Source organism: Syngnathus typhle, linkage group LG8 (assembly GCF_033458585.1).
Source record: "Syngnathus typhle isolate RoL2023-S1 ecotype Sweden linkage group LG8, RoL_Styp_1.0, whole genome shotgun sequence".
In the NCBI taxonomy this organism is placed as follows: Eukaryota; Metazoa; Chordata; class Actinopteri; order Syngnathiformes; family Syngnathidae; genus Syngnathus; species Syngnathus typhle.
In genome coordinates this window covers 7,718,782-7,843,030 of record NC_083745.1, presented here as the reverse complement: position 1 = coordinate 7,843,030, position 124,249 = coordinate 7,718,782, and the positions used below count along the sequence as shown (strand labels likewise).

The window sequence follows — 124,249 nt, the reverse complement described above, 5'->3', positions numbered from 1 at the left end:
GACTTGCGGTGCTGGACGTGGCGCCTTTTTGAACTGGGACGAGAGCCGCGACATCCTGACTTTTGTGTGGAATAACATCCCAAAGTAAACTTTCTCTGGGAGTATTATTTCATTTTTCATTGACACTTTCCTGATTCCAAGTCATCTTTCTTCACTTGCACTTTCAAGGCTTTTGGAAAAATATAGAGATGCATTGTGCTAAAGCAGGGATACACTTTTTTTTTTTTTTTTTTAGCACTACTCAAATCATTAGCCGGACTGATTAGTGATTAAGAAAAATAAATACAAGATATAAACAAGCGTGGATATGCCGATCTGCAGAACTAATGATCGTTCATACTACTTTAGAGGATTTTTTAACTCGTAAAATTCATCAAATTCCCAAATGACTGTATATAGAAGTCACATGATCTAGTCGTGAGTGGTGATCAACAACAAGGAGTCCATGCACTAAGCAAGTGTGTCGTGTTTACAGGCGTGATGTGAGCAATGACTGCCGGTGTTGTGTTTACTCTGACGCCCGTGATATTCATTACCGGCTGAGCTGTATGCTGCCACTTCCTGAACATGTCCCACAGGCCCCGTGACCTCTTCGTATAGGGGGCTGCCCTTAAACCCCATTGAGCTTGGGCCAGGATGGAGGAAATTACTCTGCGAGATTGATTGGCTAAATCCTTTAATTATGCCGCTTTCACAATGCGGTTTGTGCCTTTGCTGGTTGTCAAACAACATTATAAAAGGGTCAAGCCGCTTGACAAAGCGACCCGTGTTTTATTGTTTTGATTTATGTGAAGCCCGAGGGTTTTGTTTGTGAGAAGGAATTGCTCAGATTTCAAATTCAAAACGCACAAGGGAATCGGATGGAGTAATTTAACGAGAAAACGATTTGACACTTCATACTTGACTTTTCTCGTATTTTACATGTGGAGGTCTGACAAGGGAGAAACGTGTCATTTTTCCAGCGCAATGTGCTACTTCTTCCTTGTTTTAAGAGAACGTAATACGCCCACCCACATTTAGTACAATATCCTGCTGAGATTTTCACCACGTTTGTTTCTGTTGGGCCAACACATACAGGCTCATTTAAAATAGCTTTCCCTGATGAGACAGCAGAATATGAATTGGGAATATGATAGGAGGGTCTGAAATTCTGCTACTTGAAGGACTGGCTCTTTGCTCTCGTTTGCTTCTGTCTCCGTCATTTAGAGAGGCAGCGTGTGAATTTAGCCTCCAAGCAAAGTCATAATTGTAATATTTATTCCCTTGTTTATTGGGGGGGGGGCTTAGCCCTTCAGCCCTCCTGTCGTTCCGCGGCCTCTAATTGGACGTGACCATTGCCGTGGTGAAGTCATAGTTATGGGCTTCAGTCTGTACAAAGCATGCGAGTGACTGAGTGACTGAGTAATTGAAGGTCAGGAAATTAGAGATTGAAAAGAAACATTTTTCAATATTTCCAAGTCTTGTTGAATCAGTTTGATATTTCTTGATTCTGGCAATCGCTGTCACAAGAGCAAACATTTCCATCCACTGAGTTTAAATGAGATCTGTTTTTTCTGGCAGGGTTGTCTACAGAGTAAATGTACAGATTGGCGGTGTCCATTGTTAACCTGAAGAAAAGGTTGCGGACCGGTAAATGTCAGAGCAGCGACTATTCTCACTGAATGGCCTTTGTTGAAAATTTCCTGAGAGGAACAAACAGTGTCTCCGAAATGGGGGTACGGTGGCAGTCCATAACGTAGCCCTAATTCATACTGTAGCACCGCAAATGATCAATTTGAAAACACAGACTTGATGTCATACTTGGCAACTATACGGGAGCAACAATGTGCCTTGCAGACGACGTGATTCCAGAGGAACTGGAAAAAGGCAAACTTGTTGAATGTTGAACTAAAACACTCTCGGGGAGCAATAAGCTGATGCCATCACTCTTTTCTTCGAAGGTCTGCCCTGGAAAAAGTCATTTGGATCAATTAAGCAATCATTAAAAGAGCATGTGTAAGTGTCAGCGGATCCGATGATCTCATCAACACATCTTTGTTAAGTGCGTGGCCCCACGTTAGGGAGATAGATTTGTAAAGGCCCAGTAGATTGGGTGGTGAAAGTGTCACGGGTGAGACATGTGGCACACACCACAGGATGTCTGCTCACACCCAGATGTCTCGTGTGCCACACACATCTGATTGTTCCACAGCCACGAGGCCTTCAAATGGAACTCCAAAAGCCTTGTGCGGTGAATCCCGGCTCCACAGAGGATCCGCAACCCCGGGGTAGCTAATGCTGAATGACAGGCAGACGCTGATCAAAGCTACTTCTGGAAGCTCTCCTGTCAACGTTTGGAAGGGGACAGAGTGGGCTTGATAAGTGAAGAGACAAGAGCAGTATGCCCGGTCTGGACCCGGGCCAAGGATCAAGGATCAGACAGCATGACGGGACTTTATTAGATTCAGCACAGACAATACACCCACCACAGTGGACCTCCGCTATTGCCAGATTATCTCATCTCTCTTTAGATGCGAGTGACACAGAGCCACAACACGCTGGAGTTAGGAGGTGATTAGATGCTTGGATAATAAACGTTTGAGTCGGACTCAAAGTTCGAACCGAAATCTCAACTTTGAATGAACTCGTCAATCAAACAGGAGGTGGTCTATGAGACCTTTATTGACATGTTCACCTTTTTCTAGATATTCAAAGCAGGCAATAGAGTTGCATTACTTACTGTGAGTTGAAATTTAAGATTTCATGGTGTATATCCATGAAGGCTGTTCAAAAGTGAGATAAAAAAAAAAAACTGCTGAGTAAGCAGTTTTGCACATGTGCCAACTATTAGTCTGCCAAGTATAGTTCAACCATGTTTGTATGATTTATTGTGTCAGGGTAGTCAAATTTACTTCAAACTTCATAAATGCAAAATATACTTTTCCAAGTTGTTACTTTGTAAATGATAAATCTCCAGAAAATATGTATAACAACGTGCCTTTATGAAAGAAAGAAGGATCTCAAAGCCAATTCCAGAAAGAATTCTGACTTTGCTTTAAACATGAAGGGAAATGAACACATGCAAAGAACATAGTGTATTTTTCTCCCTTGTTAGCCAAGCTGACTGAAGCCAAGAAAAACTACATTGCCGCCTACCTTCATACATAGAGGAAATGAAAAAGAAGAAAAAACAAAAAATTCAAGTTTAAATCCGTTTGCTGTTCTGACCTCCTTGAGAAGTTTTAGACATATTGCAACATTTGTTAAGGCAGGACAATGTTGGTCTTCACACTGATCAAAACACACGTTGAGGGCCAAATTGCTCCGGGGTGTTTACAACCTTAATAGCCAAGCTCTGTCTTGCTTCGGTGCTTCCTGTTTGTTTCCACTACAAAGTTGAGGTGAAGTTGAAGGAAGTGCTTGCTGACCTTTTTGCTCCGTGCCTCAAGGCAGCACCCAACACAGGAGCCTGCAAGAGTATGCAACATGACATACGTACTGTATATGTGTTACCAATAATTACTTACTTAGTTACTACTGCGACAACTACGACTACTACTACTACTATTAATAATAGCAGCGCATTCTTCTTTTCTAGAATTTGTAACAAAATGTAATGGGTTGTTTTGTGCTAGCCCTCCGCAAATTTTCTTGGAAATTCAGCAATAAGCTTTGTGGACTTTGTGGAAGTTCAGTGCATGAGGTAAAAAAGAACCCATTAAAATTGGGTGTGGATAAGGATAAAGGTGCCAATCCTTGTTTTTTAAATTTGTTGAAAATATTGCTGTCATCTTTTTCCTGGGCATTTGTCAAACGATTTGTGATGCCCCCTGCTTTCTATTCATAGGATTGAACTAAAACAGTGTTGACTACAACTGTTTGAATTCATGACCATGCTCAGACATTTTGATGAACACGTTTGTAAACAGTTTAATGATTTACTGTGGTGTTGAACGGCATTGCATCATCGTAGGTTGTATTCCTAATCTTATTTATTTCTGAATCTTATAAACATACTTTCTTAGTGATGGATATTATAAGTAATCACTAGCAACTAAGATTCATATGTGCATTTTTGTCTTGGTCCAAATAATGACTGTTCTTGTAGTTGGGGGGTCATGGGCCAACATGGTTCCATTTAGTGCGTAAACAGGAAACAAAATCATTTCTCAAAGATGTAAAGCCGTGGTTGAAAAAGCCCTTGACCTTTCAGAGCTCCCTCTCTCTTCATCTGAAGGTAAAAGCAATCCAATATCCTGCTTTCCGTCTCTCATCATATCTCAATATATCATTTTGATTTGTGTTTGTATAATTATTTCCCTTCTTTGTGGAGCCGGAGATGTAGTTCAGCATTCTAATATTGCATTTGATCTGGAGCTCTTCAAACGTATGCCCATAAATCTTGAAATGCAAATCACAGGCCCCGAGGATTGCTGTGGTGCCTTGAGGTCTGAGCTCACTTTTGATGGGGTGAAATTCAAAAGCATAATCACGCTTTTGGAGGAATGAAAAGTGAAACCATCACCGAGTGGGATCTTCTCTGAAGTGCTTCCGCATGGCTCCTGAGTCCAAAAAGATTGCGTTGCCCTATTGGCCACTGTATGTTCTCCACTCATCCCCTTGTGTGACAATCTTCCTAAAGCCACCTCGTTAAATCTGCCCCGACTGGCTTGACTGAACCCGATAGCGGTTTAATTTCAAGCTCTGCGTGAAACAATCAAACTTTTGTCTGTCATGGAGGGCCCCCCACAAGCTCGCTCCTAGTATAGCTGTAAGAGTCTGCTTGAACAGCATGAAAACACATGTAGCAAGTTGCCGGAGCAGCCTTTGGTCTGACCACAACAGTCGACTTTCGGAAAATGTGGGTAAAAACCCACATGACACCAGAATGTGTTTGGTTGTTCAACATTTGATTTGACCCGAGGTGCAAATGTCTCAATGTGTGTGTCCTATATGCTCTTTCATCCTGGATGTTGTATTCGACTGAACGTCTGTGTTTTATTATTGCTCCATTTGGGTCAATCACCTAGTTTATTATGTTTATTAATATACAGTGATGATATGAGCCGAAGAGGCCGCCGTTAGCATCGTTTGGTCTAAGGCCAGAGGGTCCCCCTCCCACTCGTGGCACTCGACCAGCCGAAAGAAATCATCTTATTGTTTTTGTACATTGCACCATTGCTAAATATCTCTTGCTGTCAGTCTGGCCGCAAACTCATTTCAAGCAGCTCGCGGCATTCTGCTATGATTTTGAAACATGGCATGGGTTTATGATGCTTCTTTCTTCTAAAACCTAAAGAGGAAGGAAGTGGACGGCGGTAGATGACAGCTGACTGAAGCAACGCTGTTGGGGGTTCTGATGATTTTTGGAACGCTTGGATAGGAGGTGGTGACTCATCCACTGCCTTGTCATCTTTTCCAGCTGGGCTTCAGTCCTGAGGAGGTTTTAAAGAACATCATAAGATATAAGAAGAAAATGAGTAAGAGTGACTTCAAGATCTACGTCTTATAACTTGTGTCTTTGCTCGAGAACTCGTGTTTGAGGTCGTTTGTGGGGGATCGTTTGAGTTCCCAGTGGTGTCCTCTGAAGCAACCATGCCCGGTTTTTGGGCTTTACTGCAGCTCTCCCATGGCCCACAATTAATTTGGATTCCCATAAACCCATTTCCCTGTGTTTTATGTTCTTTTTATTCTCTTCTGGGGAGTTGCTACTGATCCGAGGAGCTTTATCAGTCTTGCTTGCCTGAAGGGTGATAAAAAGAGAAAAAGAAAGGTGCAGTGTTAGACATGATTTATTTCAAGTCCTGCTTCTCTTTCTGCTTCATGGGTCATCAGAGCAGGGGGGAGTTGATAAAGCCCTCCAAAAATTCAGTTTCTCCCAGTGGCCGCTCTCACCAGCTGGCAGTCTTGGACTCGGGGAAGAAACGGGCTTTGTGATGGAGGGTGGCCTGCTGAGCCCACTCTAAACACACCCACAGGGCTTCAGGAGAGTGGAGCTGGGAAAAGAGAGGTCGGAGAGAAAACAGAGGCCTCAAAACAGCAGCCAGTGACCCCGGCCTGATGCAAACACTTTTGCTTTATTGTACTCACACCATCAAGGGGGAGAAATATCCCAGTCGCAAGCTTTGATGGTCCAAAGCGGGATATTCTCTTGAAATAATATAAACTAGGATTAATAGAGCGGATCTCCACCAACGTTGAATTATTTTTAAAAGTGGGGCAAAATCGACTAGGATTTTAGTTTCCGCAATCAGCAGTTAATATGTTTATCCTTCAAAGAAATTCCGTCCAAACAAGGCTACATCTTTTGATCTTGAATTTTTACTAGGGTCTTAAATCACAATATACAGTATATTGTCTATCAGCCCCAAATTATTGCCAGGCTCTGCCCCGAATGTCAGTCCAGGATTGTTTTAGCACAGCAATCACCCGTTATAGTAAAAAAGAATCTTGCCGTTTGCCTAATTACCTATGACATCAACTGCCGAATGATCCATGATATTCCATGACACGGTTTATCCTGCCAGTCAAGATCAGAGGCCATTTGAGTGACATAATGGAAACTATTAGTTATGCTTCAACCTCACTGTATTTCTCTTCAACATTATAGCAAATATAAGATTCCCTGAAATTCTTATGTTAGAGGAGAAGAAACATCCCCACAATCCCCCTAAGCATTATTTGCCACTCCACACACTCTCATGGAGTTTATTCCACTTTTCTCGATGGTTTCCATCAACTCCTTACAACCACGCTTAGAAATCAAATAGCATAGAGGCTTTTTTTTTTTCTTCAAGCCCCCCTCATTAAAAGGCTTCCTCATTTAAGTTTCCAGCCTGCGTGCACTCTAGGGGTTTGAGCTAGTAAACAACAGAAAGGTCTAAATCAGTGGAAAAAATGTCTCGTGGCGTCTTGTGCCATTCATCCTTGCCCAGACATTTTACAATATTATCAACCTGAGGCTGCAAACACAACAATAATAAAGTGAGGGTATTTTTTTTCTTTTTAATACATTGACAGTGCAACTTCAGGTGCACTTTATGTATGAAAGTCAAATTAAAGCTGAATCATGTTTGACTTTTTTGCTTTCCTTGTGGTATTTTTTCCTTAATGTATAGTTTAACCCAATACACTCTATAGAAGGACATTTCCCAAAAAAGTCATGTGTACACACAATGACTCATGATAAGTTCTATCATATTTCCTCCAAAGGGTGGAGGATGAGTAGTAAATCCCATTTCTTTCGGGGATTGGAATGGGATTTTCTGATCATCCGGAATGACCTCAATCACCATTCTTCCATTATGGCGTGATGAATGTTTCTCTTTAGTTCCGGTCTTTGTGTAAAAACTCTGTTCCGTCATTTTACTGGATGTTCATGCACTTGTTGGCTATTTGACACGTTTTGCCACTGACTGCTTAGTTTCATCCTCCAATTACTTTCTAGTTGGACATTGGTCTGGATTTTATGGATTTCATGCTCAAATGTTTTTTTTTTTCCTTTTTAATTCCTGACTTCTTGCACGACCTTTCGACATGAATTCTCAGTCATGAACCGGATCAGATGTCAACCATTAGGCAGTAAAAGTGATCGTATGCATACAGCACATGCTGACGTCTATCATAGTTGAATTAACCCAAATATGTTGACTCTATGCGTAGAGCTCACCTCTCCATGCCCTTCTATTTGCCATCGTCACAATTGGCGGCCAACTTCCCTGCGCTCTGCATGCGAGCGTGTCACCGTCTATTAGCCAGGACCCGAGCGAGTGCATATGTTGGACGAAGGGTGTTGAGGAAAGCCCAGGTGAGGCGTTTTCTCACGGTATCCCTCCTGCACGTGCCGCCAGCTCATTAGAGTTTCCAGCCACACGGTCAGCTCTCCACATTGGCACACACACATTCCTGTTCAAGCCATCGAACACCGAGGCGCCAAACCATACAAGACCCTTTTGTGAAAACAGGGCAATAATGTTCTCTAATGTCCTCAGTGTCAGTATGTTGGCATGTAAGGCTATGCACAATCAAAAGGAAATTTAAAAACGCTTTCATCCAAAACTTAGTAGCTGGAGCATTGTTTGAAAGCAAAATGGAAAAAGTTGATGAAACGCGCCTTGTAAGGTGACACACTCCAAGCGGTCATGCCTCAATAGTAGTTTTAGGATTTAGAAAGGTTGATTGATGCCGTCCAATTTTAACGTCCTCGTTCCACGCTGTGAGTTAAATTGACGGGAATATGTCTTTGTACCTTACCAAGAGCGTGACCGAGTTAATATTTACATTTCAACTGGAAAAACTAACTTTTCTGCTGGGATTAGGAATATCCCCGCATCGTAACATGACATTTTTAGATGCTAGGGTTTCAAAGGGGACTTAATAGCCAGCAGTGCAAATCCAACTGGCTACAAAAGAAATTTGATTGATCACCTGTGTGGGTGGAATGATGAAGATGATGAATGTGTCACCTTTACTTCTTTGACGTGTGTGGGAAGATGTCAGAAAATTACGGCACGGTCACACACCCACAAACACAAATAGAAATGCATTATAAAGTATGAAAAGAAAACAGTCTTATGAATGTGGGGATGAATGCATTTCGGTACAGTTTAATATATAATAAAGATCAACTTTGTATTTATATACACATGGACCCTTCATAACAAAAAGGGTGAAATATAATCATGTGGAATATAATTGTGATGACTCATTGTGGCTAATGAATATGTGTGCTTCATTTGTATCTTCGTGTGATAATGATGTGAACAATTTTACACATCAGTATGAACACATTTGAAACCACAGACACACTCCTGTGCTATTCACATCTCTATCTTGACTGGTCCGTGCCATGGTCATGCTGCCCCCGCTTTGTTCCCCAAACAACATCTTTAAAGAAAGCCTCTGATGGGCCTATTTGACATGTATTCTTTGGGGAAGAAAATTTAGACCCCTCAGCCCCTGGCCTTGGCCCTCATCTGCAAAGCAACCTCTGGGCAAGGCTGCCACTGTGACTAATGCCCCATAGTCGGGCCTGAGTGTGTGTATGTGTGTGTGTGTGCATATGTGTGTGTTTGAGTCGGGGAATGAGAGAAAGTGTGACTAATGTCTACAGAATAGTATTTATACATTACGGCACCATTAGTAGTTTTGGCTCCTGGATGGAACAGCAGGGAGTGAGACAAGCATTGTCGTGCTCCCGGTAGCCCCCATCGCACATAACCCCAACAAACACACACTCACACACACCAAATCCCATCTCTCTGCCATCATCCCTTCAGCCATGTCAAATTAAGTTGAACCACTGAGTTTCAAAGCAACATTATGTTGCAAAGCGTATGATATTTCACTGCATTATAAACGCTCAAGTTACTTCTGCGGTTTGGGGGCACTTGTTGACTCCACCGCAGCGGGGATCAGACAAATTTAAATGTAGATCCTCGAGCCTGTGAGGCAGACAGTCTAACCACTATTGCGTCGTGCTGCCCTTGACCACATTGTCTTTATGTGAAAGTTATTTTATAACCGTGGAAATTACAGAAATGACCACAAAGCACCTATATAAGGGGATTGTGAAAAAAAAATCATGGATTGTAAAAAGAAAAACCCTAATGGACATACTGTGTACTTCTAAATAATAATAATAAAAAAAGAAAAGTCTAAATTGGTGACCACAGCTGTCTACATGAATCAGCACCTACATATGAAGTGCAATCTCTTTTCATAATGTTTCCAAGTCTAGACAGACCAAGAAAACAAAGAAAATATTACCTTGCAGTCAAGGAAAGGCCTTAATTCATATGTTATTTATATAACACAGAGGAAGTCCCCAGCGGAGTTCCCTAATGGTACCAGCAGATAAACGCTCTACAAACACAGATAAGAGATAATAACTTGGGGGCGGGGCAGAATACTGATAACGAGCTCATTTAGTCTTATTGACACCAGAACGAATCGTGACATTTTCCTTGGCAAAGATGATAAAAGTCCAAGTGTTGTGTTCAGGATGTTGAGTGAAAGCATTAAGGCCAAGATTTGCCCATCATTGGGAGCAGCATTGGAACAAGTGTGTGTGTGTGTGTATAAGAGAAGCAAGGTGTAAAAATACCACACTGCTCCAAGATAAACCCTCTCTCCCACAGTTTGACATTTACAGAGGCCTGGAGCGTGGGAGTGTGTGAGGGGGTTGCCCTGCCAGTGGGTGCCCGTGGATGTGTGTGTCGGAGGTTTCCCTTCACCTAGTAGAAAAGCTCCATTGATGTTGGCTCTGGTTCCTCGCAAGTGCGGACACAAGGTCAGAGGAAAGCTCTTGGCCATTTTCCACATACAAACACTCCAGCGTCTTTGCGTGTTTCTCCGTGTACGGGATTTTATGGGTGTGACTCATGCATAATTGAAAAGGGAAATCTGTTTTCTTACGGCTGGACTTCTAGGAGAGAAGCGCACGTGGCCCTGTGGAAGCCTTGAAACAGCTCCTCGGCCTCCTTTTTCAGCTGGGCCCTGCCAGCGACCTGTCAGGTCAATAAAATGCGACCTTTGGCGGCAGGCATCCGATAAAGTTCCTCACTTTGCATCGTTACAGCCCTACATTGACGTAATTTACCAATAAAGAGCACTTTGTGACAGGCGGGCAAATGGACGAGCAGCCCAGCCGCTGAGCCGCCATGTTCAATGTTCATCACAGTGACAATGACCTACTTGACTAGTGCCATTTCATCATTAATGTCAAACAAATCACTGACTGACATTTGGAGAGGAGGAGAAAAAAAAAAGCTCGGTCAATATTAGTCAGCCATGATAAATAATAAGATGAGCACGACTCTTCATTGTGTGGTTCTTGGATTTAGGATTTATTCCCTCGCCTAGTGTGCGGCCATCAAACTAACGTCTCAACTCGAATCCGACACAGATTGATGGCGGCGGCGCAAACACGACTACCGAGCGAGCGGGCCAATGTTGAAGGCGGTGACCCGAAGCAAAGGTTCCGTCGGAGGCTGTCCCGGTTTGAGGTCCCTCTGCCTGCCAGAGTCACATTTTAATCACAAGCATAATTTGAATCTACACTAATGAATACAAATGACTCCCAGGACTCCACCAGACGAGAGTGATAGATCATTATCGCCGCTATCATTCGTAAATCTGACGTCGCTTTTCAATTAGCGGCCCCCGCGGAGATGATCACGGAGGCCCCCCGCTCAAATGAAGACAAACGACGGCCCTCGCCGCGCCGTGGATCTTCCCTCGCTTCTTTAATAGCTTTCTAATTTTGGAACATCTTTGACGCGACGTGATTTGGCATCTGGTTTTTTTCCCCCTCCTTCATTCTGAGAGGTTGACGAGAAAGTCACATAATAGAAAGCAGGTGTTAATCAACCTTACTCGGATGTGACACGCAATTCAAGAGGGAGTTTGACAAAGAGAAGATCGTCCTTGCCACTCAATGACACGGAGCATTCACTTCACAAAGTATTTCAACATTTGACATACTAGAATTATAAATAGATACGTAATTTTTCACAATGACTGCCACAAATCTGGAACCATTTGCTTTCTTGTAAAGTCCTGCTGCCTTTACTTTTGTCTCCAGAAAGTCAAAGTTGGTGCATATTTAATATACTTTTTTTTAATATAATTATTGAATAGTATATGCCATATTTAAATAAAACCACTTCCTAAAGCTGCATATCTACGATTAGTCCATTCTAATTATTGCAAAACCATTGCGGGGGTGTAAAAGAATCCAAATCATGCAATTCTGTCACCGTCAAACTTCATTTAAGTTCATATTTTGACTGTCTGGGGTTAGTTTGTGTTGTTTAAGTCTGAGTGTAATATGAGAAGCCACTTACAGTCTACCACAGAAAAACCTGAGCTAAAGCAACTGACTTCAGAGTGAACATGCAAGAGGAGACCAAAAATCATCATTGGTTTCCTTTGACAAGTGTGTGGTTTGTTGATGGAGAGGGATGAATGGCTTCTCTGTGTCTCCGTCAGTGGGGTGTCATCACAGACGAGCCCGTCGGGGTCACTAGTGCCCTGCGCGCTTATGACTGTCAGGCCTCTTCAGCCGAGCAGTGGGTGGGAGGGGGTCATCTCCAAAATCTTATCTTAACCCAGAAAAGTCTGGTCAAGGTCCTTGAGTTTGTGCAAAGACAGACGGAATGAAAAGAAAATATGGATTTGGTGACAGCCTTTATGGTCTTCCTTTTCATCTTACACATCAAGCACACTAACTTTAAGAGTTCTCTCATCTGCACAGAGACAGAAAAAAGTGTCACGTTCGATTTTATCGGTTTAAATTCGTTCAAGATGAATGGGCGATGCAGTTTTAAATACTTGCAGGAAATAATACTTTACAGACCACATCCAGCATCCTGTTCACAATATGGACGATGAAAACAGGCTGGCTTAAACCCAGCAAGATGTTTGTTTTAAGTTGAGCAAATACAGCGGAACTAAAGTCAAACGTTTTGAGCCCAGGGAGCATTTTTAAGAATTAAATGACGTATGCACTTGAGATAGGATTTGTGAAAGTGCTCAAAATGCTTCCAAAATGTGAATCAATTCGATTTTCAGTAACGATTGTCCCTATAATGATTGTCCCTATTATGCTTTCAGATGATCTGGAGCTAATCCGGGTGGGATTTTGGCGAAGAGGCAATGTACAGCCTGGACGGATCGCCAGCCATTCAAAAGGCAAGTTTACCATCTTAAAGTCATTATTACTTACAGTTGATATAAAAAGTATATCATATATATAAAAGTATATTGCCAAAGGCAATTATGATGCCATTCTGTTGTGTTTGCCAAAAATCCTTCAAGGGTGCAAAGGTTTACGCATTATATCCAAAACCTTTAATTGGAGAAGACATGGAAGTGCACTATAGGATTTCCAAATAAAGCCACACATATGTTGATGATTTCTTGTTTGCATCGGTTACCACCATTTACGTGGTCCGTAACCATTACACCCCTCGACGTGGTGGTAAAAGTTGACAGGGGGAGGAAGTGTGCGCTAGACATACAGTGTTACACTGTGTGCCCAACAGGGAGCTCCATGATTTACGTGTGAGCTCATTTCGACACCTTCCTCCCGGCCGCCTTTAAATCACAACCCCCTCTCAGTCAAACGTCCTATAAACATCCTCTATAATGCCATATTTCCCTCTGCTATTTATACTCTAGATCACTTATAGTAGTTCCTGCTTTTACTTATATTGTAATGGCACATTGATGTTTATACAATACTTCATAATTAAACTTAATAGATATTTGTAAGAGGAGAAATTGCCTGCCAAATAGTGATCTCCATGCTTCCATCCGTCCAGTCCATCAGCATTAAATAGTGTGCCCATAAACACATTTTATGCACTTATTTTTGTCAGTCATTAATTAGCGTGCTAAATAATGTTCTCACCCAGTGAAGCCGTGTCACAATAATTTATACATTTATAAAGTGGTACCAGTTCGGTGCAGAGGTTTGTCATTATTAGTCTATTGCATGTCAGAGAGTGAGTCCACATGTATTTTTTTTTCTCGATCAATCTGTAAACGTCTACCCAGATGCAAAATAGTGCATTTACTCAGCATCACTGTTAATATATTGTAAAGCATTTATAAGGTCATTATTAATTTACACCTGATTCAATTTTTCTTTTAAAGTGTTTGAATGCACAATATTGTAATTAATGATCTTACTGCTTGTCAAATAGTGTGTCTGTATTTAGCTTTGTCTGTCAGTCTGTCTGATGATCTAAATTGCATTTATTGACTCCAATGCCATTATTAAAGTTACAAACTAACATGTATGCTGTTTATATCAGCACAATAATGATACATAGCACATTAATAGCATCAGTGCCATTATCTACCTTCTTTGCAAAGCGGTCCGCATTTGAGTACACATGCTTCAAATATTTTAAATAATACTTGTCTGACTGGGGAGGAATGATAGCCTGTCGGTTGTACACATAGGCAGAAAGTGAAAGAGTCAGCCCCCCCCCCCCCCCCTCCCCGCCCCCCTCAGCATCAAGTTCATGTGTGTGCAGAGCGTGCAGTGTATTTCCATGCTGTCACAAAGCCCTCTGTGAGAGCGGCTTATTTACCCTGCAGTAAAAGCCGAGAGGGAGTATAGACTGCAGTAAAAGTGGAGAGGTGCTCAGTGGAATTAGATTTAGGGCCTCCTCCCTTGTGTGTGTGTGTGTGTGTTGCCTCGTTCGAGGTGAGTTATACTGTGTTGGGGTGTCAAGGCGAGCTACAAACACACACACACATCTTAGAATTGTCTTTAATAAGAGAGGTGGTTCCAGTCAAGGGTTACATAGCGGCTGGTGCAAGTGACAAGATATCCATCCATAGAATAAATATGCAGCGATGCAATTAAAGATTAGTACATTTCACGATGCTATTGCTCTTCTTCACAGTGCACGATGCATTTCCTCGCAGTCGGAACCGCAAATGTGCTTTCTTGCTTGAAGGTTCTCAAAGGTAGAGGAGACGTTAAGCAGCGTCGAGGGAGAAGCATTCACATTACAGAGAGTGATGGCTCTTGACCAAAGCCCCACCCGTAAACCCCCCACCCCCCACACCTTCCCCTTAGAGAGTATTGCTTTGCTTCGTTACATTCCACATTGTGTTCAAGTCAACTCCTTTGAGAGTGTGCATGCACTACAGGAGCTGGTGTGTGTGCGTGAGAGTGTGTGTGCTTGAATGTGTAGCCTCTTACACGCAGAGATCCTGTAAAATTGCCTTAAGAGTTCTACCGGGTTTGACCCCCTTGGGTTTTACACCGAATCCAGTAAAGGCGGAATGATACAGCAACTGTGTGTGCTTTCACATAACAATATCCATTCCTTGTCAATGTCATATATACATACCGTAGGTAAGACTGAAAAAAAGTGGGATTATTCCAGGTTGTGTAAAAGGGTAGCCAATATACTGGAAGGAGTCATGCTTTGCAGTTAAATGTAATGAAATGGAACAAAAGAATCTCATCATGACAAACCAGAACGTTATTGTGTCATGATTTTGAAAATGTTTGAATAATAATAAAAAAAGGGGAATCTTTAATTTTTCTAATTTTTTAAAATTAAAAAATTTAAATGAAATGAATGTAAGGGAAAAAGTACTGTGATACTTTGTAATGTTCACTTTTCAAACAAATTTAAATGTCATTTTATCAAATTAAATGTGTGATATCTTGTTACTTTCTTAAATTAAAATAAGTGTGTACTATTAACTTTTTCTCTAACTAATGAGTTAATCTAAGCCATTTTTGTAACAGAATCATAAATAAAATCATAAATAAACATGCAGCGGGCTGCAAAAAATCCACTGGGCCAGACTTTGGACATCTTTGCTTTGCACAAAGCAGCAAAACGAGAAACTGTTCTGACTTTTTTTTTTTTCCGGGTGGTGAAAAAGGGGACACTCTGACATGACCTCCTAAGGCAGAAAATTGCTGGGTCAACTTTGTACCCCCCATTCTTCGCCAGTGCCATTTATACAGAACAGCAACATGGAAAAAGGCGGCGCAACAGTATTTACAGGCGTGTGTGTGTGTGTGTGCATGTGTGTATACAGTATGCGTGTGTTATAGCAGCTACAAGCATCAAAAAATCGAGGTACAAACCAACAGCTATTTAGTTGCACTGTACATTGTGTAAACCTCTCATTCATTCACTTATGCATTATGGCTGACTTTGTATTAAAATAGCCAATGAATACAGATAGAGGCTATTATCACAAATTCAACCAAAAAGCCCAAATGTCACATTTGTAACAATGGGCATTTAAGCCTTTAGCAAAAAGAGAGAATTCAAAATGTATAAATGTATTCAAATGCGTTCTGTTGCTATCTGCCAGGGGTTGTAAGTACAGTTTTGTGGATTTCATATAAAATAGGGCAAGTGTAGCATCTTTGCAATGTGACTTGCATGAATTTACGGGAATATGCTATGAGCGAGCAAACGTCCACATTAAACAACAAAAACAGCGAACATTCAGTCAAAGGTCTCGCGAGTGCTCTCCAACAGTGTCGCTGCTGGGGTCGATTCCAAGGCACTTAATTCTTTTCATTGCTTTTGTTGATTTACACAATTCATCGTTTTGCCCTTTTTCCTCGCGCTCTCTCCAGGGTACGAATGCACTTAATGAAATCAAAACTCACATTCATCGAGTTAATCAGATAATAAATAAACTTTGGTAAAAGAATCTGACGTAACCTTAATGGCGTTCCTAATACTCTTTACGATGGCAATTTGGAAATGAGATGCCACGGAGAAACTCACATTGAACGCAATCAGAGAGGCATAAGGCGAATCACTAAGCCTGAAATACGTAAGAATTCCCTTCAGAGATTTAAACAAAATACAACCATTCAAACTATTTTGTGGTCCTGGGGACTTTCTGGTTGCCACTTGGTGCCATGGAGCTGTAAAATGCCCTGTAAAATCTCCAACCAAACTTTGTAGCAGAAGAGGTACTGTTCCTGAAACCAAGACCGAGGAAAAAGGTCTCGCTTTAGGAAGCAGGCTTGATTTAAATCCTCAACTTTCGATTGGCACTGACCTTGGTCTGAATCATGCCGTGCCGCTGAAGTCTCATCTCCTTTACGATGTTGCTCACGTTAATCTGAGGGCAAGGAGACAGATGGCTCGATCATGCCTATTGTTTATTAGTAAGTAATTCAAAACACCACAGACAGGTTAAATCTTATTAAGCGTATTGAAACGCAAATCACACATGCACGTTTGATAGAATAATAGAGTGTTTGTTACTCACAGGCAAATCCCTCTCAACGAGGCTGAGGATAATATCGGTGCAGATGAGGACACCCGAGCGTCCGATGCCGGCGCTGCAGTGGACCGTGATGGGCCCCTGGCGGTGCACCGAACGTAGGTAGCAGATGAAGCGAAGCAGTTGCTCCGAGTAGTGCGGAACGCCGTGATCGGGCCAGTGCGTAAATTTCAGGTGATGGACAGTGTGGGTCTCGGATGTCTGGAATTATTTCAATCCAAATTAGGGTGTAAGGAGAATGTTGGATTGTTGAAGTCTTGAACGTGTCTCACCTCTGCTTCCACCATGTGGATGACCTTAATATGGAAATATTCCAAGAACTGTTGGTTCACCAGGTGGACGTGATACTTGCCCATGTCCAGGGGCTCATTGGGTTTCTCGGGCCAATACTTGTGACATTTTACCCGTCCTCGTTCCACTTCTTGGGTCATCATGGCAATCACGTCCGATTTGCTTTCCCAGATCATTTGCCAGAAGGCAGCCACCGTAGAGGGTAGCGGTCCTTGGCAGGAAATGTAGGAAAGCTCCTCACCTCCCGCTTGCATGCGGATGTGGCTGGCGTTGATGTAGTCGCAGTTCTCCCCGAGGGTGACGCGGGTTTTGTCATCTGTGGTTGGAAAAGAGGAAACACAAGAGTGAGTGTGCAATTTGTCCATTGACTTGTTTGCAGTGATTCCAATGATGCAACAGATCCTTGAAATTTCCTGGGTACTGTCATCTCATTTTGTATTCAATAATTCAAAAAAAATTAGCCTTGAGGTAACAAAGTCGTTTTTTTGATGACTTGGCTGCGCTTGCTGAGATATGAGGAATGGATTGGATTGCTAAATAACCTGCTGTATCCAAAAAAAAAAAGCAAATGAGAGGGCAATGGTGCGGGTCAGCCATATTCCACTGAGGCCCACTATCTTTGTCAGCATGCTCATTCATCTCTAACCCACGTCAGCCCCCCCCCCCCCCCTAAAAAAATCTCTGGAGGCTATAAAGTAAATGTGCTGTGTGTTTGTTTTAATATGGATAAACAAGTATGATTTGCTTTCTCTTTTTTCCCCTGACAAATTATCTATCTATGTAATTATCTCATGTTTATTTTTCTGTGCCCTAGACATTGATTGTGTAAAAACACAGACACATACATCAAGGGGCCACCCTTTGACATATGCTTTGACTATTTTTTTGTTTGTTTTTGTTTTTGTTCTGGTTGTCTGCAGTGGATCTGAATTCCTTGTCATGGCAGAAACAGTTGGGAGAAGTTGATATACAGTACAGCAATCATGCCTTCATCACACAATTGTTAAATATCTGTGCTATGGCTAAAAAGTTTTTTTTATTCCATATGCTTCAAAAATATTGAAATGGATTTATTGTTGAATATCAATTGCATTATATGAACATCACAATGTTTTTGCAGCTTATCAGTTGCTGTCTTGCCTCACATTGATTTTCTAACTGCGAAGCCCGTAATTGGAACGACAGCACGTAATGTCTGCTGTCTGTCTGCCCTTGAAGCTACTCCATTTATAAAAGACATTGACCTACATCTCTTATAGTAATTACAAAAATGTTTTGCCTATGTTCTTGGACGACATCTAAGAGAAGTGTCCCAGAATTCTAATTAGACCATGGTGGGTGAAAACTAATTCATGTTGAATGGTGAGTGACTCACAGGGCAAGATGTCTCTGTAGCGGTTCTTGTCTCTGTGCTCAGGGGCTTTTCCCACCACACAGTCATCAGAAGGCTTTAGGTGCTCCAGAGCCTGAAGTCACATTCATGTGTAACAATGTTAACACGTATGAACAGAAATGTCCCGTTGAGCAGAATTTGCTGGACAGTGTTCCGTGAAACCCACCATGAATTCTTTGACCAGTTCCTGCTGGTCTAATTGATGCTGTAGAATCTGGATGATGGCTTTGACCCTGGAGCCAGAATACGGGCTGCTTCCAGATAGGTTAATGAGGGCTAAACTGGACAGTTCCTCCTCTGATACTATGGGCGGGCATGGACAGAGGATAAAATAGACAGTACTTCATCATAAATTCTTAATAATAACAACAATAAATAAAGGAATAGACAGTTGGACACCTATCTGTGGTGAGCTGTTTTGGTGAGCATCTGCATCAAACACATTGTCATCTTCCTCTTCGCTGCTCCAGCCATCGGACTCTGGTTTCCGGATGCCTTTGCACGACCGGTCCAACAGTTTGCTCACAGTGTGTTTCCTGGGGGAGGCAGGGGAGGGGGATACCACACCATTTTTATTCTTCGGTAGGTAGGACCAGTTGAGATCATGCAAGGCTGAGCTTCCTTTCCCTGCGATTTTTCCACCTAAAATACAGTATACAACACCATGCTAAAATATCTATTGTTTATCATCTATTACTTTTTGTAGTGGGGGAGAACTACATTGCATTGTACTGGAGGCATATAAAGGAATAATTTGTGATTTTAATTTAGTTTTGACATATTTGGCTTGTTTCTTATGCCCCATCAATTCAAGCATCTGCTGGCTTATTCATTGCTCTCTGTTGCCGCATTGTGGTGATCACGGGAACTCCAGCAAAAAAAAGAAAAGAAAAAGAGGGCCCCGTTTAGGTTTGCACAAAAAACAATCTAAGACTTGATAGCTCTTGCAAACAGACGTGGTAGCCGATTTAGGAACCCAGCGCACCCAGGATTGCATCTGACAAATATCTACAAAGAACAAGGCAAGAGTAGTTTTGGAAGTTACTACCTGTCCGAAGCTCCATGCAACATTTCAGTGACATTCAGTGATGGGCAGCAAGCTTGATGAGAAGGCGTGCTGTCACAGCTCTCCTAATACACCGACCAACAGGCAAAGTATGCAACCATTAAAATTAGGGACAAAATATCCTACTGTAAAGATATCATTATCATGTTTGATTTAGCATATCTCCTGAGACTTCATCTCACTTCCACTGTGTGTTCACCTCAATAATTGGCGTTTCATCCATTACCACAGTCAGATGTCGTGGAGGAGGAGGTGGCGTCGTGACTAAAACACCACACTCGTTAAAGACACACTCTGAAATTGGCTCTGAAAAAGTATGGAAAGAAAACCAACGTTACATTTTATAGTGCTTATAGTGCATTTTATAGAGCCTACCAGGGGGGCGCTCCACTGGCTTATTTGTCATGGCGTCAGGTGAGGAAGAGGCATCTGAGGTGGTAACTGGAGCTGGCTGCTCAGCTAGGACAGCCTCGGCCCCCGTGGCCATGTTGGGTGGTGCGGGTGATTCGGAATAGGTTAGGATGTCCCTGCAGATGGTGAGCTGCACGGTGCCCTCTGCTTTCCGCAGAATATCCACCACCTTACTGTGGCTCAGCCCCGACACGATGACACCGTTCACCTGGTTAAACACAGTCGGGATTGATCTTTGGTCAGGAGAGAAAACTTTTCCAATGGCGAAACAGAATTGTTACCTCCAGAAGAATATCTCCAACTCTTAACCTGCCATCTTGCTCAGCTACTCCACCAGAACAGATTTCTTTCACCCTGAGCATGCTGCCATTAGTCCCACCAACCAGAGCAAAACCAAGACCGCCTCCTTCTGGTTTGCTAAACTCTACCTGCATAATGCAACTCTGCAAGGACAGAGGAACTGTTATTAGTGAACATCTGAAATTGTCATCTTAAATAGTTATCGGTGGTCTTCTGTAAATTGTTCTCTTTTCCTCTGCACAGTTTTGAGTAGGCTCACCGTATTTCCACAGATCAGTACTATTATTTCCAATACATGGCCAGTCTGGGTTTAAATGGTTCAAGTCACTAACATTTGGAAATAAATGGCTGGAAATGACACACATTTAACACGCATGCCAATGCAGTATTATAACTTAATCCTAACCCCCATCATTTTGTTTAATAGTTCTTGTTTTGTTTTTGTTACATTCCAAATGCAATTTTTGTCGACGAGGAAGCAGATAAACAACCTCGCCTCTGCAGGTGGCATTAATGTTCTCACATTACGTAATGTGCAACAAACACAAGATTATGTAGTGTAGAGAAAGAACACTTACATCCTGCTGTTCAGCCACAGACAGACATCTGAAGTTGCTAAGAGTCCTACTGACAGCTTCAACTGCAGAGAAAAAAAAAGAACAATAGTTTAGGTATGAATCAGCAGGAAAAGTAGACAAAAGTACAAATATTGATCCTGGTCCGTTTGATTAATTAACATCCAAAGTCATTGATTTAAATTTAAACCAATGAAATTGCAGAGACGACATCACAAAGAACCAAAACAAGATATACCCCTCAGGTAGTCTGTATTTGAAAGCGTTGAAAGCTATGCGCCTCTTCTATGACAGGTGAACAAGACAAGGTCTTTTTAAAATGACGCTGTCCACTGTGCCCCTATCTGCTGCCAAACTGTCACCAAGCAACCGAACCACCTGGACTAAAGACCACCAGAGACTATGAGATGAATAATTAGCAAGCTTCTGGCCTCCACTGGTGTATTGGACTGCACGACCGTTGGTATCACACACTCACAATATGGGTTTGCTAACCAAGCACATACAAAGCAACAAGCTGGTGGAAGGATATGCTGGGCTGACAAAGATAAGGGGAGTATCTCACCATCTTCCGGAGGTGATTCTTTATCCGGAGAGATAGGCTCTTCAAAACGAGCAAAGAACTTCCTGTCCTTTTTCCAATCAAACAAACCTGTAAAAGAAGTACACAAAAAAAAAAAGTTCAGACAGATGATGACTTCATTCCCCTTCAAAGTATTTTGGTAATGATTGAACTTAAATGATCATTTAGTTAAACACAAACATGCGGGTTTCCCAGCATCTGTGTTTCTAACAAACAAACTCTTCCTGTTTGTCCTTAGGTTTACTGAAGCAGATGAAATCATCTCATAAATCTTTCACAGACTTCTCACCATTCCATTTGGCCTTGGGCGTCACTGGCTGGTCATCTCTGGAACATAGGAAAGACACAAACAGAGTGAGTCACTCAGGTTTGTGTATCTGGTCTATTTTCCATTTGGACTCCGATTAGGCACGGACCTCAGGATTTTGAGTTTGACTTTACGTGGGGCGATCTCGCATGCTTTGACAGCATCATCCAAGGTCATTCCCAGAGTGCACCTGCCGCAGATGTAGAGGATCTTGTCGTTGGGTTGCACGGTGCCTTCCTCGCTGGCAGGGGAGCCTGGCACCACCTCAAGACAATAAATGCCCTGCCATTTGCTTCCAATTCCACCAGTCAGTTTAATGCCTTGAGGAAGCAGACACAATTGCCAGGTTGAGATTTTCCGCAGTGCTACCCTCTCAATACAAGAAAGAATGAAAAACCGACGGTGGTCCTACCGAGCTGTCCTGAAGCTGTCTTGTAGAGGACAATATCAGGGAGGCTATCACAAGTAGGGGCTACCACCAGGTTGGTAACAGCCCTGCCCAGGGTCATACTGAGTCTCCTGGGAGAGGACCTGAGAATTGTCATGGCAACTTCATCTGCCACGTTGGTAACATCGTGCCCATTTACCTGAAGACGATTAAAACAGATGAATAGAATCGGCAGAGCGACTAAGGCCTTCAAAGAAGTCGGCGTTTACCGTGATAAGTCGGTCTCCAGCTCTGAGGCGTCCATCTGCCTTTGCTGGGTTGTCCAGTATTTCTTGGATGTAGTAGCAGTTGTCCAGCTTGCTTCGGGTGATGGTGAAGCCAAAGCTTCCACTCCTGGACTTGGTCAAAAGGACCGTCAACTCAAATTCTTTTACAAATCCCTGCAAAGCAGCAAACAAATAATCAATGACACAACAATTTGTGCTTTGTGAGGAGTCTGTCAGAGCACGGAATTGTGGAGATGACCTTTCGCCTACTCTCTTCTTCATCCTCTTCATCGTCCTCCTCATCTTTGAATTCTTTCTGCTCCGGTTCTTCTCTCAGCTGTGCATGACTCTGGACGGGTTGAGGTACTATTGTAGGTGGAAAGATGGGAGCGGGTGCGTTGACACAAAGAGGCGTTGATGAGATTATCTGGGTCGTGATGGGGCTTGGCGGCGGAGGTGAAGGATTTTGAGGGAGCCCCGCAGTCGCCGGCTTGATGTTTGTCGGGAGGGCTTTGCATTGCAGTGGAAGCTGCTGTCCCTGCTGCAGCGAGTGTTGCTTGGATTTGGACGGCTGTGTCGTGAGGGGTTGAGACGGGTGTGCCAGGGCACAAGTGGTCAGGGTGTCGGAGGAGAAGTTAAGAGGCGACATGGTAGTATTTGGGTTCTGTGAGGTGACACTAGGCAACGTAACAGATGGATTGTTAGAAGTCTGAGAGAGATGAGTTGGAGTGACAGAAGTCGGAGGGAAACTTGGAGTGTTCATGGTCTGTGATGGACCACACAGAGTGTTGGAAGTCTGAGAAAAACTCGATGAAGTCGTCTGGGTCTGTGAGGTTAGGCTTGTGAGGTTTGATGATGGCGTTTGAGTGGCCTGATTGGACTGAAAACTCGGTTGAGGCTCCAGAGTGGAACTGATAGTCAAATACTCCTCATCCGCCATTATGGTCAGTCCGTTTCCCACAAGGCAGTAGGTCACACTTCCATCTGCCTCTTCTCGAACACCACTGCAAAGAAAAGACAATCATTTTTCTTTTCTACCTCAAGAAGGAATATTTTAATCACAGTTTGTTTTGCTTAATCCAGATTAAATCAACAGCTAACAAAGACAAATATAATTATAGTTTTATTAATGGGGGTCATTGAGAAGTTCCAGAAATAATTACGATATAAAACAATGGTACCTGGCATACGCGGAGTTTGAAGTGGTCTTAGGGAAGACGTCAAATATCATGGTTGAATTTGCAGCAACGGCCTCCTCCCCATCCTCGTTTGCGGCTTTTGTTTTGACTTCCTGTTGTTCTTCTGCTTTCTCGACAGTCACCTGCAACTCTTGATGAGCTGGTCGAAAGCAGACTGGAGATGAGACGGGTGATGTGGGAGAAGCGGGTGAGGCCGGCGAGATTGGCGTGGGAGGCGATGTGGGAGAAGATGGTACGGGAGGTGACCCCGCCGGTGGTGAAGATGGAGGCTTCTGTTCGCCTTGCACCTCCCTCTCTTGTCCTTCAAAGAATCTTGGAACTGCTGGAGGCTCTGGATTTTTCTCCCCTGTGTCGGCAAACTCCTCCTCGAGGGCGGGAGCTGGAGCAGGTAGTATGTTGACATCAAATTGAAACTTAAGAAGCTGACTGTAGTCGTCCCCGAGACGGATGTCCAGAGAACGGGATCGGTGGTCCCTGGTGGGTGCAGGACTCTAACACAGAAACACATTAAAATAGTACTTAATGTAATTTGGCTGATGAGATGTTCGTTAAGTTACATTTTTACTCACCAGTGTTTTGTCATCAGCATCGTACAGCACTCCTGGGCCGGGTCGACAGATCAGGAGATGAACCTCAGTGGAGGCTCCTCGTAGCAGGAACAAAACCCTCTAAGGTAGCAAAGATAAACAATTCGGGTTAGTTCTCATGCCCTGAGATGTTTTCCCGTGTTTGTGTGACAGACAGTAATTCCTTGTCAGAACACACCAAAACACTGTGACACAAGCAGCTTGCTATTTTAGGTCGCATTAGATTAAAAGATTAGTGAACCAATGCTGCACTGCCTGGTACTGCCTTTTTTTTAAACACGCATGGCGGCTCATCGGATGATATAAATGAAGCCTATTAAAATAATTTCCTCCGCTGAGCACAACAGCACGAGAGGTATTGTTTTCACGTTCCAATCGTGTTAGTGTCACTTTTTTTACTCACTGAGGATACCGATACCAAGCACCGATACCATTAGCACTTTGATAGATAAAATACCTGGTAGGAAAGGTCCTTGACAGGTTCTTTGTTGACAGACAGAATGATGTCCCCTTCTTGTAGGAGACCACTCTCATGGGCCGGCTGACCCGGGAAGAGACGCTTGATACGGACCACGCTGCCACGGTCTTGCCCCGAGTTGAGTCGGGAAATGTTAAAACTGAAGCCTAGACCTGACAAATTTTTCTTCAGGATCACTTCATGCGTGTTTTCTAGGAAAATAATTTGAGAAAATTCATTTTGAATTCTGGTGCAAAACATTCTGGTTATTTTATGATACATTGAAAAGTGCTGTGCAAAGGTTTTGGGCCACCCCTATGCAGTGGTCAATATCTAGAAGCAGTGAACTGTGATTTTAACCAGACTTGTCTCAGGGGAATAAGAGGCAACGTCAGCCCTGGATGACTCTGACAGCCACCACAATGTAACTGTCAGATGACTCCCAGTCACCTCAGGCCTGTCTGTGCGTGTGTCTCTAACACTTTTCGTGTTTTTTTTGCTTTGGTGAGCGCACACACACTTACCATCAGTCACAAAGCTGTAGTCCTTGGCTCGTCCACTCAAGGTTGTTCCCAAGGAGACCTCGTTCCTGGGGGGCTGAGTTTGTGATGCGTTGTGGATGGAGGGTGAGAGGGGCGAGTCGGGTCTGGGCTCCAAGATGACTTTTGGTTCCCGCTCCAGGAGCAGGTTCACCACCTATCACAACATGTTATTAGTCTACACTTTGTGTTTCTTTTTCTTGTCTATGATGTGTGTCTGGATGCACATTTCAGTGTGTGTGCGCATGACAACCTCCTCGGTCCGCTTCAGGCACTCGACAGCATGTCGGTGTGTCACGGCCCTCAGGTTGTAGCCGTCAACCTCCAGCAGTCTGTCACCTGTCAAATGCAAACACAGCAATCTCATCATCGTCATCATTAGCGCCGTCAATACATCAATGTGTGTGTTTGTGCATTTCTGCGTATGTGCGTTTGATGGACATGTCATCAAATCTGAGGTGATCTTGGTAAGTGGAGCATAAACAAGTAGAAACGTACTGTCTCTGTCCACACACTGTGCATGGCTGACAACAACTAAAATAAGGCAGAAAAAAAGGAACCGATGAAAATAAATTACCAATTTGAATGCGTCCATCCTGCTCAGCAGCACCTCCAACTACCAGGCTCTTGATGTAGATGCCGCCATACCTCACACTTGTGTTGATTCCTCCCTTTTTTTTAAGACACAATTAATCAATGCCACACAAAAAAAGTGTGCTAAAAAAACCTGCTAAAAGCACACAAAGCTTGAATTAAAATAAGCAAGATGTTTTGCTTTTTTTCTACTCACAGCAACACTAATCCCAAGACTCCCGCCGCTCTTCTTAAGCTCCACTATAAACCTTTCTCCAGTTTTTAGACTTACGATAGAGAGAGACCTAGAACACATGTCCTGACACAAGAAAAAAAAACTATAAGCAACTTTATATGAAGATGGTCTTTATCGTACTAACCTGTGGGTCATGTATTCGCACCACAGGTATGTGAAACTTCCTGTTTTGCTTGGGCGTGGCCATGCTGGACAGAGTGATGGCCTCCTCTAATTCATCCATGGCGTGTCGATATTCGGTGCCACTTAAGGTGGTCTGAGAGCCAAATGCCAAGCCCAGTGTGCTCTGGCAAAGGGAGTTCTTGCTGTCTTTTAGAGACTCTGGTCATAGAAAAACAAAACAAAACCATTGAGACAGGTTCTGTGACATTTAACGTCTGGGTTTAATAGGTGCATGTTACGTTTGGGCTGGGACACGATCAGCTCCACTTCTTCAGGACTACTTTGTAAGATGGCGGCTGCATCGCTGAATGTCACGCCTTCCAGACTTGTCTTATTAAGGGAAATTAGACGTCCACCTAGGGGGAAAAAAAATCTCAATTCATTTGAATCCCAAGTAAGTCGGATGTACTTTTAAGTCCTACCTGGTCTAATCCGTCCATCTTTGTCCGCAGGTCCATCTGGTACAATGGAAGCAATGAAAATACCAAGGTCGAGTTTACCTGTATTGTCCTCGCCGACAATCACAAAACCTGCAATGAGAGCACAGCAAAGTCAGAGACAAAAGTCCTCTGTTAAAGAATCAGGTAAGTGTCGCTCTCTTCTCATGCATTTTAAACGACTGCTCATGTCTAAGCGCTTTGTGGAAAAACTCACCAAAGCCAAGTTTGGGATCCTTCTTGAGGCTGACGCAGATGATTTCTCTTTCTGGTGGAGACCTAGTGGGTGTGTCAACTGTGAATATTGAACAGAAATGACAAATTGGACACTGTAGGATTCTCACAACTGCAAATTGTAGTTGTCAGGGTAACCATAATCACTAAACACCAATCTAAATCATCAGGTTCAACAAAAGCCTCAAGAAGGTGCAAATTGATAAAGGTTGATTAAATATATGAGTAATGTTTTAAAAATTTTAACCTGACTCAGCAACTCCTCTACTCCAACTTGGCCTTTAATATATGATATTTAAATGTTCACCTCGTATAGAAGAAGAAGTATCCGAGTCTTTCTGCAGTGAGACACTGGACATCATTCTTGGCATTGACTCTGGCGTACTTTAAAAACACATGGAGAGAAAATAAACTTTCATTTTGCAAGTGACAGAGACTGATATTATATAGGATGTCATTACTTCCAGTAGGGACGCTCTTTCAAATCCCTGAGTTCTCCTGTTTCCGGAGGTTCCTTGTTCAGCTCCCTGCTCATCTCCCGCCTCATCTCTCTCCGGTGGCGGAGTCGAGCCTCCAGCTTGGCGCTCAGGTCTTCGCAAGATTTGGACAGCGGATCTGGTTGACCCGGGGCTAAACCCACGTGGTTCAGCATGCCCTCAGAGCATGAGATCTGCTTCAGGTTCAGGTTACGATCCGCATAGACTGACATGGTTTCATCTGAAGGGGGGGAAATAGAATAGTTGGTCTCACTTTAAGAGCAATTGTTAGTCTGCATGTTCTTTCAATTTATACCTGGCATTATACTGTGGTTGAGTTGTCGTGATGTCATCTCGCTGTGAAACTTGTGCTGTGCGGAGCAGAGGTTGAGGAGGTATTGTGCTATTTTTGAGCTCTCCGTTATGAAACTGTGCTTTTTACCGCTTGGTCCACCACATTCGATGATCAGTTTGCGGCGCTGGAGAATGGAAACAGTTAATCACACTGTTTGAATGAGTCGGACATGTGTTTATTTGAAGTTTTTTTAAATTGAAGAATAGTAAGAAAGAGAGAAAAATGATTCACCGTAATGCTTTAGTGCTTGCGGTAGCCTGTATTGTTTTTTTGTCTTTTCTGTCAAATATTTTTTCTTTATCAGATACAAATGCAAATAAATATATATTCAGGAAAAATAAATGTTTTGGGTAAAAATTTTAAAAATAACAGAATTTTCTTAACAAAAATATATTTTTTGAATTTATATATTATACCAAAATGACTATTGTGAAATTTCTCTCTCAATTCAAATTCAGCTAATAAGAGAAAAATGTTCCGTGTTAATTCCTAAACATAAGTGAACATCAGGATTATTCTGCAAGCAAATCCAAATCAAGGTTGAGTAATATGACAAACAGATTGTCCATCACATTGCTCCGATATCATCCACCTGTATTTGCACGACGTTGTGATTCTAATAATTCTCATGTATTGATCGGTATTGACGTCCCAAATTAATCTCTTGATAACACATTTCGACAATTATTACAATTCTCTGTACCCCAGTGGAAATGGAGTCTGTTTCCCTCCACAGAAAGCGTCTGGTGACGCTCCGGACCTGATTCTTCATCTCGCACACAATGATTCCTTTGGCACAGACTCCTAAAACCAATTCACCAATCAAAGGCCTTTTTTCTCTGCCCACGCGGTGGAACATAACCCCGTATTCTGGTAGTTGCTGGGCAATCTGAACAGAAGCAAAGTCGAGCTTAGTTCAATAAAAGCAGCGATAGTGCCAGACCATTTGTTAATTTAAACACACTTTGAGATACTCCGTTTCAGCCTCTTCAGGTCCCATCGGAGCATGCCTGGCATGTAGTCTTGGCAGCTCATCCTTCACATTGGGCAAAGCCAGCTTCTCAAGCATTCTCTTTGACACATAGTGCTCTGGCTGGTAGTAACTCTTTCCATACAACTAAGAGAAATAATGCACTCATTTGACAACTGAAACCAAAAGCAGAAATGTTTTTCTCGCGTCCATACCTCTGGCATGTAATCCCCGAATTCAGCCTGCAGGGCAAGGGCAGCCAGAAACAAGCCAGTCTCCTCGTTGCAGTACATGCGATCATCTAAGATGTCCTTCCGAATCTGCAAATAATACTGGTGGCGAGTCAATCTGTGCCTAGAGGTGAAAGAAAGCAGGTGAAAGTTTGCATGCAAGAAGCAGAATCTTTGTGACATCTCGTACAACTCGTACTTACAAAACAAAGCCGATATCATCCACGAAAAATTGGACTCGAAGGAACACCAAAAAGGAAAGTATTTGCCCTTTTTTCCAACTATCCGGTGCAACTTTGGAGATTTTGGTTTCATGGTCCAGAAAAAAATATTCATCATCTGAAAAAATGGAAAGATGCTTTAAATATGATGGAAACAAATCTCTTTCTTCGTACACAATTTTTAAAAGTGTCAGGAAATTCACTCCCAAAACATATTACCAGTTACTGTCACGCAAAAGTATTTAAGATTAAAATATCACTTCCTCTAAATTGTTCAGTTTTACCAAAAAAGTGCCATTTCACTTTAACACATTGAAGACATTTAACAATGATTAATAAAACAACTTACTCTTTGTTTTTATCATCACAGATGGAAAACAAATGCAAGAAAAAAATACTACTACTTTTAAATCGATGATTTGTACCGTCAAGAAAGGCAAGACCAAAGTAGAAGTGCTCCACTAGGTTAGCGTGAGCAACCACCATGTCAAACACATCTCTCGCACGGGACTTGGTATCGCAACGGACCACCACGTACTGTCCGCTCGGCAGCACCACCGTCACTTCTCTCTGAGACGAACACAAGCGGCCCTTTCTGGACTGCACAGGAACCACACAACATTCACACGAATGCCTTTTATAGACACTGACGCATTTGATTGACGCCGTCAGGGAAATATATGTTTACGACGAGAATATTTTACCACAATAGATCCCGGAAGCTCAAGAACAATATGCTGTTCGTCAGCCATTCGGATAAATTCTGGACCTAAAGCCTGTTAAGAAAAAGAGTTGATAATAACACACACATCACAGTGCCCTTCAAAAATATCTACATGCAATTCCCCATATGCATAACCCCCATTAGCTTTACCTATGATCCCCACATGACAGAAAATTTATAAAAATAACTTTCCCAGATGTTCATGTATGTCCTCATTAAAGCCTCCTTGCATGCATGTACAGTATGTCAGCCTATGAACGGGTTTTATCAGCTTATGTCTTCTTACCTTAGCTTTCCTCTGGCTCAGGCTGATGGAGGACTCGCTGAAGGTGATGGAAGGACTGTGAGACCTGCCCGGTGTCTTAGGAGAAACGTCGTGGTGGGGGCTCCGGCCGAGCCAACTGCAGGTGCTGTCCCTGTGACGAGCCCCTCGCGGGAGCCTGCGTTGCGAAGGGGAAGAGGTGGGTGTGGAAAAGTTGAAAACATTCAAGGTCAATACAGACACGCATGCAAGATAGAGAAGTTGTAATTCAGTTCTTGCCTTTCCAATGACTGGTACAAAGGTGTGGGTGAGCTTCTTGGTCGATGTTTCCAAGATCTCTGAGGTAAACACCCTGGAAGGACAGCTTCAAGCGGAAGACCAAATTAAAATAGAATTTGGCGACACGAGTTAACAAAATGGTTGTCAACACAATTGTTTTTCACTTTCTCTTTTTACATCTGTGTGACAATGTCAAAATGTGCGGATAGTCTTTTTATGATGACCACAGTTTGACCCAGGAACAGATTAATTAGTTAATTCATTATTTTCTATTGGGAAAAAAAGATTTTCAAATGATGTGACATGTAGATGAATTTACCCGATTTTGAGTCTGAGTCAGTCGAGTATCTTCTGCTTTCTGGACAACCTTCACTGAAGTCGGCAAATGGCCCTCGCCTTCCTGTCAAACAGATTAGATTTAATAATGATGATGATGATGAAAAGACTGCATTTATTTGAACGAAGGTGAGCTAAAGCTCACGGTTGGTATCCGATTACTGTCTCGAGAAAGAATCTAATCCCAGATTCGCTTTAGGTTAAGATTTTAATCCTGTCGACCTGAACAGTCATTTTATAAAGACTACATTTTATAGAAGAAGCAATTTATTTGAGGTCATGTTTCGGCAAAACTTATGGAAGAGTTTAATTAATTTTACAACTCATTTCATAACTTAAAACACATTATCACAAGTCAATCCAAATGACATTGACACATTCTAAACTCCCGAATTAAAAAAGGTTTTTAAATGAGAACATTAAAAAAGGTTTTAAATGAGAAAATGATCACCGTTAAAATTATGCTTTATTAAAAAAAAAAAAACATACAGTAGTTACATAATAAAAGGGGAAAAAATATTTTTTCACACTTTCTGCTTTAATTCTAGTGCGCATAACTTGGTCACCAGGGGGCAGAATAAGACAAACATACTGGATAGGAGACAGGCTCAGCTACTCAGTGCAGAAGTAATATTAGCTGTCATTGTTGGTCTACATGTGTTGCTGCACTGTTTGTGTCCAAATACTGTATACCTATCAACCCTTACCCTCACATTTGTGTGCTGTGTGCAAAGGCTTCCATGTTAGAGGGCAAGTGGTTGAATGAGTTGGATAACAGAGCAAAAATGCGCATTTGACTTATTTTGCTATGTATTAATTTGTTATTTGCAATTTACTGCATGCTGTTTCCAGATCAAATTCCAGCACTAACTCACCATGAAGCCTTTCTCTGATCATCTGGCTCCGCCCACTCAGAGGCAAGCTGCTGTCAGAGCTATGGTCCATCTGAGAGAATAAGGACTGGTGAGATAACAGTCTACAAACCAAAAGGGCCCACAGGTGCAGACTCACGGGTTCACTGAAGACCTCCTCCACCAGCTGCCTGATGACGTCGGAAGATGGTGGCAAGTTTGAGGCTTTCTGACGACACTCACAGGATTCCAGGATGGAGCTGATAGTTTGCCTGCGATGGGACACGTCCTCACACATGCTGAGGAGGAGGCTGTTGAGATGGTCGCTCAACTGGACTGGCTGAGAGGAGATGTTAAAAATCAAGTATGTTATGAGAGTTGTACGGTGATGCATTCAGAAAGAGTCACATTGCTTCACCTTTTCCACATTTTATGTTACAGCCTACCTCCAAACCGTATAATACTCAACCTCCCTGAAGTTCTAGAAACAGAATTTGAAGACTGAGATGGGTTCTTCAAATCTTGAGTCAGACTCGAGTTGACAGTTTTATGACTTGCAACTAGCTGGAACAACTTTTTTTTTTTTCCTGGGTATTCAACAAAGTCGACTAAACTTTTAATGGAAAATTAATTAAATGCATTTTGCAATATGTCTGAAATATACAATGTGAGAGAAGTGTAGTGCTGTGAATGCTGTCTGGATGATGAAAGCTCACCTGATTTTGAGGTAGGTGAAAATCAACTGACCAGTAGAGAGTCATACCCAGAGAATACACTAGCATCTGTGCAACATAAATCAACAAAAGGAAAACATATTCGATTTTCTTTAACACACAGACATCGCATGTTATTTACTTCACGTGATCATTACGTTATTATTTAAAGTCATAACAGTATTTTGATCATTCCCATTATATGATGACGTGCACTGACTCTCTCTATGGCAGGTTTGGTTGAGCTGGCACGGCCCTGCAGCATCTCTGGAGCAGTGAAGGTCGACGCTTCCTCTGATAGGCCACAGTTCTTAAATGCTAAGCTACCGGTAGCTGACAGCAGCAAGGAGGTGGGGCTTATGATATTGCACATATTGTTTTGACCTGGTGAAACAAAAGTACCATCATAATGCCTATTGCTTCACACAGAGGAGAGATAGTGCAGGTGCATAGTGTTGCATGTGCAGCTATGAATAATAAATATTCATTTGGATGGTGATTTACCTTTATCGGAAGCATCCACTAAACACGCTGCAGTGGCCAGCAGCAAGGCCCACACCTCCTCCTCCAGCAGAGGCCCCCCTCGGGCCTCCAGTACTTCCGCTAATGTGACGAATGTGCTGCTCATCCTGCCCACATTCCAAGCGTGTCACCTGAGCACACACAAACACAGCCCCGAGCCACAATAATGGATGGCCCACAACCACATTTGTGCGGTATCTAATCTGTAATGGCTGTTGGATGGAGAAGGTCACAATCCAGTACATTCTTGGCTCACCCTGTCATTCTGACACTTCTCTTAGCATCCATTCTTTTTCTATATGGCCAGCCAATCACAGGCCACATACGTACGTATATATTTGTTTTATACATTTAGACTGGATTCAAACCCCCAACCTCATAAATGTCATGCAAAAAGTTTTTGATAACCACTAATCCACATGTTGATCGATGGGGTCCCTTCTGGGACCCTTAAAACTTTTAACCAGTTGAAATATGTGAGCAATTTTCTGTTCTGTTCAAGACCTCAACGTGACTCACCAAATTGTGCACATACCCAAATCATCATTTATTTGCCACAATAGTAGTCAGAAGACAAAACAAAGCACCTCCCTGCTACTCACTATTATTAAAAAAAAAAAAAAAGCTAAAAAATATTCATAGTACAGAGACTGATACCATTTTTTCATCATTTTGTTTTAGATCATTTACTATGACCCTAAAAGGACTTTGAAAAAGTGGCCCCTATCAGGAAATAGGTTTCCCACTCTGTCTTAATCTATTAGTTCCCTGCCCACTGCTGTTGTTGTTTGTCCCAAATCCTAATAGGCTTTGCTGTGACCTCCGACTCGCAGTGAGGGAGGTGTTGCTTTGTGACATGATCCCGTGGTCGCTTGCCATCTCATGCTCGTAAGGCAGCATCTTAATGTACAGTAGGAGATCAAACATTCACATTGCAATTTAACATAGCATAATTCAATAACTGTTGTTTTTAAATTAAACTGATGAAATACAATGGAAGCAATGCGAAAGATGTTTGGTTAGATTTCTTTGATTGAATATGGGGTTAATTAACAAAATTGTTTTGTCAGAGAGAGAATCTTTCTGAATGATGGCACCTTTAACATGTTTAGGACCAAACTTAACTTTGGTTCCTCCTTAAAAGTACATCAACTAATTGATATTATGTGACTGTGCATAAACTCATGGTACATAAGTGCATTCATTATAAATGCGCTACAAGCCAAGAAACGGTGTGTCTCATTGATGGCAATGTTTTTCTCTGACCCAATTAAAACTAACCAGGAAGCCATTTTGAACCCCAACCCACAGTTGGATGACACCTGCCCTAACTAGTCCAATGGCAATCTTGTAATATAATCTTCATTCATATCTCAATATCCTGATTAAGTAGGGCCTTATTAAATGCTTACTCATGTCAGAGGGATTGTCAGTAAACAACAGCACCAGAACAGTTATAAGAAACTTATTGTTGTTAGTCAGAATAATTTAAAAAGCGCACTGAAGATGAAGTTGTGACTTTTCAGAACTCAAGTTTAAGACTCTTACCCCCATGACATTCTGTTTATTTGCTCCTGCACCAGGGACTTTATTCTAACACTTAAGATGTCTACACTGTTGATTTGGGCCAACAACTGTTCCATGTTATTGACATCCCTAATCTACTTTACAAGCGCATAACAGCAGCCTCACAAAGGAGAGATGATGCTGTTTAGGAAACGGGGACTATATTGGATGTACCTCTAACTTCCTCTTATAAGTAACAATGTATGACAGATACCCCAACATAAATGGCTTGATGGCAGAGTCATGCTTCACAGGGTTCAATTTGAAGTGAGGTGTCAAAAGATGCATGCAACCGCAGGCTTACCTGGTCACATATGTAACCCAGCAGTGTTGTTTTGTGTGCTTGTCTTTACTGCTACAACCATCGAGCATCCAAAATAATCCACACAATCATCGTCTGGCTGTTTGGACGTCTCCCAGTGATGCGCTGCTCGTCCTCGGCGCAGACCTCCAGGCTGGCGGCGTCAAAGCGGTCATGGAGCCCCTGGTCAAATGCGATTTTACCACCGCCTCCTAGAAGTCACAACTTTTTTTTAACCTGTAATTTGCTCTATTATTAGTACCTCGACGCTAAACGCATAATCGGATCAACCCGTGCGGCTTGACGGCATCAAGTCAGCAGCACCAATGACGGGAAGGAAGAGATCAGCCACGCCGATGTAACTAATCCGTCTGACGGCCCCACGGTACGGAGGATAAACGGGCAGGAGGTGCGTGGTACCCCAGCCCCGGGAAGGACGAACCAGCTCGGGCAGCGGCTGCTTTCTTGCCCGCCTGTCTGCCTGCGTGCGTGCGTGCGCTCCGGCACAATGATCATAACACTGCGGACTCTCTTGGAACAAGGGGTAAGACAAGACGGCTCATACTGCGGGAGTCTGCACCGGGACGTCCAGGTGGCGCTCCTATGCGACTCTCTGCAGGCCCTGCAGGGGCATCATGCGCAGCGGATACCGGGGGGAGATTCAGGTGGCTGCAGGGATGATTGGGCTATCCTCTGCCGCGTTACATACACCGACCAGCAGATTGCAGATCCAATGCAAGATTCTTAAATATAACAACAGCCATAATAATGAAAGAAAGAAGGAAATCTTCCCTTACAATGATTAATAACAATATCAAAGATGTATTCATCTGGTTGTTGTTTACAATTCAGAGAGCCAAACATTTCAGTGACACTAATGAGTATGTTAAACTGGTGTCAAACATAAGGACCGAGGGCCAGGCTGGGCCCGCCATTTCTCTTAATGGCCCATTAAAGTAAATAGTGTCTATTTCTAGTTCAGCTCCAAATGTGTTTGACTGAGTTTAGCAAAACTGATGATGCAAGTTTTTTTTCTAAACCAAACTAAAACAAAACCAATCGCCTTGTTCAAAGGAAATAAAAATCTGTGTTTGTGTGTGTGGGGGTCAGAATGAAAGATTAGGGGCAATAGACTCCAACTCTTGATTAATTAATTGATTGCTAATTGAGCTGTTATTTTTTTAACGAATGCCTCTCTAATGGTGTCAATTAGGACTGTGAATAATTATCCTTATCATTGCATTTGATCAAATTCCATCACATGAAATGCAGTGCAGGCGCAGGTGCATCAGGACAAAAGTAGTCGCTGTTGCTTGTATTGATATGTTTTAGCTATATTCATTGACATCCAATCAAATGTGGAAAAGTGAAAATAAAAATAGTCTATATTCCAAAAGCATTGCATGTAGCTATGACCTTGCACAAAGGTGCATGTGAGTGCATGCGGAAAATCAGCAGTACTGTTTTTTTTTCCTGCAACATGGGCATTTTGTATTTATGGGTGGAAATCATGATGTATTCCCAAAAGATATTATTTGGGCACAGCAAAGAACATAATGTAATTTCCCCACAAATTTAGCTTTTACATTCTCTGACCTTTGTAAGGGAAGCCTTTTTTGAGACGTTTCTTTTAATTAAACTCAATAGATGGTGCTAATCTTATAAAATATCATAACATATTACTCTGGATTAATGTTGAATATGTATTTGGTGTGTTTAGTTTGCAGTTTTCTATTTTTGGATGGATAGATGCATAAGATGGATAGGGCAGAAGGAAGAGCTGATGGAGGTGGGTGTGTCTCTGTGCAGCCGTGACGTATACAAACGCATGCGCGGTGGGCCTCCTCTCTGCTCCCCGGCCTGTCAGTAGCAGCAGGCGTATGGAAACGTAGGCAAGTGGATCGGGTGAGGTCATGTGTTTTTAAGGCGCTCAGCGGAATCGATCATTGTTGACCGGCATACACGCACAGTCCACTGCTGCGGAACGTTCGAGCTGCTCGTCGCTCCGCCAGGATCCACCTTTCACGAACGAGGTAAAATGAGGATCATGAGCCCTTCTCTCCGGCTCCTGCTCCTTCCTCGGACGTGCTTATTGTTTGGCCGTGGGGGGAGGGTCGCGTGTCATTTTAGGTGTTCAGAGGCTCTTGCGCGACACGCACATCTGACTTTATGTTTTATAATAATAACAATAAAATGCATGTAATTTTACCGGTACACGCGAACGCAACATTTAGGGACATGAAGAAAACGCCCGTTAAGCAGGCAGGCCCGTCGTTTGTTTGGCGACATGGGAATCATTCCCTCGGTTCGAATGTCTTCCTGTGCTCGGTCTTGTGTCATGATGTGCGCTCATGCATGGCTCTTGTTGTCCCGCTGCGGTTTGCCTGCAGCCTCCTGCGAGGAGCTGCCAGGTGGGGGTCATGTGGCCAAGGTTAACTCGCAATTCAAGTCGCTACGCTTTTTAATCATCTGTGTGATGCAGAGGAGGCTATTCATTCACTTCATTCATTCTAATGATGATAGATTAAATTGATGGGGCTTGCCAGTATTCTTCCTCCATTATGAATCATGAAGTCATCCAAGGCTATTTTTTTTTTCTTTTTAATCATATCGTGCCATTGATTTGTATTGTGTCATGTTATTATACTGGGTGCCCCTCAAGTGTGCATGGACAGACAGAAATGCACATTTTTAAGTTAAATGTTCAATAACATTCCAGTTAAATGGGAATTAAACAACTAACTGCTTTGGCACTGTATTAATCATTTTTATTATGTGTGTGTGTTTTGAGGGGCAACTTCAGAAGAATGGGGAAAAAAGACCGTTTTGCTTAATTGGCTTGTAATTGGCTGGTGACCAATTCAGGGTGTGTGGGATGTTTTCCTTTGTCAAGTTTGTTTTTTACTTTTTATGACCTATCATGATGTTTCTGTTTGACTTATTTTAAGAATTATATACATGTTCAGACGATTCAAACAGCAGTGACTGTCCAGACGTACCAAATGTTTCTGCTAACCCTGTGTCAAAGCCTCCTCTGTCACAGTACAAGTTGTCCTATAGGAAGGAGGTCATTAATCTATGATTACAAGCAAATGCATGGAGCAGGAAGTGCATTCCAGGAAGCAGCCCAGGCCCATGCATTTAATATATAGCAAAGCCAGGTCCAGATCACTTGCCTGCTGCACTGCCCAGTAAATTCAAATGAGCGATCGAGAGATGTGCAATACAAAGGCCTTCATGCCAACACAGTAGTGTGGAGGTGACTAAAGACAAGTGGCACTGCCTCCCTACACTGACCTGACTTTCAGTCATTGTGATGGATTGCCATGATTCTAAATGGCTATAATGACCTTAGTAGTAGTAGTAGTAGTAGTAGTAGTAGTAGTAGTAGTAGTAGTAGTAGTAGTAGTAGTAGTAGTAGTAGTAGTAGTAGTAGTAGTAGTAGTAGTAGTAGCAGCAGCAGCACAGGCTCCTCTTCCATTGAGGTGCTGCAAATGCTGCATAATGGTTGTGTGGTGTTACACAAGCATGTCTATTTTCATGTGATGAGCGAGGCGGATGCTGCAGACGTCTTTATGACGTCGGACTAACAGACGGAGAGCTGAGTCATTTTTCTCTGCCAATTATATGCCTCATATGGACAAAGTGTTGACGAGAGTGGAGGAGCAGGAAGAAGGGAGGAAAGATTTCTTCGTTTACATGACTCTGACAGTTGTTTTAAAGTCTTTTTTTTCTTTTTACTCGTATTTGGGATATGTCACCATGCTCATTTGATGCTTGCTGAACTGAGGTCAGCTTGCCAAGTTTGATATCCAAACTGACAGTTGGATTTTCTGCTTCCAAGAGGCACTGAGCTCAGTTGTTGTGATGTGAGCGATGTTTGATATGATGGAGTTGACCCCGAGGTGCTTTGCCCTTCGGCCATCTCTGCTGATGATGTCAAGATTTCCCTTTTATCGTGTTTGCTGACCAGCCGAGGCAGAAATGCTGCGCTCGTCTCCCATTTGCAATTCTGCCAGCGGTGCTTTAAAACTGCATCCTTTTGGTACAGATAGATAAATTTCTCCGTTTTTTTCCCCCCCCGTATTTGTTCACAGAGAACATTCTTGGATGCACAGAGAGCAGTGATTGAAGATTTCGCCATGAATAAAAACAAGAAAGACAAAGAGTTCTACAGCATCGACGTCGGAGACTCGACGTTCACGGTGTTAAAACGCTACCAGAACTTGAGACCCATCGGATCGGGCGCGCAGGGAATTGTATGGTGAGTAATCATCCATCCAACAACATTCTCTCACCACATTAAAAATATTACAACAGCAGTTTACCTCAATTCAGTAACATACTTGACCTTATCTTGACTTCTGTTTGTGCCTTTGTCATTGTTTAGCTCTGCTTACGATCAAGTCCTTGAGAAAAATGTAGCCATCAAGAAGCTGAGCAGACCCTTTCAGAACCAGACACATGCCAAGAGGGCGTTTAGAGAGCTTGTGCTCATGAAATGTGTCAATCACAAAAACGTACGTATGCAAATATATATTTATATAGCCATAATGTTATTAATTGCCAATTCAAAGTTGTAATCCATTTATTTTTCCACTTGCAGATCATCGGTCTGTTAAATGTTTTTACACCCCAAAAATCATTAGAAGAATTTCAAGATGTGTAAGTGGCTCATATTGTTCTTTAAGAGCAATTTAACCAAGCTTAGCAATTTAATTTCCCTCCTTTTAATTGATTTGATTCATTTGCAGTTACTTGGTAATGGAGCTGATGGACGCCAACCTGTGCCAGGTCATTCAGATGGAGCTGGACCACGAGAGACTGTCTTATCTCCTCTATCAGATGCTGTGCGGTATCAAACACCTCCATGCTGCCGGCATCATTCACAGGGTAAGTTTTTCCCAAATCAGAATTGTGAGAATGCTTTTCACACTTGAGGATTTTTCCACTCTCTGACACTGTGCAGATAGTCTCAGCAGTTAGTTATTACAATACAACTTTATTTATAGAGGGCGTTTCACAACGGCTTGCATAACAGAAATGCACAAAAAGAAATAAGCAACAAAAAGTCAGGAAAGGTGCGACAATGCTGCATCCTATTATGAAGTCCAGCGGAAGGGAGGGTTAATGAAATACCAATGCTTGGTACAATAGAGGTGACACAGTTTGAGTGTGACCTCAAGCCCAATGCAATATTTGACATAGTTGGTACTTTTTGATGAATGTCATCCGCTTGATTTCCCACTAGGTGAGTCACATTCTTCCATGTTAGCATTTTAGATTCAATGTCATCCAAAAGACGCTAGCCTATTTAGTTTATAGTGTGCATTATGGTTTTCAAAAACTTCTTCAATGATTTTTAACTGACTGTTGTTGCCTCTCTTTAGGATCTCAAGCCCAGCAACATTGTGGTGAAGTCAGACTGCACATTGAAGATTTTGGACTTCGGCCTGGCTCGAACAGCTGCTACGGGTCTCCTCATGACGCCTTACGTGGTGACGCGTTACTACAGAGCCCCCGAAGTCATCCTGGGCATGGGCTACCAAGCCAATGGTATGTCTCGCCTCGACCCCTGTCTTTTTTTCCTGGCAGTAAAAGTGAATTGCATGACATAGTATCTCTTAGATCTTGTTTATGAAGAATTAATTCTTTGTCTTGTTCTTTAAAAAATAAAAAATGCTACGAGCTCACTAACAAGCATCAACCTAACCAATGGTGTGTTCCTCTTACCTGTTTACTTTTGTTAACCACTAGTGGACATTTGGTCTGTGGGCTGCATACTGGCTGAAATGGTTCGCCATAAAATCCTTTTCCCAGGACGGGATTGTATCCTTGTGGCTTCCAATTTGTCCTTTCACATTATTAGTCTAGTCTTTGGCAAGTGTTTAACTCATTTATTTATTTTTGCATCACTACGCTGCAAAATCTGAAACCCAAGCGTGCATATCACATATCAAGATATAATAAAGATATGCTTGGTCTGTCAGCCAAGATATTCATTCTTGCCAGTTTTTATGTAAGAAAATTTCACTTGCTACCAGCATTTTTTTTTTCTTCCTATAGAATTCTTTGATGGATAATTTCACTTAAATTAAATAATATATGCACTTAAATTATTACTTAAGCCCCTTTTTTTTTTTTTAAAGACCAGTTTTTGCAGCGTAGTTGTCTGTTTCCATTGTCTAATTCATCCTGCATGTCCTGCATGATTTTCATTGCTGCACACTACATCAAGGTCATTCTCTTCATTTGCCTCATGTTATTTGCTTATTTTATTTATTGTTTACTGTCACTCCTTTGTTTGCATGTCCACCTCTGTATCATCTGAATGTCCACCCAAGTGGATGTGTGGTCAGTGGGCTGCATAGTGGCTGAGATGATCAGGGGAAGTGTGTTGTTCCCCGGCACTGATCGTATCCTTGCTCCATCATTTGTGCTCCAATGCGTCATCGCTTCATTCAGTGTGAAGAGATGTGACACCATTCCCCACGACAACCTTTCCGCCCCTTGCCATCCACATCCACGTTTTTACAGTGACTGTCATTGTGCTTGTGGAATTGCATTGTCGTATATTTTACAATGTTAAAGGACTTTACTGTAGCAGTTCATGTCCACCGTAGCGTGTTAGCAGAGTTTAAAACAAAGTCAAGAAAACTGCTATGGAGAAATGCTGCGAATTTTTTTTACTGTTGTTTTATTGCAGTTCATGAATACTATTATTCACACAATGGCATTATGTAGTTAACTATTACTTTATTCTGCAACGCTAAAGCTATTGTTGACCAAAACAGCAGCACCAAAACGCTTAAACCTTTGGCAGTTTTTCAGATTAATTAAAGTGTGTGAGATTTGCTGCGTGTTGTAAATAGGTTCCCTGTGCTGGATTAAAGATTATTATGTAATGAGGAGACGTCTTTAACCTAGATTATCTTTCCAGCTGTGTCTCATGGGAAAACCCGGCGAGTTTGTTTCAGGGAGGAGATCCACCGAGTGTATTTCCAATCTGCTGTGTTTCTTGACATTTCTCCACAATAGTTTTCTGCTCTAGTTGCATTGTAATTCTGCATATATTTCTAAGAAAGAACAAATAATTGCAGTTGAGTATATAAACACCCCCAGGCAATATTTGCATAAATATGGTGCTGTATCTGGGACTGCAATGAGTCTGTGCGTGGCCCTCTTCCTTAATACGCACCCGTCAGACATTGACCAGTGGAACAAAGTCATCGAGCAGCTAGGCACTCCGTCTCAGGACTTTCTCATGAAACTGAACCAGTCAGTAAGAACGTACGTGGAAAACAGGCCACGCTACGCCGGATACACCTTTGAGAAACTCTTCCCGGATGTTCTTTTCCCGGCTGATTCCGATCACAACAAACTGAAAGGTACTGCTGTCTTCTGTTATCGGCGCATCACTAGCCATTTTCCAAAGCCAAATTCACACCTTATGTGATCAATAGTGCAACAAAGTAGTAATTTGTGTTCCCCCCCCCCCCCCCCCCCCCCTCAGCGAGCCAGGCGAGAGACCTTTTATCTAAGATGTTAGTGATCGATGCCTCTAAGCGCATATCTGTAGATGAGGCCCTGCAGCACCCCTACATCAACGTTTGGTACGACCCAGCTGAAGTGGAGGCGGTAAGTATTACTGCACAACATACTTTTGTTTTATTACATATATATTTTTAAGATTATTATTCATATTGAGACATTGTGTCATCTTCAGCCACCGCCCAAGGTCCTTGACAAACAGCTGGATGAGCGGGAGCATACTGTGGAGGAGTGGAAAGGTGCGATAACAGCTTTTTCAAACCGTCTCCACTGTCACTTTCAAACAGAGGTGTCAAAATGCCATGAACCATTTCAAAACATATATTCTGAACCTTTAAATTCCAACAAAACCATTCAATGGTGCTGGTTGATTCAGTTCTTTTTTTCTATTTCTTTTCATAACTATATTGTTAAGTTAATCAATTCAGGCGCAAACTGTTGCCATCAGAAAACATCTATTAAATGCTTTTCAATGTTTTAGGTAGCATTTTAACATTAACCATTCACACTCACCTTCGCACAATTGGGCAATTCTAATGAGAGTTGAACTCAGTTACTCAAAACGGTTCTATGGTTATCGGGATACGTTTTCTATTTGACATCACTCGCCGGTTAAAGTCCAAATTGTGGCTACGTAGTCCATTTATCAGCATAACCGGACTTGAAATCCCTTAGAGGTTTTCAATGTATTTTGTGAGTGGATCACGAGGCAGAAGCGATACATTTCTTCTGTGCATCCAAGATGAGCTCATCCTAAACTCTACCAGGTGATAATGACCCCCACACTCATTTTAGAAGGGTCACGCCAGCATACCCTCCTTCCAAATTAGAAACATGATGCTGGTTGGAGCGTGCTGAATGCAAAACGCATTGGGGTGGATGGAAAGAGGCAGTGGTCCAGACGGTATCAAGTACTAATCGGTTCTTCTTCTCTGCTTGGCCACGTAGGGCTGATCTATAAGGAAGTGAGTGACTGGGAGGAGTGGTCAAAAAATGGAGTGATCCGAGGGCAGCCGTCTCCTCTAGGTGAGTCATCATTGTAACTTTATGTCAAACGACTCTGTCCTGACTATACTTTTTATTCTGGTGCTGTGGCATCTATTTGGAACACAGCGATTTGAAAATTACTGTTTCATCAGTTATTCATTGACAAGAGGTCCAACGAGGAGTGAGCCTCTATAAAAACAATGAAAGCTTCATTTTGCTTTTTGGGAAACTAGCTCTCTTAGTTAACTCCAATCTATTCAAAACTTAACGCAGCTCTGCTTACTTTTTGCAATATCTGATATATGCAATACATTTCATGTGTTTTTACAGTATGTAGTACAGTGCTTACTGTAATGCCCTTGCATCTGGGAAAGTAAAAAAAAAAAAATTTCATTTCGACTCCAGCACCTGTTTGGTTGCTTCTGCGTCTGTGAGCTTATTTGTATCCATCTGGGTGTAAACTTGTTGACTCTGTATTTTCTTTTGTCCAATGTCTAAAGATAGTCCTGTATTTTTCAAAGTTGGCATTTAACTCCTGTTAAATTGATCATTGCAAGTAGTATCGGCATTTGTCTCAATTTGCGTATATTTCTCCAGTTCATCCATCGTTTTGATCAGCACCCGTTTTGGTGTTTTCCGGGGATGATCCAGAAAACGATTCAGTCCTCTTAGATTTTTTTTTCCTGTTCCAGTATAGCAGTATTGTACTTGACATTTAAAAATCTCATTAGTACCACATGATTTTCACTCATCCTACCTCCAGTTCCACTTTTGGGAAAAAGTCAGAAGAAATCCACATTTGCCTTGTCCAGCACGTTTTTTTTGTTGTAAGAAAATCCACCATTTGCATTTCCATGGATCGATTTTCTTTTTCCACTCTGTTGTTGAGAATTTTTATCAGCTGGTCTTTCTTGGCATTCTCAGTTTTGAGAAATGCAATTTCTTCCATCTTGGTTTCTAATCCAATCAATCGAGTCTCCATTTCCATAAGACTCTTATTTTTGATTTCTTCCAAAGCATCGGCCCTTCCCTGATCCTTTTTTGGCCCCATCGCTCAAAAATCTTTTCTTCGTGACGTTATCTCTGAGTTTGCAGCAATAACCTTGAGAGCAAAACAAAAGCATCCGACTCACTCGGCAGCCCGAACTGAACTGGATCTGCACTGACTGCGGTCGAGTCGTGCAAGAATCTTCGATGAAACCTATGCGTTGATGTTTTTTTCGCAGCACAGGTGCAGCAGTGATCGATAGCCCCCCTCAACCTTCCTCCTCGTCCTCCTCCTCCTCATCAGCCAACGATGTCTCATCCATGTCCACGGAGCCCACCGACCCAAGCAACGACCCCACGGTGACCTCGGAAACAGACAGTAGTCTGGATAGCCACACTTCCCTTGGTGCTCTGGCGTGTTGCAGATAACAAAAATACAAACGCATACATTTACTCGAACGTAACCTTTCATCAGTGCACCTTATCCAGTGTTTGAGATGGGAGGCTTTCTAGGCTAATGGAAGTTCTCATGTTAGTTTGTAGAGCTACAATTTCAATGTACAGATTGTTGTAATTGCCCGATACTACTGTAAATGATTGTGGTTTTAAATTGGATCATTATTATTGTATTTTTGCTGCAGAGAATCAAGAGTATGTTTTGATGTGAACATTATGTTTGTAATGAAAGGGCAGCGTTGGAATTTCTGCATTGATGTTTTTTAGCTCCAGCGACACAGTGGGATGGCACACTGCGAGCACTGCACTGTTATTTATTAATATATTTTTCAAATGCTGACTTGGCATTTTGTATTGTGTTTATTTGGGGGTAGGGGTGGAGGGAGACATTTGAATGAATCCGCTATTAAGTAAAGAACTTTTTTTTGTTTTTTTTTTTTATAGTGGAAATTAATGCATACTTGCGTTTACACATCTTCTCTCAGCTTATCATATAACTTAATTTCTTAACAGTTTTTTTTCCCCTTGCATTCATTTTTAGTTTTACTGCCGCATACTGTAAATTTTACACATTTGCGTATTCAACTGTAATTTCTCAAAGAACAGGGTGAATGTACGTCTCATACAGGCCAACTCACTGGCTCCTAAATTAGTGCGTGATAATGAATTGATGCATTTTTTTTGGGACAATGCTCATGGATGTCTGGTATTTAAAATATATTATTTAAGTGCCCTTACTAAATTCACAGATTTTTTTTTTAAGTGCTCTCCATGGCAGAGTTGAGTTCTACCTCTCTCACACACACACACACGTTTTTGGCGCTACAGTATGCATATCACACAAAGCAAGGAAGATTTCTCTTTTGTTCTGTACATATATTATTTATTTATTTATTCCAAGTGCAAATGCATTTGTTGTATGTAATGTACATGTAGCTCCAAAGTACTGTTTCTAATGCATTTTGTTTCCGATATTTCATTGCATTGTTTTCTGTGCAATACGATTGGTAGATTAGAGTAGTCAATGGGATGTACATTATACTGTAGATTTACTGTTTGTGTGGGAGTTAGCAAACAAGTCATTTTCAGGCCCTTCACAGTTGTTCCCTTTAGATGTGTTTGATGACTCAAGGTTCCCAGTGTGTCGCGTATTTATAATGATCATGTTCGGGCACCCCAAGCAGTAACTTTACTCTCTCCCAGAATGCACTTGGAGATTGTGATGCATGTCCTCACATATTCTGAGCCATGTTGTCAGTGACTGTTTTTAGTGGGTTACCTTTCCCTATCCTCCTCAAATATAAAGTACTCGTCACACTTTGGATTAAATGCAGAAATAAAAGAAAAAGTCATTCAGCGTTACTGGGATGGCAAGTCGGTCTTCGGATGGGCTGTAAAGCGCTGGAGACAACATTTTAAACCTGAGTTTCTCTTTTTTTTTTCCAAAGGTTAATTGTATGGAGCTGTTAACATACAATACAAAAGCAAAACTCAAGCAAATAAAAGAGTTGAATTTGAACGATTGCCTTTGTTCATTTCTATAGCTTATTAGAATGGCCGAATGTCGATTGGCCGCATGGTAGGAAAGTGGCGTATACATTCGCCTCACAGTTTGTAGGTTTTGGGTATCGACGTCTCTTGGTGCCAATGCGCTGTAATTAATTATGAAAACGGATCACAATTTAGAGGGACCGATGCATTCATTCATTTCCAATACAGACCGCAAACATGGCAACAACACTGACAACAAAACCACACATAGCTTTGTTTTCACAGTACATAGAAGAATTGAGGGGATTGGGAAAAACTACCGTAGTTCCGCAAAAACATTGAGCAAGAAATATTCCATCACATTTTGGTGAGATTTGATACTTTGGCACAGTTAGAAGCATCTACCACCTGCAATTAGGATAGCACTGTTATCTTCTATTAACCAAGAATAATTGCAAAATGTTTGGCAAAGTTCAACGCTATGAAGTGGCGTTCTACTTCCATAGCGATTTATGAACAGCTGTATATTTTTGCTTTTTAAAACCTTAACTAACATCAGATGATTGGTCCAGTCTACTTGGGCTTAGTTGTCAGGTCTTGTAAGGTTTTAAAGAAGTCTTCCATCTCCCTTTGGAGTAGAACGTTTCGTTTTTCTGCGTCTTGCCGCGCTCGCTCCGAGTTCCTGAATCGGAGCTCCAGCATGTAGAATCGCTTTCTTTCCTGGTCGAGCTCCTCTTCAAGTTTGTTTACTTGGGTCTGATGTTTACGGCAGTTCTCCTCCAACCTTAAATAGGAGATGAATAGTGAGTTATGTAATGGGTAACCAACATATAGAAATCATCAAAATGATCTTACTTGCGAATGCTGCTTTCAAAGCTCACTCTCTGCGTCTTCAGCTCTTGCTGTAACTCCACGACCATATTTGTTATATCATCTTCAGCACTATTCGGCTTGTGATTTATCGGTGTTGTACCATCACCGAGTGTTTGTTTGGTGTCTTCAGGCTCAGTCAGTGATATATCAAAAGCAGTCCAGATGGAGTTTTGAGGTGGCAAACTTAGCGTGGAGGGAGCGACGTTGTCATAGGCGGACAATCTGTGCGACTGGTGAAGCGTTCTCTGAGAGGTGTCCTTCTCGCCGTCTCTTGCTGAGGTCTCCTTAAGGGTTGAATCCTCCAGTGACACAGCGGCATCTTTTAGTTTTGCGCCAGATGAGGTGGTGCGCCTGTGTGCTCGCAGGGATGACAGGCCGTTCATCAACCAGTTACTACCACCTGTTGCTGACACGTCCCCCGCTGATCCCCCGATGTTTCCCCTCGGCCCTACGGAACTGCCCTTAAAAGAGCACCTCCAAGCAGAAAGGACTCTTGGCTGCTTAGCGGGGCTATCGCCCGCCTCTGTTTTGTGATTTGTGTGAGCGACCCCATTCTTCTCTAGATCACCTTCATCTGTCTGAGAGGTAGTGATGGATGGTGTCAGCTTATTGTCCTTTGGGAGTGTACAAGGTTGAAGAGTTTCCTGAGGTAATTCAGCACCTATGTGAGATTCTGCTGGATTTTCCGTGGCATCTTGTTTAAGCCATTCCACTTTGGCTTTATAGGGAGTATCATTATGATACAGCAAAGAATTAGTATCGGTGTTTTCGAGCTGGAACAGTTTGGCGTGTTCACTGATCAGGATGGTCATCAGGAGTTGCACCTGAGAACTCCCTGTTTTCAGGGATCATCATTAGATGAATCGACGCGGATGCTTGGATTTTACGATTGACACCAACCTTCCATCATGGAAATCGGATCCTCCACTCTGGGCCGAAGCACATTCGGTCCGAATACAGTGGCGAGGTTCTGGACGCTCATTTTATTGGCATCAGAATGAGACTGGACTTCATCGAGAAACCTGAGCACGCAGGAACCAGAGACATACGCGGCATATTAAGATTTGACATTGAACGTGTGGCTGAAATTGTGACTCATGATGAGACGCTGAGTCATGAGACTGACAAGCGTGACGCTGAGAATGAATGTAATGCCGCTTGCGCAGACGATGTGTTAAATAAATTTCTCTCAAATAATGAATCCTGAATGAGAACGGCACACGTATGACTTACCTACAGATGTATTCAAGAAGGTCGTAGTTGACCTTCGGAAGTGATTTCACCTGCTTGCCAAGCTCTATGATACCCTTGGGAAAAGAAATGTACAGTGGTAACTATCGTAATGTACTGTATGTAAAGGCCATGTAGAATTTTTTTAATTTTATGTCTGTTTACCATTTCTCTGTCCTTGTTGAGTAGCATTGCACAAGAGAGAAATTGTGCATATTTGGTGAAAGGTATTACAGGCTCAGGTAGTTCCCGTAAATACAGCTTCAGGAGTGACGCTACTGTGTGGACATCAGTGCTACTGAAAGACAAAGTGATGAGTGAGTCAATCAGGTTATCGGCAGATACTATGTCCAGTTTCGTCGTCTCACCGGTCAAACAGCAAACTCTCTCCACGGTCAAACGCATCTTGCAATTCTCGAACATGATTGGTCTGCCCAGGAGCCCTGAACAGGCCTTCCTCCTGAACCCCGTGGTCACGTATGAAACATGTACACCGCTCAACCAGCGCCGGTACCCTTCGCTGGGGACCACATTGTCCCTCATTAAGCATAGTTTCCTCTAAGTGCTGGCCGAAGATACCTAGAGCAGCATAACAAAGGATCTTGACCTTTTCATGAACATTGTTGGACACAATTAGAAATTGACGCATCTCTTTACGACTGTGCGGAGATTTAGGTTGATAACCTCACCTCCTCCAAGTGGGGCCCATATTGCTCTGTGTATAGCTCTAACCCATTCTTCCAAGTCACTTTCAGAGTTAGCCATCAGCAGGAACGTTTCATGGTTTCGATCACGTTCCGTATCACCCCCTGAAAATACACGCAAAGTAAATTGAATATCATTTTGTGTTTTAAGTGATGACCAGTCAACCACTACTCAGCTAAGAAATATCCTCAAATCTCAATTTCATGCTATCTTGATGTTCATTCTTTACTTTAATGATGGTGGCCACACAAGTATTAGGTAATCATTTTTTTGTGATAATAGTTAGCTGGAATAAATATTTGGCTAGCTGGTAGACCCATTTGTGAAGAAATTTAACAACAGTTAGAATATATAACATCACTTTCTCATACGCTGTTATTATATGCCAACCCACCTGGAACAATTTCAAATAAATGACGGCCTGGCTCATCTTGATTGGTGGGCAGCTCATTAACATGGGCGCCCTTAAGAGGAATGCAACCCTGTTCAAAAAGGGAGAAAGAATGGACTGCTATGACAAAAAGGAAGACTGGTAAATTATTTTACAGGTGATTAACAATTTACCTGTTCCCTGCTCTCATTCTGGTCTTTGTAGAAATACAAAGCTTCAGCCTTGAGGACAAACCACCGTAATTGCCAGTTTTTCATGATAATGCGTTGTCTTTTCAGCCAGCCTGCCTTCAGTACTTTCTCCTGGTCAAGAGGGGAGCAAGGCCTGGAGACCCGAGACAACTCGCCAAAGACCATGCTCTTAGAACGTGCTGTTTATAATAAAAACACACAAGAATTTTGAACCATTCAACAAGACATATGAGAAACATTTTTCCCTCAAATTGGATTTTTTTGCATATGATAAATACAAAACTGTTGCAGTGCTACCGCCTGCTGTGACTGTGAAGCGATGTAGGCTCAACACAAAAACTAATAACTGTTTCCACCAGGGACCTTTTGCGTGTAAAGCAAACGTGATGACCACCGCACTATGGAAACTGCTGCAGACTGAGAAATTGTGTTCGACATAAAGAAAGCAGCAAAGCAAGGAACCGTCCCATATGAGGTTAGTTGCACCAAATATTCAAAGACAACCAAAACTTGACTTTAATTTAACCCCACTTGTGGAATAAAGCATAAATTCAACAGGAACATATTGTGTAAATTAAGTAAAGGATCTTTTGAAGCAGCTAGCTTTTTTAATGCAAAGTATATGCAAAAAACACTACACAAGTGTCCTAGTCATTTTTCTTTGAAACATAATCAATAAATCACATTTGAGTGATTGAGCTGTTGCTTGATTGGTTACTTTGCTTATTTGCAATGTTAATGTTGCAGCCAAAGGGAATGCAGGTGTTGCAACACCCACACCACACTTCCATCCATCCTATGAAAGATTTCAACCCATATAATCTCCCTGCAGTAGCAATGATTCACCTGCAGAATAAATAACTTTAAAAACATTTTTATGTAAATAAGGAGAGTATCATCAAGAGATGAGAGATTACATCACCTTTCACCAAGTGTTTGTGAATTTGACAGAAAAGGTCAAATGAATTTTTCAATGAAAGTAGTGCCACTATATAATTATTTAAAAAAAAAAAAATCAATCTTACCTCGTCGATCCTGTTTTGTCTTGGGGCTGAGCATGGTCATGGGTGGCATCCCTCTGTTCATACACAGTCATGCAGATGCCTCGCCCTTTTCCATCCTCTTCCAGCATCTCTTTCCCTGGTGTTCTCTCCAGCACTTGGACAGTTTCCGTTTGGTGCCAGGCACACTTACAAGCATTTAACCCTTCACGCTCCTCTTCCTTCAATCTCTCTCCCACAATTGCACAGGCTGCTCTCGCCTGTCGGATGCCTGGAGCACCGCCCACCATCCCTTCCGCCCCTCCTTCACTTTGGTTTCTAATGTATTATTACTCCATAAGTCTACATGAGACATGCCTTGTCTGTTTAAGCAGCCACACTCCCTGTTCTTCACAAGAGGATATCTTACAGCTCCCAGTAGCCTTTGAAAAAAATCTTGTGACTTAAATGCCTGACATCCTCTTGTCTGTCTCTGCCTCAGGAAGTCAGGCAACTTGATAGGGAAGTGAAATCTGCTGATTTTTTTAATACACACTTACTGTATGTTTCCTATTCAGTTGTTAATGTAAAAATAATGAGAGCTAAAAGCAAGAGACTTTCCAAAAATTCTAAAGTCAACTATCACAGAAGTAAGACCAGAAAAAAAAACTTTGATTCTTAAAAGTCTCGTGCCACACCTATTTTTTATTTTTTATTTTATTTAATGTAAAATTTACCACAGGGGACCTTCCAATATAAAGGGGAAGTCGAGTCATTTTTTCACGAGACAAACCACTAGTCTAAACACTGCATCCTGAATAATACAGAGTTTGTGAAATCCAAATATTATATTATATATATACAAAAATCCACCCGCTTTTATTTATTCCAGGGCGCGCATTTTTCCACTTGCTGTTGGCTGAAAATGATTAGGCAAGGTGGCAGCGTAAAATGACTGCTGGTGGCTTCTTGTGACAGTGAGTAGCACTGTTAGTCCATTCATATATGTATCTGTATATCTTGCCCTCCAAGCGCCCCTACTGAGCTTTTGATGATGTTTGGGTCAGATACATGCGACCTCTTCATTCAGATTGAGGTCGCACTGCAAAAAATCTGATTGGAAGCTGATCTATGACTACATTTTAAAAAGATCCAGCTCAGATTTGGGCAAAAAAAGAAAATCCAAATTGAGCCATTCATATAAAAAATAAAAAAAAATCTGATCCAGATCATATACACATATGGATAAAAAAATATCTGACTTGTGTCACACTTGCCTGCAGTCTGGAGGGATCCTATTGGACAATGATTAGTAAACAATTTAAGGTGTGACAGTTTTAAATGTCCATCATGACTTTGTCATCTTTTGTAGGTCCATACCCCAGCCGCCGTCCCTCAAGCAGAAACGTCAGCACTACCACACAGCGCTGTCCAAGTGACCTTTGCCTGACATCTTTACAGTGTCTGAAGTAAGTAGTTGTTGCTATGGCGATGGCACAAAACTGCTCTGTCAGCAGCCACAACTCCCACAAGAGTGTTATGGCGTTCATAACCGTCATCACTGTGACCCAGAACTCAACCCCCAGGAACGTGAGCCACGATGACAAACTGCTGGCTGACATCTTGTTGTACAGGTAGCTTGTTGCCGTGGCAACAAACAACAAGTGCCCCATGACCATGGAGAGGATAAAGAAGAGGAAGAGGCGGTGGTTAGCTCGTCCGATGCACCGGTTAAGAATAAGGCAGTGGTGGTCGTAGTCTTGAACGCACACATCACAGAGCTTGCAGTGCTTCGTGTAGTCGGGCTGGAACAACTGTAGATGAAGGGAGACCCAGGAGGTGATCATTTTTGTCCACTATTGACCCATGTCCAGTACGTCTTACCTCACAGTAGGGACAGAACCTATGAATGCTCTGGTTCGTCTCTACTAGGTCAGCGATGCAGGAGAACCGAGGATCACCGTTTGCTTCGTCCAGTGTCCCAGGGTCTTGAGTCAGAACCTTACAGAACAAACCGAGGACAAAGCAGAGGTGGACCGTCGACACCTGGACCAGGGCACCGTTCGTCCACACACATTACATTAGGTTAAGGATAACACTTGAGGTATTTACCTAAAAAGCGTAGACTTATCCATATGTAGCAGATCATTTTAGGATATTAGGTGCTATTTTCCCGTAAAAGCAGAAAAAGGAATGGAGCATGCCGGCGATGAGGGTTCCCAGGTAAATGGGGTTGGGTAACCTGGAAAGAAGATATCTGCAATCTGAACAAAGAGATCCAACGTGCTATAAAATGTGTTGGAAATATAACACATACTTAAAACATGCCACATTGTTCAAACCTTTGATAAGTGGCCATACGGTGGGACTGAGTGAAGATGTTTAAGGCCAGCCAGGGGAAAACTAAGCAACAAAGGAGACCACCATAACCCCCCATCATGGCAGCTACTAGAAGAATGGTGGCTCCACTCAGGCTTGGAAAAAACAGTGTCCAGTAGTACATAACTGGCATTAAGGGGACACAAGCAAAACACACACACAAGTGAATGTATATGTCTCAGAATTGCGTCTGTTGTGCAAAACCGTATCTAAACATTACAGGTGATATCTACCGTGAGATTCTTTGGGCTTGTGGTGAATTGGCACATTCATGTACTGGCTCAGTAGTTTGGTGAGTTGTTGATGCCTGCAAAATAAAAGCACAGCCATGTGTGCAGTGAAGGCATCATCTTAAATTAATTGTATTATTCACCTAAATGTTTTCCCCTGTTTGGTGAGGTCTAGTGGTGTGAAGCCATTGATGTTTTTCTCATGAAGGATCCTGCATCCAGCTTTTTGCAGCAGGGTCCAACATACCTCCACGCAGCCTCGTTCTGCTGCAACGTGAAGTGCCGTCGCCCCCTTTTGGTCGACAGCATCCACGGCACAACGCTGTGTACATGGCAAATTGATTTATACAGCGATTTACACATTCCCTTTTTTATGTGGTACCTGGTCTCTCAGAAGGTATTGGATCATATCGGCGTTGCCCGTTGTGGCTGCCAAGTGAAGGGGGGTCACCTGGTGCATGTCTGTGTCTGTGAAACGGAACATTTCTGTCTCCCACAAATAGTGCACTGCAACACTGTAAAATGTACATCATAGTCAATGCATGTCTGAATTATGATCAATTATGATCTTGTTTTGGTGACTTCACTCACACACTGCCCCCTGTCACGGCATGATGAAGAGAAGATTTTCCTTGTAGATCTACGGCACGCAGATCAGCTCCATACTTGATCATTTTATGAATGATGTCAATGTTTCCTTGCCTACCAGGAGTCAATCATCTATTACAAGATGGGCAGTTCTTCCCAAATAAAATAACTACAGATTAGAGTCTTCAAATACCTGCATGCAAAATGAAAAGCTGACTGTCCTGCATTGCATGTCAAGTTGGGGTCTGCCCCGTTGCTGAGGAAAAGGTCAACAAGGGAACGGTGACCATGAAGGGCAGCGTAGTGCAGTGGAGTGAAACCACCCCAGCCTGGATGAAGGTAAAAAATATATATATATATATATAGATGAAATGTGTGCATATGTTATTATACCGATATCATACTCATACTATATAAAATGGATGGATATTTTACATTTTTACAACCATGCAAATGTTTTCAAAAGAAAATACCTGAAACTTGTAATAACTTTTATCATAGTAAATTCTGATTACAAGAAAAAGATACATATTTTCACAAAGATAAAGCCATCCATTGCCATTACACATAGCAAAACTTATGAATTGTATTTGTTTTGTGCTTACCTTTTAGTGAAAGGACTGAGCAGTCATTCTGAATAATGACTTTGCACTGCTCAATGTTTCCCGTTTGTGTGAAGTCAAAAATGCCCTCGTTACCCAGGGAACCCATCAGATGCATTGTTGTGTCTTCACATGAGCAGATCTGCCTTATATTCCTACTTCTCCGGAAGTGATCACATTAAATTAGCTTCTAAGACGAATTGCGTCTTTATATTTTTCATGCAAACCCTAAAAATAAACATTCCGCGACGACGAGACGCAACAGTCAACTGCTTGTCAGTAACGGACCACGCCTCAGGCAAATCATTGGTTGAAGCATACCACATGACCAGAGATGTCATAAGTGAAACAGGAAAGGGACGTGGTACTAAATACGTTCTTTTGTTGTTTTATAGAGGAATGCTTTTTTTCAAATCTATAATTTGACACAATATTTGTGTTGGTTTTAGTAATTTACTAGCCGCCAGTGCAGAGAATCAATGTTATTTAATTTTTGACTTACTTTGCATGTATTAAGTTCCGGAAAAAAACTGTAGTCTAAATTCATTCGTAAAAATGTGCACCCTCTGGCTATAATTGTTCATGATCTATGTTTTGTCTTGACGTCACCTTCTGTTCTAATCTTAGATCAACACTAATGGAGCAACATTTTGAAATTGTGCACCGTGCACGTTCAAAATTCTTTATTCTTCTTTTTTGCGTAATCTGATAGTTGTGAGTTGCAATAGTTGCAATATTGTACTTGCCCACTAGATGACACTGTTTATTTGTTTTGCGTCCTTCACTTTCACCGCAGGATTGTTGTGGTTATTTCGTCAAAATCATTAATATATGTTGCAATGATGGCTCGATTGTCAATAATTCCTTCAATAATGAATTAATTAAATTTAAGTTGAATTTGTATTCATTTGTCTCGTTGAATGATTCAATATTTTTGTAAATAGCAACAAAAAAATCCACAATCACATTTAGGGGCAATTTATAGTCCTCAACTAACCCAAGGAGAATGTTTTTGGAATGTGGGAGAAAACTGGCCTACCTGGAGAAAACCCATGTAAGCATGAGTACTTGTCACATGAACTGTAAGGTGGAGGTGCAAACCATTCAACCACCATGCAGCCTTGGTTGTAATTCAAATGTATTTTTAATTGAAGGCCTCACTTGCTTTCTCGTGAGTTGCTGTCACACTGAGTCATATCATGGCAGCCAGATCTATAAAAAGCACAAGAGACTACTGAGCTGTGGTGGGAGGGCCCAATCCAATTGACCCAACAATACTTTTTCACTTCTGCTTCTCTGGGGTAGTCAGGAGGCACATGACCTGAACCAGCCAATGTTCAAAGTTCATTCTACTTGTTGCAGATTAGTGAGAGCAGGCACACAGCACAGCACAGCACAGCACAGTGGAGTGCGCTTCAGTCATGTTTTAGCAGGTCTCTGCTTGCCTATGCTGCTGACATGGAAATGTGGACACAGTAGGAATTCAGCTGGACTCCTACAAGTCACTTTCACAGTTACCTGTTAAGTCACACATGGCTCTCACACAAACACAGGTAGGAACTTGTGTTGTACATTCTGTCATTGTGTATGTTTCAATGAAATGCCGGTAAGAAGTTTGATTTGGACTCATTTGAGCTGTACAGTCCACCACTTCCTTCTTTGTAAATCACATGCCTGTTAATAGAAAAGGCTCAGAATGATTTGATTCAACTTCTTTGTTTTTACCATGAATTTCAATCCAATCATTTCCTGTTGTTCATTTGAAAGCTGACTGCAATAATTGTGTTTGCTACTTGGATTTCTATCTTTGGAAAATCATGTGGAATTCATTGTAGATTAATCACAAATGGAAGAAAACCAAGGCAAAATGGAGCTAGAGCAAAAGTTTTGAGTAACTTCACTATTGTTAGAGAATTTGTGGGGTTGAGTCAACAAAGTTGACATTTCTGGTCATTTTGTTTTCATGCTGATCTTAATGAATGAACATTTTAGGTGGTATTTGACTGCTAGTGGTTTTAGTCTCCTGAGTGATAGTTTTTCCCCCTCAGCACATTTTTATTGGAAAATGGTGTGTGTTGTCATAACTAGATGATGTTGTAGATTTCTGAATGTTGTCTTTGTGTTCCTCCCCAGGATGCCGGCGTAAAGGGTGACAGGGTCAATAAAGAAACAGGCGAGCTGAGTGCTTCAGGGGAGCTATCAGTTTCTGCCGAGTTGGATGTGAAGAAAGCGGTCGTCCCTTGTCGGGACCCTCGGGTCTCTGATTTACTACGTGATCAACTGCATCAACTTGACATTTACCAATTCTCAAATCTGGACTGCAAAGATGATGTGGCCCTTTCAGAAAAGAACCATGACCATCTAGTCAGAGTCCTGCCTCTCTACATACAGGTATCAAAGCTCTTGCCTCCATTGCCTTTTCACTAAATATTTGTCAACATGGAGAGTGTATTCGGGAATTCTTAATGGATAAGAACATTTCAAGACTTATCAGCAAAGGTTAAAGTAACAAGACAGTGTTCTCGAATCAATGCAGATAATATGAGGTGACAATCAGATGTTTGGCCTTTCGCCAATCCCATCACTCAGCCCTTGGAACAACAGGTCTCTGCTCTTTGTTTTATTGTCACATGGAATTCAAAAATCCCACGTTTGATTTGGAATTAATAAGTGTGATGATGAATACAGTGGAACATTCACAGTCAAGCAAATTCCATTGAACAATTTTGAGTTCACACCTTAAACACATTTTGTGAGACTTCAGAACCATACCAGTGATGGCCAGTTCTATATTTTACATAATAATAATAATAATAAGACTTCAGAACCATACCAGTGATGGTCCGTTATTTTATTTGATAATAATAATAATAATAGTTATTATTATTATTATTATATTTCCAAGTGCATTGGGACTTATTTGAGTCTTTACTTATAATCATTCCGTGTTACTTTGCATGTGTGCGTGCCTGATTTAAACCTCATGACCAGCATTCGAGGATTTACATAACAGCTCACTCAGTGAAATACGATATCCTCTTATGGAAGTGAAAGAGAACATAGTGCCAGTTGGTGACTTATAATATACCACCTCCGACTAAAGCACCTTTGTTTGACAGCTTCTTGTTCAGTGAGGGCGGGGAAAGCTTCCATCTAATTAATTCCATAAATTATCTGTTGTGTGTGTAATCAATATTCTAATGAGCTGTCTTCACTTGATTGAAGGTATGTGAGGAAGGTGAAGGGCTCGAAGGGGTGGACTTAAAGGGACTTGCAGCGCTCACCACTGATGCCTTCATCCATAACATCCACAACAGGCTTACGGAAAGGCCAGCAGGTAAAGACCCCTGACACAAAACAGTCCCTCATAATAATGTCATGATTTTCCGGACTTTCTATCTCACTCTTTACTTCTGCTTTTTTCTATGAGCTGTGGTTCTTCTACTCAATGCTTTATTTAAATGTCTCGGTTTATTGTTACATTATATTGATAAATATATTGACACATTGTGGTTCAATTAAGAGAGGTTTATCACATTATTGTTGAATTGACAATAAACTGCGCAAAAAATGACTTTTGTAACTATTGTGAAAAACTATAACATTTCTAGAGAATTACTAAATCTCAAAACGTTTTCTTTTATTGGGTAAGCTCTTTATAAATACAACAACTATTGCCTTACATTTATTTGAAGTTTCTTTTCTAAATGAATATGCTTGCGTACTAATCATACAATCTTTTGTGTTCCCAGAAAATGCCCGTGAGGAAGTTGTGCGATTCTTCCAGAAAGAAGACGAACACACAATCTGTTCAGGATGGCTGCTGCTAAAATCTCTCCTGCTGTTAACTGCTGATAGCTCGGTGAGTTTTTCTAGTTCCTTGCTCTGCTCATGTCATCTAATACCGACAACTTTTTTTTTTTTTTTTAATTGAACCTAAAATACACCCACCTAAACAATCTTTCAACTATCTTTCTTTTTGACACAACTCTTGACGTTTCTTAACATTTATGTTGGTAGGTGTCATCTATAAATCCAGAACTTCCTGCTGTTCTTGTCAAATGTTTGTACTTGCTCGTGTGCATCCCACCCAAGGAGGACTTAACCACAAAAGAGAGCTTTCAGGAGCCTCTAACACAGGTAAATATGACTTTATTCTTCCATCTGACACTAGATAGTGTGCCTGACTTCCTCACGTCCCTCAAACCCTTGCATCTTTTGTAGGTTCTCCTCCAACTATGTAGGCAGCCAGTCAACGTGGAGCGACTGGTAGAGACCCAGGAGCTTCAGTGCCTTATCATCGGCCTCACATCACTTTGGGACCAGACCAGCGTCTCGTGGAGGCATCAGGCCTCCCGCGTCCTTAAGGTGGTTTCGGCTGTAGCTACGAGCAACACTGTTCCCAACCTACTTGGTGAGCCAACATTTGGATTTAGTGTACACTTGGCAAAGTATTTATTCTTGCTTTAATTTTTTTTCAATAATTAATCCTACAAAAATCGAATTGTCCTTCTTTTCAGCAAAGAACAGCATTCGCATATGCATCCAGAATCTGTTACATATCAATTCAGAGGCGGCTGGCCCGCTGTTAGCTGAGGTGGCCGTGGCTGTGTTCAGCTTCATTCCAGACACATATCTTCTCAATCCAGCGCTCTTCATTGAGTTTGAAACTCACAATGGCTACAAGGCCCTCCAAAACATTCTTAAACGGTGAGATGATGATCATATATTTTGGCTCATGTTGAAATTATTTTAGCAAAGCACCAACATAGTCAATGCAATCTCATTTTATTGTGATTTTCAACCCTTCACTCTTCTTATTTCCTCTCGCCTATCATTCCACAAAAGTTGCGAAGGAAGTATCTCGGAGGATCAGTTCCACTATGTGGAGGAACTGCTGGCGCTCATTGCCTCCTTCACCCTGCTCGGCAAAACAGAACTCAAAGTGGCTCTTTGTGTCAGCCACCCTCAGCCTCCAGGCTTTAAATTTGTGCCGCCCCTCAACAAAGGTAACCCACAACCTAACCGCTCATCCTACTTTGTCGTGTTCCAACTTCCAAGCTCAAAGCCGTCATTTCGATTGTTCACTCGATTCCTCTGTTGCAACGGCCCACCTTGACTCCACACTGCCCCCACCTGCACCCCGCTGTGGCAAGCAGTGTCCCTCCGCTTAACAGGAAGCTGAGGTGATTATGTCTGGGATGATGAAGTGGCGGCTTCCCTTTTAACCATGTTAGGATGCCCCACATCTATTCACCACTGGCCTACAACAAGCAGCCATTTATCATGGATGCACACACACCAGCGGAAGACTCCGAAATGCGACGACTATAATAAACACACATGTGCACACTCGCACTGAGCAGCCATCCATCACATGAAGCAGAAGCTCTCATTCCCACACAGGGATCATGAAGTCTTGTGTTGATCTTATTTGGTTTTGATGCAATTTAACTTAAGCGTGAACATGAATTCTATTACTAAGCAGCTTTTTATTTATCCATAACACACGCCAGGGTGTTTTCTGGCCTAATATATTCCCTTCCATGTTCATATTTTGACAAGGGGGCAGACAAACTATATCAAGGCAGATTATTTGTTGTATTCATACATGTTATAGTTTTTGTTTTCAATCTATCTGTTTATGTGCAACCTAATTTGGTGTGTTTCCTCTATTCAATTGACCTTGCCACAGAAAATCTTCCAGGAATTTTATTCATTTAATATTTTGACTATATTAACCTTGCTCAGCTCCTCATTGAAATAAAAATGACATAATTTACTACAGATGCATTTTGTTTTCTTGACTCTCAACTTTTTATTTCAGGTTCATCAGTAAAGAACATGCCTGCCTTCTATCTGCTGCAGGCAACCTTGCTGCAATCTGAGGATTCATTGCTGTGCTGTCAAATCTTAAGAACGGTACAAATGATTTGGGAGAGAGACAAAGCCAATTTCTTCTTGTTGGAGTGGACCACCCAGACGATGGCCCAAGTGGCCGCATGCGTGTGCCGCAAACCGCCAGCAGTCCAAACGATGTTCTTCTCAATGCTCGAAATGGTACAGTCGGTCTCACATAGTACTGAATGCATGTTTTTGATAGTACTGATCCAACGCTGGGTCTCCTCCAGGTCATCTTCAAGCTTAACTACATTCCCCATGAGGCATTGTGCATACTGCTGGCCATCTTGAAGCAGAGCTGGTCAGGGTCACTCGCTGCACAAGTGGTGGGAGCAGAGTTTGGAGTGGCGACTCTTACAAGTTTTCACAAGTAAGCAGCGCTACTTTGGAATAAATAAAGAGAAATGTAATGAGACAATCAAATAATGGTTACATAGCATATGGACATGTCCTCAATCCTTTTTATCTGATCTTTGCAAGGAACTCCATAATTTCAAAATATTCACTCTACATGCCAAAATGTATTTGCTAAGGAGGATTAGATTCATTGCAATTCAAAATATAATAATAAAAACTGACTCATATTTTAAAATCATGATGTTGATCTCCTGTGTAGGATGACGGTGCACAGTGGCATGCTGGCAGAAGTGCTAAGCGACGGGGGCCTCTTGGAGTTACTGCTCGGGGAGCTTCGCAGGAGAGCAAAAATAATCCGGAAGGCTGGAATCGTCTCTACGTCTCAATTAGGTAGGAGACATCACATGTGACTCACCCTTCATTTGAGTGCACTTTACAGCCAGCATTGCACGAGTGATGTTGAGCAATTCCTTCAACAATGATTCACTGCATCATGTCATTATGAGTCATTTTGACATCAAATGTCAACTCTGAAATACAAATCTACTCCGTAGATGCAGAGCAGCTGCCATGCGTAGAAGATTGCGACAAGTTGCTGACGACTTGTATGCTGCAAGTTGTGTCCGCTCTTACTCTGCGCTCAATCAAAAACACAGGTAGGAAACGTCACTGTGTTTATTTAAAATGGATTTGAATTACTTTTTAAAGTAATTTAGTGAAGGCTGCAACTTCCTTCAACTCCAAAAAGATTACCGTATTTTCCGCACTATAAGGCGCACCGAGTTATAAGGCGCACCTTCAATGAATGGCCCATTTTAAAACTTTGTCCCTATATAAGGCGCACCGGATTATAAGGCGCACTGTTGGCTTTTGAGAAAATTGGAGGTTTTTAGGTGCGCCTTATAGTGCGGAAAATATGGTAAGCAGAATAGAAATAGGATCAAATATGGATTACAGTTTTACTTCACTACATTATTAGATCATTTTTAAATGAGCCTAATTATTTGCTTATGTTTCAGTGTCAGTGCGAGAGCTCGGTATGCTTCCTTACATAAAGCTCTTCCTGGATGAAGCTCATTATCGAGGTCCCGCTCTGTGCATTTTGGAGCATCTCGCCGAGCTGAACCCGGAGGAGTTCATGAGCACCGCCATAGGAGCCCTCTGTTCCTCCACACAACAAGAACTGGCTTTGAAGCGAGACCTGTTACAGGTACTCGCCTCTCAGCTTGAAGTCTTCATCTCGCATCAAATCATAACAAATTGTAACGCACTTAAAATATAATTAGCAAGTGAATTTATTTTCTTTACATGTGGGATGTTGATTACATTATCACCAAAGCAGATTGATTTGCTAAACAAGGTTTAGCTGTTAACGCTGGACCGATTTGATTAGCCCAGTCGCAATCCTACTGCGGTGTTGCTTTCGGATCGGTGAATGGGCCCGAGATCTGATTAGGCTTAACAAGGTTACACACCTACTGTATATGTCTGATTTTTATAGATGGCAATGAGAGAGGCTCTTACTTGCAGATATTGTGTACGTGTCGGGCGGTGTGTGATTTTTGTACTTGTGTGCTGTTTGTGCTAACGTGGTTAAATCAGGTGGCAATCAGATTGGCTCTGACCCGGGTTGCCAAGTGTTCCGAGCCATTGTGATTACTCCGGTTTCACTTAATCGCATTTGCCCCCGCGTTGTGCCTCACACTTTACCTACCTGATGGATTAGCTCTCCAAATTGAATAACGCTAATGTGATTTAGTTGACCTCCAAAAACTATTACCAGAAATGATTTATGATATATCTATAGCTTTCATCTATTTTTCATCACATTGTTTTAATTGACTCCAGCTTGTTTTTGAAAGCTTTCTGTCTTTTCTGCCGAGCAAAATATTTATCCATCCGCTCACCTTTTTGTCAAATGTCTTTGTCAGTCTATGTTGAACGTGCTGGAGAGCCCAAATAGCCTGGACGCTTTTCGACGGGCCGGCGGCTTCGCTGGACTGCTCTCGCTCGTGCTCGATATGGAAGGTGCCCTGGCTGACCCTCCCCGAGGAGAAGTGTGGCGATCCGTCGGTCATCAACCATCGCTCGACCTCCTCCTTCTCGCCCTCCATATCCTGGCCTCTGCCGTACATCTGCACGCGGTGAACGGGCACTTTTTTCAGACTGGCGGCTTTTACGAGAAGCTGGCTGAGGCTCTTCTCCAGCTGGGCTGCTTCAACTCGGAGAGGAGCAGGTGGGAGGCGGACGAGGGATGCTTTATCAAGACTGCAGAAGACCACCGGCCTCCTGGAAGAAGCTTCTATCAGTTTGTTGAGTTAGCAGAAGAGGCGCCCTCATGTCACTCCCTCCCATCCGTCAAACTTTCCATCACTCTTCGGACTTGCATCAGGCTCCTTTCCTATCTTGATCACTTTGCAACAGGCCTCTACTCTCCTCTTGATTTGGATTTTGGCCCAAATCTGTGCGATGCGGACCGAAAGAAACTAAATGGAACGCCAGTGCATGAAGGGATGCATTCAGTGTCACCACCGATCCTCGTTGGACCAATCCAGCAGTCGGTGGAGGACCTCCAGGGATCTTGTAGAACCACAGGAACCAGCATATCAAATTTAGAATCCCAGTCGAGGTGCTTCTTTTCACTCACATGCCTCAAACAAGTTGTTGCAAGAAGATTTAATGTGGGTTAACAAGATTTCCTCTTTGCCTTACAGTAGGTTCACTTACGATCATGTTATTCTTCACCCCGGAGCTATTCGAGTCATCATGACTCTCCTTCCGTTCATCTTTACGCCCGAGGACATAGAGGTAGTTGTTTAATCATGATGTCATAAGGCCTTGGAGGTCTAGACTTATTTCCTCTGTTGTTTCCTCAGCTTTCAATGGAGATCCAGCTTGCAGTGGCAAACCACATTCAGTCAGCGGTCAAATCGGAGCGGAATCGTCAGATCATGTGCGAGGGGGGGCTTCTCTCAACACTCTTGACTCACTGTCACAGCATGCTGCTCAATCCAAAGGATCCGTTGCATCAAACTGTTACGCGGATCTTCGAGAAGCTCTCCTCCCAGGCCATCACACCTTTAGAATTCAGGTTGTTATGCCTGAAATAATGTTTTTTTACTTTCTCTCAACATTTGAGATTATCTGATCAGTTTGTTTCTGATCTTTTCAGGAAATTTCTGTGTTTAGCAGACCCTCTTATGAGTTTGGCAACCAAAGCTGGTGTGCCATCAAAACCAGACTGGCCCGGAACAGGAGAAGTAGCTGGTGCTGTAGTTTTGTGATATATATATTTTTCAATAGGACAAATTGACTTCACCCACCTGCCCAGTTAAACTCCTTTGCTAACCAAAACAAAAAAACATACTATGTCTCAGTTAAAGTGTGGCGACTAAAATTCCATATTGTCAACAAATTTCATAAGTAGTGTCAAATATGATCTGGGAGAACTCAAACTTTAAATTAAAGTAACTAGAATTTTTTTTATTTAATTCCAGATCTCAACACAAAGACCGACATAATAACAGGGTGCTCATCTAAGCCACTAAAGCGGACCTTCAGCCTGTTACAGTCTACGGACAGCAAATCTTTTGCTGGTTCCGCCATTCCTGCCCACCAGATCATCAGTCTGGTATCCATGACATCACCGCGCAACTTTCGGCCACATCGGCTGTCCGCCACGCCGGCCTTTGTGGAGTTTGACATGACCGAGAGCGGCTATGGGTGAGTCATAACCTGCCAATTGATAGCACTTGGCGCCATCAAATCAGATTAATCAATTAACTTCTTCTACTTCTTGGTTGTCTTTTTACAGTTGCCTTTTCCTGCCTTCATTGGCAACAGTGAAGGGAGTGACAGCCGATTCTATCTCAACTGGTGGAATAGGAGGAGGTAAGGGTCCAAATGTTCATTACTAAATCGAACCAAGATGTCTTATCATCGCTTTGTCTCCGTTTTGTCAGACTGCCGGGGTTTCCCTCCCACAGCTGGGCTTTCCTATTCCTGCTGGTTTCAGATCAACAGGTTTAGCTCAGCGTGTGATTCCCAACCAATTCGACTACTAACAGTTGTTCGGCACATGTCGCGGACAGAGCAGCAGTACATTTGTTTGTCTGTCTCCTTCTCGGCCTATGATGGCTGTCTGGTTCTTTCCACGGAAGAGGAAGCTTTTACTTACTTGGGTAAGAAGTAGATGGATTTGGATCTTTTGGAACATATACTTCACACAACATCTCCATTAAACTATCAAAAAACTATTAAGCTAATCATTTTCTCGATGTAATATCTCTTGTTTGAATATCTTTCTTATTATTGAAAAACAGATATGATGGAGTCAGAGGTGAGCACCCCAACCTCTTTGCCCACCTCGCTGAGGTTCCGTTGCTCCAGTTTACTGGTCCCGGGTCAGTGGCATCATCTTGTTGTCGTCATGGCCAAAGATGTAAAGAAGAGTTGCATGGCTTCCGCCTATTTCAATGGCAAAGTAGTAGGAACTGGAAAGGTGTGAGGACCTGAGAAAAAAAATTGATGTTGAGAGCTGACATGAACTAATGTGAATTCAATCTAATGTATCTTCTCAATCAGATGAAATATATTCAGCCCTTTCCTGGCAAGTGTGTCTCCATGGACCCCACTGCTGTTATTGATGTGTATGCATTAATTGGGACGCACGCTTTTTGGAAAGACCATGCCGCTCTGGTATGGCGTATTGGACCGTCTTACCTTTTTGAGAAGGCTTTGAGCCCTGAGCTAGCAGGCATCATATACTCTCAAGGCACTGCCTATCTGGGCAACTTTCTGGCTTTGTGCAACAAAGGCAAGTGCATGACAATGTTGTCAGTTGGATCTGTTTCTTGATTAACTTCATACTGTGAAAAAATGTGACTTATTTATAGTTTTGTCAAGAATTTTGGTCTGATTAGATACTTATAATAGCATGAAGCATGTGAATCTGAATATTTTTCACAAAAACTAAGTTGTGGTAGTCAAAGGCTAAATTCGTTAAGACAAAACAAGATTACCATTTATTTTTGTTTTCTTTTTTGGGAATGTGCCATATTCAAACTCGTTTATTTTATTTGCTTACATTTTTGACTCGTGACACTCGATAGGCTCAAGCCTTTTTTTTTGCTTCTATTAGTTTGTTTACTTGCTTTTATATCTCTCACTTATTCCCAGATCCAGAAGTGGAGTCTTCCCCTCTCTGGATAGTTCCTGAGGAAAGAATTACATTTGGCATCAACCCATCAGTTTCCACATTAACAAATGTTGTGCGCATCAGAGAGAACTACAATGAGGTGGACTGCAGATTGATTGCTAAAGAGGTGCGGCCAGACCTTTTTGATATCCATTTGCTTTTTAGCTACATTCTAAAAAATCATTTATATAATTCCAGCTTGGGATAACCTCGAGAGATCAGTCCACTCCAGTGTTCTTGGCTCATAACATCAGTCAACACCTGAGTGGCACCGCACGAACTATAGGAGCAGCACTGATTGGGCATTTTGGTGAGTAATGCACACAATATACGTGTAATGTAAAGTGCATTTGAAATCTTTTTATTGTAGGTGTCCGCACGTTCGTCCCCAGAAGTGCCGCTGATGCGTTTTTGTACGTGGGTGGGCCTTCAGTTGTCCTCAGTCTAATCGCAATGGCGGCAGACGACACCTCCCTGTACGCAGCGGTTAAGGTCCTTCTCTCCGTTCTGGAAACAAATTCTGCCATGCAGCAGGAAATGAACCGCATCTGCGGTTACAAGGTCGGTTCCAATTCACTAAAATAGCAACATTTAAAATGTCTTTTTTTTTTTTTTACATATAATTTTACTCTATGCAGCTGCTTGCTTTCTTGCTAAAAATGAAGAAAACTTTGGTCAGCCACAGAACTTTTCAGTTGATTCTGTACCTCTCGAGCTCCATGGAGTTGAGCTGTGGTTCGGACTATCTGCAGAACCCAGCTGCTTTCCAGGCTCTGCTATTGGACCTGGAGGTAACCATTCAAAAACAGTAACCAGTAAGGTGTAAGGAATACGTATCTAACATCCAATATCTCATGTTGTCAGGTGTGGAAGAACACGTCGGAAAATCTGGATCTCTCAGTCCTGAACCACTTTGCTGAGATCTTGAAGTCCCCAAGGTAGTTCTCGTGATCACTCGGCATGTTACCAAGCAACACAGATTTAATCCAATCTGTTATTTGCTCACATGACAACAAGTTATGCAACTACTTGACACTGACATAAAGAGACTCTTGTTTGGGATAGACAGCAAACTTTATCTTCTTCGTTGTCAACATTTTTCAGAAGCCTATCATTAATTCCATGCTTGTGTATCATGGGAAAGTCTATGAGAAATAGGTTTACCGTCAGCGTGAGAGAAGAACACGCAATGAATTGAACAAGGTTGGTTGTCAAGAAAACTGATTATGACGGACATTGTGTGTGTGTGTCCTCAGCAAGGAGAGCAGGATTGCAGTGGTCATGCACAAAATGGGCGTTGTACCATATCTGCTCTTTGAGCTGTGTCACCCATCTGTGACTTGTCAAAAAGTCAAGCTTGTTGCTTGTGTCATCACCTGCCTCCTGAAAGCTCACTTCACTCCTTTGGATATAAGCAGGTAGTACCTGAACACATGCTGGCTGGATGTTTTTAAAATTTAGATCTAAAATGGCAGTAGTTGTTTACGTTTTGTGTAGGATTATATGTTGTATATAATTGTAATGTATATCGAATGCAATTTTAAGCACATATTTTATTTTAGCTACATTAGTATTGCGAAAGAAAATTGACCAAGATTAAAATATTTATATTCATTTATTTGGATAATAACTGTTGTATTCGATCACTAGATTATGCCTGCGTATTTAATGTTAGTAGAAACATTTCGGAGCAAAGGTCAAAGAACATGTGCATAAAGTTTGTTGATGTTTTCATAAGTGAGAAAATCCCACATCAAATGGCCGCAAAATACATGCCAATCTATTATGAATAGTGGCCAGTGTGCGTGAAAATTGTTTGTGTATTTTGCCAGGATTGGACTCTTCCTCATCTACACACTCCCTCCTCTTCATAATGAGGTTGAGAATCATGGCACGCCTGACTGTGATCTTTCCCAAGAAACAAAAAGTAACACATGACAATGTGTTCATGAAAGACACCTTCTGACTTGTATTATTATGATTGATGACCCCACACATCTAATTTTTGTTTTCTTAGTTCAAAATTCTGCTCCCGCCAGCCTCATCTGGATCCGCAACCAGCTGTTGCTTGTTCTTTGTGACATCCTTGGCTCAGACAGCCCTCTAATCAAAGAGTAGGTTGCATGACTTACTGCTTTGGAAGCCACAATAGGAAGTCATCAGATTTGCTATTAGGTCATGGAAGAAACTTTGAACTTGTGCTGTGTTATTCTGTTTAAGTCAACAGAATGCTGTCTATGATGTCCTGGGCAGCGATTGGTTTCTGTTCTTCCTGAAGCCGCAACTTCACGCTTCCACTGTGAAACTGGGTCTCATCTTGCTCACACGCTTCCTGTCCTGCCCGACGCAGCAGAGCAGCTTCAGGGAGGCGGTGGTTGTTGGAAGTCTCTTCGATGGCATGGAGCAGCCCTTTGCTCTTATAGGTACACAATAGTTAATAATGAGGTTTTGTTTCTGTAGGAATGTGGGCAAGAGCATAGCGTTGAAATAAATTAAATGACCTTTCAGAAGGTTTTTTTTCCCTCAACAACTTTGTACACCTCCTTAGTTTTTTTTCCTCTTTGCACGAGTACATCAGCCCCGAGTTTGCCATTTTAACAGCTTTTTAGGCATGGCTGGCATATTGTAGACAACTCAGACAAGTGGTCATGCAAATGTGTGACTGAAGAGTAATTTATCTTTTTTTGTTTCTGCTTAACCCCCCCCCCCCCCCCCCCCCCAGACAACCTTCGTGCTCACGCTTGGTCATATGAATGTTCCAGTGCTGCATGCCCTGGTTTTGATATTCTTCGAGGTCTTCTGGTCAGACACTTTCAGCTGCCGCAGGTCTATGAAGCTCTGGGTGCTCTGCTTCTGGGAAGGAGGGTCAGCCATTCTACAGACAGAGAAGTGAGTATTTTTTCTTGAACTGCTATACATGGGAAGTTATAATAGAAAGGTAAAAGACGCATGTAAGTTTTTTCGAATACTCTAAATTGCTCATTCTGAATTTGTAAATAATTGTTCGTCTCAACCCTACCTGCCATTGACTGGTGAAAAGTTTTCAATGTACAGCTACACCAACTCTCAGGATCACCCATGAATCAATGAATGGCATGATATAAAATGGTCATATTTATTTATGACATCTAAATTGTGCCACTTGTAATCTCCAGGTGAACTTGGATGACTCCTTCCAGTCATTGATCGACAGCCAAGCCGATAGTCCTGCCCCAAAACTCTGTGTGGAAGCTGCAACATTACTGCTTGAATTGGTCAAAATCGTCATCAAGCAAGTAAAAACATGAAATAGGCTCAACTGTTTGTAACTTGTGAATTACATTTTACGCCAAATCAATGACAGCCTGTCTTTTGAATGAAGCACCAACCAGGCACTGATGCATCATGGAAGTTGCAGCTGCTGTCAAGCGTGATGCAGTTCTTCTGCCTTCTGCATAACCTTCGACCCCGAGACCCACTGTGGGTATCCATAGAGTTCCTCCACGCGCTTGTTACTGTCATGTTCCCCTGGTTCGGTGCAGAGGTTTGTGCCTTAAATTTTTTTTCGTGAGATTTCTACCCACTTCCTTTTGACTGATGGTTGTATTTTTTTTCCAGGGTGACCATGAGACTAGAATAACCAAATGTGAGGATGAACTCATGATGCAGTCACCCAGCAAGCCAGTGTGTAACTTTATGCGTATTCTGCTGATGGACAGTCTTCTCAATGTGTCTTGCAACAGCAACACACATCCCCTAGTGTTTCTGGTGGAGGTAAGTGAGCACGTAAATGATAAAACTGCAAGCTCTTCATTCATACATCCCACTCAAATATCAACGTGCACACTTTTTGCAGGTTGAGCTTGCAAAACTATCTTTTCTCCAGAAGGTGCCACTATTTGCTTAGTTACAGAATTACCATGGCAGAGCAATGGCACTAATGATGGAATGATTGTACTTAGAAGAACAAATAAAAGCAGAATGGCTGTGCTGAGTGTTTTCCAGTCTCATGTTGCAGGAAGCTCTAAAATAAAATAATAATAATCATAAATATTATAGTTCTGCCCAGATGGTGCATCGTTGGAGCAGAGGCAGAGTTTCCAGACTGAGCTGCTGAAGTTCATGATGGACATCATCTATATGCTCGGCAATGATAAAGAAAATTACACCCACCTTATATCACGAGGTAACATGTCGATTATTTGTATTTCCTAAATGTACCTGTTAATTCACTTATTTGTATTTAATTCAGTATTGTAATACTGTACATTATTTCGGGTCCAAAGGGCAGGGACTTGCAGACCAGATGTGCACATTGATGGGTAATGTGGTGCTCTTCAGTAAAGTTCTGGTGCAGGCACTTTACAATGGAACTTTCCTGGGGGCCTCTGAGAATTTAGTCAACTTCCTCACAGACCAGATTGTAGTGGTGAGATGAGCCCACACGCACATAGTATGCTCATGTTCTTTCTACAAAAAAATGTCATGCTGTGTTTGACATGCTTAGATTTCTGTTTAATCGATTTGATCTGACAATCTGTCTACATAATTCAATTGCACAAGGCATTCATGTTACATTTTATTTGCCAGGGAAGCTTCTCCTGTTATGATTTTTTATGAAAAAAGGAAAAATGGTCAGTTTCTGATTTTGCTTCTATTAAGAACACTGGAAAAAATAAATTACATTATCAAAAAATAAAACATTATTTATTCTCACGATTAGTTTACTAAATATAAAAATGTATGCAGATATAGATGACACTGATATTTAATTCTAAGCAGTATTATTTCTTTCTACATTAGGGTCTGGAAAGAGGACAAACTCACAAGGAAAAGACAGTGTCAGCTCTCTACTCCTGCACAAATAAGGCCGTGCTCTACTTCCTTTCCCAACCACGCCATTCCAGAGCCCAGTTGGAGGGCATGGTTAAGACATTCCAAACAATCAATAATCGCTGGGATGTTCTCTTGGCAACATACAATTCAAATGTGAACTTTATTACGTGCCTTCTTCATTGTCTGCTATTGATCGGCTCTGGCAGGTAATGGCTAACTCATATTTGCATTGTAACCATCAATTTGAAACTGAAACGTGATTTCCTCACTTTTTCTCTCTCCTGGAGTTACCCGGAAGGTTTTATGTGTGGATCCCAAAAAGTTTCAGGCAACCTTTATCCCACCAAAACACAGCATGAAGTGGACATAGAATCTGGGGCAGAATATTCCACTGGTATGAAATCCCCCACTTAACCATTTGTTGATACTGTATATTCAAAACACTTTTGTATGCTTGAAAGAGTTTAGGAAAAAATCTGCATTGGTTTCAGATGACAAAGAGCTGGTGTCCTTAGCAAAGGCCTGCTGGTCCAAGGTGATGACAGAGCGACGGCACACTCTAGAAGCAGCGTATAAAATTGAGATCTCCGTCAACCACACTGCTCAGAAGGCACCTGTGAATATGAAAGACATCAGCCCACTGTGGGAAGAGATTGCGCACAAAGCCTGGCTGCTGCACTCAGGTCAGCTCATGCGATGCCTCATTAGATTATGTTTAGGAAACAATGTAACATGTGATAGAGTAAAACTTGATAAAACAAAATAAGATCCCATGTAATAAAGATCCGTCATACATACATACATACATACATACATACATACATACATACAACTATGAAATCATTTGGATCCTTATACAATATGATCAATTATAATATATTTGAACACAGCTCAATTCGTGCTATTGGTTATGCTACAATTAAAAGCAAATATGCCTCCATGATACTAATAATATGAATAAAATAAATTATGATTCCATGCAATATGATTTATTATTATGTAATTGGATATGATGGCCATATTAAAACATACAGCATGTCAAGGGCCGCCAACCTTTTTGAAATTTGCACTTTATGTGCGTTTCACATTTGTTTAATTCCCCCACAGAATACCATAAGCAAGCGATGGCCAGCAACCCTTTGAAGAAGTTTGATATCATCAGCAGTGCAGTACGCTCCGCTATGGGAAAGCAGGACAAGGAGACGGTGACAGTGGAGGTACGCACTCGCATCCCCTCATTAATAAAACCAACCGAGACGCATTCCAAAGTCACTCGCTGCTCTATTTGTGCTGTGGGCCATCCAGCCCTGTGGGAGTGTTTTTATTATTTCTTAAAATGGATTTGGAAGATCACAGTTGATTGCCCCTGAGTGGGCATAGTAATTGATATCTGCTCGGCCCGTTCACAAGAACATTCGCCGCAACACACTGTTTGCCGCTGAAGGTTAAAGACGCGTTTATTGTTGTTTTTCCCCCGAAACACGTGGTCCACATCATTAGTTCCCCCACAACGCTTAAGACGTTGAGCCATCTGGAGCAGGGTGCAGGGACATATTACTCAAGCACACAGGCATGAAATTACCGCGTCTGTGTTTGCCCCAGCCCTGGAAAGTGTACGTGTGTGTCTTTGTGCACGTCTCCTGCCCGCCACTGAAATTGGGTTGGCAATTATAGTGGTAGCAATTTGATGAAAACATTATTCATTTCACGTTGTTCTTTATCATATCAGTATCTGACAGGCTATCACAGGGTGATGAATTGTTTTTTCCACATGAGAAGAAGCAAGAGAGAACATTTCCACGCACTTTGTTGAATCACGTCACTCTGAGGCGCTCCGAGATTTTCTTCCAAACTAATTCACGTGTCGTCAGAACGTTCAGCTACTTTGCACCGAGCCTCACAAAGAAATGAGTGAGACAATAATTAATTTCTGGGTCATCAACTCATGGCCTTTATTTGGCAAGTGAGAGATGTGTCCGGGGATCCACATTAATTCCGCACTACAGTGTGCTGAGCGTGGCTTTCCCGTCCCGTCTCCGATATTAACATTACTGTACAGTTCAGTTCAGCCTCATAAAAGCAAGCCCAAAGCCTTCTGTAGGTATTGAATGGAAACATAGTGACTGATAGGCAGTCTCACTGCAAGCCTTCCAAAGAATTATTTCATCAGCCAATGCCGTTTCCATAATCATATCTGTGTCCTCGCATTACGCAGATAATTAACAGCACTAATGATCACGTTAAGTTCATTACACATTCCCTACCAGCCCAGAATGAAGTTGACATTATGTTGCCTTATCATCAAAGGTGGCGTATTGTTGGGAAGTCATTAAAATGGAAATGAGTGTGATGTTCGGATGTTAATTGCAGTGGGAAGGGATGAGTTATGCATTTAATGCAGCATTTAAAAGCCAATGAGTCTCCTATCTACTAAATAGGGTAATTAATGCTATATATTACTTATGTTTGTCCAATTGAAGGAATGAAATTGCAAGATGACTTGCTGTTTATCTGTAACGCCACGGCCCCGCTTTGCAAACTTCGTTATTACTCTCCTCTCTGTAATATTTTCATAATCCCCCTTTGCACAGCATTTCGAACGACACGCTACGCCGTTTCCATTCTTCAGCAGGCTTTTCAAATCAAAACTTGATTGTCATGGGTTTATTTCGGAACGAGTTTAATTTGTGCTGCTTTTTATAAAACTGTTTTTTTTTTTGTGTGTTTTTTTTTTGCTGCCTGTTGTGCTGTTCATTTCCAAGGTTATACCCCAAAACACAAAATTAGCATCTGTAAATAAGAGTGCATATAAAGAGTGACTACGTGTTCATTCCTTCAGTGAAATGGTCGTCGTGGGTCAGCAGCGAGGATGGACACATGTTGTTTCACTCGTCTCTCAGCGAGCACTGCTGTGATGATGGGCTTAATGAAGCAGTTAACAGTGTGAATATGATCCCTGTGTGTCTGCTCAACATGAGCATCCTGCAGTGTCAACACAGCTTCGCTTGTTATTTTTTCTTTTCTCTTTTAATCGACACACGCACATTTACCTTGCCCCCTACTGTGCTGTGGCTCACTGATATTAATGTTTATGTTAATTAGATCACACCGACAAAGGATTACATTTTCAGACAGGGGTTATTGTAAGTCTGTAGCCACTAGCTTATTTGGCCCCTGTGAATGCAATTTAGAGCCGATGTAATTGTATGAATGCATTGTAATTGCATGAGGAAATAACAATATGAATATACAATGTTTGTGTGCGTGAAATGATTGCTTTGCACTATTTTTTTTTTTCTTTTTGCAGGAGTTTCTGTCGCACATGCAGTCGCACCAGCAAAGGGGGAATAGCATGTTTGAGAATATGAGGACAAACCACTTGCAGGTTTGAAGAAAATATTTTTAGGAGTGTATTTTGAAAGCAATTGCTTTATCTTTGTTGTCCGTCTTTTTGTTGTGACCTAGTTACGAGCCAGTGAATGGGATCAGCTCAACTCCCAATGGCTGTTTGTGGAGGGAGAGCTGTTGAGGGAGAGAGCTGTGTTTGGGCCGAGTCCGGGCGTGCTGCTCAATCGCGACTGGGTGCAAGACGCCGCCGAAGGGCCCAACCGCACCCGACTACGCATCCGCAGAAAGGAATTGAGACGATCCAGACGGGTACAGTAATAAATGCAAAAGGCAATCTCTGCATATGTCTCGCTGGGATACTTTGGATTTATGACTGTTTGTCTGCAGTGTCTGACACAGAGTTTTTTTTTTCTTCATGAGCAGAAAACAGGTCCGAATTTGAATGTTCGAACAAGATATGTATTTTTTGACAAGATGAAAGTGAATTTACAAACTTCCCCATAGAGATAATACATATTAGCTGTGCTTTCATCCACGTTAACATAATTCTGCATTTGTCTATCACCACCTTTTACATTGCAACTGTATGAAGCCTTCACTTAGCTCATCCCACAGTCAGATCGGATGACATCATCACATTGCTTTTATCGCAATCACAAAAAAAAGAACATTGGCCGATTCATTCTTTGCAATATTCGAAAATGGTTATGAAAATAACGGTGATAAAAATTAAATTCTCCAAATAATATATTATATATTTGATGATATTTCTGAAGGTGCTAGGAGCCCTCTCGCTGGGTTCGAGGAAGGTCGCGTCTGCAGAAAGCAACAGCAGGCCAGAACCTGACACTGGTAAAACAAACACAAAAGACTTATTATCATTTTTATTATTATTGTTATTATTATTATTATTATTATTATTGCTCAGTGCCAATGTCATGTTTTCCCTTCGTACCAGAACCAAAGAGTCTAAGTGAAATTGGCACCGAAGCTCAAGAGGAACATGAGGATAGAGGACAGGATTGCAACCAGCTGACCTTTTTTCCTGTTTTGAATGAAACACCTTCTGCCTCTAAAGACGGTGTGGACCGCTTCACCTCTGAGCCCTGCTCACACACGCAAACCTGCGCTGACATTCGCATCATCTTGCAGGAGCTGCATCACGGAGAGGAGGTACTGTGGCACAAAAGTCTATCGTAGTATGCTGGCCATCATCATAATAATTATCAGTAATAGAGTGAGGCACTTTAATTGCTCAATGCAGCTATCAGGATTTCATTTTTCCTCATTAGAGTAAGGCCCAGTTCAGCTCTTTTCAGCTGAGTTGCACAGCACATGTTGACAAGGATTCTCTTTGCGCTGGCAACCAGCCGCGCCTTTTAATGTTTCTGACAGATGTATTAATAAAAACAGTAGGAGGTGATGCAAGCTGTCTTACATCTGCTTAGTAAGTGTGTGATCTGTGTAGTTGTCTCGCAGCGGTTCAAGTGTGTGAGTCCTGCTGAGCATCCTGTCAAATGAACACAGTCATTAGCTTTGAGAAATGCACACGCACACACGGCTACAGATTAACACACAACGCGGACAGTAACACACAAAAGCAGACCCACGCATAATTAGCTTTCCAGCGCCAATAGTGTGATTATGACAGTAATGTGTGTGGGGAGAAATCAATGGTCTGACATTAAGCTCTGTCAATAAAGTCCTTCTTTTCTCTCCTTCCAATCAGCAGCTAAATCTCTCTCGGACTCATAATGCATATCTGTCTCCTGCACAATACACAGATAAGCAAACACATTTTTTTGTTATGTATTCAATTGTTGCTGATAATAATTCCAGCTATTTTTTTTTTTTTAATGAAATCTACGTAGTCATTGTTAGAGCCAATCGAGCGAATTGCAGCTTGTGTTTGCTAATGGATATTGCCATTTAATCTAACCATGGGTAAAAATGATGTGCCGTGTCTCTGAGACTCACTTTGACTCTTAAAGGCTTTCACGTGACCCTATTCATCATAGCACATACGTTTGTGTGCGTTCAGACAAGAGGTTCTGATCGTTTAGCAGGTTGCCCATTGTGTATGTGACAGTGATTAATTCCCCTAATAATGGCCAGGCAAGACCTCCTCCTCCTTCACAAGTGGGACTCTTATGTCTGGGGGGGGGGGGGGGGGGGGGTAGAGAGTCTGATTTGATTAGTATAAATTGTGAGGGCCCTGCAGCTATGTTGGGGCCCCATATGGTTTTTGGGCTCTGCGTCCCAGAGGGGCCAACACAGCAGGGCAGCCAGGTGTGCACACTCACTGTGAAATGAGGGGAGAGACAATAGAATTACGCACATTAACACTATGCACTTAGCATTAGCTCCAACCAGCCCTGAAAGCAGCATGTGGGTCCTTTTGGTGTTGAATGAAGGTGCTGGAAAAGGGGCCAGACCTTCTCGTCCCCATCAATCAGCTTCCATAATGAAGTGCTCAATGGTGTCTTTTTAATAATGATTAAAATATGTGATTAAAATGATCAATCAAGTGTTGGCTGAATATGCAATGTGCTCAATGAATCTTTTGCTTAGGTCATAGCAAAGATGTGTGTTGTGATGGTGAGCGGCCTCCAAGTGACGGAAGGGGTGCTGCTCTTCACCAAAGAAAGTCTACTCTTGTGCGAAGGATTCACTCTGACTCCATCTGGAGACGTTTGCTGCACCAAGCACCATCCCAGCAGGTACGACTGTGTGCATTTTTAATTGCGCTACAACACGTTTGAGCCTCAAAATTCTTTCTACAGTGTGAGGGATTCCTTCATCTCCAGCATGCTGAGTAAGGAATCAAGATCCAGCTGCAGAAACTGGCTGTATGAGGATATCAAGGAAGCCCGATTTATGCGCTTCTTGTTAGAGGTGAAATATCCCACACTGAGAATTTCATACATTCATATATATGAAATGTGATTTTTAAAAGGATGATTTGACTAGTTTACAATTCAGTTTTGTTTGACTGAGGATAACTTGAAATAAATATAGTATTCAACCATACTCTACAAAATGCACGTTTGGTAAAAAAAAAAAAAAAAACCCAAAGAGATTATTTTAAGAGAGACAAAAAAGCGGTTCCCATTTAGGCACAAACAATATACCAAAGATATGCCGGAGCATGGCATAAAAAAAAAAAAGCACAGACCATACTGTGCATTAGCTGAACACAACTTCTATGTTTTACGTATCTATTTCGGACAGTAAAGGACAGAATGCATAATTGTTAGTCTTTTGTGTAAACAGGGGCGGATTTAATGACATCCAAAATGAAAAATCAACACCAATATCGTCTAACACCAATCCCTCGAAGCATACAGACGTGTGCAAGTGTTATCCTTTGATGATGGCTAAAATAGTTTTGAACAGAAACCAATCTGGTCCACGGGCCACGTGTTTGACACCTGTGACATAACACTGACAAAGGGGTTTTTGATTCTCATTTTTTGCACTGAATCATCTTTCATTTCTCTGTAATTTGATGCATATGTTGATGGTATCATTTTGTTTGTTTCCTGGGGAGTCATCAAATTTCTTATTTGGGTCAGCTGAAAGTTCTGTAAACACAACTTTAGATGTTGACGTTAGGTAATACATTTAATATGCTAAACACATGCATTTTCCATCATTGATCTTGAAGTTGAAATGCCTTTAAAATGAGTACCATGCAATGTTACCTTAAAGCAGTGCTTCTCAAATAGTGGGGCGCGCCCCCCTTGGGGGGCGCGGTGCTATTCCTGGGGGGGCGCGTGTGACCCTGGGGAACAGGCTTTTATTTTGGCAGTACTAGAATAAAGTGTAATTGCGCGTTTACTACAGCAGGGGGCAGTGGCGCTCTCATTGTTACTTCTGTCACGTTTGCAACAGTGCAACATTTTACGACTTACAAGACAAGTTAGGATAGTCACGGTGGGGAGGGGGGGCGCGAATAGTTTTCTTCTTGCTAGGGGGGGGCGTAACAGAAAATAATTGAGAAGCACTGCCTTAAAGTAAAACACTGTCTTCTTTCATAGGACAATGCCATTGAGGTCTTCATGAAAAATGGCCACTCAGCCTTTTTGGTGTTTATAAATAAAGACCATGTCTCTGCATACCAACGGTAAAAAGACTTCTCCGAATGATGGATGTGAAATCTCTTGACATGAGTGTTACCTTGCTCTACAATCTGTCTTGCAGGTTGTGCAAGGTGGTCTCATCATTAAAAGGCAGAGGCGTTGCTGACATCATCGCTAATGCCAGGTAGTTAAGAAACAGTCATTTACTGACACAGCAAATGCTTTCATACCTAAATATTGCTTTCCAACATTTGAAAGTGTTCTCGTTTCTTAACTCTCCACACATCCTGATTGACCGCAGCCACCGAGTTCGGTGTACCGAGTCCCGAAAAAGACCTTTTGTCCTCAAACCTTTCCCTCATGCAATCTCTCAAATGCTTTCCTCCTGGGTCTTTACATATTTTCAGACACACACTACACAGTCTACTTTCGTGGACAAAGTACACACCGTCATCTGACTTTTCGGTTTCCATCTCCTCGCCGTCCTCATTCACTATCAGCAAGGGATTTCGTTTTATGTTGACTTTAGTCAGATTGCGGAGTGCGTTCACAAAGTCTGGGAGGTGGGTGAAGAGGTTGTCGAACAAGCCTAATTCTTGGAGGCTCTCCATAGGGACCATCGTAGGAAGCAGGTCATCCAGCTTGTTCAACCCCAGATTTAGACTCGTCAGGTTTTTAAGGGAAGCCAGCGTAGTGGGCAAACCTGACGAGGTGAGACGATTGTTACAGAGGTTGAGATAGGTCAAGCCCGCCAGTTTACCAATGGACTCGGGCACAGACTCCAGCTTGTTGCTGTGAAGGTCCAGCCACTTGAGCGATGACAACTTCCCGATGCCCTCTGGGATTTTTTGTATGTGGTTGCGACTGAGATCCAACTCATCCATATTAGTCAATTTGAGGATACACTTCGGGAAAATGGTTATGCCCATGTTGCTAAGTGTGAGTCGCCGCCAGCCGTCGGGTTTCATCCGGATGGCCTTTTTGGCATACTTGAGTGTCACCTGTGTCCCTGTGTTTGCTTTCCTTTTGGGCATGGTGCTGTAACACACACAGGGAATAATCACATGATTGAGCTCACCATTTCGGGCTTATATCAACATTTAAAATACATTTGCAGTGTGCATTGATGTGCATGGCTGATGTGATTTATTCACACACTAAAAAAGGCTCATGTATAACCGCCGGCAATGGGAAAAGCATTCTCTCTGAGGAATTAAGAGCTTGTGTGTGTTTGCGCGCGCAGTGTTATGTTTGAACTAGCACGCGCTCACCCGGTGTTGCCCATGGGGGTATTTAAGAGCACGACTCTCTAATTAAGGCTAATGCTGGGGAACAATCGCGGAGAGGCGACACTGGGTAATGCAGCAAAAACAAATGAGTGCGGATGCTCCATCACCGAGTGTGTTGTTTGGCCAGGAACGGAAGTGCGTGTTTATTTATTTGGGGTGCGAGGGGTTACACGCAAGTGTAATGACATACACAACTTCACTGTAGATGTACATGAGTGAAAAGTCAAAATCAGGACTTTGATAAATGATAGTTATGGGATATTTTGCATGTGATGAAGGCTTACCCCCCTCCTGTCAAAGAGAGCAAGGTACGCAGTGTTTGTGTCTGTGTTACACCCCAAGGCCCTCTCTCGCCTCATTCATCATCCTCAGGATGAGAGGGGCTATCCACTGGTGCTTGTTCTATTATAACCTCCTATAGAAAACTATTGCATGAAATTATTGCCTGCAATTAGATAACACATACTGGGCCAAAGCCAATGATTGATTTAGTGTGGGCTTACAAAATAATTTGTTCAGGGTTTATTGGATGAAGTGTGAAGTCTTAGAAATGTATCTGTTCTATTATACTTGACTAATATCAACATAAATGATTTTTTTTTTACTCACCATAGTCATGTATTCCCAATTCCGATTTAACAAAGTGATGATAGTCTTCCGTTTCAAAAGCCTACCAGCAGCTGTGCCAAAAAAGGAAACGCTGGTTTGACCATCGCAACAAACTAGTTGTCAGCATGTAGACAATGTACTGAGGTAATACCTGGTGATTGTAATCCTCAAAGTTGGGAGGAAAACTCGGGAATGCAATGTTTTCTTTCCTGCGCACGGCTAATGCAAGTTTTCTCTTGTTTGGCATTGTTACTAAGCAACGCGGGGTCCTTGGCAGCAGGGTTGTATTGTCACGTTACGGGCCCACAGAGGGGGAAGCAGATTTCCGGAGCAAATGAATGCTCTCCTAATTTGAATTAAACAACTTGGATAGATTGTCTTGTGCGAGTAAATTACTTTATGAAATGTTCATTACGATCTCACATAGATATGCATGCTTGCGTAGATTAACTATCAGTGTGGAAGTAATGGAAACAATTAAACACTGTCAGTTATTACTTTGTTATATATATATATATATATATATATATACACTGTCAGTTATTACTTTGTTATATATATATATATATATATATATATATATATATATATATATATATATATATATATATATATATATATATATATATATATATATAGTCTTTAACTCTTTAACTAGAAGCTTAATGTAACACTAAGCAATTAAATGTAACCTATCCTGTAATATAAATGCCTATAACCAACCGCAGCGATTGTATCGGTAATTCCGATCCGCAGTTTGTTTACGTTTGACGTCATCAAACTGTCGTCGTGGAAAGCGATGACGTCACCTCGAACGTGACAGTGAAAGTCGCCTATTATTGTTAACATGAATCTGAGTTCACCAATAATTTGAACTCCGAATTTCAGCCGGCCTGCATTTACTTGTTGAGTCAACAGCAAATGCTTGAAATGCATAGACCCATTGTGCGCGTTACGACATAAATAACCTGCACGAACTGTGTTCACCACTTACCTACTATTATTGTTAATATTAACAATAGGTGTGTTCCAAGTTCATATGTGTTGAAATTATTGGACCTCATATGTTTACGTCCTCCTTAGAGTAATTTAGAATGTGGAAATAAAGTCAAGTTATTCCCCATCCGTTTGAGAACATAATATCGAATATTTTTAATTAAGTCCATTAAACTAAAAGCTCAAGTTAAAACTGTATTATTCACACAATGCACATAATATACTAAATTTATTGGTCAGTTAGCTTTTCTTAATTGATTTTTTGAAAAAAATAATCTCAAGAATTTTATTGACACATCACAACTAAAAAAAAAAAAAAGTCACCTTTCTTTTACCCAGCAGGACATTAACAAATTCTTGTTATATTGGGCATAAAGCAAACTGATAAAACACTAGAAGAGTAGAAAAACATTGTGACCATCTGCCTTGATCACTTGCTTGAGTAACACTGAGCTTTGAGGGTCAGGGTAAAAAAGAACCGAAAATAATTCAGTAATAAGATCTGCAAATAATGAAAGTACTGTTGGAGCGACACTGAAGGGAAAGCTTATTCTACAATTGAAATGATTGAAATGGTTTACCCATAAACAGGATAAAATTGAGCAGATCAATTAACTGTGTGAATTGGGAAATGTACCGCAGCGGTCTATACTTAAAAAAAAAAAAAAAAAAAGGTCCACATCACACAAATGTTGCTGTTTTACAGTTCCTATCCTCACCAGTCGCTTGGAACCGAGTAAAACAAATACGTATGTGTTTTTTAAAAAACAACAATAACATTTTTCCTATGGCGTTAACACAAGCCACTTTTTTTCTTGTGCATCAGGAAGACTCCCGTGGTTGAGAAGACAACCCTTGTTAAATGGCAGGTATGACTCAGATGAGGATCTCTTCTGTTTTTTGTATCCACTTTAAGTCTTGTTTGTGCACCAGATCAATGTGTAAGCAACATCTGTCCTCAGAAAATCTGACTCATAGGTTAAAATACAGTCAATTAAAATGGGAGAATAAGCATTATTAGGTAGTAATGTTGCCCTCCGGTCTCCATCATCTTTCAAATAAGTATAATTACTGTGTTCACATCATTGACGCTAAGTAAAGACTAATGTCATTCTCCATGCACGCCAATTTTTTTTCTTTATCTTTTCTTTGAACATTTCTTGATGTCTTCTTTACCTCTGTGTACGTTTTCGGCCCACAGAAAGGGGAGATCAGTAACTTCGAGTACTTGATGCATTTGAATACTCTTGGTGGAAGAACATACAATGACCTCATGCAATATCCTGTGTTTCCTTGGGTCCTAGCTGACTACAAGTCCGAGGTACAGTTTCTAATCTAGGCCAGTGGCTCTCGAACATGTCACAGCATGTACCACCTAAAAATGTAGCTTTCCAAGTCCCGCTATAATGATCACACAGGCTAAATTTAAAATATTTTTTACAGTTAATGCAGCATTATGCAAAGTTTGAACTCAGTAATTCTTTTACATACCACTTGAGAGACCCTGCATACAAATCACTGCACTCTCAACCATACCAATGACTATTTATCTTTTTTAATTAACAGTCACGCAAACTGAAATAAGATGTAACGAGTGATTTATTAATGTAAACGTTTATCTAACGTTTGACCCAGACACTGGACCTGTCAGATCCCGCAACATTCCGAGACCTGTCCAAACCAATGGGCGCTCAGACAGAGAAAAGAAAGCAGATGTTCATCCAGAGATATGAAGAAGCGGAGCATAGTGAGGGTGAAGGTATCTTTCCAGCTTCTTTTTCTCCTTAATTCTTATATTTGGCAATGGATTACACCTCGTATTCAACATGCCCATGTGTTCTTTTTCAATTGTTTTAGGAGGTTTGTCAGCACGATGCCACTACTGTACCCACTATTCTTCAGCCATCATTGTGGCCTCCTTCCTTGTTCGCATGGAGCCTTTTTCTCATACCTTTCAGACACTGCAGGTATAACACAACATAAATTGTAAGCACGAACATACACTGTCATTATTAGTCAATCTTGTGCGAAAATTAGATCATTTGGGAACTTTCATCTTTGATTCAATGAGTTGTTCATCATCCAGAACATTAATTCACCTCATCATTTATAAAAATGTAACAAAAACATTTAATCAAGCTGTCACATCACAAATATGAAGGGATTTCTGAATGTATGGAAAGGGTCTTTATTAGTGATTAGAATAATTAAAATGAGTATACAGCAGCTGTAATGAATAGAAATGTAGATGAAATTAAAAATATTAGTCAGCTGCTAATTTGTCAGTGCACAGACTGTCGTATTCAAAATCTGCAGCTCACACATTTTTTTTGTTAAGAAATAAATACATTTCAAGGAGTAAAATAAATAAACTGTTAAGCTGTTTGTGCAGCATTTGTTGTTGGTTTTTGTCTCTTTTTGAAAACGAAATCTCGTAAGATTCCAATATATATGCAAATAATTGCATGAGGCATCCAAAAGCAGCCCACAAAAGATAGCCATTGATGTTGCAAGTTTTCCAATACGGCGTCCAATTGATTATAATGAAAAGGCATGCATATTTGATAGTCAGAATAAAGCAATAAAGATGCTAGTCTGGTGTCTTTTTGTCTGCTGAGGCGAACAACAGTCGTGTTGTAATATCCATAACTGGATTTCCATCTCTAACCTGGTTTATCAATATATAAGCTATTTTCATTCATTTCAATAATTGTTTTATCCTAAATTACATTCCCTCTCATGAGATTTTCATCACAGATTATAGGAATTTACGGAAGTATGAAAAGCTTCCTTTGTGAGGTTGCCTTCTCCGACTACTGTATTAATAGAACATAACGGGAAGTTTTTACTTTATCTGTCTTCTCTTTTCACAGGGTGGGTTTGATATCCCCGAGCGGATGTTTTTTAGTGTAAACAAGGAATGGGAGTCGGCCTCCCGAGATAACATGAGTGACGTCAGAGAGCTGATTCCGGAGTTTTACTACCTGCCGGACTTTCTGCTCAACTCCAACCACATGCAGCTGGGTAAGGCTCTAAAAGGCTTATTCAATTGACGATATCAGTTTTAGTTCAATATTTAGTTGATCTCATCCCAAAAGTAGGCCATTAAACATTTGCAAAACGTGTTAGATATAACACAAATCTTCTTTTAGGCTGCATGGCGGACGGAACCGCTCTCGGAGATGTGGAGCTACCGGCATGGGCCAAGGATGACCCTCAGGAATTCATTAGAATCCAGCGTGAGGTCAGTGACCTCACCCCCTCACTTTCGGACACTTACTTAACTTAATAGGCGTTTTCCCGTAAGACCAAATATTGCTGTTCATCACTAAACAAATGTTATCCTCAAATTTCTCATATCGGCCACTTCTCTTGCTTTTCAATAAAAACATAGCAGCACAACCCAAAGCGGGCCTTTCTTTTTTCCCACAATGCATCATGTCTGCAGGCTTCCTTCATCTATCTATCTTGGGGTATCTTCACTGTTTTCATGGCACAATCTACTCAATCATGAGCATAAATTTAGTAACTTTTGAAGATTATTTGTCTTCCGTACACAAATTAAATTCGGACAATATATCCTCAGTATGAGTTTTTTTCCCCTGTTACGCTAGGGTGGGATGATTAAGAATATTTGCAGGCATGCTGCAGGTCCTTATGTCCTCTTTTTCTTTATTAACTCTTCAAAAACAATCTCTAGCTAATTCCGGACAAATGTCTTTAATGCCAACATGGTGATAACGCTCATAACTATGCAGCATCTTACTTGTGAATGGACTTTTCAAGAAAAACATTGTGTTGTTTTTTTAATTGGACTGCATGTGCATTTTAAAATAAGTGTTGCTCTAGTTTCATATTAAAAGTTTGACGGATGACTTTAGCCTCACTGTAATTACGACGCTGTGCATGCCAGTGTAGTGGTTTGCAACAATAAACTGTGTTTTATATAACAGGCTTTGGAAAGTGACTACGTGAGCGCACACCTCCACTTGTGGATTGACCTGATCTTTGGCTACCGACAGCAAGGGCCCGCTGCTGTGGAAAGTGTCAACACCTTCCATCCTTACTTTTATGCCCAGAGAGGTCGGCAAGATGCTAAAGATCCGCTGATTAGGAGCACAATCTTTGGATATGTCAGCAACTTTGGCCAAATTCCCAAACAGGTAAAAAAAATGTTTGCACATTGGTGACCCAAATGAAAAAAAACAAAAACAAAATTGTGTTCTTGCCATAGCTCTTCACTAAACCCCATCCGAAGAAAGAAGTGCCATCACCATCTCACCCAATTCCATTTTTCATCACTCTTGACAAACTCAAGACTACTGCCCAACCGTTTCGAGGTACGTTTGAAGAAGGGGTGTGCAAAGTGTGGCCGGGGGGCCACATTCGCCTGCTCCATACTTTAAACTGGACCACCTTTGTTTCTTTACTATGTACGATACTAAAAATAGTGAAATAAAACAAGTATGCATTAAATTTATTTTTATTAAACTGTTATTGAATGAATTCTAAATTATTGACAATAATAATGAATTTAACTGGTTTCGCACATACATTTTAGGCCCTTCTGTTTGTTATTGTTACAATCCATAAAATAGCATGCAATTATTGTCATCTCCATCTGCCACCACTTTGTGTTGTTCCCCGCCTTTATTTTATCTCACACCGTTTGACGCCAATTATTGTATACAAGATGTGTCGCGGTCTCCGGGGGATCGTTGCAACGGCGCGAGAGCATCCATATTTTAATTTACGCTATGGACAGAGAGGAAGGCACTATCTGTGAACTACGATATGGAGATGACTCTTTTGCTGAGCTCTACTTAATAATCTGAATATCCCTACAGGCCCACTGAGGGAGAGGAGATGAATCTGCAAATGCTCAGGGAGAGATTCCTGCATATTACATTTCATATTAAATCTTAGAGTGTCTGATCTGATCAATAAGCAGATAGAGATGAATAGGAGGAGGGATGCCGGGTCTTAGCTACTTTCTGGGGATTTTCCGTGCAGAGCTGGTGACAGGATGTAATGATTTGTGCTTGTACGGATAGGTCAATTACAGGAGCAATTACAGCTCTGCGTGCACACAGTCTCTCACACACACACTCACGCACGCTCACACACGCATACATACACACACACGTACACGCATGCACACACACAAACATGCAACTTTTGAAGCCAACTAGGATACCGGTGTTTGCCAGATGTAATCTGGCAGCTGACATTATCTGTGATTTATCAAATGACATTCTATATAAGCATGAGCTGACTCAGCGTAGTCCAATCCTGTTTTTTAAATCAAAGCTAGGTCACAATTGCTAACAAATTAAATTGATAGATAAATGATAGGTTTTAGGTAACATGTTTTTGTCGTCATTCCCTGCCACACTCACTGTCACATAACATTATGATATTTCTTCAGAACTAGCAAGAGGTCCCGTGGGTCAAATAGTGTGTTTGGGAAAAGAGGTGGTGATCCTGGAGAGAAACCGACTCCTCCTGTCTCCTTCATTGAGCTGGTCCTTCAATTGGGGTTTCCCTGACAACAGTTGCACCTTTGGAAATTATACTACTGGAAAGGTAATTGTTTAATGTCTTTGTGCATGAGTGAAAGCAAAATGAAATGACTGCAGATCCAATGCTACAATATATGTTGCATAGAAATCCTCAATAACAGTACTGTGTCCTCATGTCTTTTGCGTTTGTGTACACCTCAAGACATTTGCCGTGTGTGAGAGTTTATGTGCCTGGGGGGCAACAACATGTGCTGTCCGACCCAACCCAACGACCGTCATCACTGCAGGAAGCAGCACTGTGGTTTGTGTGTGGGATGTGTTGATCAACAAGGACAAAGTCAGCCACTTGAAACTCAGACGGGTGAGTCTGGCTGCATGTTTATTTTTTTAAACATACAGTAACATTCTTGTTGACTCTTTGAATATCCCCATTTTGTTTTAAAATTTACTTGACCTAAACTATAATAATATTTTACTTGACCTTAACTATAATAATATTTTCAATGTTATTCTATTTTTTTTGTAAAAATACTAGATGTTGCCTCCCACCTGCTATTGAAACAAAACAATTGTATTAAATTAAATATAAATTAATACTGGTGTTCATTTTGTCCCTATTTAAAACATATCTGGTACTTGCCTTAATTACATTGATGATATATACAGGGTGTTAAAAAGGAAGCAAAGCAAACACATTTTGAAATCTGAGTATGACTAAATACATACCCAAATTAAACAAAATTAAATTGGCTTCATATTGAAAAATAAAGTAAGCAAAGAAAACACATTTTGAAATCTGAGTATGACTAAATACATACCCAAATTAAACAAAATTAAATTGGCTTCGTATTGGAAAATAAAAAATTCAGAAAGCACTATCTGAGACACATCCATCCTTTTGGCCTTCCTCTTTTATTTGCTTCTGAAATCCTTTTCCAGTAGTGTATTTGTATTCAGACTATTACTCATCTCGTTCAGATTTGAGATCATTTCGTTTATTACGATATGAATATATGTAAGATTTTTTTTTTTTAATCGCCCTGTCCTGCATATCATTTTTACCCACAGCCGCTATACGGCCACACTGACGTGGTGACATGCATGACTGCGTCTGAGGTCCATAACTTAGTGGTGAGCGGATCCGGTGATCTCACTTGCATCTTGTGGGATCTGGAGGAGCTCAGCTACATCACACAGCTGGTGGGACATACAAGCAGCATCTATGCTGTGGCTATAAATGACCTCACGGTAAGTTGTGTCATATTATGTTTGGCTCAGCGCCATCACGTCTTCACGCCTTTCACCGAATAAGGAAGGGAGGCTGCTTGTTGCATTTCCTCCGTTTTTGTGAAGGGCGTTAACGCTGCACTGCTCTGTCCAAGGGTGAGATTGCGTCATGTGCTGGGCCTATGCTCTACTTGTGGACGATGAAGGGTCAACTTTTGGCCTGCACCGACACTTCCTGTGGGCCTCGGGCTGACATCCATTGTGTCAGCTTCACACAGCGACATGAGTGGGACGCCAGGAATGTCGTGGTCACCGGCTGTGGCGATGGCATCATACGGGCAAGTATTATGGAGTACCTTACAGAATAATAAAGAAAATATGGCCACAAATTTCACTCACCTCCAATTGAGAGTCACTGCACTTTTTGTGACCATAACAGGTACAAGATTGCAGTTATTGTTTTGCTTTATACAGCTTAGTGTTTGAACGCATGTCATTACTTTGTTGTTAGCGTCTCAGGTTGCGGCCTGGTGCCCATCAAAGTAATAATAACAGCATATGGGTTGTGTGTGTTTAATATAAGCATAATGCTGCCTTGCTGCAATCAAACTGCAAACTCTTAAATTAGGCCCCCGCGAGGGAACGGGTGCCAATGCCAACACATGCACACAATTGGTATTATTACTTTATTATTACCTTGAGTTATGGAGAGTGCGCGTACCCCGCTGCGCGTGTGTGCGCGTTTGCTATTATGTTGAATTATGTCTGATTTTGCTACTCGTTATGTGTCTTTCACATAGATATGGAGGAGCGAGTACACCAGAACACAATTAACTGGCCCTCCAGAAGAGCTCGTGTCCCCAGGGCGAGACCCAACAGCGCTGGCAGAGAGCGCCGGTAATGCCGCTCGCTTCACAATCCGATATAGATCTATTTATAACAGACAAGATGAAGGGAGTGGCCGAGTGGAAAACTGCACCCAAAGTATTTTTACTCTTTAGTTTCACACGGAAATCACGCCTCTAATTAGATAAATCCTTAAGTGTGAGATGATTATTTTGAAGCGCTCCTCTCCGAGCAAGCTGTGTGCTTTTTCAGATCCCTCGCTAGTGTTAGGGCTAGCAGGAAGGATGTTGTTATAAAGTTATTAAACATCCAGGCAGTAAACACTGATGAGTGAATCTGCTGACGTTCGTGTGCGCGTATAATTTAGAAAGCAATAATACCCAGATCCAATTTGGCATATGTTGGTTGGTTACAGCCCCTCTTCACCTCACTCCAGCATTGCGCTGGGCAAATTACACCTAGACTACTCTTAACGTAACATTCACATTTAAGGGATTTTTTTACACTTTGGCAGCCTATTGACCACTGAGAAGTAATTGCAATACCTAATACTGATTATCATCATTCCATAGCGAGCAACTCGCAGGAGGTGAAACGTTGGAAGAGACGTCTGGTGTTGTGTCGGGAACTGAACAGAAGTCAGGCTGCGTCGCAGCATCGAAGCAAAACTAATCCGGCTATCACAGCGTTGGCCGTGTCCAGGTATTTACATAACACACTGAAAACGGTGGACTTAATTATGTTGTGTTGAGTAGGTTACAAAAGTGTCTTTTTTGTAGGAGTCATGCGACGCTGCTGGCAGGGGACGCCTGGGGTCGGGTTTTCACTTGGACTTGCCAGTAAGCTCATGTGAGGCTTCAATCTTTGCCTCAAGACTTGAAAAGTAGTGAACCTTACCTCGGATGTGAATACTTAGTACTGTACCTTTATATGTAAATACTGACTTGCAAATTGAATTAAACATTTGTAGCTATTGGTGACTATTTGCGCTAATTCTTAAAGCTCAGCAGGCCAGCTGCGAGTGTTTAGCTCTGCAAAATGTTTGTGGTATGGGACCATTTTACCACTTTGTGAATAGTTCTACTGGTCAAAATACGTTTCCAATAATGTGTTATTAATTAATTTTGTGTCGCTCTCATCCTCTTTTAGTTATTTTGGCCAGTGTGATTATTTTCTTTTCGCAGTGCTTTTACACTGCTTGTCAGTCTTACAGATGTGTTTTGCTGGTTGAAGTTGGCTGCAATAGGTTTCGCTCTAACTAACCAATCAGATGTTGAAGATTGTCGGATAGTTTTTAGTTTACATGGGCCCCTGGTTGGAAATTGGTTTAAGTCTTACTTTGTGGCACTTTTTCCTTGCACATGAGATCTCCTCCGTCATAAAGGAGGGTTTTTCCACTGTAAACTATTATTTAAAATGCTGAGGGTTGCAGTGCTGTTGAGGAAAAGGAGCATTGACAATGATTTCTCTCCTGAGCCCCCACTCAGCAATAACAGAGCATTCTTATGAACATCTGGATCACAGACCAGAGATGCCGACAAAGCAAACAATAAAATAAGGCCCCTCAAAAATGTCTGTGTTGGACTGGAACCAGGTGCTCATAGACACGCAAAAAAACAAATGCTTATTGTCAGATTGCATGTTCATAAATACACATCTTCACTCCGGAACCCAATCATGTCTTCCTCTCCGGGAGGTAGTGAGACATCCATGGGTTCAGACTGAGCTGCTGTGTTTACAGCTGCTTCTCCTGGAAGAGGATCTGAGCGTACACCGTGTCTGGGCTGGAAGGGTCGGGGTCTGGACTGGTCAAAGCTGGGGGTTCCACGGTTGGTCGGACCAACTCTAGTTCCGCGTATGTCAGGCTGTCATCCTTATGTGCTTGATGCTGCCAACGGGATTGGGGGGATTTAGACAGGAATAGGAAAAGACAGCATACATGCATATATTTATTTCGTGACAGTGGATCAGTCCTATGTATTGATTTTTCTTTTTAAAATAATTCATTCCAATCAAGAATTAATTTAATAAATGTAATAAAAAATGTAATTTAAAATTTGTATAAAAATCAATTTACGATGTCAATATTACAAAGAAATGTTTGGAGTACTTTTCTTCTACTTTTCTTCTGTTTGAACTTACTAGTTAAATTGTAGAAATAAAACCAGTGAAGCACCCTAAATAAATAATTGTGTTTGAGAAGCAATAGCGATAAATATAATTATCACACTCGTAACCGAATGAAGTCGGAGCAATAAACTCCTGTAGACAATCACGCGGTCATGAGACATATTCCCTCTTGGATGTTTCAGCTGCAATAATTTTATAAGTGCCTTTTAAAAATGATTAAATTAATTTTGTCCTATTACTGACATCAGAAGAGGACATGTTGAGGTTACAGACTTACAGTGGCAGACTTCCTTGGAACCTTTGACCTTTTGGGCTTCTGGGGTCTTTTTGAAGCCACAGGCACTGCAAAACAAAAACAGGTAAATAATTGTCTTTTTTTTTTTATGTGCAGCTCCTTTGATTTGTTTTACGGATGATGCTTCTAACTTGAATTCTTGACGTGGGACTTTGCTCAAATAAGAGTATAAAGTTTCCTTCTCTGTTTTACTCTAGCTTGTTGTTTTCATGGTGCTGCAAATTGAATTATACTGCCTCTCTAATGATACCTTCATGTGTTGTTATTTTAACCTTCTCATTCAGTTTCTTAGCATCACAGGGGGCTGGAGCCTCAAATTCTGCCCTTGCTTTTCTTTAAAGCATTTGGAAACTATGACGCAGACATCACTTCACACTCAAGGTGCAAAAACATTTTTGCTGAGTTGACCCATTGTCTTGCAATGTTTGTGAAACAACTCAAACTATCCCGATGTTCTTACCTGCAGGTGGTGTGAGTGGTGGTGGCTCCTCAGGCACCTTTGGGGGTTTTAACGCCACTTTTAGATCACTTTTCTGAACCTTGTATTTATTGTGTGCTCTTGGAGAGGAACTAGAAGAACTGCTGGAGCTGGTTACTGTCTCTCCGGAGCTGCATGGAGCAGAGATGACGACACTTAGAATAATAAGTTAAGTCTTGTTTCGTATTAATGACGACACATTGATCGTACCTGCTCTCTGGACACTTGACCAGAAGGTAACTTTCTGTGGAGAAACAAAAATACAAAAGTCTGAGGTTGTCCAAGATGCTGCAATGAATTGTGCTTCAAGGTTTTATTAATCCAGCATTGTTTCATGTCCTTTGCAGATGGCAAATGAAGTGACCTTTCAGCCTGTGTCTCCTGTATAAGTGCTGGATGGTGATGGTGAGAGTGAAAAGGAAGATGGAGAGCAAGCCCAGCGAGCAGATCAGCACGGCACACATGTTCACGTCTAGTAAGACAAACGCATTGGAACAATAACATTAAAAACCGGCCATTAAAGTTGGGGAAACAACATTAGTGCTAAGGGCCGGGGGAATACCTGATAACAGACGCCAAATTCCTTCACCTCTACGAGCCTCTGGTGTAAAATGCACTGGAGAAAGGAGAAGAAAAAAAAAACATTTAAGAAGGAGAAACAGTCCAGACTAAGCATCTTTGTAAATTGCTGTTTTCTGAAGAAACTGACCCACTCGAGGCTAGACAGCCTCTGTGGTTTCCAGAAATATCACAAAAGGCTGAAATGGTGGGTGAGTGGTATACACACACACACACACACACACCATAAATGAATGAGGACGTTGCAGTGCATATGTGTCAATGAATGATGTGGCGTGAACAGGCCAGGGGTATTTAGCAAAAGGTTGAGGAGAATGAATGCAGGCTACGTACATAAATGACTTAACCTAAGCACCCCTTAATGACTTTTTAATATGTCTTTTAAATGCATACGCCGCATAAACTCGTAAAATATATCAACTGTGATTGACTTGTCACATGTGAATATGGCACTAATAAATGTCACAGGAGGGAAAAAATATATACATTTAGTCAAATGGCACTTTCTGGCCATTTTATTAGGTACAGCTGGAGAGCTGATGTATATAAAGAAATCTGGCTTTGCAAAAAAAAAATAATAATACGCAAATAGGAGTGATTACGCCTTTGCCCCTCTTTTTAAATGCAAATATTAAGGATTATTAAATGTTGACACAATTTGGCATCACCCACTGGCGTAGCTGTTCCAGCGTTCCATATCAGTCTTTTTCCATCAGACAGAGGAGATCCCCAGTTTAAGATTCAGTCAGATTTAGCATTTGAATTTGTTTGCCTTTTTAGTGTCAGCCCTTGTATGCTTCTGTGGCGAGTACATGTCAGAGATGCCTGCGGTCGCGTGGCTTCGTGGTCAGTGGGGCACTGGCCTGAATGTAGGACAGGGCGTTGGCAGATGCCTCCGCTGTGCAAATGTTCTTAAAAGTGCCCAAAAGTATGCAAAAGAGCTGTAACAGGCTGTCGAGCTGTCGCGTCATATAGACAGACGGACAACACCGCGGCTACCACAACAATTTAGAAATTTAGAATTTGGGCGAGAAACTAAAGGAGCTTTCAAAATGCTGAAGTCATGTTATTTGGAGATGGTGAACATGGCCAGCTCAGCAACAAGCTACCTTTGGTCGCACTCATTCACAGAGTGATATTGTTGCATGTGGTTTGGCTGTGTGAGCTCATTGTTTTTATATGGAAATACCACTGAAATGGGACACACACACATATAGAGGGAGAGGCATGGCTTCAAGACAAATGATCAAGCTACAGTAGAGCACTGTATTTGCTTTTTCAATGTTTGCTTCTTTCCGTACCATGGATTTCATGCCTGTGGTACTTAGGGATGCCCTGGTATTCCAGACAATAAGTTTTCCATTCAATGACAGCAGAATTCCCCCTCTTCTCCGTTCCAGTTTCTCTTGGCTCTGTATGAGGATTCTGTGTTTGACTTCACTTGCTTGCCAGAATCAACTGATGATTAAAAAGATGCTGATAACTGACGGTTCTTTTAATCGAACCCGACACGCCAGATTGTTTGATTTATATATAATGTGCGTATTGGGGCGGAGATGATGGAAACTGTTTGGAAGATGGTTGAACTTTTATTGCAATGTGATGAACGTTCAGCTTCTCGCGTTAATTACTGTGAGAACATGACATCAACAACCATCTTGCCACTCAGTAGATTTGTTAGTAACATTGTTTTGCATTGGGGCTGGGGAACTTCTTTCCCATTTAAGTCATCAGAGAGTCACATAAAATGTCTGGAAAAAAAGTTATGTGTTCAGAGTTTTTGTAGATTGAATGGCAGAATGGATATATCAAGGACGCCTTCATTGTTTGTTGTTTGAAGAATTCCATCCATCCATTTCCTTTTTTTTGTCTGATTTTGCTAACTGCTGCTATGGCAACACACTTAACTCTAATCAGTTTATTTTACAAGCGTACAGCTTTTCTTTCTTCTTAACCTCAAGGTCCTGGTTGGTCCATTCATTTAATTTTTTTTTTTTTGGGGGATAGGCCACAATCGAGTCATCTTGGGGTTTGGCAAGACGGCGATGTGAGAAGACACACCTATTCTCATAAATCCTGCCTCTCATGTTTATTTTAGATCTCAGAAAACAGCAAAATCATTTCTGATCCAATACAGTGTTCTATTGCCAAGCCACAAAGAACAGAAAGCCTCATCTTAACCAATTTTCAAAATAGCACACCACACACGACGATATCTCCTTGACAATCAAAAATGTGGCTCTAAAACTGAGCTGTGAGAAGCAGCATTGGAGCATTGGGCATGCAGACTACCAGAAAATACAACAAAAGTTGCAAAAGTGTGACTCAAAGCGACCTTCACTTGGGGAACAAAGGCCAGATTTGAAGGCAGAGTGAAGTTATACACTGCTGGTGCGTGAGGTCAAGTTGCGTCATGTGGCCTTCAAATTCGGCCTTTGGAGGACTGAATTTGCAGCTGGTGTTTTCAGGCTTAAGCTCTCTCACGCACAAGGCAATTGTTTGAGTTACCTGTCAACTGTGTAGTGCTGCTTCCGTTGGCCGATGATCTCCATATGTTCCTGTACTTTCTTATCTCGTGCACCCGACACGTGTAGAAGCCCTGGTCCGTCCCAGTCACGTTTAGAATCCTCAAGCGGTATACCTCTCCCTCCGATTGCTCATAAAGACGAAACTTGGGCTGGGGGAAGTGGCGAGTGTAGTTTCCGTACAGCTTGATTTTCTTGATGCCCATTTTGACTATGAGGACCTGGGAGGGCTCGGGGGCAGCGGGGGAAGGAGATGGGGGAGGTAAAGGAGGCGCAGAGGTGGGAGCACCCAGAGGGGAGAAGAACCAGCGGAGGACGAGATTGCTGCCGTTCTTTCTCTGAGATACCAGGCAGGACAGTGTCAGGTTGTCCCGCTCGGTTGCCGAGACCACAGGCGCCGGGATCACAGTCACGTTCAGAGCATGACATATTTCTGTTGACAAAACATAAAAACAAATAATGGCTAAGAGAGAGCTCACATTTGAATTTGTAATTAGAAAGGTGCAAAAGAGTTTGTTTTAGTGTTAGAAAAATAGTTACTAATTTTCAAGTTTTAATTGACCAATATAAATAATTCTGTAGGGAAATAGAGAAACTTATTCTTTGGTCTCTTGAAACTTGCATTTAATTAATCTAGTGACCATGCTCTGAACTCAAAACATTGTTACCCATTAAAATGGAGGGAAACGTTAATGATCCGTTCTAGCTTCCCAAAAAAAAAAAAAAAAACATTTACATGTTTGTGTTTTTTTTTTTTTTTTATGGTGGATAATAGAAGTTGTTAATAATTTAAAGAGTTAAAGAGTACAAGCTGTGGATTTAAAATAAAGCCAATTTCCACAATGCAGTTGTACTAACAAAGATACACAGAGCGCCCCCATGATGTCTTTCATCACATGTTCTTGTTTACATTTGTTAGCTCATTTCTTCTTTTTTATTTATGCAGCGTGTTTGATTTCCTCCCAGTTCAACATAATGGCAGCATTTTGTTTACATGAACACCCAGATTCACACCGCTCCTTCTGAAGTCGTCATGTTTTTAGCCAGGGAAATTTGGCCCCATCCTCTGCTAAACGCTTTCCCTGTGTGCTGCTGTTTTGCTTCCCGGCAGGTAGTGATGTTTTGTTCTGCAGCCAGTTAAGGCAACTCACGTCTGCTCGAGACATGGAGTCTGGACACAAGATGTGTGAGCCAAAAGAGAAATAAAAAAAGGAATCTGCTTGTAGGATACAATATAGTTAGCTCAAAACAGACTTGAAAAGAAGAGACAACAAGAGAACATGGACCAGATGCCACCCAGTGTTGCTTTGGTTAGTTTGGGAATCTCCCCAAGTATCCGTGCATTCTCCCTAATTGCATGCGACAAAATTGTCAACAAAGTAGGTTCTTACAAACCTAATACGCAATACATGACTGAGTTGATGGAAGTTTTTGTGCATTTCTGTGCATGCTCCCAAATTGAATGCGACAAGAGTGGCAACAAAGTAGATTCTTACAATTCTAATACGCAATATATTACTGAGTTGACGGAAGTTTTTATTTTTATGTCACTAGTCAGAAGTGTGAAATGATCTCGTTCAACTTCAGCATACTGCAGTGATTTTCCCCCCTACTTATATCTTAAAGTAACGTAACCTATAATTTTAGATTTTGTGTCACGCATTTAGAGATGCATTTTTTGCACTCGCTGCATGCAAGCTCACTGTTTTTTGTAATAAACAAGACAAACCTACCTGTGAGCAGAGCTTTAGTCAGTACCAGCAGCACTACAGAGATGTACATTGTCCTCTCTCAAAGAATCCATAAACCCACTATACTGCAGCACGCTAAATCAAGCGATCCACCGCCGCCTTGGGCCACATTAACTCTTCCCCTCTTTCTCTTCTTTTTGCAGTAATATGAAACACTAGTTGCTCTGTTCCCACTTAGGAACTCCCACTCGTTCTCCCAGTCGTCTCTCTCTCTCTCGCTCTCACATCCCTGCTCTCTTGCTGTCCTGCTAAACGTAGGAAATGACATTTCCTGAGTTCCTGTCAAGCATCTTGGGCCAAGGCCTTAAACCCTACGAGGCCAGTTGCTCTGGTCTTCTCTGGTGGTTTGGTGCAAAGCCACGTGTCTATCGCAACGTTTTTAGAAGCGTATACCATAAGAGTGCTGAATGTGCATTTCCATCATCCGTAATTACTTGTCTAGTTATGCTGCCAGTCAAATATGTTGACCCTTGTGTTTTTGTTTCATGCGTGTGGTAATGATGCATTTGTGCCGTGGTGGGACTTCTCCCCCGTCTGGTTGCTGGAAAGAGTGGCATGGGCTTGTCTCTGGCTGTGGTTGAGAGACGTTCCCAGCGGAATGAGGCCTGCTGCTTTATTGGGCGGCCTGAATTGCTGAGGCTGCCGCTTCTGCTGGTGCTTCCAATACAGCCAAAGCCAAATGGAATTATGCGTTGGAGGGAAGTGGGTGGTCAGTGTTTGTTATGAATTCTTGCTAATACATGCATGAATGCATGGAAGGGTAGCTTAGGCTTCCTGAGTGCTGGGGAACCCCCTTCACTTGGAGGCAGCTGTGGACCATCAGGTTCAATAAATTGTCAGGAGCAATGACCTACATTTACATGCAACTTTAATTCTAGTATTTGTGTCTTTTATATGGCCATGTCAATCTAGCTCATCCCGCACGTTCAGAATCAGTAACGCCATCTGATTGAACTTAAAATATACTGAGACTGTTCCTTTAATCAATCCGAGTTCAAATTTGACCTCGCGGGGCAGGAGTGGTGGCCCTTATTGAACAAACGAACAAAGTTTGACTCGCAAAACACATCCGTAGTGATCTGCACACGTGAATACATTTTAACCAATTTTGATTTTTCTTAAGAAACCGTGCTAGAGATTTCAAAACAATTAACTAGCACTCAAGGAATTTGGTTCATTTGTATCTGAATTTTTCAGTCGAGGGAAATCAAAGAAAATACTTTTTTATTCTGTCATTAGATCCCACTGGTATCGTGGGCAAGGATTCAAACATTTGGTTCAGTTCCATGCAGAAATAAAATGACAACACATGTACGCTGCAAAATATTTCTTTTGTTTATTAACTCTCCAAGGACCTATCAATGCACTCGAAACAGCCTTTCATAATTGTTGAACGCAATCATCGGAAAAGATGTTTAATTTCAGTCATTCAGACCCAGGAAACATTTCAAATGTCAAAACCGGTAACAAGTAATATCTTCTTATTGCATTTATTGTGTTTTCAAGTCACAAAATGAAATCTGCAGCAATCAGGCGATTTCTGAAAGGTAGTCATTTAGTTGATTGTTATTCTGTTGAGTCGAGTGTATCTTTAGTACATCCCACACTGCTTTGTTTCACAGCAAAACACAACTTTCAAAATTAAATAGCAACTTTTGTATGACACTTTACAACAGCTTCATATAGTGCTTCTTTACATCAGTAGAACCTTCAGTGGCATCACAAGACATGCATCACAAACCAAAAGTTGTGCTATGTCAACGTTTACATAGAGTGCTACTTTAGCATCTCACATTCATAAAGGACAATGGAATGGTGAACTCTGTAGCACAAGCTTTATCCCAATAAATCTAAGCATAAACAATGTAACAGCATTTCAGAGAGACAAACTAAAAATATCGTTTTTTTCCACCTGAAAAATATCACTGTATAAATAAAATACTCCTCTATTGAATTGTTTACACTGACGCTCACCACAACACCAAAGAAATTATTTTTTTCAACCCCCCAATACCTCACCAGTCGGTCATCTCCATAAAGTCATCCAGTTCACTCATAGGTATTATATTGCGTGACTGACACCTTGGGTGTGCTGAGTTATCATTTTCACAAAGGCTTCCTGCAAGGTGGTTGTTTGCGTCACACTCTGGGAAGGATCCTTGCATGCTGTAAACAGTGTTTTGTATTTTGTTTGTGTCATTAACAGTATCCATGTACGGCGTTTGCTCAGGGATGTAATGTTGACCTTCGGATTTGCGACCAATTTCATTGGATTGATTTGTGTTGCAGTCATTTTTTAGATAGGGTTCCTCGTGGACTGAAACGCCTGAGGACGGCCTGTGGGAAAGCATAGAGGCAATACCTTGGGGTTTGTAAACTTGTGGATAAGCTTGGAAGCCTTTATAAAGTCTAAAAGGCATGTCAGCCGGAGAACTATGAGAGAGAAGCTCAGGCTTGAGCTGCAGTTGGGGTAAATTCACCTGAGGGAATATTGGCTGAGTCAACACAGGCTGGAGATGAGGTTGAAAGATGTTCTGACCAGACTCACGGACATTAAGTTGAACGTACTTTCCCGTCTCTGGATCAAAGAAAGTCTTCATTTTCACCTCGACGGGTGCATCTACAAGAAAATATTGGCCAGAGCCAGGGTCTTGCAACACCTTGCGCTGGGTCAGGGGAAAGGACTGGGGATAGCTTGAGTCTACATGGTACTGTGTCACTGGAGCTGAGTGGGTAGCATAATGGACAGTGGGAGAAGAAGGAACATGTTGAACTGTCTTTGGAACAGCAGTGTGGATAATCTGGGCAGAAGCATGAGGGGAGGACACTGGGAGTGACATGGGGGCAGTGACATGAGGGCTGGCAACGGGGTGGGAGACAAAGGCAGGCATGTAAGGGAATGGGTTGGCGAGAGAAGCGGTGACATGAAGAGTGGCGGATGGATTGTTTACAGGAGCCAGGACATGAGAGGGAGCTGAATGAGTCACTGAAGCCGTGGTATGAAGAGCGGCTACTGGCTGGGATGACGTGGCAGAGGTGTGAGGGGATGCAGTGGAATGAGGTGAGGCCAGATGATGTGATGTGGGTGAGGTTACATGAGTGGAGGCAGCATGCAGGGACACAGGGGTGGCGGCATGAGGAAATGGAACTGAATGGAGTCCAGGTGCAATGGAATGAGGGGAGGAAATTGCAGATGCATTAATGGGTGGGGAGATGGGGGTGGCGGGATGAGCAGTGGTGACAGAGTGAAATACAGGTGCAGGCGAAGGAGACGCAACTGGTGCAGTGACATGAGGGGAGGTGACAGGAAGGGAGACGGGGGCCGTGGTATGAGAGGAGGCATGGAAAGCGAGGCGTGAGCGTAGGTTCTCTGTGTGTGTGGAGGGTAAGCCAGGCCCAGATGTCGGTGCATGGGTGAGGGAGACAGGAGGAGCAAAATGCGGAGAAGCCACGGCATGGCGGTTTAAGGACCGTACCTCGGTGGAGGCAGAAGCAGGCCTATCGGTGGCTTCCTGTTGTGTTCTCTCTGCAGGGTTGGTTGCTGAGCTTTGCGTCACCTCTTTCTTTATCCTACGAGTTGTCAGTCTTTGTGCCCTGCGCAAGGCTTTGTCACTTTTTGGGGGAACACTTGGAGGTTTTCCCAAACGGGACATATCACTGCTAATGCTGCAGGCTGAGACCGGCCTTTCGTAATCATATAGTCCTCTCAAATCTGCTATGTCAGCAGAACTGGTGGCAAAACTCTGTATATCCTCAGACATGTTACTGATAACCGATCGAGAGTCGTCATCATCCAGAGCGATGCTTCTCCTGGAGAAGGGCTTGTGATGTGCAAGAGGGGCTGAGTGATCTTGTGAGGAAGATGCTGGCTGAGAGACAGAAGATTTGTTAATAGGAGTAAGTCGGTTTAATCCTTTGACTGCGTCAGGGTTGATGGACGTGCCGGTGTTACGCCTCAGTACCTCAAGATCATCCTCTCTTCTCTCTGCTCTTCCTTCTGTTGGTGAATTTGCTCTGGACTCTTCTGTAAAGTTCTTATGAAAGCGTGGTTTAACTGATTTAGTGAAAGAAGAACCTTTGGTGTTATCCTTCACTCTGAACATCAAGGGTTTGCCTCCAAGTGCTGGGGAGGAAGTATTGGAGCGTGGAACAGAAGGAACAGGAGATGGTGGAGCATGTGGCCTGGGTAACCTTCTGTGTGATCCAGATTCTTCGGCGGGCACAGAGGTCTGTTGTTTTTGTTGGAGGGGTAGCGGGGTGTCTGTTTGTCCTTCTTTGGGTTTCTTATCTGTAGTGGTGATGGTGTAGTACTGAAGAGCATCCATCAACCGCGATGCACGTTTCTGCTCCTCACCGGTCGAGGATATCTCACTTTGAGCTGTTAAATATTCTTCTTCCATTTTAGCCATGACATCATCATCTCTTATCTGCTCTTCAGGTGCACTCACCCTCTCAACTTTGGACAGCTGCTCCTCTCTCATGTTGGCACTGGTGTTTGGCTTTTCGTCAGTCGTCTCTTTGTTCTCACACGTCGTCTGTTCGGCTCTTTTTTGCTTTTCTCTCCTCTGCTCATCTCTCAGGCGCTCTTGAATCTTTTTGATCCTCGCCTGCTCCGCAAGTCTCCTTTCCTCAATCCTCTTGGCTAGACGTTGTTCCTCTATGAGCACCGCTCTCATCTGCTCTTCATCTTGAAGAGTTCTCTCTGCCTGTCTTTGTTCCAGTCTGTTCCTCTGCCCACCTGAGATGTTTCCTTGCTTTTCCTCTTGGGCTTTTGTGTTTTCACCTTCTTGTATGTTCCTTTTTTCATCCTTTCCTGGATTTGTTCTCCTGCCTTCTGTTTGTTTTCCCTTTTTTCCCTCCTCCATCCTTTGTGCTTCTTTGACTTTTTCCCAATATGCTGCTTCTCTTTGTGCTCGTTTTCTTTCTTCTGATATGAGAGCTCGCCTCTCCTCTATCTTTTTTTTTATATCTTCTGCAATTACAGCTTCCCTTCTCTTGGAAGCTTCTTGTTGCTGTAGTTGTGCTCTCGCCAGTCTTTTGTCTTTTGTCTCTTCTTGATAAGTGTCAAGCTTTTCTTTTCTTGATTGTTCTGATTTTCTTTCTCGTGTTGTGTCTTCATTTATAACATTTCTAATTCTTGAAGCTCTCTCTTGAAAATTTGTCTCCACATTGGATTTTGTGGAAAAGCCTTTATTCCTGACCACCAAACTATCAATTGAGGTCAAGTCTGACATTTTTTCATTAGGATTTGGGGTATCAATTAGTTTCTGTGGTTGTGACTGATGACCTTCTCTTGCTTTATTAATTGAGGAAGAGTGGCTTGAAGCTTGCATTTGATTATTTCTTTGATGACTAACTATTTGTCCCTCAACCTTTTGGACCTCTTCCCTGTTGACCTCATTTTTAACTTGATCTTTCGTTGTTTTTCTATGTGTGAACTGTGGTAGCTGATTTTCCAAAACTCTTTCATGGTCTTTGACATCAGAAATGTTTTTCTCTCGTATGTCCTTCTCTCCCAGTTTGAACATACCTGTCCGCTGATGCTCTTTCTCAGTTATGGGAAACACAACCGGTCTGGGCTCTTTGCTGACTTTGGTGTTAATCTCTGTCTTTTTTGGCTCACTTTTGTCTTTTGTCTCTTGTGGCTCAGCAGTGAATACTGGGCGTCTGCTATGACGAGATTGTATCAGTGGAAAGAATCCTTCTTTCTTGTGAGGAGGGAATTCCTGAATTTTATTTTCTCTGTCTTCTGGAACAATGACTTTTAATCTAGCATAGTCTGCAAGGGCTGATATCTCCGGAATTGTCGACGCTCTGTTCTTTGGTTTTGCTTTCACTTCTGGCTCTTCCCTTGTTGGCTGTGAAATTCTTGAGTTACGTCTTTCCCTTACTGATAAACTGGATCTCAAATCCGACTGTTGCTTTCTCACATCCACCGTTTTGGCAGTCGCCATCTTTTCAGAGTTTTGTACCTCTGTGGGACAATCACTAGGTGGCAAAGAGTTCTTATCTGCTGCAACCCTTGTGTGTTTACGCATGCTCTCATTTTCAACACTTACTGTGGAAGATGCTGACTTATTCTGAGCCGATACTTGGTCGGAATGTTCCAATGCTTTTGAAACATCTGACACATCTGTGTGTGTGCTATTATCTCTAAACGATATTCCAGGTATTCCCTGAACTTGGAAGTAGTCTCCCTCAGTGGCTTGTGGACTAAGTGCTATGTCATCTCTTGTTGTATTCATGCGAGAGTTTCGGTCTGTGTTTTTCATTGAGTCAGCCAATTTTCTTACACTCGCTAAAACATCTTGTACACTCAGTTTGTCTTCCAACTTCTCTTTCTTTGGCTCGTCACAGTCTTTTGAAGTAGTTTCCTGATTTTTGATTGATGTGCTCATGTTTTCCCCCACACTCACTGATGCTTGATGTTGATGTTCCTCAACTGCAGCCACATCAGAGCCAGTTGTGCTCTGATGTTTCTCCACATTGTCAGTCTTGACTGCTGCTGGTATGACGCTGATGACAATGTTGTCTATGTGAACATCTTCAAGCTGATTCATAATTCCCAGGTTTGACTCTTTGTGTTTTGAAGATGCATTCATGCTTGAAGTCTTAATTAATTGGGGAGTGGTATTGCCATTTCTATTTTCTTCCAGTAGAGGTGCACTTTCATTTTCTATGTGGCTGATTTTAGATGGATTTATATCAGGTGCGATATCCTTTTCCAGTGACGGTGTGAGAGATTGAGTTTCTGCAGCAGCCTTATTGGAATTCTGGTTCGAGTCGAGTCCTGTGTTTATTAATTTGTCTGTGACGTGCTTTAATTGTGAAGTCAATTCTTTGGTTTTAATTTCGTCTTGATCTTTCCGGCAGTTCTTTGCTGTGTCAAAGGTTTCGAGTGTGCATCCTGCCATTTCGGATGTCGTTACGTCCTGGAGTTGAGTTTCGGCTGCTGCTTTATTTATAGAACGGAGTGTGGGGGTCACAGCCTTTCCAGGCATGGGTCCTTCGACTCGTATTTTGCTTTGGGGTCCTGCATTGATGTTAGAATACTGGTGCAAGGGAGAGGCCATTTCCTTAGTCACATTTTCAGTGCCGCTTTTCTTTATGGTTTCTTCATGATGAACATTCATATCAACTTCATTTTGAGTTTTATTTTCTGTGGGAAGAGTTTCCTTTGCGTGTCCTGAGTTGATATGTATCAAACATTCACTCTTCTGACTCGTTTCTGTACTTGAATTGAGGAAGGACGTGTCAGGCTCACCACGACCTTCTTCATTGTCCAATTTCTCAGTCACAATTATTCCCATCATCTTTAAATTGTCCTCTGCCCCTGAGCTCTTAATCTGTCCAAAGACAAAGTCTTTCTGAACTACGCCCTCTTCGCTTGCATCTTGCTGTGACTTCATGTTGTTGACGGGTGGATGTGGTTTGAAAATGAGTGATTCCGATTCTAGTTTTTCTGAGTTTTCGTCAGGTTCTACTGCTGTTTGTTCTTCACTGTACTTTGATTCCTGATCCTTATTTTGTATTGGTGACCTGATTTCATGATGATCTGCTTGCTTCTCTGTGCTCGCAGAATAGCCTGGTGTCATTTTCATCACTGTGGGTGCAATTTCTGGAGCAGGGTCATTGCTCTTCATAGGCTCTGTGGGAAGTAGCTGTTGCAGGTGATTGACAGTTTGATTGCTGATTCCTTCAAAGCTGGGAAGAGCTTTGTCCTCCATTCCTAATGCTTCCGTCTGATGTTTAGTGGCATTATTACTGGATATTGAGATTCCATGGTCTCCTAGCACTTCATGCGATGGCGGTTTAAGCTTCAAATGAAGATTCTGACTAGCTGGTAGTGGTTTGCTGGTCTTTTTAGATGTGAAGACTTCCCGTGAAGCAAAACCTTCCATCAGAGCTGAAATCTCTTTCTCAGCATGAGCCTTTACTTTGGAAGTAAGAATCTCCTGTTTTGTCTGAGCTTTCTCTTTATGGGGCATTGCTTTCAGACGCTCAGATTTGTGTTTCCTTTCAGGGTTTCGAGCTGGCTCTGAATGTTCTGAAGCAGAAGAATAGAAGTTGGGATAAAATGATTCAAATTTTTTAACTTTGTCTTCCTTTCCAATATCAGAAACTGCGTCACCAGTTGCTCTTTTATCTACACAAGAAGGTAAATAGTCTTCCTGAGATAATTTAAATTCTTTGGATGACTCGCTGTAGGTATAAAGATTCTCATTACCTTTATTAGAGGTGACTTTGTCCTTATTGGGTTCACGACTGACTGTGGTGTTGCCACCATTTGATTTGTTGGTATTAACTTCTGCAACATCAAGTGACACAGCTGATGGCGTTACGTTGTCATCTTTTGAAGAAATGTTTGACCCTGGTGTCATTTTGTGTGGAAGTGAATCACTAAAGCTATATTTCTCTCTCAGACTTTGCTCCCCCTTGGTTTTCTCCTTTATTTTTGCGAGCTCAGCTTTAGCTTTGGCTAACTCAACCTTTACACGGTCAATTTTATTGGGCTCACTCTTGACGTGATGCTGCATTGTTAGGATTGCCGTGGACTTTGATGATCTTTGTTTTGTGTGTTGGTGTTTCACTAGTGCTACTTTTGCCAGTTCCATGTTTGTTAGCTCCATCTTAACCAGTTCTGCTTTTATGGCAAAATAATTTTTCTCTTTGGCTTCATGTATTTCTTCTTTAGTTTGAGCATTGACTTTTGATTCTCTCTCAGCTTTCTTTTCGTTTTGCTTGTCCTTTCCACTGCGCACTTCCATTTCGTCTTCTGCTTTAGCCTGTAGTTGAGCTTCTTCCTTGTTGACTTGCTTTGGGACGGTTTCGTCCCTTTGAACATTCTTTCCTCGGACTTCCTGTAACATTTTCTGTTCTCCTTCTTGATCAATTCTATTTGTTTTTTCCTCGACTTCATCCAGCATGATGTTGTCTTTTTGAGATGGTTGAGCTCTAACTGACTCGAATGGTCTCTGTTTGCCTTTAAGTTCCTCCAAGTCAGCTTGCTCCGCTTGGACTCGTTCACTCTGCACACCGCTCATCTCTTCAGCTTTTGCGTTTACATAATTGCTTTCTCCTTTACTATCTCCAACTTGAGTTGGAGCTCTTGTTGGTTTCTCATTGGTTCTGTCTTTTTGTTTTCCTTTTATCTGCTTGTTTCTTTGCTCTTTTGCTTCGTCTTGTCCTGACTTGACCTTAACCCCTGTTGTTTCAATAGTATTTTCTGGTTGCGCTTGCTCTGCTTCAACCGAACCAGTCTGCCACAGAGCAGACGTGTCTTTGGGATGCAAATGATCCCACTGCTGAATTTTAGATTGTATTTGCTCTGACTGTATTCCTTTAGGTGTATTTTGCCCAGCCATGACCTCCATCAATTGCCCACCCTTCACTTGGTGGACCCTTTCTGTCCTCCCGCTGGCTGATAATGAGAGGTTTTGGCTGTTTGATGTGTTCTGTTGCTCAGCTGCTTTTGGCTTTTCTTCCTTTAATATTTGTGTATATACTTTTCTCTGACTTATTTCTTGATTTTGCATAGTTTTGTCAGGTTCTTTATGTCCATTTCCATGATTGTTCTGTCGTAAATAATCCTCTTTTGTGTCTTTTTCACAAAAGTCTGGATCTTTAACAGGAATATTACACTCTGGTTTTCTCTTAGCTTCCGTATTTGTGTCCTGCTGACTTTCTCTTCTGTGATCGTTTCTTGGTGGACTGATCTGCTTTACAGGGATAGCTTGTTGGTTTGCCTGAGCATGTTGGTGTTTTTCTTTAAAAGGTGAAGTGTCTTGTTTCCATGGAGCTACAACTGCTTTCAGAGCCAATTGGTTTGGGGTACTTGGAGATCTCCTTTCCTTTGAAACATTGCTATAATTGTGTTTGTTCTGGTTTTGTTGAGTCACCTCAGCGGAATGCCTCACATCTCGTTCTTTCAAATAGGCACCTTCCCTAGATATTTGACTGCTTTCACCCATTTGCCAATTCATGTCTGTGGTATTAAAAGACGATTTATGTGTGTATGCCTCCGCTCCCACCTGAATGTCCGCCATGTCCTGCTTATAGGGAGAAAATAATGCCAGGTCCTCACTGAAATGATTTCTGGTGTAATTTACAGGTATGTGCCCAGACTGATGGACTGTTTCATCTTGTCTCTGAGCCATCTTATAGTCTGAAACTTGCCCTGTATTGGACTGAGAAGTTGATCCAGGAGAAAAAAGTCTGGGGCTGTGATAGGGTTGAATATATTGATGTGAGGCTCCGTCAGTCCAGCTAGATTCCTGAATGTCTGCTTGTAGACACTCAGGTATGTCAATCACAGTGTCTTTGGATTCCCACAGAAGAGGTTCTCTGCTTTTATCTGTTGTTTCGCAGCCTTTAAATTTGGTAGGACTGTATGTACTTTTCACTCTCTTTCGGTTGTCTTTGAGATTGAAGAGGAGGCTGCTGGCTCTGGATTTATAGTTTGACATCCTTGCATCAGGTGTGGCTCCCCTACTTTCGGCACATACTGGTGGATGTTCCACAACGTGAGGAGAACCTATATCCTGTCTACTTTCTGGTGGCTCTGCTTGGGACATGGGAACCAGTGGCAAAGGTAGCTGGCCAATATTGGAGAGGCTACTGGTGTTCTGGCTTGCAGCGTTTTGCTCCATGGTGACCCCAAATAGAGTGTCATCACTATGAAGAGGTCCATGTCTATTAGTTGTCAACCTCGGATTGTTATTTTGCTCCGTCATTATTTTAATCTGTTGATGTAGGGCCTCAACAGAGCTGAGTGTTTCCTGAACATTATGAGACATCTCTCCAGTGGGCGATGCTGTTAATGGCCGTTGGGATGGAAGTCTGTTTGTTCCTAGACTCCGTGTCCTCATCCTGTGAGGATAATGGACCGCCTGCTCAGATTCACAGCGCTTCTCCAAGGCAGATGCTTTCTGTAACCTTGTGGATGTTGAAATGGATTGTTGAGGATGGTTGGGAACCGCAGGGGCCATCATAGTCCTGTGGTGTTTTCCACCCCTCTTTTGAAACATAGGAGAACCATTCATTTGGGGTTCCAGTGAAAGCTCCTTGTACATGGGTGTCTGGTCCCACTTTGGGAACTCTGAACTGTGCATATACCTTGAGTCTTCACCTTGTTGGAACCTGTTATGGTCTCGCCATATTCTGAAGGGACTGAATTCGCTGTGTATGAAGACGTTGGTGTTACAGTCCACTTGTGTCATCATATTATGGTTATTGTGAGACAATCCCATAAAAGAGGAGGCAGCGTTCATGTGAGACATTGCAGCTGCTTCAGTAGAGAAAAGGTTGGTGTCCTGGGATGAGAATTGGCCAACCATGGCGAAATGACCGTTGGTAAAATGTTGCTGGTATGCTGAAGGCATGGTCATCATATCTGGTCTATTCCAGCGTGCCTCATCATTCCATTCTCTGAGTTGATCCTCCATTACTGCTCCATCCTCACAGTTAAATGCTCTGATGAGTGAAGAAACTCTAGAACGGCTTCTTCGATGCTGCAAACTCAAATCTGTGGCTCCGTTGGTAAAGTAGCTAAGTGGGTCTTCTTCAAGAGATCTATCCTCCTGGGTCATTTCCATTAAAGGCTGTTGGAATGGGGCAGAAACCCTCCCTTGTGTTCTATCTCCACAAACATCCCACTGTGGATTTCTGTTCATCTCTGCCCCATACATTCCGTCATAGATCAAATCATGTTCCAACTGCTGTACCATCAGGCTGAAGCTTTCATGAGCTGCTCTTTTAAGCTCCTCCCTGTCGCCATTCTCATTCTCCGGCCCACTCTGCCTGAAGGCCTGCTGTCTGTCTCTCTGGACACAAGGTGAGGAGGGACCCAAGTCCGAGTCATTATAAACGGCCTCTTCTCCAATGCAGAGACTCCTGAAGGCTTTATCGGTGAGACTACGGACTTCACGGTCGGTCTCATCCAGAAAGGATCCACCGCTTGAGGTGTCACTGAAACCTCCGTCGCTTTGCTTTCGATGTCGACCATTCTTTCGGCTCGAGCGGCGTTTCTCCACTGATGTCATGATGCAGGCTCGCCAATAGTGAGTTGAGTCATTCACTCAAACGGTCATTCAGCAACTCCTAAAATGTTTCATCCTGAGTTCAGGGTCCCGCCTAAGGAGCCGTGCATCTCAGTTGTCCTTCATCTGAATAAATCCTTGCAGCAAATTCCCTAGAAAACACAAGAAGGTGGAATTACCATTTCATTATTCTCAGATCTTGAACATCACAAGTTGTTTGGATTTTTTCCAAGAAAGGTTTTGAATTTCAACATTATTTGCAAACGACAATAGAGCAACATCAACAGTAGAATGAGTGGCTACGTCAATACATTTAAAAGCTAAACATGTTTCCAGGAACAGACACAACCACACTGAAGCTAATCCTGCCCCTTAAAGTAAACCTCAGAATAAGACACCGTTAAGACACACTCATGGGCAGGCAGAGCCAACGAGCCACACGTCAGATCAACCTGATCCGAGTCATAAATACCACACTTAAGTGACTATCAACCAAACACAACATTTAAAAATCATAGCATCAACATTTCAAGCAGGAATGTGCCTTGTGTTGTGGGGCTCAATGAAGCATAGCTCTGACTCGATTACAAATCCTGTTTTGTACAGTATGGGATTCCTAAAGCAGTCTTGTAAATCCCTCCACTCAATGAGTCTGACCTTGCCGAGCATGTTTGTGAAAATTTGTACCGTTGCTATGTGCACAAAAGACATGCTCACGTGAGTTATTTTGGGAAAGTCAATTGTCTGGCCCAGCCTTCTGCCTTTAAATGACCCGAACCAAGCAAACATACACACACAAGATTTATATAAGGTATTATTTGATGGAAAAAAGTAATGCATTAGTATTTTTGAATGATATTTAATGGTTGCAAAACACATTGGCATATTATTTATTTTGACAGTCTTAACTAATGTAATGTCAAATAATACTAGTCTTGCATCAGCAGGTTTCAAACTGCAACTTCAGAACAGTGAGGAAGACATGCTAAAAACAGTCATGAACAGAATGTGCAGTCCCTATTTAAATCTATTAGTGAATTATTTTTGGATAAGCAACATAATGCGTCTCAACTAACTCAACACAAAAATGCTCATAGTGAATTGTTTATCGTCACTTCTATACTTGCTGTCTATTGGTATCAAAAGTCATTTTAAATGGTCAAATAACATGATTTTTTTGGAAAATGATCACAAATTGTGTTTTCTTTTCAAATTTACACATACTAGGAAGCAGCATTAGCATCAGATACATGCTTTGGGTGTTTATTTTAGCTGCCAAATTGGGAAGAATCACCAGGTTCATTAATATCTTTTTACCTGGAAGTCATCCAGAAGTATTTAAAGCACATCTAAGCTCTACAGCTCTGTTTCCATGGTACACCTACATCACATAGAAAATTTAAATGTGCATCATTTTAGGTGCAAAAGAATAAATAGGCACGCAATATTGTTAATTCACAACAAGAAAGCACAGTTAGATGCAGCTCTTACAGTTTACAGTAGCTGTTGAAAAATAAGGTAATAAAATCAAGTTGTGGGTTAGCTATGTTGTTCCCAGCTATAATATATATATTTTTTTTAGCATTTGTAAACTATGCCAGATCCTAGTCAATCTGTTGAGAGTACTCGCATTCGAAAATTTAGATAATGTACGATTTTCAGATCTCTTAATTGTCCTTCTATCCTTTATCGACACAATTAAAGTAATTCGAAAGAAAAATGTCAAGTGTGGTCTTACCTTCCAGATTTATATTCCATATTTTGGGCCTTCCAGTCAGTCAAAACTCCCCCCTCCACCCCCCCTCCCAAAAAAGACCTTATCCCCTCTCTGTCCGCACTGTCTTCACCCCCTAAGCCAAGTCCTCGATGAAGTCCTCTTGGAGACCTCAAGTAAGGAAGCGAGTCTCGAGCCGCGACACAAACAGAAATAGAGGAGCCGTCCCAGAGAGAGTTTCCATCATGGGGGGACAGATCAGGGGGCTCGGAGCTGGCGTGCAGGTCTACGAGATCCTGTGGTGTCGAGTATCATATAGATGAAACAAACAGCCTTGCAACTATTTTTAAATGAGGACAGCTCACTCAGGAATGAGCTTTAGGCATACTGGGAAATATTTACTATGGATACATTAATGGAGAGATAGGATTTAAAAAGATTCATTTTGTGACTTTTTCTGTGGGCTTCTAACTTTGTAACATAAATGGCTTCACACTTACATCGAGTGTCAACAAGTGGCAAAGTGCTGCTCAAAAGAACTCAACAGAGCCGGGATATTCTCAGTCCATTTTCCAGTAGACCTTAGCATGGGCTAATCTACCCAACTACAGCTTCTCTCACCCCCCTCGAGCCCAAAAGGCCATGAGGGAGTAAGGTGGGCGGCCGCGGGTCTGTGCCCTCCCACAGCCTGCTGCTATAATAGGCGATTGAAGCAGCAGATTGTTTCCTGGGATTCTTGGCGGGTGCATGGCCGGCGTGGCAGCGTGATAGACACACACACATGGGCTGCCCGGGCCACACTCTGCACATTTACTACTACATGGACTGGAGTCCTCAAGTATTTGGATGGTCACTGTTAGGGGTTTTAGTCTTAAGACACCACCACAATTGATTTTCAAAGTATGACCTTTGTAGGTCAAATGAATTTGAACAACTTTTTTAGTATTTTTTACTCAACTTACTGTCTTCTAATAAGGAGCTAAATAGCCAAATTCACAACGGGTGTTTCCTGGTTTAATAAGAATTGGTTTTCTTGAACATGCTGTCCATATTTTTTTATGACGGAAGGTGGTACTGAACAGTTGATAAACAGTACCTTGCTTTTGAGGGGCTTGCAATAGGAAGAGGCCACTGTACTTAGCATGTCAGAATGTCATCAGCAGCTCACAGCAGAAAAACTGAGATGAGTCACAGAAAGGCATCCATCTTTTTTTTTCCCAGAATTTTTTTTTGCGAGATCACTGGCATTGCTGGCCAATTGTTTTACAAACTCAGGCAACTGTTTTACTGACAAATAACTTATTTATTTATTTATAGTTCACCTCTGTGTAAACTTGAGAAACAAGTGGACAGACAGTATCTATTATTCTATATGCTTCAGTTTTATTTAAATGACATATTGTATTCATGGTATTATGTTTTGATATACAGTATAATATTCTTGGTATTATCATCATAATACATTATTATAATACATGATATCAGTAATATCTTGAGGAAAAGATAATTGTAATAATAAAGACATAATTAATATATTCCATAATATTGCTTATATTCTTTAACTAGCTTTGTGGGAGCTGGAGGAAGAAGAGTCTTGCACACTAGTTCCCTCTAGTGGAAAAATGACAATAAAAGACTCACTATTTGTAAGTCCAGGTGTAACTGCACATTTGATTTGAATTGATTGAAGGGTTATGGTCAGTGTTGGGCCTTGTGGTTGGGGTTAGGATTAGGAAGAGAGGCTAGGGGTAGTGTGTGGGGTTAGGGTTGGGGTGACAGGTTGGAGTTAGGGTTGGAAGTAGGGGTTGTGGTTAAGGTTAGGAATAGGGTTGGGGGTTAGGGTTGGGGGTTGAGGATGGGGGTTGGGGTTATGGATCAGGGCTGGGATTTTGGGGTTAGGTTTGGGGATAAGGGTTTGGGTTAGGGTTGGGGTGAGGGATGGTGTTAGGGTAGGTGGTTAAGGTAAGCAATAGGGTTAGGGTTAGGGGTTCGGCTGTTTGCGGGATCCCAAATGGGAGTCACTTTATGAACTCGTGTCAGTTCAGGTAGTGTGTGTATATGTGTGCGTGTGTGTGTTTGTGTGTGTGGTTTCAGAACACATTTGACCACATGTCTGCAAAAATATTTCATTACTGCAACAAAAGAAGGCCATTAACAGCAATGTAAGAGCTTCTATCAGCCACATTCTCCCCATGTTTGTCTGCTTTTCTGGCTCCTCTCCAGCTAATTTGATATAACAATGCAACACACAACGAATTGTACAATCATCAATGATGCCACATGCTGCCGCTGAATGTCAACACCAACTTGACTTGTTTATGAAATATTAAAGCCGGGAATTATGCGCAGAACTTAATGATGATCGGAGTCATTAGAACTACAGCGTGCTTTGTTTTGGCTTGTAATCATTCAATTCTACAACTGTATTCAATTTTGGGAAGCCGTAATGTGTTTTTGCACATCTTTTGTGAAAACTGGATTTTATTGTAATGCACAGATTGGTGCTTTTTTTTTTTTGTGTCAGGATATTAGCTGCCATGCCACTCTCCTTGACACTTCATGCATGCTTTGGTTGATATAATTGGCATATTTATGTGTAGCTATCATACATATGTGTATATATATATATGTATATAAAATATCGGCATTTTCTCATTGTTTCTTATTGACCATGTATATTAAGGATTTTTCTATAAAAAAAAAGACCATGTATAGAAATGATTTTTTTCGTAAATTAAATGAGCATGTATTGTTTGGCTTTTTGCAGTAAAAAAAAAAAAAAAGACATTATATAGTAAAGCTTAGAATATTTCTTATAGTTGAATATTCTTGTTTTAAAGAAAAGCAATTACAGACAATCGAATGATGGGCTTTATTAGTGTATGCATATAAAATATGCACATAAAATGGTCTACAATGTGACTATACTTCTGACATGATCTCTCTTCTTGTCTCAGCAGGGTGTCACTTCATCAATTATTGAAGCTCTACTTCACGGTAATACATAATTTGTCATCAATTATTCATGATAATGTGTGTGCAGTTGACTTAATTGTGTTATTGACTTATCAAAAGTCATTTCCTGAAAATCCTCCAGGATGGGTTGTGTTGTCAGCTGATGTTGCATCATTGGAGGGAGGAAGTGATCAAATAATAATATTAATTAATACAGTATACACTGGCTGTGATGAGACGTCATCTTCTTAGAATGGACCACAAATACACCGGGATGATCACATTTAATGGGCTTTATTAAGAGGCAAGAAGAAGATTCCTCAAAGTAAATGAATGATAAACATCAGTGCGATGCTCTCATGGCTTTAAAGAGGAGCTGCTAAATAATGGATAAGAACAGATGGCTGCAGCGAGAGCAACATGAGCGACTACATGTTTAATTGTTTTAAAGAACATGTCACAACAGCAGTGGCGCTGTGTTCGCTGTCTGTCTGTGGGTAATCATGCTAACAAAAGAGAAACTCCCCTCGACTGGAACACGCACACACTTCCACTGATGATGGCTGATTTTATATTATTAGGTTAAAGTGCACTTTCACTTCAAGATCAACGATGATTGATTTGTGGAAACAGAAAAAAATGCAGCAGAGCACTGCCATTAGGTTACTCTTCACATGCATCAACATTCACAATAAGTAAGCATAGCCCACCGAAGTGACATATTCACATTATCCATTAGGTATTACTGGGAGTAACACACAGGGCTGATACAAAAAGTCTACACACCCCTGTTCAAATGACTTTGAATATGATTGTTAATTCTGAACACAAGCACATCCCCAGTTAGAACAGGGTGTGCACACTTATGCAAGCACAACTTCCCAGTTAATTTTTTCCTCTTGAAAAAAAAACAATTGAGTTGTATAGGGTACATGTCATGCATATTAATGGTGGAAAAGGTTCTAAAATTATTAATCCTGTCTGTTCTTTTATATCACAAAACAAAATTGCATTTGAACAGGGATGGGTGTGTAGATTTTTTTTTTATATCTACTGCACAGTTAAATTCCAAATGATTCATACATGCGTGCATTTTGTTCATTTAGATATTCGTGATATATTTGTTCCCTGGAAATGATAACAATAACAAATGTTAAAAGGCTGTAGGACATGTTTTTGTTTTGTTTTATTGTTTAAAGTCTAGTCCAAAAGGAAGTTTGTCAATCATTTAAAAATAATTTATACAATAAGTAAGTATTCTAAATAATTTTATTAATAATTAATTACTAATTATATTATCTAAATAACCAATTGTGCTAGTAATGACAATGGAGAGAAAACAAATGGGAGTGTAAGTATGATTCTTAAAAGGGTCTGAATAATTTCGGACACGTCAAAATGTAAAAATGACTGAAGAAATAAAAATAATCAATGTAACAAACTTCTACTGCTTTTCATATAATTTACAGCACGAACATTTCAACTTGAAAAGTGTCCAGTGTATGAATCATATTGGATTTAACTACATTTGTCCATCAAAGAGTGCAGAAAAACAGATCCAAATGTGTGCTTTTGTGAGGTCAACAAGTCCCCCATAAATAGTATTAACAATTCAAAACAGTCAAATAAATAAATCTCGTGCTCACTCCATTGTTGTGCTTCGACGAGCCCTCAGTGTCACACAAGCGTCCACATGCTCACTTCTTCTCCGCACCGTCTTTGGAGCAGTGAGGTTGTTTCTCAAGGCCGCCCCTAAGCACCTTAGAGGTCAGGTTAGGGCTGGAGGCATCCCCGCCTCTCGTCCCTCCCGCTTCCGCCTGGGTAGGAACGCCCGCGGGGGGCCTCACCATGCCTGGCCCAGACGAGGTGGCGGCGCCACCGAGCAGGTTGGCCGACTGCAGCACGGCCTCAGAGTGCTCGCGGGCCTTCATGCGGAGGGCGGCTACGCTGGCTGTGCGGTTGCCTTGGCAACCATAGGGAGGCAGGAAGGACAAGCCCATAGGGTCCGAGACACAGCAGGAACACAAAGCGTTACCTGAAAAGCAACACATTCAACATTGTAAAATGGTGGCGATAAGAATTATCATTCTCCGTGTAGAGATGAGGATCACCTTTCAAAGTGGCCACCTGAGAGAGGGCCTGAGCATAAGTGGCAGAGTTGAGGAGGGTCCCTGGTAGACACGATGGGAAGAAGGGACCACCGGGACCCACCGGCCTGTTCATACTGAGCAAAACAAAGACGCTTGAAGCTCCAGATAACATATACAACATATTGAATTAGTTTATTTTTTTTAAAAAAACCTCATTATTAATGTGAAATGTTAGTTTAAATTCATCCTTCAAGCATTGTTTTTCTAGTTGCAGTGGCCTTTGGTACCCGACTTACTCAGTACAGACCAATTCAGTCACCATTATAGAAAGCGTGAATATTAAACAAAAATGCTATTGTTTTGTGCTTAAATGTAACAATAAGCTTTTGGTATCGTGTTTTGATCGCACCTCTGCTGCATATCCAGCGGTTCTTTATGTTTCCGGCTCGGCTCCACCGGCGACTGAGAATTGATGCCACGCGCTGGAGGAGCGGCCTCGCTCAGCTGCTCTTTGCCTCCTTCCGAATCCGCGCTGCCTCGTTCCGTTTTCCTCCACTTGGCCCGGCGGTTTTGAAACCAAACCTGCAGTGAAGCAAATCAGAAAAAAATTATCATGCAAACATTTCAACGACTGTACGGTGCATATGTCCAAAGGGTTGGTGAACCTATGGTTTGTTAGACATTAGACCACAGGAACACACCAATAAAAAAATAATAAATAAATACTAAAACCATTGATTCATTATTCAATCATCATCTAACCATGAATACTACTAGAAAACCCAGTGCGTACAATATATGCTTAGGAGGTTCTGAAATAAAAGTATACTATAAATTTAGCATGTGAGTAGGTAGTAGTCTGTCAGAAGTACGTAATGTTGTGTACTATGGCTATATGGCAAATATGATTGATATAGTTTAGAACGTGAGTATGTCAATTACTATACTGTGAATAATATGCATTATAGAGTATAACATAATTTAGTGTAGTATGTGAGTAAATAATATAATTAAAAGTTATTTAGTCCTGCGTGTCAAATTTAAGCAATTTAGTGTCTGTTAAATATAGTAAATATTATGTAACAATAACATTTCTGGCGAATAACTAGCATCTGATGAGCACATGGTGGACCTTCACATTGCAACATAGAGTTAGCAAACTGATTTTGTACTGTTTGACAAATGCATTTCCAATTTCTGAAGTTCTTTTGTTTTTTAATTAAAAGATATTTCACCACGACAGAGTGGACATACATGCTAATCTTGACAATAACCAATGAGACAGGAGAGACTTGTTTTATGTAGTACTGTCTATGTTGTGTCAAATATGTCATTATTTTTGTAGTAGCTGTATGAGTATAGTGTGTCACATACATCATATATGTCAAGTTGTAGCATGTACAGTCAAGGTGTAAAAGTTGTAGCAAGCATGTGTGAGAACAAGTCATGGCAGCGTCTTAATCCAATGAAGGTCAGAGCCTATAAGAACATTTAATTGAGCCATTTTTCATTATCATATTTTAATGACTTCCCGCTGACAGTTGTGCAGCCCGAGAGAGGCGGCCATGAAGTCGTTTATTTGCCCATTTAGGGATTGTTTGACAACATCACATTCGATTAGGAGCACATTTGAGCGAGCATTAATCATGCCGTGCCAATGAATGGAGGTTACCTCTCCATTGTGTCATGTCAACAAGGCCGAGCAAACATGCAGACGGGACAACAATGCAGCCGACGGACTTATCTCACCCCTGCACCTTCCTGCTACAAGTCAAGCCCCCCACCCATGCCACCCCCCCCCCCCCCAACACACACACACACACTCTCTCTCTCAATGGCCTATAATTGCTCCATTCATCTCCATTTGCAGGGTGCTCTTAATGCGGGGGAGGCCCATTGACACTCTACAAAAAAATGGGAGGGAGGATAGAAGGAGAGATGGGGGACAACACTGCAACAGAAATGACATTTATTTTCTAATAATAATGCAACTTTAATATCCCTGCTCGCACAGATTGAATAATAGCAATGTGATAATCGGATTAGGGGGAATAATTTGTTGACGCTTCCTGATTTACAATGCTGGATTCCATTATCGGTCCTGAAGCTATATGGGATGACCCCAACCATTATGTTCCTCATAATTACGTGCAAAAAGCAGGAAGTGACGTAACATGATCATTATGACGTGATGATGTTTGCCTTGAAAATTGACAAATTACAGAGCGACATTAAGGCTGCTCATTATGTATGATGAAAAAATGATACGGCCCTTATTGCATTAAAGTGTGGCTAATTATGCAATGGGGGCCGAGACCCACCTGCACCCTGGCCTCGGTCAAGTTGATCTTCATGGCCAGCTCCTCGCGGGTGAACACATCTGGGTAGTGAGTCTGTGCAAAGACCGCCTCCAAAGCTTCCAGCTACACGTGAATACACAAACAGTAAATTAATTAAATACTTTTTTAAATAAAAAATTACTAAGGATAATAAGTAAATGCAAAACAAATCATGCAAATATGGTACATATTATTTTCATATTATTTTGAATAATATTTTGAATTTATTCTTATGGATTAAAAAATATTTAATCAATATTTAACAAGGTTTTGATATTATACATAATGAAAATGGATGTACTCTACAAACACACACGCGCACACACACACACACACACACACACACACACACACACACCATAAATGAATGAGGACGTTGCAGTGCGTATGTGTCAATGAATGATGATATAATACATATAATATAAATACATAATAGTCATATAAAGTCATTTGAAACTTTATGTGAAACTTCTTTTTAAGATAATGAAGAATTTTACTTCCACTTACAAGTGCGCCGAGTTGACTTTACACATAGAAAACAACTTTCTGGCAAGTTTGGAATAATTAATGATATATATATATGTAAGTATGTATGTGTATGTGTATATGTAAATATATATATATATATATATATTATTATATGTTATATTTTTTTGTCCAGGATTTTCATTTTTAAGCTCTGCACCACTAACGAGCAGGTTAGTGATAATTTGACAATGTAAACAATTGTGAAAACACAACACACACCATCAACAAGGTGAATCAAACAAACAAAAGTAAAGCAAAAACGTATTTCAATCAAATAAAAATAAATAACAAAACAATGAAATAACAAACTACTTTATATCAAATAAACCGCAAGTTTGGAATTTCATGTTGAAAAAATAATATATTTGTATACATTTTCAGACGTTTTTATGGGTTGTTCTAAATCAGATGACTATACACTGTTCGAAATGTGTAATAATAATGTAGCCTACCTGTTGCAAAGTGAACGTGGTCCTATTCCTTCGTTGTTTCCTACGCAGGAAGCCATCGTCAAAGTCAGCTGGGGCGTGGTTGGAAAAAGTGCTCGAATTCACTGAAAAGTACATTTGACATTTATTCACTTTGTAAATTACATACTTATTTTGTACATTAGAACATAAATACCACGCAAGGCTCCTCGTCTATTTTTCTTTTGGTAAAGAAATCCAAGTGAAAAATAAACAATTAAATAATACAATCTTGACTTTGGCTTTAGAATTTGTTTGGGAGCCAGGGATGACTTTTATGACAGCCAACCAACATCTGTCCTTGTGAAAGAACCCCCGCCCCATGAAGAAAGCTCCCCCCAGGGGGCCCAAGCACCAACATTTAAGTGTAAAGTCCTCATTCATTGTCTACCTCGAGAACAAACCATGCAAAAAACGTAACAGTCAAATGCACATAAAGTCACATCAGAGCACTTAACATCTACTCAGAGACAGACATAGAAATGATTTTTAAAAAAGCATGCACAAGTTCTTACATGTATTCGACCGACAGCACTCAGCATCGAGTTGCGGAGGACAGTGGAAGTAAAACATCCTGCCAAGAGTTTCACTTGACAATCAGGCGAGCAAAAATCCTCCCAACAGCTTTGTGTGTAAGACGTCAAAGTTGCCAAGTGCACTGCAGGAGCATCCTCTCAAAACTGCTGTGCGGTGTGTGTATGTGCGTAAAAGAAGGGGGAGATGCTCTGGAGGGAAGAAAGCTTTGACTCTGACTGGGAGGGTCCACTTGTCCCCCCCGCCTCTGTCTCTTTCTCTGACACACACACGCGCACACCTACTAATGAACACAAACACACACTTCTGGGAGTGTCCAGATGTCAAAATATTCGGGACGTTGAAAATTCCCGGGGGCATACTAAAATGATGAGAGATAATAAAAACAAGTTGTTATTATAAATGATGAGCATTTAGTGTGTTTTAGTCATATTTCTTTTCTTTTAGACTTGCTGGGCGGGCCGCCTATGGCCCACGGGCCGAGGGTAGCAGACCCCTAAAAGGCTTTCAGATGGTGTCGCACAATCTCACGGCTAATTGCTCCTAATCGGATTATGTTTGTCTCGCTCGCCGCTCCTTGTGTGTGCGTGTGTGTGTGTGGGTGTGTGCGCACCAGAGCCAAAGTGCAGAACACGCTTATTCCCAAACCATAAACACGCGCACATGCCAACGGAACTTATTTTGATTTCTTTCATATATTAAAAAAGAAAAAAGCAGCGAGTTTTTTTGGGGTGTTAATTGCACATCGGGGGTGTGTTAAGGGTCCACTTTACTAGGGCTTGCGCTTCCGCAACACTCGCAAGGCCAAATTTTTGATTTTGTTCACAGCAAGGGGTCCCGCGATTTATTAGGCGGGCCGAGATGAATGACGTGCTGCGGGAGCCTTTCAATTAGTTTTAAAGCACATGCGGGACGACGCCCGCGCGTCTTTTGCGAGGAGCGCGCAAAATGAGGCTGCAGAAATTTCCAAGAGGAACGCAAAGCACATAAAGTGCACCAAATCCCTTCTAATGGCGCGTAATTGGTTCTGTAATATCATTACAGGCGGATAATGGCCAGTTACACGGCCCCGCGCTATTAAGGCTTTCCCCGGCGTGCGGCGTTTATGTTATTAAAGGGGGAATATAATGATATTTTAGTTATTAAATGCGCGTAATTAATTTATGCACCGCTGAAAATAAAGTTGTTATTATGACCTGCATGGCGAGGTGCGTGCAGAAAATTGAAATCAAATAACTTTAGCCCAATATTTGCTCGGGAAGACCTGAGGAGGCCTCAAGTGAATGTGGACCTCATCCCACTCGCGCTCTTTTAAAAAAAAATAAAAAATATTTCACTGCATACAAAACATAAACAAGTATTCAAACGGAAACTTAAAATGCTTAAGGTCTGTCTTTCTTCATGAATTCTAATTAAAAAGTGTGAAATATTGGCTGTACCTCCTGCTGTGCACAAAAATGAAAAACAATATAGGTTGCTGGCGCATATGCACTATATACTTTCATTACTGGCTCTTCACAACTCAAGAACTTGATTTGTTTTGGTACTTTGGAGCCATTGGACACATTAGTCAGCAGTGTTTCCTAACCATTGCGTTTTTTTCTCCAACATTTTATTAAACACATTCGGTATAACAAATGAATAAATTTGTAAGTGTAGCGAACGATTCGGTGAACAATTCTTTTGAACAAGTCTTTTGTGTGAACCGATTCTAAAGATTCAGTTCACTTAAAACTGGAATGCACATCACTAGTACAAAACAAAGCAGACGGCTATGGACTTTCAGGCCGAAATGGCCGACTAGTCAGTGACACGGGTTCTCGCTCCATAAGAACCTAGTTCGAGTCCAGTTGAGAGAGAGCATATACCTAGATGTGCTTTTGGAATTGGAACCTTGCTTTGTATGCGTATGCAAACGATTGGAAGTTTTTATGTGTAAATACATCAAGTGGCCCCGCCCCCAAGTTGGCGGAGCAAACCAACGGACGCTTTGGAAACATATTGGAACGCGTCCCCGAGGACTAGAGCTTGACTCCTGTGACCTTTGACCATGATATTTCCCTAATAAAGTGGCCTGTTATTGGATACACTTAAAAATGGCGGTGTACCTAATGGAGTGTCTGTGTGATTCCCTCGTTAAGTGCACCTGCGTGAAAAGTTTTAGCTCCTGCAGAACGTGAAAGGAGCTAAAACTTTTCACGCAGGTGCGCTTAACGAGGCTCACTTGGAAAACATATTGGAACGCGGCCCCGAGGACTAGAACTTGACACCTGTGACCTTTGACCATGATATTTCCCTAATAAAGTGGCCTGTTATTGGATACACTTAAAAATGGCGGTGTACCTAATGGAGTGTCTGTGTGATTCCCTCGTTAAGTGCACCTGCGTGAAAAGTTTTAGCTCCTGCAGAACGTGAAAGGAGCTAAAACTTTTCACGCAGGTGCGCTTAACGAGGCTCACTTGGAAAACATATTGGAACGCGGCCCCGAGGACTAGAACTTGACACCTGTGACCTTTGACCATGATATTTCCCTAATAGAGTGGCCTGTTATTGGGTACACTTGAAAATGGCGGTGTACCTAATGGAGTGTCTGTGTGATTCCCTCGTTAAGTGCACCTGCGTGAAAAGTTTTAGCTCCTGCAGAACGTGAAAGGAGCTAAAACTTTTCACGCAGGTGCGCTTAACGAGGGGTCACTTGGAAAACATATTGGAACGCGGCCCAGAGGACTAGAGCTTGACACCTGTGACCTTTGACCATGATATTTCCCTAATAGAGTGGCCTGTTATTGGGTACACTTGAAAATGGGGGTGTACCTAATGGAGTGTCTGTGTGATTCCCTCGTTAAGTGCACCTGCGTGAAAACTTTTAGCTCCCGCAGAACGTGAAAGGAGCTAAAACGTTTCACGCAGGTGCGCTTAACGAGGGTCACTTGGAAAACATGTTGGAACGCTGCCCTTCGAGGACTGGAGGTCGGCCCCCCTGGTTTAAGTGAAAAGTGCCTCACCCCCACTTTCTGATTGGCTGTTTGATCCGTGACGTCCCTTGGACACTCCATTAGGTACACCGCCATTTTCACGTGTACCTAATAACAGGCCAGTTCATTAGGGAAAAATCATGGCCAAAACTTAACTGAAAGTGAAAAGTGCCACACCCGCCCTCACCCCCACTTTCTGATTGGCTGTTTGATCCGTGACGTCACTTGGACACTCCATTAGGTACACCGCCATTTTCACGTGTACCTAATAACAGGCCAGTTCATTAGGGAAAAATCCTGGCCAAAAATGAACTGAAAATGAAAAGTGCCACACCCGCCCTCACCCCCACTTTCTGATTGGCTGATTGATCTGTGACGTCACATGGACACTCCTTTAGGTACGCCACCATTTTCAGGCGTACCTAAAAACAGGCCAGTTCATTAGGGAAAAATCATGGCTAAAGCTGAATTGAAAGTGCAGCACCCACCCTCACCCCCACCTCCCGATCGGCTGGTTGATCAGTGACGTCAACAGACACTGCATTAGGTACACCACCATTTTCAGGTGTACCTAATAACTATGCATTTTTTGTATGTGTCAAGAATGTGTATTTGACTACTTGCTCTTTATTTGGGGGGACACCAACACATATTACACAACGTAAAACTCATACATATTGTCATATAAAGCAGTTAACCAAATGTCAGATTCTTGTTTTCATGCCCAAAAAAATAAAAACAAGGAATAAAACACCAGACAAGTTTTAACAGGCTTTTAATGTTTATTAAAATAATAATAAAAGTAAATTTCAAACTAGCAATCTAATATGAAATTGCAGTACATATACATATACACATATTGTCATATAAAGCAGTTAACCAAATGTCTGATTTTTATGTTTTAATTGGCGATTATAAAAACAAAGAATAAAACACCAGACATGTTTCAACATAACTGTTTATTTAAAAATAATATTAAAAGTAAATTTCAAACCAGCAATCCAATGTGAAATTGCAGTAGATATATTGGAAGCAATATTTAGGCGTATATATGCAAACCATGAGCAAATTAAGAGATCTTATTTAAAAGTCTTATTATTGCACACTCCATTTTTTTACAAAATTTTGACACTTGACTCAAATAGCATATTTTCACCAATATCCAGAAAATCTGAGGTAATGACTGCAGTGCAGATGAGTAAACAGACTGTATCAAAAGTATAAATTCAAGTAGAAACCACCAGATAAATAAAAGAAAGAATTACCACAAACAAGCACCGGAGTCAAAAACAATTGTCTGAGATTATGTCTTACTTGTTTGTTGCATTCCAAATTCCATAGAAAAAGTCTGTGATAAACAAGTGAATGACGTTGAGGTATGACAGTTAAGAAAAGACAATACAAAAGTACACTATGTTGACCTTTAGAAGTTCCACAGTACGGTAATATCTGAGGAGGTTGCGGTTGTCTGGACTTTCAGCGAAAGTTCTCCTTGAGCCTCCACAGGCCCTCTTGCCCAGACCTTCGCTGGAAGTCGCAGATGCTCCTGAGCAGTTCTCGAAAGACAGGCGCCTGCTTGACGCTCAGTCTGGGTTTGAAGTACTCCAGCACTTCCTGTGTACTGGCCTGCCCGTCCACTTGTCCCTGGAAGGCCACAAAGTTGCGCAGGTCCGTCAGCAGCTCGTCGTGCTCTGTGCTCGGCGCGGACTGTGAGGTGCCGGCACCGTCCTCTTCAGCATCATCTTCTTCTTCTCTTTGTCTGATGGAGGGAAGGCTGAGGTGGTTGCGGTCTCTCATGCGGGCCAGGAGGGCAGACGAGGACAGAGGGGTTGCGCTAGAGTCAATTTCGGCTACCTCCCCGCTGAAATGAGCCCCTGCATCTGGCTTCTTTAAGTTTGTCTTTGTTACAATAGCAGCATCCTAACAGAGAAACACGCACATTGACATTGTAAAATACAATAAACCCCTACTAAAGTGGAAATTATTGAATTTGACGATTTAGTTTGACATCTGACATCACCCTTCAAAACAGGTCTTACGTAGGTCTTAAGATTCAATGCCGGCCTAAAGGTACAATAATCTGGACCCAAAATATGACCCTATTAAAAACACTGCAGTTACCTTGCATTTGTTCAAATTGGGGAGCGTGGGCACAGATGGTCCGACCAGGAGAGAATTCTTCTTTTGTCCGAAGCGTTTCCTGCAGAGCGAAGGCGGGAAAGCAAAGTGAGCTGAGTAGGTCGTAACGAGCAAACGTGTGAAGGCCATTGAGGGTCCGTACCGAGCGGGCGGCGGGGGGTTTCGACTGAGGGCCAGCCTACAATGCTGGCGAGACACTTTGAGGGCCTTAAGGGCATCTTTGGCCACTTTGTCGGCTTCGGCCTCCACCAGGACGTAGTCTGGATTTGAGGACTCGAT

General features: G+C 41.7%; 10 protein-coding genes and 1 long non-coding RNA gene across 23 annotated transcripts in view; 3 read left to right on the top strand and 8 right to left on the bottom strand.

The window, feature by feature from the left end:
• Positions 1 to 14,249: 14,249 nt before the first annotated feature.
• On the bottom strand, positions 14,250 to 32,842 carry ptpn20 (protein tyrosine phosphatase non-receptor type 20). Its single transcript, XM_061284643.1, has 46 exons — positions 32,719 to 32,842; positions 32,435 to 32,598; positions 32,218 to 32,283; positions 31,662 to 31,841; positions 31,526 to 31,595; positions 30,634 to 30,714; positions 30,315 to 30,387; positions 30,060 to 30,213; positions 29,754 to 29,825; positions 29,475 to 29,649; positions 29,032 to 29,167; positions 28,814 to 28,952; positions 28,593 to 28,745; positions 28,332 to 28,517; positions 27,590 to 27,752; positions 27,259 to 27,514; positions 27,105 to 27,181; positions 26,781 to 26,858; positions 26,549 to 26,656; positions 26,340 to 26,482; positions 26,089 to 26,283; positions 25,926 to 26,027; positions 25,713 to 25,806; positions 25,389 to 25,474; positions 25,121 to 25,292; positions 24,597 to 24,808; positions 24,122 to 24,220; positions 23,535 to 24,043; positions 22,613 to 23,357; positions 22,357 to 22,527; positions 22,112 to 22,286; positions 21,809 to 22,019; positions 21,682 to 21,719; positions 21,375 to 21,461; positions 20,813 to 20,874; positions 20,216 to 20,377; positions 19,899 to 20,142; positions 19,723 to 19,829; positions 19,506 to 19,588; positions 18,857 to 18,993; positions 18,624 to 18,760; positions 18,440 to 18,530; positions 17,046 to 17,380; positions 16,759 to 16,974; positions 16,546 to 16,608; positions 14,250 to 16,465 (listed from the first exon to the last, which is right to left on the bottom strand). The coding sequence occupies exons 1-46, from the start codon at positions 32,840 to 32,842 to the stop codon at positions 16,355 to 16,357; spliced, it is 7,242 nt and encodes a 2,413-aa protein (XP_061140627.1). The 3' UTR covers positions 14,250 to 16,354.
• LOC133157952 (uncharacterized) lies at positions 16,770 to 32,243 on the top strand. Of its 2 annotated transcripts, XR_009715108.1 has the most exons (8): positions 16,770 to 16,871; positions 21,631 to 21,746; positions 23,671 to 23,784; positions 23,862 to 26,710; positions 30,081 to 30,234; positions 31,503 to 31,613; positions 31,689 to 31,865; positions 31,943 to 32,243. It is a non-coding gene; the product is annotated as an uncharacterized LOC133157952 (long non-coding RNA). The 2 variants fall into 2 exon arrangements; XR_009715107.1 differs by having other exon boundaries at positions 23,671 to 26,710; positions 31,943 to 32,242.
• A 3,599-nt stretch (positions 32,843 to 36,441) lies between the features above and the next one.
• On the top strand, positions 36,442 to 46,103 carry mapk8a (mitogen-activated protein kinase 8a). 3 transcript variants are annotated; one of them, XM_061284641.1, is made up of 12 exons: positions 36,442 to 36,636; positions 38,701 to 38,867; positions 38,994 to 39,123; positions 39,210 to 39,268; positions 39,358 to 39,496; positions 39,994 to 40,159; positions 40,361 to 40,432; positions 41,809 to 41,991; positions 42,117 to 42,241; positions 42,330 to 42,393; positions 43,103 to 43,180; positions 44,373 to 46,103. In XM_061284641.1, exons 2-12 carry the CDS (start codon positions 38,746 to 38,748, stop codon positions 44,555 to 44,557), a joined length of 1,323 nt encoding a protein of 440 aa, XP_061140625.1. In that variant the 5' UTR covers positions 36,442 to 36,636; positions 38,701 to 38,745; the 3' UTR covers positions 44,558 to 46,103. The 3 variants fall into 3 exon arrangements, with proteins under 3 accessions (XP_061140625.1, XP_061140624.1, XP_061140626.1); XM_061284640.1 differs by lacking the exon at positions 40,361 to 40,432 and adding an exon at positions 40,948 to 41,019 and having other exon boundaries at positions 36,443 to 36,636; XM_061284642.1 differs by lacking the exon at positions 40,361 to 40,432 and adding an exon at positions 40,948 to 41,019 and having other exon boundaries at positions 36,443 to 36,636; positions 44,368 to 44,519.
• arhgap22 (Rho GTPase activating protein 22) lies at positions 45,413 to 50,957 on the bottom strand. 2 transcript variants are annotated; one of them, XM_061284638.1, is made up of 10 exons: positions 50,491 to 50,957; positions 49,448 to 49,644; positions 49,278 to 49,365; positions 48,868 to 48,987; positions 48,547 to 48,757; positions 48,344 to 48,473; positions 48,182 to 48,255; positions 47,849 to 47,970; positions 46,931 to 47,783; positions 45,413 to 46,859 (listed from the first exon to the last, which is right to left on the bottom strand). In XM_061284638.1, the coding sequence occupies exons 1-10, from the start codon at positions 50,549 to 50,551 to the stop codon at positions 46,649 to 46,651; spliced, it is 2,067 nt and encodes a 688-aa protein (XP_061140622.1). In that variant the 5' UTR covers positions 50,552 to 50,957; the 3' UTR covers positions 45,413 to 46,648. The 2 variants fall into 2 exon arrangements, with proteins under 2 accessions (XP_061140622.1, XP_061140621.1); XM_061284637.1 differs by having other exon boundaries at positions 48,344 to 48,476; positions 50,491 to 50,955.
• A 173-nt stretch (positions 50,958 to 51,130) lies between these two features.
• si:ch211-223a10.1 (uncharacterized) lies at positions 51,131 to 54,561 on the bottom strand. The gene is made up of 10 exons (XM_061284639.1): positions 54,248 to 54,561; positions 53,836 to 53,971; positions 53,646 to 53,756; positions 53,437 to 53,569; positions 53,198 to 53,376; positions 53,058 to 53,131; positions 52,788 to 52,950; positions 52,605 to 52,687; positions 52,330 to 52,520; positions 51,131 to 52,259 (listed from the first exon to the last, which is right to left on the bottom strand). The coding sequence occupies exons 1-10, from the start codon at positions 54,360 to 54,362 to the stop codon at positions 51,783 to 51,785; spliced, it is 1,662 nt and encodes a 553-aa protein (XP_061140623.1). The 5' UTR covers positions 54,363 to 54,561; the 3' UTR covers positions 51,131 to 51,782.
• Positions 54,562 to 55,582: 1,021 nt separating this feature from the next.
• wdfy4 (WDFY family member 4) lies at positions 55,583 to 89,406 on the top strand. Of its 3 annotated transcripts, none has more exons than XM_061284982.1 (64): positions 55,583 to 55,797; positions 56,378 to 56,635; positions 57,470 to 57,581; positions 57,997 to 58,106; positions 58,265 to 58,384; positions 58,469 to 58,658; positions 58,765 to 58,954; positions 59,093 to 59,253; positions 60,072 to 60,304; positions 60,376 to 60,515; positions 60,762 to 60,892; positions 61,057 to 61,158; positions 61,522 to 61,712; positions 62,434 to 63,131; positions 63,220 to 63,310; positions 63,379 to 63,593; positions 63,675 to 63,769; positions 64,000 to 64,225; positions 64,317 to 64,393; positions 64,465 to 64,683; positions 64,825 to 65,003; positions 65,087 to 65,318; positions 65,681 to 65,826; positions 65,898 to 66,009; positions 66,070 to 66,260; positions 66,338 to 66,490; positions 66,564 to 66,637; positions 66,956 to 67,117; positions 67,532 to 67,626; positions 67,717 to 67,813; positions 67,920 to 68,122; positions 68,422 to 68,588; positions 68,855 to 68,974; positions 69,061 to 69,222; positions 69,297 to 69,452; positions 69,738 to 69,865; positions 69,957 to 70,107; positions 70,482 to 70,720; positions 70,802 to 70,908; positions 71,006 to 71,197; positions 71,622 to 71,731; positions 73,822 to 73,899; positions 73,980 to 74,171; positions 74,639 to 74,714; positions 74,821 to 75,035; positions 76,434 to 76,582; positions 76,646 to 76,757; positions 77,903 to 77,988; positions 78,066 to 78,128; positions 81,665 to 81,707; positions 82,040 to 82,159; positions 82,474 to 82,597; positions 82,696 to 82,805; positions 83,712 to 83,862; positions 83,991 to 84,082; positions 84,792 to 85,001; positions 85,073 to 85,178; positions 86,267 to 86,424; positions 86,563 to 86,721; positions 87,429 to 87,608; positions 87,743 to 87,925; positions 88,388 to 88,484; positions 89,006 to 89,135; positions 89,213 to 89,406. In XM_061284982.1, exons 1-64 carry the CDS (start codon positions 55,777 to 55,779, stop codon positions 89,274 to 89,276), a joined length of 9,654 nt encoding a protein of 3,217 aa, XP_061140966.1. In that variant the 5' UTR covers positions 55,583 to 55,776; the 3' UTR covers positions 89,277 to 89,406. The 3 variants fall into 3 exon arrangements, with proteins under 3 accessions (XP_061140966.1, XP_061140967.1, XP_061140965.1); XM_061284983.1 differs by having other exon boundaries at positions 63,217 to 63,310; positions 69,738 to 69,864; positions 69,965 to 70,107; XM_061284981.1 differs by having other exon boundaries at positions 63,217 to 63,310.
• lrrc18a (leucine rich repeat containing 18a) lies at positions 77,581 to 80,075 on the bottom strand. Its single transcript, XM_061284985.1, has 2 exons — positions 79,843 to 80,075; positions 77,581 to 78,982 (listed from the first exon to the last, which is right to left on the bottom strand). The coding sequence occupies exon 2, from the start codon at positions 78,976 to 78,978 to the stop codon at positions 78,175 to 78,177; it is 804 nt and encodes a 267-aa protein (XP_061140969.1). The 5' UTR covers positions 78,979 to 78,982; positions 79,843 to 80,075; the 3' UTR covers positions 77,581 to 78,174.
• A 418-nt stretch (positions 89,407 to 89,824) lies between the features above and the next one.
• On the bottom strand, positions 89,825 to 96,442 carry vstm4a (V-set and transmembrane domain containing 4a). The gene is made up of 8 exons (XM_061284984.1): positions 96,174 to 96,442; positions 94,424 to 94,873; positions 91,899 to 91,952; positions 91,701 to 91,808; positions 91,547 to 91,580; positions 91,319 to 91,467; positions 90,841 to 90,905; positions 89,825 to 90,321 (listed from the first exon to the last, which is right to left on the bottom strand). Exons 1-8 carry the CDS (start codon positions 96,220 to 96,222, stop codon positions 90,169 to 90,171), a joined length of 1,062 nt encoding a protein of 353 aa, XP_061140968.1. The 5' UTR covers positions 96,223 to 96,442; the 3' UTR covers positions 89,825 to 90,168.
• A 1,061-nt stretch (positions 96,443 to 97,503) lies between these two features.
• On the bottom strand, positions 97,504 to 110,234 carry LOC133157986 (golgin subfamily B member 1-like). 5 transcript variants are annotated; one of them, XM_061284707.1, is made up of 3 exons: positions 109,968 to 110,234; positions 100,154 to 108,381; positions 97,504 to 100,060 (listed from the first exon to the last, which is right to left on the bottom strand). In XM_061284707.1, exons 2-3 carry the CDS (start codon positions 108,230 to 108,232, stop codon positions 98,207 to 98,209), a joined length of 9,933 nt encoding a protein of 3,310 aa, XP_061140691.1. In that variant the 5' UTR covers positions 108,233 to 108,381; positions 109,968 to 110,234; the 3' UTR covers positions 97,504 to 98,206. The 5 variants fall into 5 exon arrangements, with proteins under 5 accessions (XP_061140691.1, XP_061140690.1, XP_061140689.1 ...); XM_061284706.1 differs by adding an exon at positions 109,547 to 109,610 and having other exon boundaries at positions 97,504 to 108,381; positions 109,968 to 110,050; XM_061284708.1 differs by having other exon boundaries at positions 98,336 to 98,528; positions 98,672 to 108,381.
• Positions 110,235 to 113,088: 2,854 nt separating this feature from the next.
• Positions 113,089 to 118,421, bottom strand: drgx (dorsal root ganglia homeobox). Its single transcript, XM_061285636.1, has 5 exons — positions 118,308 to 118,421; positions 117,310 to 117,411; positions 115,398 to 115,570; positions 115,010 to 115,122; positions 113,089 to 114,933 (listed from the first exon to the last, which is right to left on the bottom strand). Exons 1-5 carry the CDS (start codon positions 118,419 to 118,421, stop codon positions 114,596 to 114,598), a joined length of 840 nt encoding a protein of 279 aa, XP_061141620.1. The 3' UTR covers positions 113,089 to 114,595.
• A 4,354-nt stretch (positions 118,422 to 122,775) lies between these two features.
• Positions 122,776 to 124,249, bottom strand: part of ercc6 (excision repair cross-complementation group 6) — a 12,263-nt gene continuing 10,789 nt past the window's right edge. For all 3 annotated transcript variants that reach the window (XM_061285593.1, XM_061285592.1, XM_061285594.1), the window contains exons 20-22: positions 124,113 to 124,249; positions 123,953 to 124,031; positions 122,776 to 123,751 (exon numbers count right to left, since the gene is read on the bottom strand). The exon at positions 124,113 to 124,249 is cut by the window's right edge and continues 32 nt beyond it. In XM_061285593.1, the coding sequence (XP_061141577.1) occupies positions 123,308 to 123,751; positions 123,953 to 124,031; positions 124,113 to 124,249 (660 nt within the window). In that variant the 3' untranslated portion in view covers positions 122,776 to 123,307. The remainder of the gene's footprint in view (positions 123,752 to 123,952; positions 124,032 to 124,112) is intronic.

What these genes read in the sequence shown, in the direction of transcription:
- drgx (XM_061285636.1), bottom strand. Translation starts at nt 118,421, where the DNA reads ATGTACTTTTCAGTGAATTCGAGCACTTTTTCCAACCACGCCCCAGCT. An exon ending in CCACGTTCACTTTGCAACAG is followed by an intron (nt 117,412 to 118,307) that starts GTAGGCTACATT and finishes ATTCACGTGTAG; the next exon opens with CTGGAAGCTTTGGAGGCGGT. An exon ending in TCAGGTGGCCACTTTGAAAG is followed by an intron (nt 114,934 to 115,009) that starts GTGATCCTCATC and finishes GTTGCTTTTCAG; the next exon opens with GTAACGCTTTGTGTTCCTGC.
- mapk8a (XM_061284641.1), top strand. Translation starts at nt 38,746, where the DNA reads ATGAATAAAAACAAGAAAGACAAAGAGTTCTACAGCATCGACGTCGGA. An exon ending in GGCGCGCAGGGAATTGTATG is followed by an intron (nt 38,868 to 38,993) that starts GTGAGTAATCAT and finishes GTCATTGTTTAG; the next exon opens with CTCTGCTTACGATCAAGTCC. An exon ending in CATGGGCTACCAAGCCAATG is followed by an intron (nt 40,160 to 40,360) that starts GTATGTCTCGCC and finishes GTTAACCACTAG; the next exon opens with TGGACATTTGGTCTGTGGGC.
- vstm4a (XM_061284984.1), bottom strand. Translation starts at nt 96,222, where the DNA reads ATGTACATCTCTGTAGTGCTGCTGGTACTGACTAAAGCTCTGCTCACA. An exon ending in GTCAAGTGTCCAGAGAGCAG is followed by an intron (nt 91,468 to 91,546) that starts GTACGATCAATG and finishes TGCTCCATGCAG; the next exon opens with CTCCGGAGAGACAGTAACCA. An exon ending in TTCCAAGGAAGTCTGCCACT is followed by an intron (nt 90,322 to 90,840) that starts GTAAGTCTGTAA and finishes TCCCGTTGGCAG; the next exon opens with CATCAAGCACATAAGGATGA.
- ptpn20 (XM_061284643.1), bottom strand. Translation starts at nt 32,842, where the DNA reads ATGAGCAGCACATTCGTCACATTAGCGGAAGTACTGGAGGCCCGAGGG. An exon ending in TTGTACCAGTCATTGGAAAG is followed by an intron (nt 30,214 to 30,314) that starts GCAAGAACTGAA and finishes TTCGCAACGCAG; the next exon opens with GCTCCCGCGAGGGGCTCGTC. An exon ending in TCAAACTCCGCGTATGCCAG is followed by an intron (nt 23,358 to 23,534) that starts GTACCATTGTTT and finishes TTTTCTTTGCAG; the next exon opens with TGGTGTTCGAGAAGAGGCAG.
- arhgap22 (XM_061284637.1), bottom strand. Translation starts at nt 50,551, where the DNA reads ATGAACAGAGGGATGCCACCCATGACCATGCTCAGCCCCAAGACAAAA. An exon ending in GAGAGTTTGCTGTTTGACCG is followed by an intron (nt 48,477 to 48,546) that starts GTGAGACGACGA and finishes TTTGTCTTTCAG; the next exon opens with TAGCACTGATGTCCACACAG. An exon ending in TCAACAAGGACAGAGAAATG is followed by an intron (nt 48,256 to 48,343) that starts GTAAACAGACAT and finishes TCTTTTCCCAAG; the next exon opens with GGTATCATAGAGCTTGGCAA.
- wdfy4 (XM_061284981.1), top strand. Translation starts at nt 55,777, where the DNA reads ATGGCTCTCACACAAACACAG. An exon ending in GACAGCCCTCTAATCAAAGA is followed by an intron (nt 67,814 to 67,919) that starts GTAGGTTGCATG and finishes ATTCTGTTTAAG; the next exon opens with TCAACAGAATGCTGTCTATG. An exon ending in CATGTCTCTGCATACCAACG is followed by an intron (nt 77,989 to 78,065) that starts GTAAAAAGACTT and finishes TCTGTCTTGCAG; the next exon opens with GTTGTGCAAGGTGGTCTCAT.
- lrrc18a (XM_061284985.1), bottom strand. Translation starts at nt 78,978, where the DNA reads ATGCCCAAAAGGAAAGCAAACACAGGGACACAGGTGACACTCAAGTAT.
- si:ch211-223a10.1 (XM_061284639.1), bottom strand. Translation starts at nt 54,362, where the DNA reads ATGCATCTGATGGGTTCCCTGGGTAACGAGGGCATTTTTGACTTCACA. An exon ending in TTACGGGAAAATAGCACCTA is followed by an intron (nt 52,521 to 52,604) that starts ATATCCTAAAAT and finishes ACCTAATGTAAT; the next exon opens with GTGTGTGGACGAACGGTGCC. An exon ending in GGTTCTGTCCCTACTGTGAG is followed by an intron (nt 52,260 to 52,329) that starts GTAAGACGTACT and finishes CTTCATCTACAG; the next exon opens with TTGTTCCAGCCCGACTACAC.
- LOC133157986 (XM_061284705.1), bottom strand. Translation starts at nt 108,232, where the DNA reads ATGACATCAGTGGAGAAACGCCGCTCGAGCCGAAAGAATGGTCGACAT.